Source organism: Gossypium hirsutum, chromosome A06 (genome assembly GCF_007990345.1).
Source record: "Gossypium hirsutum isolate 1008001.06 chromosome A06, Gossypium_hirsutum_v2.1, whole genome shotgun sequence".
Taxonomy (NCBI): domain Eukaryota; kingdom Viridiplantae; phylum Streptophyta; class Magnoliopsida; order Malvales; family Malvaceae; genus Gossypium; species Gossypium hirsutum.
In genome coordinates this window covers 168234-282899 of record NC_053429.1, presented here as the reverse complement: position 1 = coordinate 282899, position 114666 = coordinate 168234, and the positions used below count along the sequence as shown (strand labels likewise).

The window sequence follows — 114666 nt, the reverse complement described above, 5'->3', positions numbered from 1 at the left end:
ATTGTGAAACTTCATGGTCAGTATAATAGGATTAATTGCACCAAGCATCCTCAAATTATAACTTAAAATCTAATCTAACAGAGTCCTCAAAGCATTAATATCATATTGATCAAATCTTTCTAGCAAACTCAAAACTAACATAAAACATATCTAAAATATGAGGATTTAAACATGTGTCATATAGTCTTTCTAAATTCTATTGTCACAGTCAATTTTTAATACATTAGTTCTAAGTTAGTTATGTGGTAAGTTGTTATAATTTGATCCATTTTCTTTTAAAGATAGTGCCATATATGAATTGATAATGTAATATGTTTTCCATAAAAAAAAAAAGAGGAGAAAATGACTGATATGGTCCTTTGATTTGGTCTGGCAAGATTCGCCAAAGAAAACGGAACCAATATTTAGTGGGTCCAAGTGTCCAAAGAGCAAAAAGTTAGGCGTAGAATGCCATTTGCTAATGACTAGTATCACACCGTTATTTGATCACTTAATTTCATTCTAATCCCCTTTTTTAATTTCATTCTTTAACCAACTCCACCCCACTAAAAATTTCTAGAAGTATAAAGCAAAAAAAAGTGAGATACGCAAACGGTTAACTAAATTATCACAAACCGATCAAATCGTTCTAATTAAATCAACTTAATAAATGCCAATTCGATTTAATTTGATAATCGACCAACATAACCGAATAAACCAACCTCTAACTAAACCAATAACCAAATAAATCGATCTAGCAATTAATTGAACCAACTAAACCGAAACCTACTTATGAACCAACTTATGGTCTACCCTAAAAGTTACCGAATTTGAGGGTAGATTCAATTGGTCCCCCAAGGATCCCAAATATTCAGGAGTATGCTATATCCCATGTTAGAAAAAAAAATAAAATAAAGCAACGAATGGAACCAAAACTAGAAGAGAATTTTACACAAACATCAACAATGATTCAATGCCATTATACACCTACTAATTGGAGTGCTAATTCTGTGAAATAAAAGGGGCGGGAGGAAATGAAACCATTATTTTTAACGGGTTGTGGATCGGGTTTTCCTTAACCTACCACGCGTGAGTCGAATGCTTTCTTCCATCAGAGTCTCTTTTGGAGGAAGGTTTGTGCTTTCATTTCCTGCAGAAAGTGGCACCGATTCAATTTGTGTTGCTTCTGCATCGCTTTCTGCAGGCCGGTTGGTATTTTCCGATGCAGTATCTGCTTTTTGGCTATTCGAGGATGCTGATGGGGTAGCTGGTTTAGACACCTGTGAAGGCGCCTTTGAAGGTCCCACCTGTGAAGGCAACTTCAAAGGTCCCACCTCTTCAGCCACTTCCTTTTGGTGTTGAGTCGAAGATGTGCTAGATGTTGGAGAAGGTGGTTCTTCGTCCTCCGGTTGTGCTGGTTGTGCTTTATTAGATGGTTGACGGTTAGGCATGCCAGATGGTTGACGGGCCCTGGGACCTTGAGCCTGAGGATTCTGAAGTTATGGAGAACAGAGAAATAAACTTCAAGTATCACCAAACTGAAACCATTTTTACGACAACCAATTTCAAGTATCACCAATAAGAGCTTGTTCTCAACATGCACAAAAACGAGGTAATGGCAGCACAACTACAATTGATTTTGGTTAAATAACTACCTGAGCAGGGCGAGGTCTGGGGGTTGACTGTGAAGCAACATACTGCAGGATGTCAAAAATTCTTGTCTGACCATAGCTTGCAGCTCTTTGCCAGTAAAGAACAGCCATATCTCCAGCTCTAGTCCTTAGTTCTAACAAATTACGGTCGATTTCATTTTCATGCTTTGCAACATATGGTCTGAAGAAGGAGTCATACACATAAGTAGTTCCCTGGAATAAATTAAAACAGAGGATCAATTAAAACAAACATCAACATGTGTATGGACTATTACAAGTTCTTATTTCTTCAAAAGTAAAATATACCTACCCTCGTTTTAGGATACCACAGATATATAAAGAATGCCAATTTAGCTTCACTGTACATTGGAACCCTTCAAAAACCAAAATTGGAGAACAGTGAGAAAAGAAAAAAGAGAAATGCAAACATCATTATATTTTATGATTCCCTACCATGATATAAATGCATCACCAATTCTCTCACAAACTGTTAAAACAGCCACCAATATCCTGAAACAAGAAAAAGGAGAAGATGAAAGAAAAGTTGCAAAATAAATAATATTTGCACAATCTTAAACCCCAAAAAATATTCATGCAATTCAAGACTTACCAGTACTGGCACCAAAAGCGCAGCTGCTCAACCTCGGGCTTATTTAATTCAACAGTCTTGTAACACTCGTAGGCTGGGTACGCATAGCCAAAAACCATCCTGCCAAATATTTAAATCCCAAAAAGATCAAATTCAAATAAAAGAACAAATTACACTCAAATGAGGAAGGGAATCAGTTGTAAGGTTTAAAACGTACACAAGCCCTCTGGTGAGAAAGGATCCAATCATTTTGTCTACTTCCTGAAGTTAAAATAAGTAAAAAAAATCAGCATTGTAAACTCCACAAAACAAGAACAGTCTACAGACTATAGTCAATTAAGCAAGAAGTATACAAGACTCTCTAAGTAAATAACAATTATGCAAATTAGAGCAGAATATCAGGCTCAGGGACAACAACTAAACTAGAGCAGTAATCGCAATTATTTTAGTGGAGCAATGATTTCTAATAAGAAGTGTAATTTTTCAATTAGTAGTATTTAGTCCAATCTCCAAAACTCTTCAAAAGAGAAATTGTCACCTAAAGTTTCCCCTCTTCTTACTTCTTCCCTTAATGAACTACAAAAGAAGAGGTATTATTTCAGGTCTCTCCATCCAAATATGCTTCAAAAATTAGTCAAACAAGACTAATTAAGTTAGAACTTTTCTTGGTCCCATAAATTCAAAATGGGGAAAAAGATACCAAAAGGATCTAAAATATTAACCTCCATTTTAGGACTTAAAGGATAAAGATCCTCTTAACTGCTTACGAAAACGCTCTTAAACTTAGTTGAGCAAAACATTTTCATAACTAAAAGTCAGAACAACAAAAGAACATCTTGCACTATCCATTTTTCCTCTGTTTTTTGAGCAACCAAACAAGGGAGAATGAGAAACACAATGTTACAAGTTCAAAACCACAATAATTCAGCAAATCGTAATAAGATACAAATCATGCACCATACACAACTGAACATGACATCGAGAAACAGTGAAAAACGAAGAAATTGTCAAAAGAGAAACGCGAACATTATCCGCTTCAGTAAATAATAAAATTGAAGAAATCAGACAGATGAAACCTAGAAAATGAGAATAAAAACGGATAAAGAACTAAATCATTCCAAGAAAATGTCGTTATCAACAATGTAAATGCCAAATGAAATCTTGATTGCAGTGGTTGTTGAATCAATCACTAAAAGAAAAGGAAAATGGTAAAAGATGGACAGATTAATACCTTTTAGAGATGATTTTCAATAAGACGAAGCTAACAAAAAGCAGAGAGAGCTCTACTAAAAATCAGAAATGAGAGTCAAATCCAAATCACGGAAGCGATAGAGTAAATAAAGTTAAATACTGAGAAGATCGCCGGCGAACAGTGGTTACGATGTCGGCGGCGGCAGTCGGCGGCGTCGGTAAGAATGAGCGAGACTTTGGGACGAAAAAAATCAAAAAATGAAAAAGGAAGATAACATCACACAGTCTCTTTTTTTTTGTGACGTTTCCCTTTCAAATTCCCCTACATCCGGATTTGTTTTAGGTTTTTAATCCGGTTTTTAAATTGCGAAATTTAACGTGAGAAAAAGGAATTTTCCTTTTTTTTTTGCCCTTTATTTTTTACTAATCACCGTTTGATTAAAAAAAACAAAGAAAGAGAGAAAATCAACGGCTCATGTCCTTCTAGGATTTACAATGGATAGACAAGTGGATTTCCTATTATATCCTTAGAAGAAATGGTAATATTGTGAATAGGATAAGGTTCAAAAAGGGGAAAAAAAAAAGAAAAAAGAAAGGAGATTTATGGCCGATTAATGGGTCAAGTGATCGTTATGGAATTTTATGGTTAATTACTTCAAACGTTCTGAAACTTTTGTTCAAATTTTAAATTGGTCCTTAAATTCAAAACATTTATACCATATATTAAGAGTTTCATTGAATTTGTGTTACCCATCAATTAGATCCCAACTTAATAGTGAAATTATCAAAGTAAAAAATATTATTTTGAAAGTATTTTTGTCTTTTTTTTATATTTCTCTGTAAAATTTGAACCCAAAACACCATAACATTCACTCCCTTGACTTTATTATTTCAATCAAAGCCATATTTTATTTTTATAATTTTTAATAAATTTATCACATAATTATTTTCAACTGCATCACGATGTGTCATAGTCTAGTTTTAATTAATTTCTTACAGTATCGATATTATTTCAATCTTGCCACCAAATGTCAATTCAACATTTAAAAATAGAGCACATTTAAAACTCGTGGATCAAATAGTAAATACATGTATACTTACCGCTTAGATAGTTTGTATTTGACGTATTAAAAAGGGACAATGTTAATTTTAATATGACTCTTTTACCACATAAGATCGAATTTGTCAATGTGTTTTAAATACGCTTAATGTTACATTAGAGTTGTAATTTAACACCCGAGTTGATGGTCAGATTGACGGATGGATATAATTGTTTAAATTTTGTAGTTTAGGACTAATTTAGAATTGAAACCATGGTTTAAAAGCATCTAATGCAATTAACTCTTTTTTGTTTTGCCTTAGAATACTAGCATGGATAAAGGGTAATGCATGGCATGCTAAGTCAAAATTGAAGCGTCCCATCGGGGGTCCATCCTAATGATCGCCGGTATTAGAAAGTAATAAGGCACACATAATTTAATAATTATGTGTTTTAACACAAATAATAATGACCTACTAAACCATTGCATTAAACCTAGCTACCAACTTTTTAGTATTATTTAAAAGAAAATTAATGGGACTAAATTGAAAATTTATCTAAAGTATAATTTTATCATTATATTAACTTGTAATTTTAAAATTTTTAAAGATTATAAAACAATTTTACTGTTGGAGGGGTCAGGCCCCTAGCTAGCATTGACGTACGTCATCCTTAATTGAGAGTTTAACTAGATTGAGTTTTTTTAAATGAAGATAAAACTTTCTTAAAATTATTTTTCTTTTATGAAACTTAAACCCGAGATTTTATTAAAAGTTATCTAAATCTTATCACTTTACACAATAATTAAGGTAGAAAAATGAGTTATTATTCATGCTATGAAATTTTATGATAAGATGCTTCCACAATAATTCATTTCCTTTACTAACCAAGATTTTAATCGCAATATATATATATAAACTTTATCCTTCGATCAAGTATGGTATTTAGAATTTCGGTTTATAAAAAACTAAAAGAGAAAAAACTTTATCCTTCAATCAAGTATGGTATTTAGAATTTCCATCTATTAAAGAAAAAGTATGGTACATAGATTATCATGACTTGAAATGATTATATACATATTAGATTATAGCATATTCGTAATGTATGTAAAAAAAACTGGGTTCAAATCTTATTATTTGTATGTATTTTTCTAAATTATATGTAAAATAATAAAAATAACATCAATATTATATTAATTGCTTTATAAAAAATATTAGATTTTTAGTAATTTTACACCCGAGTTGAGATCCGATTGAGGGTGATACTAGCACAGTCAAAGTTTTAAGTAATAGTGTAAATTGAATGAGCTAAGTTGGTTTGTATTTGATCAACTTGAATTGAGTCAATTTGAGTTTAAAAATAATTTCGAGTTTAGTACTATTATTTTAGGTTTGAGGTCAAGATTGTTCTAGTCGGATCATTATGGGTTCGAACCATTTAAAATTTAGCTCATTTTGAATTATTTTTTCTAATGTTTTCGGGAGTTATTTTAGGTTAAATTGAATTGAATCGGATAAAAGTTTTGAATTGATCAAATCATATTTTAAAACTCGAGTAAGAGTTAACAAGTCTATTGATGTATCCATTCCATTCCTCTCAACCAATCCCCTGGCCATGGTGGTGTAAATTAGAAGCAAACTAAAAAGGGATGGGGCAAGAACTGAAAAAGGAAGAAAAGTCACTAAACAAATGTTAATCAATGATAGATGAGGGCAAAAGGGAAGCCATGTGGTGGGGAAGGTATTCTTCTTCTTTTCCCCCCTCCTAAAGCCTTGGATTCTACGTTTCTCAATTGATGTAGTAAAATTAGTGGCATGCCTGGAACACAAAAACCAAAACAAGCCAAAATGGGGGATAAAAAGGAAGGCAAGCAATGAACATGGGGATGCTATGGTAACAACAAGGATCGGTCCATGGGGATCATGGGACAAATGGGTCTCTCCATAGACTTAATTCAACAGCGTGACCTCATTATGCTTTGTTTGGTGGGCTGTCACTCTCAATCTCTAACACTCCCACTCCTCTCTTGGATACAATTTTGCACACTGTAGCCATGAGTGGCATCCCATTTTATAAGTGTGATTTAGAGATGATGAGATGTTAAATTTCTTGATTTTAATCATTGCCATTCAAAGCCACAAGCCACTACCAAATAACCAAAAATTTTATATATTGATTAGTATTTTCGTGTCATCATATGGATTTGGGTGTGTTTTACCTCTCAAATGGAATATTGTATTAGAATTAGACCAAAAATTAGAATACATTCTGAGAAATAAAACTTTTATCGAAGAGAAGCAAATGAAAAGCTTTTATAAAAATTCTCATAAAATCGAGAATGAAGTTCTTATTTTGTACATGGCAGATCATGAATTAGTAATTACATCCAATCTCAAAAAAAATCTCAAGTTTTTCAAACTTTCTATCTTTTGAGTGGGAATATTTACGGAATCCCCATGAATAGGACCAAAAATCTCATAGTTGATCCATGATTTATGTTTCAGCTTTAATTTACTTTTCGTTTGTTTTGAGAAATATATCGATCAATTTCGATTCTTTCCCTTTCTATTGATTATTTTCAAATCGAGATGTACAGATCCATGATCTATGTGTCTATATCAATCTTATTCATGGATTAACGAAAATGTGCAAAAACTCTATTTGCTTCCATTCTATGAGTCTCTTCCTTTTTTGCGTATGGCATCCTCTCTCCCTTTGATAACATCCACTAATTTTGAACTTAATTGCATTATACTCCATTTACTCAAAAAGTAAATAAATTAGTCTACGTAGATTAGATTAAGGGGTAAATTAATTTTTTTATTAAAAATTTTATCCATTTTTACTGTTAAAAACTTGTCCTTTTACGTCAACATGGAGTACATGTGACAGTCACACGTTACATGCCACAATTTAGTTATTTTGTTAGCCATATCAGTTTTTAACAATATAAATGAATGAAATTTTTAACAAAAGAAAACCAATTTACTCTTTGATCTAATATAAAAGGGACTAATATGCTCATTTTTTAGTAGAAAAATAAAATGCAATATGACACCTAGTAAAGGTAGGGAACAATACAAAATATAATCATTCCACCAGCATTATCGTGATAAAAGTACCATGGAGGCCCTTATACTAGAAATCAGGTTGCATTTTGTCACATTCACTAAAAAAAAAGGTAAATTAATCACTATTTGTTAGCTTAAAGAGTAAATTAGTCATTTTTATTAAAATTTTCATCCATTTCTTCCTTTAAAAATTGACTTAGTAGATAAAATAACTAGATAATTATATGTATTGTGTTACGTGTACCTTTTACTAACGTAAAAAGATAAATTTGTAACAATAAAAATAAATAAAATTTTGAATAGAATGTCAAATTTACTCTATAATCTATCGTATACGTATAATCTACATATTTTTTTTAATATAAAAAATAAAATACAATATAACTAGAATAATTGAAAGTAGAGTCCATAGGACAAGATTATGGGTTGATTTCAGCGCCACTGGAGCAGGTCAGTATTGGTATTCGGGAACACAAAGACATACCCGTTGCATGCATTTTATTTTATTTTTTAATAACTTTGTGCTCAATCCTTTTGAACAATTATATTGTCATTTGAATGTTCTAAAATACACTTTATAAAGTTTTTTTTTTAATTTAATATAATGAAAAATCATAAATAAAGTTATCAATTACTTTTATATTAATCTTAAAACTTGTAAACGTTAGTGGTCATTAATAAAATATCATTTATAAAGCATCATTAGGAGAATGTGAGGTCGAGTATGCTGAAACTTATTATCTTCTTGTTTATGAGTTAGAAATGGACTATAAATAATTTTAAGTATTTCGATAAAAATATCAATTTATTACACTAACATATGTTTTATTTATACACTGAAAAAAGTGTTTTTAAACATGAAAATTTCAGTCGGGAGAAAGTTTGGGTTGTCAAAACCCAAAACTAATCCAAAGAGGCTTCTATAGCCCAAGTCCATAAAAAAGAACAGGCAATATAAAAAACCGCCACGTGGAGCTTATGAAATCCTGCAACTGTCTAGTGGCTGACATTGAAATCGAGATACCAATCACACAAAATAAAAGACATAATCCTAAAATCCGCCATTGTTTGGCGCTTCATTTTCACGCACAAAAAAAAAAAGGAGAAAGAAAGAAAATGTCGATGACCCCTTCGCTCTCTCGTCTTCACTCTCCGTTCCTTTGCTGTCCACTCAAACACTCAACTCCGTCATTATCCATCAAATGTGGAAGGAATCACCGGTCGCCGCCATCTTATCCTTGCATCAGAGCCGTTGATCTTGATCAGAGCACAGTTCTTCCTCTACCCCCTTTTCAATTGCTACAATATTTATATAACTTTATACTTACTAAAATGGAAAAAGCTGTTTTCAGATAGTAGCAGTGTCGGTTGGGCTTGTCAGCGTTGCGGTTGGGATTGGCATTCCCATCTTCTACGAAACTCAAATCGATAACGCTGTAAGTCGAATTTTTTTCCCTTTAATTTGAACTAGGATTTCAATAATGTAGCAACTTTATAGAATTTAAGATTGAAAACCCAAAATTGGGGTCAATTTATTTTGCAGGCAAGCCGAGAAAATACCCAACCATGCTTCCCTTGCAATGGCTCCGGTGCCCGTAAGCTATCCTTTCCCTAGTATAACAATGATTTGTGGTTTATTCACAATAGATATATATTTGGGGTAAATAACTTTATAAGTCATTGAACGTATCAGTAATTTTCATCATGTTATATTATCAATTTCATCTTATTGTTAACAAATTAGATCAGTTATGCTAACTTCGGTGAATAGTTTTAATGTAAATATTTTCCATAGCATGACTTGTTTTCTAAATAAAATCAAGAGCCGATTTTTCTATGAGAAATATTTGACAAAGTTGGCATTGGCATAGGTAACTTAATTTATTAATAGTGGATGTTCAATGGTGTAATTTAAGGAAATTAAAAGTTTAGGATTTACATAAAAATTAATGTTAAATTATGTTACCAAAAATGTAACTAACCCCAACAGATTGTAAGTAACAAAATTTAAAAGAAATTATAGGTTTTGATGCTTGATGAACATAGGAATGTAGGGATGGACAATCGATTTAGATATCCAAATCCGAACCGTTATTTGCAAAAGTAAAGTGGATCTTGATAATTGATATCTCAGGGTTAGTATCCGGATCCATTCTATCTCAAACATATGTAAATATCTAAATCCACACTATCTATTGAGATCCTTGCATGAATGCAACTTGCTAATGATTTGCTCCTTGGTCTAGTTGAAAGAATCACGTATATAATGAAAGGAGAGCGTTTTTGTTCATTCAGCAATTCAAAGTGTTTGTGAATGATGCAGAGAGGTGTAGATTTTGCATGGGAAGTGGAACAATTACCGTAGAGCTCGGTGGCAACGAAAAAGAAGTCTCGAAATGTGTCAATTGCGAAGGAATTGGTTCCTTAACATGCACTACTTGCCAAGGTAGTGGGATTCAGCCTCGGTATCTTGATCGCAGGTACGTACACTCTCTGTCACTTAACTAGGTAATAGGGAGCATTGCAATATGATAATAACTCGATATTTGACTCTATTCATGTAATCACCGTACAAGAAACGTTCTAGAGCCAAGCTTCATTTACGATTCTATGGTTTGTTTTTTAACAGGGAATTTAAAGATGATGACTGAAAGTCCTACAAGCAATGGGCAAAGATTTTTGGACTGAGTGATTTTGGAAAAAGGAACCTTAAATTGTGAAATCCCTTTTTTCTTTTTCTTTTTTTCCCTTTTTCCTATTCTGTATTTAGTTTTCCCCATCTATTTTTCTGTCAAATTTTCTACTTTCTAATGTACTTGACTACAGGAACAAACTTGTTAGTGTTTGAGGAACGGATGTATTTGTTTTCTCAATGAAGAAATTGTTCATAAAATCATTATAATTTTTTTTCTTTGACTGTTTATTAATATTAATCATTTCAGGTTTATAGTTATTCTTCCCAACAATGTTATCTTTTTAAGATTCGAATCTAAGTTTTCTTCTTAAAAATACAATATATTTTATCATTACATCTAACAACACTTGTTGGTCATAATGATTTTTTAACATCTCGATATTGCCTGTGGTGCTAGATGACTAAGAGAAGCATATAGGCATGATACAACATGCAACAATATAAAAGCAACTAAGTGTACAAGAAGGTTGAAAGAGAGTAATGTGGCATGCAGTTTTAAGCAACTAAGTGCCCTAAAAGAAGATTTATAAATGAAAATTTTCCTATTAGGCTATATGGGTTAAGGTATTTTGTGCGATCCAACGCAAAAAGAGGTCCAAATTTTTAGTTTACTTGGGTTTTCAACTTTTTATGCCATCCTAAAACTCCAACTCTAGCTACCTAAAAGGGTCTCTTTGATGATGCCATAGCCCAGACCATCAATATTATCCTTTCTTTTATGCTCAACCGTGGGTAAATGAGAAATTAGTGCTTCCAACTTATCAAGTTTAAATAAAAAATTAATTTCAATTAAGTAATTATTGAGTTAAGCTTAAGCTATTGGTTGAGTTGAATTAGTATATCATAATGCTTGATTGGAATAGCTTACAAGTTTAATCGAGCTTTTCATTTTAATATCATCTTATGAAATTGTATTTTTCCTCTCATTATGTATAGAAAGAACTCAAGTATGAACGAGTTTGAGCTTGAATACAAACGAACTTAAGCGAGCTCGACTTTAATCTTGAGTATGAAAATTGATAAACAAATTTAATTAAGTCTCGAGCTTCAAAATTTTTGTTTAATTGAACTCAAATTGAGTATCAAACCTTTAATTTCTGGTCGAATTCAACCAAAATTTCATTTGAATTTTATATAAATTTTTAATAAATATATTTTAAAATAACATTTTTACACACATTATGAATGTGTTGCCATAATTTAATTTAATTTATTGTGGTTTGTTATATGTGAACTAAGGAAATAATTATGAAAGCCCAACAACTTAGAGGGGAAAAAAAGACCTAATATCTTCATATTGTTAATTGTTAATGAAACCTAACAGGAAAATGTGGTAAACCTCATGATTGTTCCACTTTTGTTTTAGTTGAAGTACGAGACATAATTATGTTTGTCTTAACAAATCATTATCCTAAGCCTCCACTTGTAATGATTCTCGTCTCATCTCTTCATCATGTTTCACTCTTTCAGCTAAAAAAATGGGGTTTCTTTAGTGATTGGGTCATGTAACGTAGGTGAGCTAAACTGTGAAATTTTAGCTTTGTTTTAGGACCACAAATTTCTTTGCCTCAAATATCTCACTAACAGATTTAGTTGTTTTGCTTTATAGGCACTTGCCTATTCAATCATTGATCCATAGCTTTGTTGCCAGAAAAAACATTCCACAATTAAGGATCAACAAAATTAACTATCAAATGAAACTTGTTTAGGTTTTATCAGGGAGCTCAAAAATTTTTTAGACAAGTTTTTAAAGTGTTATTTATTTAAAGTCAATGAATCTTTCAATAGGTTGGAATTGTCCTCAAGTTGAGTTAAGATATTGTCACTCGACTCTACAAAGAACCTGAGTGCTTGGGGCAATAGGTTCAATAGAGTAGTAGCACCTCGTTGAATCAAGCTATGTGTAGTGCACGGCCACTTACCAAGGCTGGGACAAATCCAGAAAATTTGGAGGGTGAATTATAAATTTTTGAGAGATCAAAATATAATTTTATGATTTATTTACTTATAATTTTGTCATATATTAACTTATTTAACCATTTACGAGAGGTTGAATTACAATTTTTTTCATTTGGAGGGTCAAGGCCCTTACTTGTCACAATACTTTTGCTTCTGACCAAAGGAAGTGAACTTATGCGCTTAGTAGAGTTTGAACCATGCCCATTAAATGGCAATGATGAATATATATGCTACCACTTGACTAATAATCTGTAAATTTTGAATACATAAAATTTTGAATTTTTTTTTAAAAGGATTCAATCTCCTCTCAACAAAATTAATGAAAAATTTGAACTACTTAGACAAATGATAAAAAGACAATAAAAGTGAATAATCACAATAGCAAACACTATTTTTTTGATATGAGCTTGATTCCTTCTATACACCCTACAAAATGTTGATTGTTCTAAGGGTTTTATTTTATGGGGACAATGAGGGTCATTCATCATTCATCACCACTTGTAATCCTTTTGCCTTTTAAACTTTGCCAAGTCCATCATGCATGAATTTGGCTTACACGGCAGACAATCAATCTATATTTTTTATGAAAAAATTGTAGATAAGCAATATTAATTTAACACAATATCCCTTTTGGGAAAAGAAAAAAAGATTACAAGATTTATGATCATTCTTTTTATTATTTCTTAATTCCATTGAATATTCTCAAATTATAATTATAATTTTTAAATTAATTCTCAAACTTTCAAACATGTTAAGTACTCGAAGTATATTAGTCTCAATCAGGTTTTTCTATCATCCTATATGACGTGGAATATATTTAAAGTATGTAAAGTTACATTGAGAATACGTGTGCGCACGCCATATGAACTGCTTGAATCTGATATCTTAATTTTAATGACATTGTGTGTTTTTTTAACATATTAGATATAAGTTATATAACTTTAATCCACATGTTTTAAATATGTTCTATGTTGGGTCCAAATTGATATTTAACATCTAAGCGGAGGCTGGACTAATAGAATGAATGGTTTGATTAATTCAATAATAATATATGCTTTAAGGATTTAATTATAATGTCTTGAAGTTTAAATATCAATTTAGAATGCAAACACTAATTTAAAGACGTTTGATGCAATTAATACTAATATATATATTTCAGTTGTTTTATTTTGCTTGAAATTATTACTCATAAAGGTTAATATTCAACGTAAATGTCATATGAGACCTAAATTTCGTCATTCTAAAAGTATGAACAAACTTGTTAAGGGATCTTCAACTCTTTTGAGAGAATTTTGAGAGAAGTTCATGAGATGAAGCCCTCAACAAATATAGTATTGCCTGTGGTTGGGGGTTTTGTTTCAAAACTCTGCCAAGAGCTTGAGCGCCTAAGGAGGCATCAAATCCACAAAGTAGGAGCACCTCCATGGAGTGCCTGAGAAAACTAGTCATGAGCGTTGAGCATAGTTGACTTAAACCTGTGCCCTATAGCATATAAGACACTTGAACTCTTGGCAAATTGTATAAGACACAAGATCCTTACTCAAAATAATACCAAATTATTAAGAAATCTGTTAACTTCGAATAAATTATACTTCACAAACTTCATTTTAAAGAATCGAAAATCTCTCAATAAAACTTATAAAAAAATAATAATATCCTCTCGAAATTTGTGGAAAATCTTTACAAATCAAAAGTTGATATATTAGAAACTTTTGTGTTATTTTTTCTTGGAATACTACTTGCAGTTGAAGATACTCAATCAAAGACATGGAATAAACAAACTACATTTTGCTATAAAAAGTGAAAGTTCCATTGCAAATGATTTGGCCACATGGTCTTCGCCAACCATTCCCTTTTCCCCCCTTTTCTCAATAAGCACTTTGAGCTTTCAAAAATAGAATAAACTTCCCCCTTTATATACATACACCATTAAAGGACATACATGACATGATAGCAAGTCACACTTCCCATAAGGCACCTGTCAAAGCAAAAAACAAAGGGTTATCACTAATCACCATTATGAGCTTTGTTATACAAGTGAAGGACAGTGAAGACCGAGTTAACTCAGTCTCCTCCCCCAAGTTAAATTTCTCGGCGATGAAGCTGTTTAATCGTTTCCGTAAGGTTCTTATGCGGCTGGTGTTTTCAGGCAAGTCAAATATGGGCGGCGGCGGTGCCTGTAAGGAAAAGAACTGTGAGAGGTTCGAGCCACCGAAGACTTCATGTAGCTCTTATTATTCTTCACATTCGCATTACAATGAAGCCATTGCGGATTGTATTGAGTTCTTTAATAAGTCAGCAGCACAAGAAGGGATTTCGGATGGTCGGCGATCTGATGTTTTGGTTTAATCTTTCGATGTTTTCATGCTGTTCTTCTTTATTACAATTTTTCTTGTCTCTTTTTTTTTAAGTTTTTTTTTTTTTGGTTTATTACATACATACATAGAGACATGGAAACTTGGAATGTCTGTTATCTGTTTGTACATTGAGAATAAATCTCCATAAGCAAATGTTCTTTTTTCTTTTTTTTCGATCAGGTTTATCAAGGCTTCCAATCATCCTAAACTTGAAGGTGATTAGAATCTAAAATGATTCGAATAATTTTGGACTAGTCAATAAAACCTAAACCTCAAACCTAAAACAAAATAACTTAAACTTTTTAAAACCAAATTAACCTAACCCAAAACTAGTTCGACAAACCCAAACAATCCAAAATTTAAACAACTTAAATTCGAAATGACTCTAACAAATAGTCCAAAATTAATTGAAAATGAAGTGACCAAAATCCAAAATGTTTCAAATTATTCTAAGTCAACCCATAAAACTCAAGCCTAAAATTTGAATACGAAATTGACCGAAACCAAAATTAACTTGAATTCACCTGACCCAAAATTAGTGCCTGGCACTCAATTAACAAGTACTAGCTAGTATGATCCTATCATGCTTCATGTCAGGTTAAATATTAATTAGTTTTTGGGTTAAAATATAGAGTAAATATTTAGATATTAAAATATAATTCAAGCCTTTGTTCTCTTTGTATACTTGAGATTTAGTCTCCATACTTTTGATTTTAGAAATTTAATTTTTCTATTGTTCAAAATTAAAAATTTAGATTTAATTGTTAACACCGTTAAATTCTTCTATTAAATTCAATAGGGTAGCATTTTAAATTTTCTTAAAAATAATACTCAATAGCTATGTAACAAAAAAAAACCATTGCAATGGACTTGTATCTAATAAATAATTTTAATAATGTTAACAATTTTTAAAAGTTACATCAATATTTTAATCAAAATACAGTATTTGGGCTAATCAATGACAGTGTAACAAATTGAGGTACCAGATTATATAAAAAATAAAAAAATTGAAGTATAAAGATTGAATTTTAAATTCAAATATAGCACATGATCAAAATTGAAAATTAACCATTACTATATAATTTGAAATTTGAGTATAGCCTAGGGATTCAAACTGAAATTTGACAAATTTACTATATAATGCATAAAAAAGGGGTAGATTGATCCACATGTCAACCAAGAAAGGTCCAATATAGTTATATAGATAAGATAAAAGGTTGAATCCTTGGACCCAAACATTTAATGGGCCAACTAGGCTGCTTAAAGGTCCAATAAACTTAATAACATCATTAGACTAGTAAAGCATCAAACTGGGGTTGCTCATGTTTTTTTCATTACCAAGGGTTGGTGTCTGTCTCCACCTAACTAAAATAACTGGTCCCAAACACAAAATTGAGGTTGGACCATTTAAGCTTTGATAGCTGCAAAAAGCCAGATATGTGATAGCCCTCCCCGTCCCTGGAATTGGGCACATGCCCTAATAATTCAAATCCACGACATGAGCTATGCGATGAACACTTATGATCAATAGACCAAATATCGAAGATTTATAGTTCAATGTTGTATTTACCGCATAGTAAAATTAAAAGACAAATAAAGTACAAAAAAAGTAAAATAATACTATAAACTTTATTACATAACTCTCTTATAAAACATCCACATCCTGATTATAGCTTACCCTGATACAACTTGAAAGTGTACATAAAAAAGGAACATAGAACTTCACAAAAAAGGGAAAGAGGAAAAAGATTTAGTTGATAATTATTGTTGGAACTTTTATCTGAAAGTATTAGAATTCTTGAAATTATGAAGCAATTTCAAGGACTTGATGCAATTTCTGGGTTTCCTTTTTTCCTGGAAAATATCCCTCCAATCAATGGAATCAATGGTTTCTTCTTTCTTCTTAATGAAGGGTGTCTCTCTAATTTCTCCACACCTTGTGGGACCATAACTTGAGCCAAGGACGGCGGATTCGCGAACGTCACGTATCGTTTCTTTTGAAGCTCCGGTCCTCGCTCGTTCGACATCCGTGTTTTCTCGACTTCGAATTTAGTCGTGTCCGGTACAATCTTGACGTCTTCGATCTCAAACTCCATCATTAGTTTCTCGGTTTCTCGATCCTTCATCTTTTGTAGTTCTCGCTTCGTTCTTTCGAGCTCTTCTTTGAGAGAAGTGAGATGATTCGCCATTGCTGTACTCTCTTCTCGAGCCTTTTCGAGGTTATTTTTCGTTTCCTCCAGCTCGGCTGCCACGGTTCCGAGCTTGGAATTAACATTTCCACTTGCTTCACCACGCATCTATCAGCAAACTAGTTAATTTAGTTTAGATGGCAACAGCAACAGATATCTTACAAACAAATATCTTAGCCTACAAGGTACTTGCTTCCTTGATGGATAATTTTCCTCTTTTAAAGTATAAATTATTAACGAAATTCTTAGATATCTTCAACAAGAGTCAGAGATTGATTCCTTAAATAAAGGTTAAATAGATTAATATACCAAACTAATTTTTATGTCTAACACCTTTATTCCATCACATGAAAAAGCCAGAAAACTGTAGGGAGTAGCAGAGCTTAAACAAAACACTTGCACTTAGCCACAAGCAACAACATATGAACAATCACTTGAATTCAAAAACCACTTAATTTAATCATGATAAAAGCTAACAATTTAAAACTATTCGAATTTAAATGAACTCGAATTAAAAATTACACAAACCCAATATGACTTATAATGCAATGTTTTTGAAGTCGGATAGATGATTGAAACAATCAAATCATCAAGTTCTAATTCGACTAACTCAAAAAAGGGAAAAATTAGAAAAAAAAATCAGATTTAAAAAAATTATAATAATGATATAAACATCAACACTAATTTAGGTTAATTTTTTTTTTATTAATTTTAAGTATTTGGGTGGATTGAGTGACTTTTTTTTACTAGTTTGAGCCATTGATTGAAGATAAAAGGATAAAAATAAAAGGATAAAACTCGTAATAACTCAAACCGGAAACAACACAACCTCCTATAGGTGGAGTTAAACACAAAGTATATCTATCTCAGCATGGCTACCTACCAATACCTTAACCAAAGAAAAATGTTTACCTCCTTGAGCTTGGTGGCATAAACTTCACTTGCCAAAACTTTCTCACCGAACAAGGCAACAGCTTCTTTAATCGACCTGAATGGTGCCCTAGTATCTATCTCAGCCCTTTTAATCATCATAACTCCACCTTCACCTTCCATTATATATATATATGAAAGTTGGCAAAAGAGTGATGAAAGGAACCCTTTTTCAAGTTGGACTATATTGAAGAATGGGAAAGGGGAAATGGGGAGGTTGGTTTCAAGTTGATATGAGGGAGCAATGGGGAAATAGGGTGGGAAGGGAGCTTCGTTACTTCGCGTCCACTTCACTGGTATTTTATTTTTATATTTTGGCATTGAAGGTGAAGTTGGTGGGCTTTTTGTGGTCTTCTGAAATTTCGGCTGGTCGTCTATCGAGAGGGACTTTTTAACTATAAACCCAACTTATAAAAGGGCCCAATACCATATTTTTGAGTCCCCTTCTTTGGAATTTTTTTGATAAAACCATAATTCCAACTCAGATTATTTTTTAAGAATATAAGCTCTTTCTTTAGATCCCTTTGATTAGACGTAAAATTCAATTACCCAATTTTGTAAGAGTGGAAGGATTGATGGTTTAAATTGAATTTTTAACTTTTAGGAAGGGCCAAATTGTATTTTTCTTTATTGAAATGACCTAAAATTGAAATTAACCAATACCCAAAACTATTCAAAAAATTTAAAGCTGGAATTAATCCTATCTAATATTGATTCAAGCAGCTGAATTAATTAGTTTATGTAAAATTAATGATTTTGTAATTTCGTGTATAATTAATTAGCGTTAACTTTGTTGTGAATTATAAGTGAAGTTTTGATTTCACGTTTTGTTTTAAAAAGAGATGTTTCCACAATTATAAAACAAGTTTTGGTCATTAATTATAAAATCATTAGTCCTAATCTGAATATGTAATAAAAAAAATCTTCATACCTTTTCTTTAATGACCAAAAGCAAACCCTTTCTTAATTTTTGGTACAATTTAATTTATTACTTCGTGGTCTTAAGTTAAAAGACATAAATCTTATAAAAAATATTATGACTTGTCGAGGAGTCAATCAATTCCGTATATATAACAATTGAAAGAGTTTTCTCGAAAGAGTTTACCTCTTTTTAATAAAAAGATTTGTATAAATACTCACATTTAGTAGCTGTCTATGTATTACATACAACTTATCTCGATAAGATACTCTTATCGGATTCACTTTAAAATCAAGAAATAAAATCTCAATTAAAAATAATATCAACTTATTAAAAAAATTACCAACTTTAAACGAATAACATTTAAAAAACTTCAGAAATATGGTGATTAAACTTACTCAATAGAAGAGAATCCCATTAACATGAAAGAGCCATTTCTATATGAAATTCAATCACTATCTGGCAGTACAAGAGATGAGAGAGAAACACAAGAAAGTGGACAAATAGAAAAACATCCTGAAATTAGGATGGACCGAACACCAACAAAGCATAGATGCTATGTCAACATCGACTTGTCCGCCCCAAACCCCCTTTTTCTTTCTATTTAAAACAAAACCCAACTATCCATCTGGGAGGTAAAGATACCGTTAGGTTGTTTGTTTTACTTCTTGCTCAAATTCTACTTTTAGTCCCTCTATTATACTAAACATAAGATTTCATCCCTCAGCTTTTATTTCACCCAATCTATTATTCAAGACATAACTTTTAGTCCTTAAAGCTCTAATTTAACAACACTGTTAATCATTATCATTAATAAAACCCTCTAATAATAATATCATAGAGTGACCAAATTAAACTCAAAAAGCTTCGTACATCCAAAGACCATACTGTTCAAGCTTTCCCATCAATGAATTTAAGTGGGATCCAACACTTCCTTCTTCATTCTCAACCTCACAATATATATATATATAACAGGAAAAAGGAAAAAACTTTTACTGTACTTCTTCTTTCTCCTGTTATTTCGAGCGGAATCGTTAACCGCAATGTCGGTCACTGCAATAGCAACTGCAACATCGTCAGCCATTGGATCGTTCCGTACCAGGCGATCCACGAACGGGGTATCTCGGTTCAAGATGTCCATCCGATCTAGCTTCGTTTCAATGGCTGCGGCTCCCATGTTAACCAAGCTACAGCAAGACTGCGCCACTCCTTTGCCGGTTCTTCGCAACGTGGCCTCCTCCATGTCTGATGATATCCGTGCAGGCCTTGCCGTTGATGGCGGCAGCGATCTCAAGATGATCCTCAGCTACGTCGATAGTTTGCCTACTGGGTACGTAAAAAGAGTTTGAAACTTTGGTTTTATTTAAGCTTAAAAAATGGAGATTTATGTTGTTGTTTTGAAATAGGGATGAAAAAGGATTGTTTTACGCACTGGATCTGGGAGGAACAAATTTTCGTGTTTTGAGGGTTGAATTAGGTGGGAAAGATAAGCGTGTGATCGCCATTGAATCCGACCAAGTTTCAATCCCACAAGAACTCATGTCTGCTACATCTGAGGTTTGCTGCTATTGTTTTTGTTCTGTTTCTTTAAGAACATGAATTGAATCTCTTGTAATAAATGTTTATGATGTTGTAGGAGCTGTTTGATTTTATTGCTTCAGCTTTGGCAAATTTTGCTAATAAAGGTGGAAACTTTCCTGGAAAAAAAGGTGAAATTGGGTTCACTTTTTCATTCCCAGTGAAGCAAACATCCATTGATTCTGGAATATTGATTAAGTGGACCAAAGGTTTTGCTGTCTCTGGAACGGTTTGTATTATCAATTTTGGGTTTTTTGGGGCTTACATTATGTTGTTTGTTGATGATGTGTTGTTCTTTGTTGAATGGTCCTCGAGGAAGATGACATAAACCTGGATTTTCTTTGACTCTGGTAAGAAAATCGTCAGCGAAGGGTCTTCCTTCATTACAGAACATATGCTCCGGCATTGTCTAGCTCACGTTTGTCTTATAAGAGCCTAAGTACATCCTGAGCCCGTCACACCTTCCTCAAAGATAAGTACATTGCCTTTGACGTTCATTGCTGTGTTTAAAATCTGTATGCAGGCTGGAAAAGATGTTGTTGCTTGTCTGAATGAAGCTATGGATCGGAAAGGGATAGATATGAGAGTGTCTGCCTTGGTATGTATTTAAAATTCTTTGTATTATCAATGTCGGAAGCTGTTTCTAATTTGATTTAGGGTTCGTAGGTGAATGATACGGTAGCTACTTTGGCCGGAGCTCGATATTGGGATGATGATGTTATGGTTGCTGTTATTTTGGGTACTGGAACGAATGCTTGCTATGTGGAACGGATGGATTGCATTCCTAAATTGCAAGGCGAGTTTTCCCCTTCCGGAAGAACAGTGAGTGAACCTCGTCTCTTGTATGTTCTTATTTGAGAATCATAGTTGCTTTCGAGTCTTATGGATATTTTGATTGTTTACAGATTGTGAACCTTGAGTGGGGAGCATTCTCAAAAGGCCTTCCTTTAACAGTGTTCGATAGAGATATGGATGCTGCTAGTATCAATCCCGGAGAGCAGGTAAACTCGAGTTTTAATGTCATGTTATTGTTCTATTTTTAACCTATTCTGATGTATGAACTATTGTTTGTATGTTGTAGATATTTGAGAAGACAATCTCTGGAATGTACCTTGGTGAAATTGCACGAAGAGCTCTGCTGCATATGGCTGAAGAAGGTTCTCTGTTTGGGAAATCCGTGCCAGAAAAACTGTCTATGCCTTTTGTACTCGGGTAATTCAAAACTTTATCTCGGTTTCTTGCTGTGCAATTCACTTAAATTAGGTTTTAAATTCATTGTGTTTGGCTAAACTTTAAAGTCCATATCTTTTCCGAAACTCGACATTACCGAATTGTTGTAGAACCCCGGATTTATCTACAATGCAGCAAGACGGCACAGAAGATCTGCACACCGTTGGATCAGTCCTATACAACGTAGCCGGGGTAAAACTTTTTCATCATTACTCTACCCTCTTGAACTTCAGTTTCTATGTAAACAAATCCTGTATATTTCAATCATATGACGAAACATCTTCTCTGATCTTGCAAAACAGGTCGAGTCCGACCTAAGTTCAAGGAAGATTGTCCTAGAGGTATGCGACACAATCGTGAAGCGAGCTGCACGATTAGCCGGCGCAGGGATAGTGGGGATTCTTCAAAAGATAGAGGAAGATACAGAAGATGCCATCTTCGGAAAACGAACGGTAGTGGCAATGGACGGAGGCTTGTATGAGCGGTACCCTCAGTATAGAAGGTACTTAAAAGAGGCCGTAGCCGAGCTTCTTGGACCGGAAACATCCCAAAACATTGTGATAGAGCACTCCAAGGACGGATCAGGGATTGGGGCTGCTCTCTTGGCCGCTACAAACTCCAAGTATGGTCGAAATCTTTAGGTAAATCAACCTCATAGTTTCCGAAAGGAAAATTATTGCTTTTGTATTTTATCGAAAAAAAAAAAAACTGGGGAGTAATTGCAATTTTGTTAGAATAGAGTGTAAAACTATATGCAAGTCAGATTTTAAATCCAGATTGTAATAATTTGTATTGTGTATTAGTAAAGCCAATAAAGATGGAATCAATGAATTTATTCTATCTCTATCATCTTTCACCATTTTAGTAATTTTACAATTCTACCAAGTAATTTTAGTTTAGTTAGCATCATTACTCTCCTTACTTGCAGAAAAATGTGCGTTGAAATGTATTATCTTTTTTATCTAAGAGTTGAGAAGAGACTACGAGTAGTTGTAGGTATTATATAAAAAAATAAATATGATAATAACCTCTAATGAGATGAAGATGAAAATAATTTTTTTTACACATGCCTTAAAATTATGGCACTTGTAATTTAATAAATGCAATATATTTTTAATAGTCTTTCAAGTGTACATTGAACAATAATATTATATTTTGGTCACACCATTAAAGGTGGGGTAGGGAATCAATAAATGATCATATGAATAATGTTAATAAATATAACATCATTCTTAAAACATAATTTAAATTACACGAAAAGTGATTAAACATGAAATTTACCATATATTATTTGAATTATCTAACAGGTTTATCAAACATGCCATAAGTAATTAGTCATGTTAATTCTTATCTAAACTCAAGAATCTGACTTGATTAACTTGAAAACGATAAATCTAAAATTATCGAAAAATACCTGGAATCTAAAATGACTTAACAAGTTAACCTATCCTAAAATAGTCGGAATCGAAAATTATCCAAATAAAAGAAAATTTAAAATCCAAGTGATGTAGAAGTAAATTCAACAAATCAACGGTTAAGAAACGCCATCACACGAGTCTACCCGTGTGTGTTAGTGCACGCTAGTGTCTTCTTGTCGTCTTGTAAACTTTCAAATCCTTTTGAGTATTCAACCATCTGTGAAAAGAGACTTTGAAAATTATAATTTTTTGGTACCCGAAGGCTCGATTTTTGCTATTTTGCCAATTAAACCCTAGAACTCTTTGGTTCCAACAATGGTACGAACTTAATCTTTACTCATTTTACTTCCTCGAAGGTGACATTTTTCTTTATTGGCAGTAGAAAATCTGGGAATTTTTTTGATCGTTTTTTGTTGTGTTTTATAATGGCAGATCCGATTCGTTTTGTTGCAAAACAGGCAAGGCAAGACTCGTTTAGCCAAATACTATGTTCCCCTCGAAGATTCCGAGAAACACAAGGTCGAATACGAGGTATTGCATTTTCCCTTGACCTTTTAATTTTGGGTAATTTTCTTAGTTAGGGTTCTTGAATATCTTGATTATGCATTTACAGGTTCATCGATTGGTGGTTAATAGAGATCCAAAATTTACCAATTTCGTTGAGGTAGGTGATTTCCTAATTCTCCTTGAAAAATTTGTAATTAATTTTTCTTCTTTTTTCGATTTCCTTGAAAAATTTTAGGAGTAATAAAGGTTTTTTTTTTCTTTATTTCTTTAATTAATCTTGATTTTAGAGAGAAACCCAGAAGAAATTAATAAGAACATTAATACAAACTCTGTGGGCAAAACATCTAGACCATTAAGCATGCTCTTGCTGAATGTTTGATTGATTGTATGCACATATATATATTTGTTGCAGTTTCGTACGCATAAGGTAATTTACAGGCGGTATGCCGGATTGTTCTTCTCCTTGTGTGTTGACATAACCGATAACGAGTTGGCATACTTGGAATGCATCCATTTATTTGTGGAGATATTGGATCATTTCTTCAGCAATGTTTGTGAGCTTGACTTGGTTTTCAATTTTCACAAGGTATGTAACTAATCCGATAGTTATTGTTGACTTTTTGGGTGATCGTTACTTGCTGGATCGAAATTTACTTCGTGATTCATATGAAGCTGCCACTTTCAATTTGCTTTTTCTTTTTGCAGTCTCTTTCTTGTGCATGTGAAAGCTAGCTCTGCTTTGTTGTCTGCTTTTATTTGTTCGTTCATGGGAATAATCATGCGTTATCTTGTTTATTGAGCATGTCCACCAAGTTAACAATTAATGACTGTTGATATGAATTTGAGCTTATTATCAGTGTTAGTGTGTGAATTAATGTGGATTGTTGTATCATCTGCCACGAAATTTACGGTTTCCCTTGAAATTCTTGAAGGTCTATCTGATACTCGATGAATTCATTCTTGCTGGAGAGCTTCAAGAAACAAGCAAAAAGGTACACATTTAACTATTATCATGCTGATGGTTCTACAGTTACCATTCTCCTTTTTCCAGTCATCTACTTCTCTATTATCATCATCATGGAACTTTCATGGTTTTTTTGCACATATTATACCAAAACGACTAGTCGTATACTCTTTGAAAACAATAGCAGTGAGATGGGTGGAAGCCCCTGTACTAGGATTTAGAATGCATTTTGCCCGCTCTGCTAAATAAATAAACAAATTAGTCCATATATGTTAGACTAAAGAGCAAAGTGGTCCTCTCTGTTAAAATTTTCATCCATTTCTACTGTTAAAAATTGGGGTAACTAAGAAAATAACCAAACAGTTACACGTGATATGTCACCTGTACCTCATGTTGACGTACAAAAGCCAACAATAAAAATGGATAGAGTTTTTAAGAGCAGGACCAGTTTGCCCTTTGATCCAATGTACAATGATCAATTACCCCATTTTGTTAGTAGGATGGGGGGCAAAAGGCTATCTAGCTCCTAGCATAAGAGCCTCCATTGTACTTTTACCTAGTTAGATGTATTTTATGCAAATAAGGATGGGATGCTAATGCTTGATGGTTTCTAAACTATAGCACTGAAAGTTCGTGTTGTTGCATTTTTGCAGGCTATAATAGAGAGAATGGGAGAGCTGGAGAAGCTAGAGTAAAGATGATTCTGCATGAAACAGAGATTAGTGCAATTTGTGTTGAATTTTTCCCATTTGTTGCTTTTCTTTTTGTGTGTGTGATATTATTAATTTGTGTGCAACTTGAAAACTGAAATACATGGTGTCCCCTTTACTCCTGTTTTCCTTTGCTACAATACTGACTACCAAAAATAGAGCTGTGGGACAGTTTTTTTAAGGATTGTTGATATATATTTGAAGTTAAAAGTATTATCGATGTTAAAAATTTATTTATTGATAATTATATATATATTTAAAATAATGTTCTTTTAATTCTTCATAGAATGATCTGTGTAACTTTTATGTGCTGAATAATAAGAGAAATCACTCTTTATATTTTAATTAATTTAATTCTAGTGTTTTTTTTAGCAAGTTTATGAATTGATTAAAAAAAATCAAAATATAAATAACTTCTACAGAAAAAAGTATTATGGAGATTCTTATACTAAGAGTTAGATTATATTTTGTCTTTTCTAATATACTTTATGAGATTATATTTTGCTTTTTCTAATATACTTTATGTTGATGTATAGAAATTAATTTCTAATAGTAGAAATACATTAAAATTTTAATATAATAATCAATTTACTTTTTAATTTAACAATTTTTAAAAGAAGGATATTTTTACACAATTTATATTTAGTTGGTGCTTATTTTTGGTTACATATGAATGAGTTTCCATTTTTTATTTTAGAACAGGATAAAATAATATTTAGTTCTCGATTTCAGTAATTTTCTCAATTTAATTTCTATATTTTTTTCACAATTGATTGAGTTTGACATTTTTTTTTCAAATTTGGGTTTATATTATTTTGTGGCATTATAAGAGTGTATCATGTCACCTATTTTTTTTTATTATAAAAAAGTATAATTTGTAGATGATGCTGCACAATTTTAAAATATCATATCATTACATAGGTTAAACTTGAAAAAAATTATCAAATTTATAAACTGATATAAATCGAAAATGTATTCGAGAATGAAATTCAAAATGTAAAGCTCCCAGCTTAAGAATCTTCACTATTATTAAAGCGAAAGAAAGTAAGTACAACTGTACAACCATATATATGGTTTTACATTGCAATCAATATTTAATTTATTTTCAAAAATCTTATAATATAAGTTTACTTTTTAGAGTCGAAATTAAGCCAAGGGGATAATATCTAAGGGCATTTATGTTTGCCGCCATGGGTGGTCATGTCACGGTAGCACGGGCACACATCATAGTTACCGGAGGTGCCCGGCGGCACGCAATTGCATCGGTCACAGCATGTCCCGCAAGCTCTCTTGCAAAGGTTCGGCCTCGACGATAACTTGCACCTCTCCTTACAAGCTTCGTCACAATCTAAACCATAATTAAGCAAACAAATATTACTTAGCAACATTTTATTTAAAAACAAAGTGAAATGAACTCGTTTATAATTACAATTCATGTACCTATTTTGTCGTCGGTGAAAGACTGTTCCACCATGTTGGCGATCACCTGCCAAAAAAAAAATGAACATGAACATGAACATGAACATGAGCCAAAGATCTTACATGTTGTATACGAGAATAAAAGAACAAAACATTGGTTAGAAATGGGGATTTTTACCATTGGATCAGACGATGACTCAACAAAGCCAATTAACAGCAAAAGAGAAATAAGAAGGGTAGCCAAAAGAGTATTGGAGATGGCCATTGTTGCTTGGGTTTTTTAAAACTAAATTGATGAACAGGGCATGACATGGTATGGTATTTATAGCAAGCTAGGAGTGGTAATGATAGATGGGTGTAATGGATTGTAACCAAAGGTAAAGTAGGTTGATGTTTGAAAGTAAAGCTACCAGAGACATCACAAAAATGGTTTGTGTCTTTAGAGATCGCAATGGGGCAGAGCAAGTCGGTGTGTTTTTTGGGTCTGATTTTTATGTGACCTTAGAAATGGCAATGTGTCCTTTAGCGGGTTGCTTGCTCATACAAGTACTAACCATTTATATACGTATTTAAAAAAGAGATTTTTCACCTACTTCAATTTAATTCGTAGTAAAATTTAAGTGAATATTGACTTGCTTAAAATAGAGTATATGACAACTAATAAAATATTACTTAAAACTAAAATAAAAATATAATTTAAAACTTAAAATATCAATTTGAAAAAAAAAACCTTTTGAGTAATTTCTTGAGCCCTTATTTGAGTAATTTCATAAAGGCTAGGCCATTATCTGATAATTTTGAAAGATTTAACTCATATGTGAGTAATTCCTAAAAGATTGTGCCCCGATTTGAACATTTATCTCATATGTATTCATAGGTCGTGCTGGGTCCATGCAATGTATCTAAACTAATTTTTTAAGCTCGGTTTGAAAATATGTTTACCTTTTTACCCAAGCTTGACTCAATTTAAGAAAGATAAACTTGGGTTCGACTCGGCCCCTCCATATTTGACATTTTTAGATTAGTTTTTTTAATTTAAAAATACTTTTAAAAAAAATATATAATGCACTAAAAATGTTAAAATAAAAGTTTTCTCACACATTAAAAATATGTTAAAAAAATTTATAATAAAAAATACTACCATAAATATAATAAATGTTTTAGCGTATTAAATATAATTTGAAAATTTTATATTTTGTATTGAGTTATTTAGTTAGGTAATTTTTTTTTTAAGTTTTAGGTAATGAATTTGATTGTTGTTGGGTTAGTGATTTAATTTTATATTTGATATGCTGCTAGTGGAATTTTTAAAATCCACAAGCTAAGTCAGGAGGTTGATACATAGTTAGTGGAATAAAAAAGGTATATTGCCAAAGTACTAAATACTCAACCTATATATAATGATTTATTTAATATATATATTTAACATAATTATTTTTTATAAAATAATATATTCAAGTTGAGCTAAACCCGAGTCTTTCTCAAGACCCGGTCATATAGAAAATGGATCTTAAATTATACCCAAATTCATTTTCTGAATTTTACATTTTCATCTAAACCCTCTTATTTTTCGAGTCACTCAATAACTTTATTGTGGAGGTTAAAAATGTGTCACTTTCCCTTAATTGGTATTTTAAAATAAATAAATAAAAGAGATAAACATTAATCTCATTTGCAGAATTAAAAAGAAAATCCACTGCCATTATTCTTGTTATTTTCCAATAAATAAATGAATGAAAGAGATTGATCAAGAAGTATTATTCAAGATTTTCCTTTTGGAATGGGCAAAATATCTTTTATATTTGACCACTGTTTATAACGACTAATTTTTTCAAGGTTCGTGATTGTCTCTCTTGATGATGTTATCTTTAAGGTTAAAATTTAAATTCTTTTCCTAAAAACATAATGTGTCTTACCACTACACCTAACGCTTGTTAATTGTATTTGATCATGGTTTATGAGGACTAATTTTTTCGGGACTCATGACTGCTCTTCTGGATAATGTCATCTCCAAGGTCCGAATTTAAATTATCTTCTTAAATATATAATGTATCTTACTATTACACCTAATATTTGTTAATTGAAGTATGATTAGATGATAATCAGAAAAATATATAGAATTATATAACTTTTATTTCTGAATATGATTATGAAGTAACCATGCATGTTTTTCATCTTTTAACATTTCTTTAAAAAGTTCCAATGACGCGTTCCCCTATCGATGTCACACATTCAAAATATTATATGCTTTACGAACCAAATTAATGGCATCTAGGACCACCATTTTGATAAACTTTGTTCAATTCAAGAATCTCAATAGGTTATTCGGTAGGTTGGATTTATATATATATATATGTTGGGTTGGATATAGAATTTTTTTTTTTTTGTTTGAATATATGGATGTCATTAAATTAAAGGAATGCGTACACTGTAAAACATGTAAGAAACATAAAAACGCAAAGGGTTACAAATTAAAGGCTAGGCCACAAGAGCTTGGAGCCTATAAAACGAACTCATGCTTACCTCAAACCATTGAACATTGTCGAGGACAGTGAACTTTTCTTTCACTGCATCCTTGAGGGAAAGCCAATTCAGTTGAAGCTTGTATTGGTGGAAGATTTCTGACTGGCTAGTGTCATGGCCATTCCAAAGTATCTGACCAGCAGAAGGTCGTGAGAATCCCGCTAAAATACGCAAGAACGTGGTCTTGCCAGAGTCATTGCTCCCTTTCAGCACAAGTGCTACACCATCATGAACCGACCCATTCACGTGCCGCAAGATTTGTTGTGCATTTCTCATGCAAGACACATCGTTGAGAAGAGTTCTAGGCAGTGTAAGCTTCCTCATAGACATTAATTGAAGTTGAACAATAGTTATCTAAAATTGAGGTTTTATTCAAGAGAACTTAGTATATTAAGATTGATGACCATAGTAAAATATTTAGACATGTGAGATCGAAAAGGTATCCTATTGAGTAGACTTGTATCAAGCTGAAAGACCGAAAAGTTATCAGTTTGCCTAGGTGAGACCGAAAGGGTATCTTAGATGGTAATACTTAGTGAAGATGAGACCAAAAGAGTATTCCTAACTAAGGGTGTTAAGTACTTAAATTAAGGGTAATTATTGGCTTAGTTAATAATTAGGTAACTCAATTAATTCTAGGCTAAGTAGTTTGAGTTGTCGAAACTAAGAATATGAAAGTCTGATAACTTAACTTAGGGTAAGTGTAACACCCTAGGCAAATCTCACATCGACAAAGCACGAGAGAGATTTGGGCTATATAAAGGGGTTGCAACATTTAAGTAGTAAGAGACATTTAGGGGGTATATGGGCGCTCCCAAGAACAAAGCCGTGAGGGTCATGTGCGCCCAAAGCTGATAATATCTTACAGAGCTGGGTGTTGGGTATAAGCTAAAATAAGGAATATGATGCAAAATAAAATTTTAAAAGTAGGAGAAATTAAAAATAAAAGAAAATGCTTAAATTATAACTAAAATGGAGTAAAATTGTTATTCTATCACTATCACTTAGCTAAAGGGGTGAAAGGCATTGCCTGCCCGTAGCCTACGCCCGTGGAGAAGAAAATAGGAAAAATATGTGGGAGAAAGTAAGCAACGACCACCAACAATGACACAACTTTAAGATTTTTTTCTTTTCTTTTTTAAGAGAGGAGTCTTGGACTTTGGAGTTCAATTAATGTTTGAATATATGGATACAAGGTTTAGGCTTAGGATAGATATTAAATGATTTCGGCTTGAGTTTTTTAAATATTAACGATAAAATTATATATCAAAAATAAAAATGATTAAATTTATTTAAACAATATTTTTCAAAATTCTCTTCTCTAAAAATATATTTAAATCGTATTCTTTAATCAATTAATTAAATTGAGTTAATTTAATCGAATCGGAATAAAAGTAATTATCCGTAAATGCCATTGTTTTCGGGATGCCTTTGTCGCATATCAATGGTTAAATAGACATATAATAAATTAAATCCTATGCTTTTACAAAGGTGGTATACCCTTATTTCGGTGATGATGAGATAATCCGGTAGATATCATTTACGGATGAGAAAAATGTATTTAAGTGTGTTTAAATTTATGTCTTAAATTTTAATCAATAAGACCATGTAAATAAAAATAAAGAAAATTTCGATTATTTATTTATTATATATTCAAACTCAAAATAAGAAATCATACATCATATAATATCGCTAAAAAAAACTAGTGATTAAGTAAAATGATTCGTGCTTTACAAAGGACACTTTTTTTTTTTTTTTTAGAATTATTCTTAACTAAACCATGCATACGTTTATTAATTTCATAACAACATCAAAAGAGAAAGATTCGTTCCGATTGTCGGTTAACACTCAAGGGCACTTGCGTCGGCCACCGTGGGTGGTCAAGCTAGCATAGCAAGGACACATTTCTTGGTTACCGGCTGTCCCCGGTGGAACACAGTTGCAGCGTGCACAACATGTCCCGCATGCCCTCTTGCATAGGTGTGGCCTCGATGATAATCGGCACCTCGCCGCACAAGCCCCGCCGCAGTCTGAAAAACAAAAAGAAAGCCAAACACAAAATCAACATGTTTAGAAAGTGTCTTAATGCCTCTTAGCTTCCTACAACGTTAATTTTCTCGACGATTACCAATTTTCTTAGGGGGAGCAGTTCCCTTGTTCTTGCTGGCACTTGTCACCAGTTGATCAGCAGCAACAAGTTGGAGAAGGAGAAGAGAGATGAGAAGTGAAGCAATGAAAGCCTTAAAGATGGCCATAACTAAGACAAGAAAATAATAGAGAAACCGTGTTTGGTTTTCTTGTGTGTCTTTAGTGTTCTGGTGTGGAACATAAGTGAAGTATTTCAGGCATATATAGCCCCCAAAAAGTTAAGTGGACAGAGCAAAGAAAAGTATAATTAATGGTTGTAGTAAACTGGTGAAATATGATAAGCTGTCAGCTAATGAGAAATGAAAAAAGATATGTGAAAATGGTGAGCTTGTTGGGGAATATCTGGTGGAGGAACAACCCCACTGGAACCATCTGGAATAATAAAGTAACCAATTTCTTTCTCACATTTATATTCCATCCCTTTTAAATAATTACGTATTATTAAAAAAATAAAACCAAATTCATTCAATTTTATTTTCATCCACGTATCATTATTTTAGTTAATAATTATTATAAAATTATATATGATCAATATATTAAATATTAACCCAATTTTATTTTTCCTGTGGGGTTAATAAATTAGAGAACAAAACTTGGGATTTTTGTCATGATATCTATCAGTCTCGGGTTTGAAAAACAGGGACATAGGCATAGCCCACCACTTTGGTTTTTTTTTTTACTATTCTTTAAATTTTTATTTTTTTATGCTTAAAAACAGTAAAATTTTATTTTAATCCTTGAAATATATATGTACAAAATCTTTAAATTATTTCAAAGTTTCTGTTTTATTTGCTTTGGGAATGATATTGTTCTGGAGATGACAAATCCGTACTATATGAACTTGAGATCAATGGTCATGACTTAGACAAGACATGAGAGTGTCTTGTCAACACAAAAACAAAAAATATTCAAATTTGTTAATATGTACAAAATATTTATCTTATTAAGCTAATAATTAAAGTGGTAAAACTACGACAAAATCTTTATACTATACCATAAAATACATTTTAGCTTTTTTGCAGAAAAAGGATAAATAAATTCCAATACATTAAACGAGTGAACGGAACGGAATAAATTATTTATTAAAATTTGATGTTTATATATAAGATATAATAATAAAATTAATTTTAAATCTTTATATATTTATTTAATTTAATTCTTGTTTTTAATTAAAAATAAATTAAAATTTTTTAAAGCTAATAAGACTAAAGGGTCAAAAAGGCTTTAGCAACTAAATTTTTAAAAATTTTGATTAAATTATTTTCAAATTATAAAAATTTTAAATTTATAAAATCTTATATTTTAGAACTTAAACAAAGGAATAATTCAACCACCTCCATCCATGGCCAGCTAATAGTAGGCCGGTGCGTGCAAATTCAATGGCATCCATGTCAGATTATTGGGTAGTTTTTTTTTTCAATAATTAATTAAATTTTCTCATTTTTCTTATGTTTTAAATCATAAACAACATTTTCTATTAGTCAAAGATATTCATTCTATATTTAGAGATCGAATAATAAAAATTATTTATTAATATTATGTATGATATTTATCTCTTTCAGTAATACGTAACTTGTATAAAAAAAATGTGTTCTAAATTATTGTTGTAATGACAGAAATTTGTATTAAATTTTAAATCCATAACTGTCTAGAAATTATAAGTGTACTCATCCATTTTACGATTTGAATCTATTCCTCTTTGAACCAAGAGTGATATATCCACATAAATATTAATAAGCAATAATGAGGTTTAGTAATTCCAAAATATATAAAATCAATTATCCAATTTATATTTTATGATAAATTCTAAACAAGAAAATATACCAAATTTTGTAAAAGGAGAGAAATTTTCATACACACAAGTCTATTTATATAGCACTATGATGGAAATTAGACAAAAAGATAAATTTAATCCCTAACATTTATTTATTTGTCATTTTGGTCTTTATTATTTTTTTAAGGTCATTTTGGCTCTCAACCTTTAAATTTTAGTCAAATTGCTTGCTTTTGGATGAAAAATTTTGCTGAACTGTTAAAATTTTACAACATTGATGTGGCCACTAATGTGGTAGTCCACATATAATTCATATAAATTCAAAATATATATATATTTAAAAATCAACAAATTTTTAAAAGGTTCATAAAAACTTTTAGAAAATTTGTCCATGTTAGCCGTGAATTATACGTAAAATGTCACAATGTCATTAAAATGTTAACAGTTCAATCAGTTTTCCGTGAAAAAGTAAATAATTTGACTAAATTTTAAAGGTTGAGGACCAAAATAACCAAAATAACATAATAAATAAATGTTAGGGACTAAATTTATCTTTATACCTAAAAACTAAGAAACAAACTATTCTAAATAAATTAAATTCATTGATTTTAAGGGTTTGAAAATACCAAAATATTCATTGATATATATCCTTAGTAAATCAAATAATAGCACATTAAAAAGTATTTTAAAAATAAATTAAAATGCTTTTATTTAAAAAGAAGTATCAAAATTTGGACCTTAGTTAGATGAGATAATATTTTTGGTCCCTCCATAAATTAATTGTTTAATTTAAGCCATTTTAACATTACTATGTTTAGCTTTGGCTCCTTAATTTTTTTAAAAAAAATTATCTCAACCCTCCCTCAAAGTAATAGTACTTACGAGTTCTTTTTATAATAGTACTTGATCAAATGAGAATCTCTACTATTAAATTGATCAATTTAATTTTTAATTATTAAAAAAGATCAAATAAGGCCAAATTCAAACAAAATTAACATTTAGTGTTTAAAAAATGACAATAACGGTTAACATTGTTAAAAATTGACATTATTCATTACTTTTTAATAGTATAAGGACGATATTAATGTAATCCGGTCTTTATAATAGAAAAATCTCCCAAATGCATTCATACATATATATATATTCATACTAGGTTTAAAGAATTTGAAGGACTAAAACCCCGTGTGATGGCTTGATGGTTAAAGGTGTTTATTGTCCTAAATATGATCTAGGTTTGAGTTACGCTAGTTACATTTATTATTCGGACTTTGCCCTGTCGTTGTAATTCAAATAAAATAAAATAAAAAGAATTTGAGGGACTAAGGCTGCTAGCTCCCACTACTATTTCCCCCATTGATAATAAAAGCAGATAATTTTTGGTGGTGAATTTTGGGCAAAAGTGAAAACAATGGATCCTCTAACGTCTGTTTCATGATTTGTATATTTATATGATTTCATATTCTCATTCGGCCTCCTATATTTGGATGCCTTCTTTAATATTTTTCGTCACATCGATGCAACCAAATTTGAAATTGGAACTCAAAAGGGGCTACCTTACAATTCTATATCATATGAGTGGCACTGCTACATTTGGAGGCATCTAGAAATTATGGAAACTAATTAATGAAATTGAAAAAAAAAAATATTATATCAAAATTTAAAATTTAGTCCCTCTACTTTTATAATGTTTTTATTATGCCGATGGATGTTGATAATACTATTGGTTGTGATGATGTTATTAAGCTTGTAAGAATTAGTAAAAGGGAAAGGTTTGCGTACGTGCATGAGAATTGGAGTCGAAGTTTAAAGTAGGGCAAATGAATGGATGTTGATATAGTAGAGGGACTAAAGTCAAAATTAGACCAATTAGAGCACTTGATGATGCAAAAATAAATGCAATCAATTGGGACAGCTGTACCAAAGTCTCCTTTTCCACAACAGCTGTAAGTGGCTGATACTTATCCATCGAATTTCAATTTCAGCAGTTTTGGAAGTATGTTTCGGAAATGAATTTTAGTGACCCTTTTTAGGGCATATAGAGTTGTGCTCAACTCAATGCCCAATTATGCCTTTGTTTTAGCTGTATTAAAGTTGGTGTTATATCTTTTAAGCATTTTAGTGCATTGTTTAACTACTATTAGCATTCAGCAGCTAATGATTTCGATTCCCCACTAACCCTAATTTATCAATGAAAATAAAATACTTGTTGACACCAAGTTAAAATTATGGTGATGGATTATACTTCATTCAATGAGCAGACAGCTGAGAGAGAGATTCATATTCTTAAGCCATGAGGTTTCATAAAGAGTATCGTTGGTCATTCTAAAGGTGTCATATATCATTCGTTTATTAATTTTATATTTCTTAGATATGAGCTAATTTAAACGGGGTAAGCAGGGTCTTGCCCTCCTCCCTAAAAAATAAAAATAATGCAATTTAATAAAAATAATGAAAATTTATGTTAAATATGATAAAATTGTCATTTAAAAAAATGATGAGATAAAAAATTTAATAAATAATAAAATTATATTTTGATATCTTAAAAATTTATAATTTAATTTTTGACCTACTAAAAAAATTTCTAAATTCATCTATCTCTAGAGCTCAATTGACTTACTAATATCCTTTCTACACGAATATGAATTATTATGTTAAGACAACGAGTAATTACAATTTATAAATAATTTGCTTTTGACAGATGCATGGGTCCCCACAATATGTGTTCATCTTGTTGTGGGTCAATGAGGTAGAGGGTTCACAAGATACGAAGCTTTTGGGTTTTTAATTGATATAATTTGATTCTCGCGGAGTATCTTACGAGACTAGCGAGCCATGAGGTATAGATAAAATAATATATAAAAATTAATATTTATATCTATTTTAAGTTTTTTTTTATGCATTGCTTTTTATCAATAACGCAAGTTAACGCTTTAGTGCCGTTGAAAATCTATATGCTCTTAAATATTATAATAATAATGATATCAATTGAGTGAAAATCAGTGAGGCAGGCTGGCACCTACAGGAAGTTGAAAAGCTCATTTGTAGTTTATCCAGCCAGATCATATATGAAGTAAATGGATAAAGGGAACTATTACTAACTGTAGGGAAAGGTAGGGCCATTTGGATACACACACGCACGAATGAAAATCATTGTCTCTGTCATGGTTGGACTAACATCGGGAACTGTGAACCTAGAACCAAACCAAAAGTCATGTTTGGTACAAAAGAAAACAAGGGGTCTATAAAAGATAAGAATATGTCACAGCTGGCTGCCTACTCCCCCAATCATTAAACCTTAATGCCTCACAGCTTGCAAAGGATGATCCCTATTCCATTCCACCTTTCTTTTATAACGAAAACAAGAATTGCGAATGAAATATATTGTTTTGTATTAATTTTATTTTATAAAATTATTCGAATATATATTTATATTTGAAACTGCAAGTATCCCTTATGGAGTTTTGTATTAATAAGTCGAAAGATGAATCTGGCGGCTCAATCAATGTTAAGCATTTTGTACCCAACTCCGATTCCGAAGTTGGTGGTTAACTGAAATGGTCCTTTTTCTGGACTCTACATGAATAGCTCTCTTTTGTCCTTTCCAAGCTCAAGGGAGGAGTTTCAATTTAACATGCAATGACACAATAACTCTCGCCAAATATCTTATCCGATGGTTGAACCAATTAACTCTAATATTATAAACTTGGAGAATGATTAAAGCTATAATGACGGATACTATGGTGTTTTGACGGATTTTATTTATCATTCCTCTGCTTAGCAAAGCCCTTTGCTCTTGGTGCTACGACGTCGATGACTCTCTGCTGTTTCACATGATCTAATCTTGGATGGACTTTAGTGTCATCGCACCAGTTCCTCCTGGTATCTGTTGTTGCTTATCTTCTAAGTTTGTTTTCAACCTTGGCTCCTCCTCTATTGGTGTTCTTGCTTGTTTTGTGGCAACCTCGGTGTTTTTTTTTGTGCTTCACAATGTCATGACCTCCGTCGGAGGCGTGCATGCCATTGGGTCAATTGCAGTGACCTCTCGTCATGATGCCAATGCTCTCTCCCTCTTCCTCCTTGCTTGGCGACTCTTGGAAAGCTTGTTGGGATTTTGGGCTTAGTCCTTGGGCTCTTGTTTGTTATATCTCTCTGGGCTTTAGATATTTCTCAGTTTTAAAAGAAAAATGTTTTATGTTATTATTTATTTGTATTTATCTACTTTTTATTTTTATTTTGTAATGATTAAATTGATTGAATAAAAAATCAATAGTTTGATTAGTTTGAAAATCTACCTAGTTCTTACAATACTAGATAGAAATGTTCATGGATTGAGTTGAATTAGTCTCATATATGATATTGAATACAATACATAGTTGTCCATAATCGATTCAATCTAAAATATGAACCTCAAATTTTGTTCAAATCTACTTAAATCCAGTCATATTATTTTTAGAATGTTAAATCATTTAATATTTAGTAGTTATATTTTTACTTTTATTTTCCTATGGTGTTATTAAATTTTTAAATATAAATAGGGTAACATGTTTTTTAATATTCGTATTGCATTAGAGTATATTAATTCTAATTGGTATAAATTACATAAAACATAAATATATATATTATAAACTTTAAAAATAAACTTAACAAAACTCAAGATTTTAATATTAGAGCCCAAACCTGAATTATTTCAAATCTAATAGTTTTATTCAAACTTTCCTAAATATCAAACCAACCTTCAAATTTAGATCAACAACCTCACTCTTAAACCGTTGTACGTAGTTAAAAACTCATTCTTTGTCAATTGAGTATTAGCTCAATTGGTATTGACATTGTTGTCAATACAGTAAGATGTGAGTTCGAATGCATTGAAGTACATTATCCTACTATTTAAGGGTTGAAGATAGATTATGGGTAATTTTAAGCATTGTATAAAAAATAACAGAGATGATATATAAGAACTAATTATAATGAGATTATTGTTAAAAAAAAATCAATCCATTCTTAAAAGTAAAAAGCCTTTTATGAAATGTTATATATCAAAGCTTATTTGAATAATTTGAAAGGCTTCGTGACCATGATGATTTTAACTTTCTCTTGACTTCATTTATGTCGTTTACCAAACCTGATGATACTATATAGTTTATTTTGGTGAAATATTCAAATGAACTACGTATATGAACAAATATAATTCATCCTTAACTTTACTGATTCCTTGTAATCATTGCCTTAGTTGCTGCCAGAAGAGAATGAAAGTACACTAACCATCCTTATTTTGCTACCTTTAAAGTTTACACCACAGCGGAGGGGAGTCGCACGACGAGTTGTCCGCCGAGGATACTGTTAAATTGAAGGAAAATAAACGCTTTTAACGACGGATTTATCAATTGAAGGCATGTTGTAAAATTCATGCACGATACTCACTTTTTGACATAGTAGTAGCAAAAATCTGCCAAAATGGAAGTCTGAACAATCTCGGAAAGCAGGACGAAACAAGGCCATAATCCGTATCCCAGAGCCGTCAATAAGCGCCCTCGAGTGTCGAATACCTAGGCAAAAGAACGTCTGCTCATTTAGATCCAACATTCAAGTCAATCAATCAAGAAACATTGCTCAGCGTATATGCAAGTCCATTCTACCTGGATAATCCAATGTGCACAACTAAAGAACCTCGCAACGCCCAACGCAAACACGTAATGTGCGGTAAACGGTTCGATGATCTGAAACGGAGACACAAAAAGGAAAGGTGATATATGTTCAAACAAGTGTCGGTTTTAAGAGCGACGAGCGCTTATCGCTTGTTGCCTTACCTGAATGTTCTGCATGAGCCGCAACTGAGGCAGAACCGAAATAGCTTCGAGGTAAACACAGAAAGCCCAGCAAATCCTATTGAATAAAAGATGACTTGTTGTTGGATGAATAAACAACGACAAAACCGCACAAGGTATGACCTGTTAGGAAATAAACTCAGCGCGTTTAAGCGACGGAAAATGGTTCGAAATACATGAAAAGGTTAAAACAAAACACAATGTAGCAATAACAAAGGAACAAAGAGGTTAGATACGAAGACAGACCACATAGTGGATTCCTAAATTGTCTTTGTCGTGCATGTACGTTGACCTTAGTTTAAAACGGATCATGTAAATGATCCAAAGGGTTGTCCCTAACGTAGCTGTATCAAGTAGTGTATGCATGTCGTATTCCATTACAAAACTGCAGTATAATCGAACAGCTAAAAATATAGCTGTTAGTTCCTGTGATTTAAGGGAAAGTCCTGCAAAGAGAAGTGAAATTAAGACGCATGCAAAGGTAGTAGTTGATGAAATGAATTATCAACAAAATAAATACACGTGTATATATATATATATCTCCTTTTTAAGGTATTGGTAGGGATGGTAACGGTGCGGGGAAAGTTTTGCTAAAAACAACATGGATACAATTTTTATACCTCTTGCAAATAAGTAGAAAGATGTTTTTAATTTTGATATTGAGTAAATTAATTTTTATAAAGAAGGTAGTAATTTAATTATGCCAATTTTAAAAGTGAACAACCAACTAATTATAGTATCTTACTTTTTATTTGTATAATTATAAATTTAACCTTTAACATTTACGAATTTTGTCATTTTGGTTATGATTTAAATAAAAAAAATCAACAAATTTAGCCCTCGTTGGATATCAACGAATTTAGAATAAAGACTAAATTGGCAAAATGTGTAAATTTTGATTTCTAAATTGTTGAATTTTGTAGAATTTGAACCAAATTGACAATATGTGTAGATATTAATGGCTATTATATCAATCAAAAGTAGGATAAATTGACAGAAAATTTTGAACACCGTGATTAATTGTCCTTAATTACTCACTTTCAACACTGAGAAGAATCAATTTATTCAATTTCCGAATTGAGAAAGAGTATAGAAAATTTTTTTATCTTGCAAAATGATTTTATAAAATTTTAAAACCCAATCCAAAAAAAATTCCTACTGTGGTAAACTCCTTGTGTTGTGGTGCTACGAGTTTGATCTGACCATCAACCTGAACCAGAAGTTTTTAATTGAAAGCTTACCCACTTGTCTTGAATCAATTTTTGAAAAAAAAATTTATAGTAACAATTATAGTAAGAATTTTTTAAATGGGAACAAAAATGATCTTAGCCATTAGATTAAAATAAATGATTCTAAGCTTTAAATTTTGTATTTATCTTACCTTATTAAAATACAAACAACAACAACTAAATTTTCCTCTCTATTTCTAGCAAAACAATTAGAATGAAAAGCAAGATATTAGAGTTATTAAGATTAATCAATCCGAGTTTTAGCTATTTGTTTTTCTTGATTAAAAAATTGGTCAACGAAAAAAAAAATTCAACAATTTTAGAATAAAATGGTTGATCAATTTCTTCAATCAAGAAAAAAAATACCTAAAACTCAAATTGATTAATCTTAATGCCATTAATCTCTTGCTTTCCATTTCAAATTTAAAAAAAAATATGAAAGTAAAGATTATTCAAAAAATTTCATGGTGAAAATATAGAAAAATTAAGTGTAATTAATTTTATTTTAATAAGATAAGATAAATTTAAAATTTAGAAAATTTAATGGATAAAATCATTTACTATATTGCGACCAAAATCTACTCCTATGGATCGAAACCTTACGGACTGGGGTTATTCTACCGTAAATGAAATAAACATACTAAATATCTCCACTAATGGATAATATCTGATCCTCGATTACCAACCAAGAAACATACAAACAAGATTAAGGTCAAAGATTCTATTTTTTTTCTTACAGCAAGAGGCATTTATAGCTACAAAATATCACTGATTATGCATAAACATCCAAAAGAACATCAATCAAAGAAAAAAAAGGATGTACCAGCACAAGCTTTCTCTTTGGTAAGCTTGTAAATAAGGACAAAAGTACCCAAAGCATGAACAGCCTCAGCAGCAACAAAAAGATTGTTGTGATCTTCCACCACCATTCTCAAGAACAAAAGAGCTGCCATCCCTGAGATAGTCGCTAAAAACGCTTTCATCTTCGGTGGTTGTCGTCGGATCCATGTGGTGAAGGCGAAGATTGGGTTCTTGGTTGCCTTACCCTTCATTGTCTCACACACGAACTGGTTTTGTTAGTGGAATTTTTGGGAGTAGTTTCAAGTTAGAAGAGTGCCAAAAAGGTTAAACAAACTGTTTTAGTGGCGGAAACCAGAGAGGCACGCGGGTTTAGACCAACACTTAAAGGAGGGTGGTTGAACTGTTTTTGGTTGTGGCTCGAGACGTTGGCATTGAAGAGGATGAGGTTTTGTTAGCTCACTGTATTTCGGACAAGTCAGCGGACCAATTAAATTCTGTCTGAAAAATGTTTGGCATGTCTTCTAAATTCTATTATTAATTTGTAAAAGAAAATTATAATTCCACCATTTAAGTCAAAACTCTCAAATGTAGCCTTGGATTTGCCCATGGTGTTCTAAATCGGGGGAAGATAGACCAGCTTTCACTTTGAGCCAAATATACGGAAACCGAGGAAGCTATACTTGTAAGCCCAGTCCTTCACATAGAAAATAACCCAAGTAAGCCCAAAACGAAGGGTCCGTTTGATTGCCAGTAAAATGTTTTCCGTAAAATGATTTCTGGAAAATATTTTACTTTTCTGTAAAATGATTTACTGGAAAATATTTTCTAGTGTTTGATTGAATCTGTGTAAAATATTTTCTGCTGTTTGACAGATTTCCTGAAAATATTTTCCGGAAAAGTTATTTTTTATATATATTAATAAATTTTTATATTTTAAATTGCTTTTACATATATTGCAATGATTTATTTATAATAATACTCAATTATTAAGCTACAATATTGATTGTTAAAAATTGAAAAAATATTATCCACAATGAGTACTAGTAATAATATTGAATAATTATAAATTGCTTCGAAACCACAATGAGTACTAGAAATAATTTATCCAAATACATACTTAGTAGTACACCACATAATAACAGCATTGTCCAAGTGTATAATATTACACCACATAAATGTATCAATATCTTCAACCCTGAGAAAATTTTTGAAGCCAAATTTTTCTATGCTTCTTACTTTTAACTAAAAAACTTTGGTTGTATCTTTAATTAAATTATAGAGACCAATTTGATATAGATTCTAGTTTGAGAATATACTAATCAGATTTTTTGTAAAAGATTTTGATATCGATTACTTGTAAATAAAGAAAAACGAATAAATTCACAAAAAAAAAGATAAAGAAAAACGAATAATCCATATTTCATTATGTTGTATCTTTAATTAAATTATTATCCATAATTAAATTATTATCCATAAAGTTGGTAAAAAATAATTTTTTAGTATTGTTCGTGCATTAGTCGGTGTGAAATGTTTTAGTCAGTGTACACTATACGAATCAAAATTAAAATCGGTGTAAGAAAAAATTTTAGTTATTCTAATTTATTATTCAAACGGCATCCACCAAGAAATGCAACCAAAACCAATGTACAACCTACTACATTAAAACAGAAACTGTGCCATTTGCTTAACCCACAATCTTTCCACAACCATATCATGAAGCAGTTTTACACTCAAAGTGTTTGCACAACTATTTAAAACCATCCACATGCTATGAATTTGTTCTTGTTAGCTCTACCCCATTCTCTTTTAGCATCATTGGAATAATATCTCTTAATTGGGATAATATCAACAATGCAGCACCGCCATATACGAAACTGAAACCTTGATAAATGAAATGAAATATTGAACTGAAATTGCATTATGCTCAATTATGACTATTTTCTATATAAGAGCGTGTTAAAAGCTATGCCTCCAAATGAGGCTCTACGGCACAAATGCAAGTTTCATTTACCAGCTTTTCTTTCACTTCTCACAACCAGTCAAAGATCCTCACCTTGGCCTGCTTTGGGAGGGAAGGCTTGAAAGATATGAAATGGCAGCAGAAGGTAAGACAGATACTTAAAAACATGAACCACAAATTCCTATATATGTAGCTTGAAACAAATATTCAACTACTCTGGAGAACAAAGGTAAAGCAGATACTTAAAAACATGAACCACAAACCCTGCTTACATAATGCTAGACTTAAAGCATAACAAGAATCATTTACCAGCTTTTCTTTCACTTTTCACAACCAGTCAAAGATCCTCACCTTGGCCTGCATTGGGAGGGAAGGCTTGAAAGATATGAAATGGCTGCAGAAGGTAAAACATATACTTAAAACAGAATCACTTAAACCAAAAAAAAAAAAGAAAAGAAAATGAAGAAGCTAATTTCTTGTTCTTCAACATCAAATGTTGTAATTCTTTGAACATATTATTATCAGATGCATATACATATATACAAATCTGAGTACGAGTAACATAATATGGATACGATGAAGCATTGCACGAAATAGAACGTGCAAAACAGAATAATAAAACAAAATCGAAGTAGAAATCATTTTCTGAACGAAACTTAAATTTGCATTTCTTTTTTCATATAATTCTAGAATTTTCCTATCAACCAAACAGAGACTTAAAAAGAATCCATTATGATATAATACTCTTTAAGAATTGCATGAACAGTTAGTAAACGAGATAGTGACAAACAAACAGAAAAACACAGAATTTCGATCAAAAACCGAAAATTAAAAGAAAAAAAAACACTTTGATAAAAAACAGCGAAACAAGCTTCGATCTGCTAAAAAATACACTTAAAATCAAACAAAAAAAGCACGCACAGATCAGTGAGAGCAGAGGTGACATTTAACATAAACAGGGGCTAAAATCTTTCTAACTATGGACAAGAAACCGATTCACAAAACTATGGAGAAGAAAATATACCTTTCTAAAGCAAGTCTGTGAAGAAAGTCTGCCCAAGACAAGCCAAACATCACAGCCAAACTAGCAGAAAACCCAAGCAAGATCTCAGACAAAAACAAGCAGAAAATCCCCAAATCAATTTATAAAAAGAAGAAATCAAGGGGGAAAAAGAGCCCGAAACCAAATCAAGGGAGAACGAAAGGGAGAAGGGAGAACAAATGGGAGAATGAAACCAGATCGGTGTAGAGAGGAGAAGGGAGAACAAGAGTGTAGAGAAGGGAGAACGCTGGAAAAATCGGAAAATGTCTTACTGATTCCAAATCGGTAAGACATTTTCCAAAATTAAAGGCTTCTTTTTCCCGTGTTTGTAATTGATTTTACGTGAAGAAAATATTTTCCTCCAATCAAATACTGGAAAATGGGGAAAATCAATTCCGGAAAATATTTTCCCCCTATCAAACAGACCCGAAGTGTTTCTGGTAGTATATACACTATACCAAGACAAGATGAGCCTATTTGAATTTTTGGGGTTCTTGTATTATATTGCTAATTAATATTGCATAAGTATTGTTGTATTCTTTTTTTTTTACCAATTATCATTTAGTTTAGAAGGGCTAATTAATTATTAACGAATTAGCATTTTGTGGTTGTCATATCAGCCCCGCCATCTTTTTTATTCTTTTGCTGATAAACATGGTAGAGGCATCCATTTCTCTAGGGCTGAAAATGTGGAATAAAGTGCTTATTGGTGGGTTGAGTGAAATAAAAATAAAATTCCATTTAATTGATTCAATAATTTTAATTATGAAAATCGCATTTAATCATCATAATTGACTTGATCGAATCTATTTAACCCAACAAAGATGATTTATAGAGATTATTCAGCTTCCAATATCATCCAAGTGATGGGTGCTGGGGGCGTGTATAGCAATAAACAAAAAGCTGTTTCACAGATACACAGACCTCCAAATATTAGGAGACCACATAGAATGAAAATAAGACTGGTAAGAGAGCATGACCAAAAGCACAACCACCACCATAATCATACCCCAAGGCAAGTCCCAAGTCCTACGTACCAAGTCCCTCTTCGTCCTCACGTAAGGAACCACCAACCTTTCACACTTACTCAAAAACTGAGCTGCGAAAATCAACATGACAGGCAAGAACAGAAGGAACATCTTCAAGTTAAACACCGTATGGTGGACCTCTCTCTTCAAGTTGATGTAAGAAGAAACCATGAGGAGGACACATATGATGCCGAATATTGAAAGGAGAGGCAAAGGTGGTGCTGAAATGGAGGTTATTGCTTGTTCCGTCCATCCTTTCTTCCAACCAGGACCTTTGTCCTTGAACAGCCAACCCATCTCTATGTTTTAGGCTATTTTTGCCTCATTTATGTATGTATATGCGTGTATATATAGAGGATTAAAGCATGAAAAAAGTGAGCTTCTTTTGCTTTGGTATAAATTCTAAGGTTTTAGATTCTTTTGCCTTTACCCACCTGTCTTTTCTACTCATTCCCACTATGATATAAAAAGAAAAATCGAGAAATTCATCTAATTATTATTAACCATTGGTTTCTCTCGAAAAAAATTAGACTAATTTAATCTACGTCAATTTCGAAAATGAGTAATTAAAGATAATTCATCACAATTTTAATATTTTTTGTTATTTGTACATATATTTTATTAATATAATAATAAATTTAGCTATCAATGTTTATGCATTTTGTCAATTTGACCCTAATTTAACAATTTTAGCTTGCAACATTACTTATTTTGTCAACATTTATGTACAATAAATAACATCGATGGCAAAATTTGTTAATATATCAATTAAAATCATGTACAATTGATGCAAAATATGAACATTGCGATTAATTGTTCTGAGTTGTTTAGTATTGAAATTGACAAAAATTAAATTGCCCAATTTCTTTTAGAGAGACCAAATTCGCTCAATATCGAAATCCAGAGAGACTAAAAAAATGTTTTTACCTTTCTTTTTTATTTAATTCATAAATAATTTTAATTTTTTATGATGTAAAAATAAATATTTTATATTTAAAACAGTAAAAAAATTACTTAAAACAATATATAACTAATTATTTTTTTAAAATACTTATTGGTTATTTTTTATTGACTTAAAAAATTAATATTTTAGAAGAATTTAAAAAAAATTAAAATGTATTGAAATAATATAAAAAAGTCATAAAAATTGTTATTTTGTCAAAATAAATTATGAAGTCCTAAACTCAAAACCTAAAATTAATATGAAAAATTTAAATTATCATAAAAATTTTTAAAAATCTAAAAAAAGAACCGATCAAATCCAACCAAACTCAATTAAAAAACCACCTACTTACTGTTAATGATTAATAGATGTTGAAATCCACCTTTTATTTCTACTCTAAAAAACAAAATAAATTCATTAGGGTATCGGTTGTTTAAATGTTGTGACAAAACTCAAAAAGTATAATGATTTAGATAAAATTCAATGACTAATTTATTTACAGTTAAAAGACTAAAGACTAATTTGGATGTAAAAAAAATAGAAAATTTTCATTTAAATAAAATGAAAAAGAATTTTTATAATATAGGGTAAATCGTATTGATAGTCACTTGATTATTAATATATTTCTTTTTTAGTCACTCAATTATAAAAAATTATAAAATAACTAACTAATTATTTAATTATTTTTAATCACCCGTCGTTAAATGGCTAATGGAAAGATGATTGGGCAACTTTTAATATGACATAATAACAAGTGTAGCCCTCAACTTTTGCACATTGTGTCAATTTTGTCTTAATTTTAAAAAATTTAGCTCTTGATGTTTACACATTACCTAATTTTATCACTTTTTTACATGAAAAATATAATTTAATAATGTGTAAATTAGAAATTTAAAAAAAGAATTCTTTTAAATATTTATTATTATTAAACTAGACAATTCTCAAATACATTGCTTTCTTTGTACTTAAAATGACTAAGAACTTGATATCTCTCTGTGGTAATTAATTCATTTTTTTGTTAGGTTGAGTTGATCCATTGATGAAGCAAATCAAAATTTGATTTAATTTTTTTAAACTTGTTCGACTTACAATTTTGTTGAATTCATGAAGTGGATATTTTTTATTTTTAAGAAATTGAATTGGTTATTTTTCAAAATTTGGGTCGTTTTGTTTCTTTTTATTGTTCGTTTTTCCATTGAATCAAACACGGAGACAATGTAAAAATGGTTGCAAAGAAAAGCAAAATTACAAAAAGATCAAAATACATAATGTGTAAACGTTAAAGATTCATTTTTTAGAGTTAAACCAAAGTTGACTGAATATTGAGGGTTAAAATTGTTATTATCCCAATTCTAAACCTATGAAACTGTCTCAAAGTCAGCAACCCTGTATTTGTATACACATAAAATTGGTGTCAATAACTCCTTTCCACTTCCATGCTTATAATTTAGGTTTACAGTCCATCAAAATTAGATTCCTTCACACCCAAAAACCAAAGCTAAAAAATTTCTCACCAAAAGAGAAAATCTTGCATTGAATAAATCATACTAAAAAAGCATTTATTGGAGACATTTAATACCAAATCAAATATATTCTCTTCTCATTATCAACTTCCCTCTAATTTACAATTTTCCATTCTGTCTACCTTAATGCCGCCTTAGAGACCAAAAAGGAGTCATGTTAATGGGCACCCAGCTTTGTACAGCGATTTGAAATTCTTTGCTCTGCAAATTTGCTTCCTTTTAAACCTTGCTTCTGCTGCTGCTCTGCTTTTGTTTACTATGTCTAGATCGATGAATGCTTCCTCTGCTGAAACGTTGAGGTCTGGGATACTGTTTGATGATGGCAACAATGAGATCATTTGAACCATCTGATCCATCATCAACGGTTGGTGGTGAACCCTGCTGGGAATTCCTTGTTGTTGATGATGTTGACCAACACTCATTTGGGTTGATTGTATCCCAAGATTCAAGCTTTTATGTGTTTCTGGTGTGAGAAGACTCTGATTTAACTGTTAAAACCCAAAAAGAACATAATTAAAAAAAGTGATGAACTAACCCGACCCCACTTTATCAAAAAAGTAAATCAATTTAAAACCTTTAGTTTCTTGGATTTCAACTCCAAATTCTCAGCTATCTGTCGATCAAGCAATTGCCTCTTAATCTCTATATCCTGTTTGAATTCCCAGTAATCAAAGATTTTCGTAAACTATTGAATCGAAGAACCAAGTAAAAAAGATGAAGATAATGCGGTGATATTCAAGAAAATGAGTTAAAGAAAAAAACTCACCTTTTTAAGTATTTCATTGCGATGGGTAAAATCCTCCACCGTCTCTAAAAATTGTTCTTTTTTCTGTTTTATTAAGAAAACAAAAACCCAGAACGGACACGTATCAGAAAACAGAGCAGACGTGTAAGGACAATGAACTCAAAAAAAGAAAAAAAAGAAAAAAAATTCAAGGTGATGATGACCCAAAGCGAAGATAAAACGACGTACCCTTTTGAGACTATTAACCGAAGAAGCTTTTTTCTTGGGAGGCAGAGGGAGAGACTTCTCATCTGCTTCATTGGAACAAAAAGACAGGGGTGTATCAGGGCTTGAAGATAAGACCTTTTCGATGGGTCCCACGACGGTGGAAGAAGGAAGAGGCTGTTTCGACGGCGGCGGAGAAGATGTGCAAACAGATCTCTTCCTCCGGCAGCCCCAAGTACAAGAAAAGCGAGGAAGCTCCAACATGATATTGGCAACCTCAATATCTTCTATGGCGAAAACACTGTCAAAGCTCTGTTTCATTGTTAACCCCAAAATTCCTCAATTTTCATCTGATACTTAAAAGAACAAGAAAAGGGGGAAAAACCTGAATGAAAGAATTGAAAAACAGAGAGCAAAAGATAGAGAGAGAGCGAGAGAGATGAAGAGATTGAGTTACTTGGAAAGAGGGTCTCGCTGGCTCTCATTATATAAAGGACTCGCCATGGGTTATTGACACGTGTCAGACAAGGAAGGGGATTGAGAATGGCTTTAGGGTTTATACGCGCGAGTTCAATAAGGTTTTTAGTTCCTTTGGTTAATTTAGTTAAAGGAGTATTAGGAGACTTAAGATTAAAAACTAGTCCACGCTCCTTCAATGTGCGTGATTACCAAACGCCCCGTTATTGGTATGTTTGGATACTGGGTGGGCGCATTTTTGTTTCTATGATTTATGACTTATTATTTCCATACCATTTAATCGCTATATTTAAGAGGAAGTAAATTCCAAAGGTATTTATTGATTTCCCACAAAGCTCATTTGGATGTAAAATTACTTATTTGAATAAAATGAAAAAAATTCAAGAGTTTATACAAAGTTGTAGAAAGGATCAAATTACACAATGTATAAGTATTGCGGGTTCAATTTTTTAGAATCACGACTAAATTAGAATAATGTATAAATGTTGAGGGTTAAAATTACTATTATGTCAATTTTAAAAAGCTACCACATCAACTTTTCATTAGTAATTTAAAGGCCGGTAATCAGAAAAAAAATTCCAAAGGTGAAATGATCATTTTATAATTTTTTATAATTGGGTGACTAAAAGAGAAATTTCCTAATAGTTGGGTGATTATCATTAGAATTTACCCTTTAATATATTAATTAAAATTGACTAAAATAAGAAGTCTACCAACTAAACTAATATGTGGAATGACATTTGGCAGCTTCTATGAATGTCGTGTGACGACAGAGCAACAGTTATTCGTTAATAATAACCACAAAAATGACATATTTAAGTTATTTTCATTAAATATCTAAATTAGGTTAAATTCTGTCCCAGTTTAGTTCATGCCTTGTTAGTTTTTAATTTAATATTAATTAAAATTTAATTTTCATATAAATAATCATCAAACGTCCTAAACTACGTCTCTCGCTTTAAATTAATCTTTAAACTTTAAATTATTCTAATTATATTTTTAAATTATTGATGTTATATTATTAAGGTTATTATGTTATTAAAATCATTAATTTAACTGTTAAATTAGATATCATATCTCATGTGACATAATTAGAAAGGAAAATTTATAATGGAAGTTTTAAAATTGTAAAAGTCTTAATTTTTAAAATATTCAAAATTTTTACAAAAAGTATTACTATTTTCCTTTTCTCTAGTTTTATTTTATTTTTGGTTTTAGGAGTTACATTGTAACAAATTTTTTCTTTAAATTATTTTATATAAGACATCACGTATAATTAACATTTAAATTAATAATTTTAATAATAATAATAATGATAGTTTAAAGATATAATTAGGATATATTAGAATCTAAGGCAGTGGAATTGACTCTAGAAGTCAATCTATAGTAAACTCAAAAAAGCCCATTAAGTGGCAAAAGGAAATAGGGCCATAAACCCTAAAACCATCATCAACACCCTCTTCATTTATGACACGTGTCATTAACTCAAGGCTCTCGCCATGGATTCCTTTATGTGCGAGAGCGTGCGAGAGCGAGAGAGACCCTCTTTCCAAGCAACTCAATCTCTTCATCTCTCGCTCTTTATCTTTTGCTCTCTGTTTTCCAATTCTTTCAATTAAGACCGCCTTTCAATTCAAATCCCCACTTTCTTGCTCTTTTTAAGTATCAGAGCAAAATTGTGGAACTTGACACAGAGCTTTGACAGTGTTTTCACCATGGAAGATATTGAGGTCGCCAATATCCTGTTGGAGCTTCCCCGTCTCATATTACGCCCTCCTCCCTCTTCTTGTACTTGGGGCTGCCGGAGGAAGAGATCTGTTTCCACATCTTCGCCGCCGCTCCTTCCTTCTTCGGCAGTCGTGGGACCCGTCGAAAATATCGTATCTTCAAGCCCTGATACACCCCTGTCTTTTTGTCCCAGTGAAGCAGATGAGAAGCCTCTGCCTCTGCCTCCCAAGAAAAAAGCTTCTTCGGTTAATATTCTCAAAAGGGTACGTTGTTTTATCTTCGTTTATGGTCATCATCACTTTCAATCACTTTTCTTTCTTTTTAGAGTTCATTGTCGTTACACGTGTGCTCTGTTTACTGATCCATCTCCGTTCTGGGTTTTTGTTTTCTTAATAAAACAGAAAAAAGAACAACTTTTAGAGATGGTGGAAGATTTTACCCATCGCAATGAATTACTCAAAAGGGTGAGTTTATTTATTTTTACTCGTTTTCTTGAATATCACCGCATTATCTTCATCTTTTTAACCTGTTCTTCGATTCAATATTTTACTAAAATCCTTGATTTCTCGGAATTCAAACAGGATATAGAGATTAAAAGGAAATTGCTTGATCAACAACTAGCTGAGAATTTGGAGTTGAAATCCAAGAAACAAAAGGTTTTTAATTAATTTATTTATTTCTGTTTGCTTTCTTTGATGAAGTGGGGTCGTGTTGTTTTTCAAGTTTATCACATTTTTTTTAAAATTATTTTCTTTTTGGTTTTAACAGTTAAATCAGTGTGTTCTCACACCAGAATCAACCCAAATTAGTGTTGGTCAACATCAACAAGGAATTCCCAGCAGGGTTCATCACCAACCGTTGACGATGGATCGGATGGTTGAAATGATGTCAATGTTGCCATCATCAAAGGGTATCCCAGACCTCAACGTTTCGGCAGAAGAAGCATTCATGGATGTGGACATAGTAAGCAAAAGCGGAGCAGCAGCAGCAGCAAGGTTTAAAAGGAAGCAAATTTGCAGAGCAAAGAATTTGAAAGGTGTTTAGAAAGCTGGGTGCGCTTTAACATGAGTTTTGTGTCGGATTTTTATCCTCTTTTTTTACGGCGGCATTAACGTAGGGTGTATGGAAAATTGTAAATTAGAAGGAAGCTGATATGGAGAAGAGAAATTATTTGATTTGGTATTGATATTCTTAATAAATGCTTTTTGAGTATCTTTGAATGATTGATTCAGGTTTACTTGGTGAGCAAGAATTTAACTTTGGTTTTTGGGTGTCTTTATTTTGCTAAAAAACTTGCACCTGCTCAATTTATGACATAAAATATGGATATTATGTTCTTCCTGAAGTAGCAATTTGACAAGAATGTAATTAGGCTAGTGGGCGAGATGCTTGTACCACCCAGTCTCTACTTCCCCTTAATTGTAGAGAAAAATAAGGGAAAAAAGTGCGCGAGATTCTTGTACCACCCAGTCTCCAAACGTACCAATAACTACAGGTGTGGGCGTTTCAGAATCACGCACATGGAAAGGGCGTGGACTAGTTTCTAAACTTAACTCTCCTAATACTCCTTTAACTAAACTAATTATAGGAACTAAAAACCCATATTAAACTCGCGCGTACAACCCATCAGATAAATCCATAAACCCTAAAACCGTTCGTTCTCAATCCTCTTCATTGTCTGAAACGTGTCAATAACCCATTGCTCTCGCCATGGGTTCCTTTATATGCTGAGGGTGAGCGAGACTCTCTTTCCAACCAACTCAATCTCTCCCTATCTTTTACTCTCTGTTTTTCAAGTCAGCCCCTTTTCTTGTCTTTTAAGTATCAGAGGAAAATTGAGGAATTTTGGGGTTAAAAATGAAACAGAGCTTTGACAGTCAATTCACCATGGAAGGTATTGAGGTTGCCAATATCATGTTGGAGCTTCCCCGTCTCATATTACGCCCTCCTCGCTTTTCTTGTACTTGGGGCTGCCGGAGGAAGAGATCCGTTTCCACATCTTCTCCGCCGCCGTCGCAACAGCCTCTTTCTTCTTCCGCCATCGTGGGACCCATCGAAAAGGTCTTATCTTCAAGCCCTGACACCCCTCTATCCTTTTGTCCCAATGAAGCAGATGAGAAGCCTCAGCCTCAGCCTCAGCCTCCCAAGAAGAAAACTTCGGTTAACACTCTCAAAAGGGTACGTCGTATTATCTTCGTTTTGGGTTATCATCACTCAAATAAATTTTCTTTCTTTTTTCGAGTTCATTGTCTTTACACGTGTACTCTGTTTACTGATCCATGTCCATTCTGGGTTTTTTTTTTGTCTTGTTAATAAAGCAGAAAAAAGAACAAATTTTAGAGATGGTGGAGGATTTTACCCATCGCAATGAATTGCTTAAAAAGGTGAGTTACATTAATAAGTTGTAATTTTCTTGAATATTTCACTAAAATCTTTGATTACTGTGAATTCAAACAGGATATAGAGATTAAGAGGCAATTGCTTGATCAACAAATAGCTGAGAATTTGGAATTGAAATCGAAGAAACAAAAGGTTTTAAATTTATTTATTTATTTATTTCTGTTTGCTTTTTTGATAGAGTGGGGTGGTATTGTTTTTCAAGTTTATCACATTTTTTAAATATTTTCCTTCTGGTTTCAACAGTTAAATCAGAGTCTTCTCACACCAGTAACAAATAAAAGGTTGGATCTTGGTGTACAATCAGCCCAAGTTAGTATTGGTCAATACCATCATTATCAACAGCAAGGAATTCCCAGCAGGGTTCATCACCAAACGTTGATGATGGATCGGATGGTTGAAATGATCTCAATGTTGCCATCATCAAACGGTATCCCAGACCTCAACGTTGCTGCAGAGGAAGCATTCATCGATCTAGACACGGTAACAAGGAGCAGAGCAGCAGCAGAAGCAAGGTTTAAAAGGAGGCAAATTTGCAGAGCAAAGAATTACAATGCCATTTACAAAGCTGGGTGCCCTTTAACGTGACTTTTGTTATTTTTATCCTTTTTTGCTCTCTGTTTTTATTTACAGAATGGAAAATTGTAAATTAGAGGGAGATTGAGAATATATTTGATTTGGTATTAAATGTTTATAATAAATGCTTTTTCAGTATCTTTGAATGATTGATTCAATAGAAGATTTTGCTTTGGTTTTTGGGTGTGAAAGAATCTAATGTGAGATTCAAGGAACCTAAGATTTGCTATAAAAAATCTACAGCACACACCATGGTTAACTGCGAGAATTTCTTGGGTGATTGGAAGTTGAGAAATTTGGTCTAATCCTGGTTTTGATCCTTTAAAATTTTCAAAAACCAAAATTATAAGGATGGAAGTGGGTTCTTGACACCCAACAAGCACAAGGTTGCTGACTTTGAGACAGTTTGATGGCCCTCCACCTATGTTTTAAGTAAGTAAAACAAAATGGATGGTTGGCAACTTGATTTAGTGTTTTATGTAGAATTTAAGGAAACTAGGAACCACATCTATGGAATTCCCTTTTACTATGTACCTGTTGGCTGCAATGCACGATAAGAAAGACTACTCCCCACTTCCAAGTAATTTCCTTATGCATCTCAAATAAATTTCATCTTTATACATCATTTCATTTCGGGGTACATATAGCATGCTATGTGTCATTATCTGATTATTCAGTCAGTCATGTAAGTTTTCAACAATAGAAATTGATAAATTTTTTAATAAAAATGACCAATATTCTTTTTAAGTTAAGGTAATTTTTTAAATAATAGAGTAAAATACAATCTAACTTATAATATAAGACCTTATATGGTATTTTTATCCCAATTTAGATAATAACACATACATTTAATGTAAATAGTAAATAAATTTAACTTTTTTGGTAAATTCATTTAAAATTTACAACAAATTACAAGTTGTAGACATCTTAATTGATTTAAGGATGTTAAAATTTGAATCACCTAATAAATGTTTAATTGATCTACTTCGAATGGAAAGGTTTTTCTTTTTTCTTCTTGAATAGTCGAGGCGGGATGTGGCAATTATTTTTGTTTGAAAGACAAATATTGGAGCAGTTTTTGGCCTTGTCCCGCTCGATATTTTAAAAATTTTATTATACATTAAAAGAAAAGTATGTAACACATATAATGGGTTCATAAAAAATTATATTTGACTTCAATTAAAACTTAAAAAATTTAAATTTATATCAAATTATGTTATATATTAATCATTTGCCATTAAGCAAGTTTTAATGAAAAAAATAAAAAAATATTTCAAAGTTAATATTATGAATAAATATCTAACATGTATTTACATAAAAAAAAATTAAACAATAAAAAATTAAAGAGATAAAAAAACAAATTATAATAATTGCTAACTCAAATGTAGTTATCCATAAGTGTCTTCTATGCTATAGAACATGAATATGTACATGAATATGCATGATCTTCCTTATCAAGCACCCGACAAGACGCTCTTATTCTGTGAACCTATCGAACTCTATTTAGAGTTAGAGACAAAACCCTCTATTGTAGTCCTAGTATATGTTTGGATATATTCTCTTTTTTCTAAATAAAAGGGTAAACGCGTTTAAACACACTCGAATCCATGTGCTATTGCATTGATAATAATATCAATGATAACCGAACTAAAACTTAATTAATTGGCGACATATTTGAATATATTCCGATTATTAATTTGATTATGTTTTAAAATGATAATTATGATTGTAATTACAATTATGACTCCGGATGCAAGTTTCAAAAACAAAAATATATATTAATTGAAGGTTTAACATATAAATATCTTCTTAAAAGGATATAATATAATAATAATTTTATGCTTCCTTTTGTATGGGCATTGGAGTAGGAGTAGCGTAGTAATTGGGTTTTTAAAGAGCGTGAGGATAAAGCTTACCAGTCCAAATAAGAAACCCAATGGGATTCAAGGTTTTTCTGTTTTGGTTAAGTTTCCAGCAAGCGTAGGGAACCCCTTTTCTTGTAATATATAAACTTTGAGAAGCATAGACAAAGAGCACAATGAGATAGTAATATTTTGATTCTATGGAAAGGGGAACATAGAGTGGCCCCATGCAAATGATGAGGATCATTCCAGGTATGAGAAGCTCGCCCATTAACTGCGAGCGATGTTTGCGCCTCATACTTCCATGACTCTGATGCATATACCTTTTTGTTTCTACTTTTATTTTATTCATCCCGTTCCCTGCTGCCTTTTTCCCTTATAAGTTTTAAACACTTGCTCTTTCAGATTATAATTTTGAGTTGCCGCAAAACATTAATTTTAAGAAAAAATTTGTTAGTTAAATATGGTAGTTATCCACATTCAAATTATCATTAGATTATCATTTAATATTTTATTTTAATGCATCTAATTAGATTATTACCAGTTCTATCATTCCCTATACTTAGTATTTTGATTAAATACAACTTCTTAATGTTTAACATTTTATAAAAAAATGATGAAAATATAGAATTAATATATTTTAAACTTAATTAAACAACAATGTCTTTAATCATGGAAGACCTTATTAGCAGAGGTTATTAAGTAAAACCGATAATACTTATGTTGAATATAGTCTGGAAAGAGCAAACAGCATAATCCTGAACCTGGGAAATACAGAGTTTAACAAAAACACACCAATAGCCACACAGTATTACATAAGCATGTAAAAGTCGCAAATATGTAATAATAATTGCCCAAATATTTCAAGGCTCCTAGTTCTCTTCCACACCTTCCTCCCCCTCGTACTCGCCCTCTTCCTCGACAGTGGCGTCCTGGTATTGCTGATATTCAGCCACCAAGTCGTTCATGTTACTTTCCGCTTCGGTGAATTCCATCTCATCCATCCCCTCACCGGTATACCAATGCAAAAAGGCCTTGCGACGGAACATCGCTGTGAATTGCTCACTTACCCTCCTAAACATCTCTTGGATCGATGTCGAGTTCCCAACGAATGTCGACGACATCTTCAAACCCTTTGGTGGGATATCACAGACACTGGACTTCACATTGTTGGGAATCCACTCCACGAAGTATGATGAATTCTTGTTTTGGACATTGATCATTTGTTCATCAACTTCTTTGGTGCTCATTTTGCCTCGGAACATAGCTGAGGCTGTCAAGTAACGGCCGTGACGAGGATCGGCAGCGCACATCATGTTCTTGGCATCCCACATTTGTTGTGTCAGCTCTGGGACGGTGAGGGAAATGTAATGCTGGGAACCACGGGATGTGAGCGGTGCGAATCCAACCATAAAGAAGTGAAGACGTGGGAATGGGATCAGATTTACGGCTAACTTTCGGAGGTCGGAGTTCAGCTGTCCAGGGAACCTCAAGCAGCATGTTACACCACTCATTGTTGCAGAAATCAAATGGTTCAAATCTCCAACTGAAAAATTATTAGTGTTGGTGTTAATTTCAGAATCTAAATTGTTTCACATTATAGTCAAAATGAACAATCTATCACTCACAGCTAGGGGTAGTAAGCTTTAGAGTCCGGAAACAAATATCATAAAGTGCCTCGTTGTCAAGAACCATGCATTCATCAGCATTCTCTACCAGCTGATGCACGGAGAGGGTGGCATTGTATGGCTCCACAACTGTGTCGGAGACTTTAGGTGAAGGGAAAACAGAGAATGTCATCATCATCCTATCTGGATATTCCTCTCGAATTTTCGATATTAGGAGAGTTCCCATGCCTGAGCCTGTACCTCCTCCAAGTGAATGGCATACCTGGAAGCCTGGTCAAGAAATAACATAAACAAGTGAGCTTCATTAGCCAATTCAAAATGACAATGGCATATTTATTTTGGGCCCCCTTAAAAGTTACTTGATTCAATAATCCACCATCACCATTTTAATGACCTGTAGCTTCTTAATTGGCTGCAAGGGTTTTTTTAACAAATGTACAGGCCAACACTGAACAGGCCAACACTGATTACGAAAATAAAGTTTAAAGACCTGATTCGACTAAAAACTAATTTAAATATTTAACTCAAACAAAGGACATAGTTTGAAAGTCCGCCGTACAAATTCACCATTGTCATTGTTTATGACACATTGTTATTACATTATTACAGCAACAACAGAACAAATGATCACAATATTAGTCCATTTCAGCTAGATCAGGATCCAGAGATATGGTCATTTAGTATAATTTAACATGTAATTGTTATTATAATGTACTTCAAAAATATGGATAAACAAGATCTGATATTAATGCCAATTTCTATTATGGACTGCGTCATTGTTATTACTATAAAACCGATTAAATATCCACATGGTGATTTAGATTTTTTTTTTTTACATTTTTCTTCAAAATTCAGGTATTAAAATGTGAAGAACCCATGATAACAATAATGTAAAGACAACAATTATATGGTGATGAGCTGGTATGGGTCCCCAAGGGTCCAAAAAATGCATAGAAAAGTTTATCAATTTCCATGAGATCTAACCTTAATGTTAAATTTCACAAAGAAACAAAACACTAGTTAAAAAATATTTGATCCAATAAAGGAGAAAACGACATCCAGCTGGTCAATCACAATCAAGATAAAGACACATGTACTCCTTTGCCTCCAAATTGGACAAAAAGCAGCTCACTAAAAACAGCTCAGACTCTATACTTATTTTCACAGTGAATTATGATCAATCATAAATTCAAGATATTACTACTCTCTACAATTTCATGGATGGATAAAATAAGATACTTTATCCTCGATATGGCCAACGCCAAAGAAAAAACAAATCAACAGGAAAGCAGATATATATCGTTATCATGAAATAAAAGTTATATCGTAATACAGCTGAGTAGTACGATCAAATAATTGCCTGCTAGTTTGGTTTTAATTAAACAAGAAACAAAAATAATAATCATCTATTAAATTATTAGTCTTCTACTTCAACGACAACATTAATGATCAATAATATGCTAAATTCGAATATTTATTTACTTATTCATCCATTGCTGTATCTGTATTCCGTATATTGATTTTTGCCCGAGGATATCAAATTCTAAACAGAAACGTAGAAAAATAAACATTGACGTGAAGAAAAAATAAATAGAGTAAGTGTGTTGGAATGGATGAGGAAAGTACTATGATCAGAATCACTTGAACCAAAATTAAAGCGGAAATTTAGCTAAATGAAAGTATCTAAGAGAAACATGAAAAAAGGCAGAGGAATAGCATGTAGTACATAGTTAGTAGTATATACCTTGCAAGCAATCACAATTCTCAGCCTCTTTACGAACAACATCAAGAACAGAATCAATCAACTCAGCTCCTTCGGTATAATGACCTTTAGCCCAGTTGTTACCGGCACCGGATTGTCCAAACACGAAATTATCGGGCCTAAAGATCTGTCCATAGGGACCGGATCTGATACTATCCATAGTACCAGGTTCAAGATCCATGAGAACAGCACGAGGAACGTACCTCCCACCAGAAGCCTCATTGTAATACACATTGATACGTTCCAACTGTAGATCAGAGGACGACGATTCATCTCTAGTGTAACTTCCGGTGGGATCGACGCCGTGCTCGTCGCAAATCACTTCCCAAAACTTGGAACCGATTTGGTTCCCGCATTGGCCACCTTGAACGTGAAGGATTTCTCTCATGGTTTGGATTGGGAGAGGAATGGAAGGGGATATGTGGAGGGGAAGGGAATGGGAAGGGAAAATGGTAATAATTATAGAGCGGGATGGATGGATATATATTTTTGAAGGGATTGTGTCTGTTTGTATTTTGGCTGTCGTGTGATACACGAGGGAAAGTGGAGGGCGTGGGTTCGTTTAAAGTTTAAAACGGAAAGGGAGTTTGTTGGGTGAAAAACGGTAAGGGCGCGCCATTTTAAGATCTTTGGGTTTTAATTAGAAGTTAGAACGTCTCTTTCGGAATTTCCATTATGATTCTCTTATTACCTTTCCCTTCTCCCGTGTGTTAGATAATTAAGGTGTGATTCTTCATCTTTTAATTTCTTAATGTATTTATTAGTGTAAGTATGAATTTTCCGCTTTAGTGATTATTTTATAATTTTTTAAAGATAAATTATTAAAATGTAAAATTTTTTATAATTAAGTGATCAAAGAGTAAATAAATTATATTTGGGTCCGTATTTATGTTTGCTTATTTTTTGTGTTGGTAAGAGAAAATGATGGTCTATTTCAATTAAATGAATATGCTCACAAATATTTATTTTTAGAGTTTTACTACTAAATTGAAAAGAATTGAACAAAAACACGTATGTTTTTTTGAAACTGCCATTCAAAAAAAAGTTATTCGGTGCTATAGTTGGATGTCAAAGACATCTATTTTTAAAACAAAACAATCAGTCTTTTAATGTCATTATTTATCTATTCTTATAGATTTTATAAATTATAATTATATATATACTACAATACAAATTGCATAGAAAATAAATAGAGATGGGAAAATCGCATAAAATGCTTCTATTCTAGAAAAAAAACCAATATGATATAACCCCTTTTTTATTTATATTCCATACACTATCTAGAAAAAGAAGAAGAAGAAGAATTTCTATTTAATTTATTGGTACCTTTCTTTTTTATATCTCCATTCAAATCTATAGGATAGAATAAGATCTATATCTATTATGATATATAAATCTAATTGATGAAATCAAAAAAACGCAAAAAAAAATCTTTCTTTTTCTATCACTGCCCAATTTTTTGTTGTCTTACATTTATAATTTAGACATCTCCATTTATACATGAAAACTACAGCATAACATACATGATTAAAGACTTATACATGATGATCGCACGTATTAAGACTTAAACTTAAGTATTCAAACACCTAAGTTTATGAACTTATAATCGAACATTTACATCAACAATTAAAAATATATTTATTTATTTAACTCGGGAACAAATATAAACCACAAAAAATCAAAATATTGATAGAAATTTTATTACAACTCTATTGGTAATTGGTTCTATGAACCGGAGATTGCTTGGTTGGCCCAATACTAGTGGGTCATAGATAGGCCGCTGGACCTGGATGAAATCAAATTCTAAGGATTTTTGCAAGGGTTAATTTATAAAGCATTTTCCCAGTGGTAAATGGAAAAAGGAAAACTCAACGTGTTCCTCGAATGCTTAACAATAACAATGATATATATTATCAAGCGTTTAATTATGCATAAAATGAAAATTAATTAATTCTTTATCGTGTGAATAGCTAAAATTATCAATTGTAATTAATTTTAAACTATGTTAAAAAAATAAAATTTCTACTAAACATAGCATTAGTTTTAAACTGATATTACGGATAACATATTTTATTTGATTAAAACTATCACATAAATTATTCATAAGGTTCATAAAAGCAATCAAGGTATCCTCTATGTCCGTTTTATTGTTTACGAAGATTAATCTTTTCAAAATTTGTTACTATCCTTTGCAAAGATTAAAAAAATTAATATTAGATACAAACTAATATAAAAAATTATAAGCAAATAAATAAAAATAAACTTAATTCTCAATGTAATACTATTGTTAAGGAGGAATCGACTCTCTTATTGGGAGAAGTTTTTGAAGTATTGTCCTTTGAGTAGTCAATCTGAACTTCGAACAGTGGTTGTACAGTACCTAGAATGTCTATGCTTAATTTTAATCCCGAGATTTTATCTTTTGACTTTGAAGAGAGTCTTAAGAGGTTCATGGAGTTTATCGGGAATGCCTAGGATCTACCAAAGAAATGCAGTTTTATTATTTTGGTCTCGATAGGGTTTGAATCGAAAACTTTTAAAGGTCTTAAAGGGTAAAAACACTACCACTTGGCTAGTGGTGGACCCTAGGCGCTTTCAATAAATTTCAGAAACTCTTTTGAGTTCTCATCAGAGTCGATAGATAAAACTTTAAAACGAAAATTGAGCATAAATAACTCAAGTATACTATCTCCACTATTTAAAATTTAATACTTCAAAAACTATTTTCAATAACAAAACCGATTCCACCAACAACAATAAACTATAATCGATATTCAATATTTTTTTTCTTCCTATTTATCACTCAAAGGAGACGCTTATAATTTAGTAGCCCTATAATGTGCTGTTTCATGGGAGCGACATGAAGGGATGGCTGCTAAATCAGGCAGTTGTCCAGTGTTATATAGAAAATTGCATAACACATTGACTTTATCTTACACTAATTTTTATGGAACTTGGAATATTTCCATCCCTACGCATTTAATGGGTCGTCGAGGCCATGGACTGATTACATGCACTACGTACATACAACCACTATTTTCTGATATTTAAATATATATATATGTGATTCCATTCAAACATGGACCAATCCAGTTACGAACATGAGAGATACCGTGCATTATGAGACTCACAATTCAACTTTTTCTCTGCGTCCATTTCGGGTTTTTGTTTAACATACATACATATGTTGAGTGTAATATCCATTAACATAAATATTTAGCTTGAAGAATAATATTTTATAGATAGTGGATTTATGAATATAATGTATCATAAATAAATAATAGCATAATATTTTATTATGCACTATTAGCATAATTGACTTTCTATAATATTGTTAAATGAAACTAGAAAACCAGTTGAACGGGACATGAAGGAGAAAGACTTTTTCAAAAATAGGAAGACTTTTTCTCTAAAGTATATAGGAAGGAGAAAGACACTAAAAAAAACCCAGTAAACACGTTGCCAAATTAGCATTGAATGCTTCCATACCAAAATTTTCAAACCAGTAATAGAGAACTGCCAAATCAAACAATCCTGCGTTGTATTTCTGTATAAAAAGGTGGCTAAGAATTGGTGTTGGAGGCATCAAAGCACTTCTAAAATTCTAGTAAATTTTTTTATTGGCCTTGAAAGTATAGCAATGGCGAATGCCAAATCTTGTTGCACCATCATACATTCAACTATGCTTCTGCTTTTCGGGTTGCTAATGGCTACCTTCAAAATCACAGGTGCCGAAGTGGGTGTTTGTTATGGAATGATGGCAAAAAACTTGCCACCCGAAGCTGAAGTTATCGCCCTTTTCCAACAAAAAGGCATCCAACGAATGCGGCTCTACGCTCCCAATCACGCTGCTCTGCAAGCCCTTGGAGGAACCAACATCAAGCTGCTGTTAGATGTTCCAAATCCGAGCCTTGAGTACGTTGCTGCTAGTCAAGCCAATGCTAATCAATGGGTTCAAGACAACATCAAGAAATACAGCACCGTTAGTTTTCGATACATCGCTGTCGGAAATGAAGTAAAGCCTTCGGATTCTTTTGCTCAGTTCCTTTTCCCTGCAATGCAAAATATTCATAATGCAATTTCCGGAGCTGGCCTAGGGCACCAGATCAAAGTTTCTACAGCTACCTTTTTTGCTGCTCTTCAAGAATCTTACCCTCCATCCAACGGTAATTTACATCCTGAATATCAGCAACTTCTTGGTCAAGTCATAACTTTCTTGAGGGACAGTCAAGCTCCATTACTTGTTAACACATATCCCTACTTCAGCCACATTGGAGACCCCGAACATGTTCCTCTTGACTATGCTCTCTTTACAGCTCCGTCTGTCGTAGTGACCGATGGTTCGTTGCAGTACCAGAACCTTTTCGACGCGATGCTGGACTCGTTTTACTCCGCTTTAGAGAAGGCCGGTGGGGGATCGTTGGACATTGTTGTGTCGGAAACCGGTTGGCCATCGGATGGTGGAGACACCACGAGTGTCGATAATGCAATGACTTATAACAGGAAATTGGTTCAACATGTGAATCAGGGCCAGGGGACTCCGAAGAAACCCGGAAAAGCAATAGAAGCTTACTTGTTTGCCATGTTCGATGAGAATGAAAAAGAACCGGCATATGAGAAACATTGGGGGTTCTTTTATCCAAATAAACAGGAGAAATACTCAATTAGTTTCCATTAAACCGGTACAGCAATTTCTCTCAGCCCCGGGTATTGATTTGCAAACCATTGTCATCGCCTCTAAAGAAGAGAGCCTAGAGGCAAATAAATGTAATCTGTACATTGTAATTTTATAAAATTGGTTGCCGTTTGCGATTTTTTTTCAAGCGAAAGAAAAGCTTTTCCACTATTATATTTACGAACTCATCGAGCGATGTTCTATAAAAGATTTCGTTTTGGTAGGAAAGGAACAAATATTATTGAAGTTCAATACATGACATGTTGGTAGCTACTTCCCATATGGGCTAAAGTATCTGCACATCTGTTCTTTTCGTGAAAAATTTGAAGATAATAGTAAGTTAGAATTTGAAGAGACTTTCATAAAATGAATTACAGACGTAGCATCAACTTCAATCTCACGGTTTTCTATATTAAGGTCTTGAGGTAATACTAGGTCATCTCTCAGTACCCAAAGTTCAGCTTCTACACTAACTGCATTAGGGATGTGACAAAAAGAGCCAATCACCCAATGACCCTAACGATCATGGATAATCATACCTACTTTATTCAGATTGCCTATAAATGAACCATTGGAATTCAATTTGACCCATCCCGATGGAGGAGGTTTCCATGCAACTGGAACAATGTCAAGAAGATTGAAATTCTTTGTACGCAGTGAGATTGCAAAAAAATTCACCAACACCAAGGATTAACGGTTGCAAGAAACCCCTTAGAGGTCTAGTCTTTGAAAAGACTAAAGGATCACGACACAATCAAATTTCTCATAAGGCGAAAGTAAAAACAATGAACTAAGGAATTGAAGGATGTTGGACCCACTTTTTTTGAGGTGACGTTACCTTGAATCCATTCCTCCCCATTACTGGGTTGAAGAGGCCTAAATCAACAGTGAAAATAAATAGAATTCTACAATTGCTGGACAATATACATTCCCGAAACAGATGGATATATAATGGATTCTTATTCATTAGAGCAAATAGGACGAAGATCTATTAAGTTCATATCACGACAGATCTTAAAGGTTTGGGTGGAAAGAGCTTTCCACTCACATTTCCAAAGGAAAAACTGTAATGTTGGAGGAAGGTGAGCTTTCCCTATCAAATTCTAGAGATTTAAATTGCTACAAGAGGGGGTGCCAAGAGAGGGAGCATTGCGTGCTAGGATGAAGGAGTAGGTACTTGAAGGGTAAAGGATCTAGATTTCGAAGGACCCCAACAAACAAAATCTTAGCCAGGCCAGGAGACGATACAAGAATTCTTAAGAACACATCAATCACATACTTTGGAGACCATAATTTTCCATGAAGTAACCGAGACCTGCCAACGCAGGCAATCCTGAGCTGTAATTTCTTTATAAAAGGGTGCTGAGAATTGGTGTTAGAGGCATCACAACAGTTCCTAAAATCCAGAATAGTAAAATCTTTTATTTGCCAATGGCCAATGCCATCATGCATTCAACTATGCTTCTTCTTCTTTCTGGATTGCTAATGGCTATATTCAAAACGACAGGTCTCTCTTTCATTCTGTACACTCTCTTTTGTGTTTCTTTATGAATTACATGTTTCTACATACAGACCCAAAGCCAGAAAGTAATTTTTTTTTGAGGGGGCAAAATTCAATTTTATCATTCAATAATTCGTTTAGGTACAAAGCATCTCCAACATTTTTCATATGTCCATTTTTTACTAATACTTGTTTGCAATTATTATGCGGTTTGTGTTGTTCCAATAGGGTCGGAAGCGTGTAAATTATTGTACTAAAAAATCACACAAAGTTCAATTCCCATGAAAGAGAGGTGGATCACATGGATCTCTTAAATACCAAGTCTTTCCTTAGACAGAATATCCCTTCTATAGTAATTTAATAGCACAATTAAATACTACTATTATACCCTCAAATATTGAAAGAAAAATAGGACAAGAAAGAACACAAGAGTTTTAACGAGGTTCGGTAAATTATACCTACGTCCTCGGGCACTAACACCAGATGATAATTTTACTATCTCCAAAATATTACAAACAAATAGAATTCCTTAAGAATTCTCAAATGGGAGAAGAGAGAAAACTAAGAGAGAAAGATTGGTTGGGATGGTTGAAATGAGAAATGGTTAGGCCTATTTATAGTTGAGGTTCAGGGACTAACTTGCAAATGGCCTAAAAAATTAGGGACCAAAATTGCAATTATCCCATTCAACTTTAAACAACTTGCCTATCACTTTTTTTTTCCTTCGGTGCCACTTGCACCTCCCATTTTTGACTTTTCAACCCCTTTTTAATTTGACTTATCAACAATCTCCACCTTGAAGATTTGATTAGGATAATCACATCTTCACACACTTCCTTCAACTTTCCAAATTCGATAAAGCTATCTTTTGTAGTGCCTCCAAATGCGCTCTCGAGCGCCATACACCTAAAGGTGCTCAAATTTTCAGGATGTTAATCAAGTTCAAACAATGATTAAACTTGATTGTTGTTACGACCTTGGTCATCATATCTGCGGGATTATCTGCTGTTGGAATCTTCTGAAGTAGAATTTTTCCTTTTTCAAAGACTTCCCGCACAAAGTGATATCTTACGTCGATATGCTTGGTTCTTGAATGATAGACTTGATTTTTCGCTAAATGAATAGCACTCTGACTGTCACAATGTAGACTAATGTGACTTTGAACAACTCCCAAGTCTTTCAATAATCCATTAAGCCAAATAGCCTCCTTAACAGCTTCTGTAACTGCCATATATTCTGCCTCTATAGTAGACACAGCTACTGTAGACTGTAAGGTAGACTTCCAACTCACTGGGCTTTCGCAAGAGTAAACAGATACCCCGTAGTTGAACGACGTTTATCTAAATCACCAGCAAAGTCGGAATCAACATATCCAACTACAAACTGACCAAGTGCTTCATCCTGTTCAAAATTAAACAACATCTACGGTTTTTCGAAGATACCGTAGAATCCATTTCACAGCTTGCCAATGTCCTTTTCCAGGATCATGCATATACCTGCTCACAACTCCAACAGCTTGTGAAATGTCAGGCCTCGTACACACCATCGTATACATCAAACTCCCAACTGCATTAGCATATGGGACTTTCGCCATATATTCTCTTTCATCTTCAGTCTTCGGAGATAATTGAGCACTAAGTTTCAAATGAGAAGCAAGTGGGGTACTTACATGTTTTGTGTTTTCATTTACACCAAAACATTGTAATACCTTTTTCAGATATTGCTTCTGATTTAAACAGAGCTTGCCTCTCGGTCTATCTCTACTTATCTCCATGCCGAGAATCTTCTTGGCCTCACCTAGATCTTTCATCTCGAACTCTTGATTCAACTGAGCCTTCAGCTTATCTATCTCATTTTGGCTCTTTGAAGCGATTAACATATCATCAACATACAAGAGTAGATAAATGAAAGATCCGTCATGCAGCTTCTGCAAATATACACAATTGTCATATTTGCTTCTTGTGTACTTCTGCCTTCTCATAAAGCTATCAACTCGCTTGTACCACTGCCTCGGGGATTGCTTCAATCCATATAGCGATTTGTTCAGCTTACAAACCCAATTTCTACCACCAGCATCTGTGTATCCTTCGGGCTGAGTCATATTGATCTCCTCTTCTAACTCACCATGCAAGAAAGCCGTCTTAACATCAAGTTGAGCTAGCTCCAAATTCAACTGTGCTACCAAGGCCAACAAAATTCTAATGGAGGAATGCTTCACAACAGGGGAAAATACATCATTGTAGTCAATTCCCTCCTTCTGAGCGTAGCCTTTAGCTACCAATCTTGCCTTGTAGCGAATATCCTTCTTGCTAGGAGATCCATCTTTCTTTGCGAATACCCACTTGCATCCGATTGCCCTTTTACCTTTCGGTAATTGCGCCAACTCCCAAGTATTATTCTTCCGGAGAGACTGCATTTCTTCATCCATGGCGCTTTTCCATTTATCACTTTCTAAGCTTTGCATTGCTTCTTGATAAGTGATAGGAATATCATCAACAACGGGAAGGGCGTAGGCCACCATATCAGTAAATCGAGCAGGTTTACGAATTTCTCTCCGTGGCCTTGCAACTGCAACTGGTTCTGGTGTACTTAGTGGTTCTTGGGTCAGAACCTCTTCAACCTCTAATTCCTCCATTGTGGCTGGAGAATTAGACTTATTAACTGGGCAAATCCCCATCTGCTCAAACTCCACCTGTTTTGGAGTACACTCCACCTGCTGTGGAGTATTGCTCGTCTGAATATCTTTATCTGCTACCTTTTTCAATGTGGCAGATTCATCAAAGGTAACATCTCTGCTACAGATCATTTTCTTTGTGCTTAAGCACCAAAGACGAAATCCCTTCACTCCAGAAGTGATTCCCATAAAGAGAGCTTTCTTTGCCCTCGGATCTAACTTTAACTCCTTCACATGGTAATATGCAGTGGATCCAAACACATGTAAGGAATCATAATTTGTAGCCGGTTTTCCAGACCATACCTCCGTAGGAGTTTTTCTTTCTAATGCAGATGATGGCAAACGACTAACAAGATGGCCAGCGTATGTCACAGCCTCAGCCCAAAATTGCTTGCCCAACCCAGCATTGGACAACATACATCGAACTTTCCCTAGCAATGTTCGATTCATACGCTCTGCCAATCCATTCTGCTGTGGTGTATCCCTAACTGTGAAGTGTCGAACAATACCATACTCTTGGCACACATCGAAGAACGGATCACTTTTATATTCCCCTCCATTGTCCGTCCTAAGCCGCTTGATTTTCTTGCCAGTCTGGTTTTTGATCATAGTTTTCCATTTAAGAAAAACTCTAAGCACTTCATCCTTAGTTCTCATGGTATACACCCAAACTCTTCTGGAAAAGTCATCAACAAAAGTAACAAAGTAGTGTTTTCCTCCCAATGAAGGTGTCTTGGAAGGCCCCCACACATCTGAGTGAACATATTCCAAAATACCTTTTGTATTATGGATAGCAGTACCGAATTTCACTCTCTTTTGCTTTCCCAGAACACAATGCTCGCAAAATTTTAATTTGCAAGCCTTTGTACCTTTCAACAATCCTTGCTTTGCCAGAATTTGCAAGGATTTTTCGCTGGCATGTCCCAACTTCATATGCCACAACTGCATTGAGTCCAAGTCTTTGTTACCGGAAGCTGCAGCGACTGCTCCAATAACTGTACTACCTTGGTAGTAATACAAGTTATTTTTCCTGATGCCCTTCAATATCACAAGTGCGCCAGATGTCACTTTCAAAACCCCATCTCTCATAGTAACAACTGAATCATTGGATTCCAAGGCTCCCAATGAGATGAGATTTTTCTTCAAACTGGGCACGTACCGAACATCAGTTAGAACTCTGGTTGATCCATCTTTATTCTTTAATTGGATTGAACATATCCCAACAGTTTTACAGGCATTGTCATTGCCCATATAAACAACTCCTCCATTTAGTTCTACTAAATTAGAGAACCACTCCCGGTTAGGGGACATATGATAGGTACAACCCGAATCCAATATCCACTCATCTGAATGGAACGACGATGATGATGCAACCAGTGATAGTTCAGAGTCACTGGTATCATGCTTTACAACACAAGCATCTACAGCAGCTTTTCCCTTATTCTTCAGCTTTGGACAATTTTTCTTCCAGTGGCCTTTCTCAAAACAAAAAGCACATTCATCTTTCCCGAGTCTGGACTTTGACTTTGATCTCCCCTTTTGAGTTTTCTTCCGAGTGTATGAACGACCTCGGACTACTAAAGCTTCTGTATCTCTGATTGAGTTTTTCTGTTTGTCATTCTTTCTCTGTTCATAACTGTATAAGGCCGCACAGACTTCGCTCAGAGATATATCACTCCTGCCATGAAGTAGAGTAGTTTCTAGGAACTCAAACTCCTCAGGAAGTGACCCCAACAGCATCAAAGCCAAATCTTCATCTTTGAATGTCTCATCCATATTCAGCAAATCAGTGACTAACTGATTAAATTTGGTGATGTGATCATTCATTGTGGTACTTGGGACGTATGTGAAGCGAAACAGTCTTTTCTTCAAGTGGAGCTTATTTTGACTGTTTTTCTTCAAAAAATTTTCTTCAAGTGCCACCCACAACTTATTTGCAGAAGTCTCCTTTGAAAAAGCATACCTCTGCTCTCGAGAAAGGCATGATCGAATTGTGCCACATGCCAACCGGTTGATCGCCTTCCAATCTTTCTCCTGTACATCATCTGGTTTCTCTTCATCAATGGCAATGTCTAGACCCTGCTGAAAAAGGGCATCTAGAACCTCACTTTGCCACATACCAAAATGGCCCGTGCTATCAAAGATCTCCACGGCCAATCTTGCATTTGCAATTGTCGGTCTTGTCCACATGGACGATGTTGAAGCTCCTACACCGACCGTTTTCTCCATAATCTTTCAATATACCTAAGGAAATCTTTTTTGATGTGGAAGATCAGTTTAAACTGCAACCACAGAGCATACTACGATTAACCTTCGGCTCTTGATACCACTTGTTGTTCCAATAGGGTCGGAAGCGTGTAAATTATTGTACTAAAAAATCACACAAAGTTCAATTCCCAGGAAAGAGAGGTGGATCACATGGATCTCTTAAATACCAAGTCTTTCCTTAGACAGAATATCCCTTCTATAGTAATTTAATAGCACAATTAAATACTACTATTATACCCTCAAATATTGAAAGAAAAATAGGACAAGAAAGAACACAAGAGTTTTAACGAGGTTTGGTAAATTATACCTACGTCCTCGGGCACTAACACCATATGATAACTTTACTATCTCCAAAATATTACAAACAAATAGAATTCCTTAAGAATTCTCAAATGGGAGAAGAGAGAAAACTAAGAGAGAAAGATTGGTTGGGATAGTTGAAATGAGAAATGATTAGGCCTATTTATAGTTGAGGTTCAGGGACTAACTTGCAAATGGCCTAAAAATTAGGGACCAAAATTGCAATTATCCCATTCAACTTTAAACAACTTGCCTATCACTTTTTTTTTCTTTTGGTGCCACTTGCACCTCCCATTTTTGACTTTTCAACCCCTTTTTAATTTGACTTATCAACAGTTTGTAGGTATAAATCCATGAGAAGAGATTGTATAAAAATGTGATTTTACTTCATTCTTATCCCTTTGAAATAGGAGAATGACAAATCAGATTTTTCCTCCTGATTTTCAGATTTTTCTCCTGAAAAAATTCAAATCCAATTAAAAATGCTAAAAATGAGGAGAAAAAATCTAATTTATCATTCTCCTATTATAAAGAGATAAAGATGAGGTGGAGTCACAGTTTCATACAATCATTTCTCATAAATCTATATTTTTTTCAATGAATCAAGTTACATCATATATATATAAATATAACTTTTTTAAAATTAGCATGGTTCGTCCATCCTTTGCATTCGGTTTGTTATCAAATAATAGAGTAAAAAATTTAAGATTAAAATATGTTTGAAATATTTGTATTCTTTGTAACTTTGAGATTTAGTTTTTGTATTTTTATTTTTGGGAATTTAATTCCTCTATTATTCAAATCTAAAATTTTAGGTCTAACTGGTAGCTCGTTTGAATTTTTTTTTAAAACGATATCAAACTTTTTATTAAACTAAATGACAAATGATTCTGTTAAATAGAAATTTTTTAAATCAAATTATGATTATGGTCTCACTACTATATTTAAATTTCGGATTTAGTATCAATATTTTAATTTGACATAATTTGATTCTTGTGTTCTTATAATATTATTAGTTGGTCCAAACAATTGACACCCTTAATTATTTCAATTAACATGCTGAGGTCGATTTTTTTTTCTTAGAAATACTCATTCCAACTTTCATTCTAAAAAAGATTCTGTGTGTGTTAGAAAAGTGCTTTAAAAAAAAAACTCATGTTAGCATTTTAACTAGAACAATTAAAGATATTCTTAAATTGGACTTGCTAATGTCAAAAGTAGATGACTAAATTATTTTAAATTAAAATGTAAATATTAAATCCAAAATATGAATATAGTTAAAACTATAATTTGACTATTATTTTATATGTGTATATATGATTATTTTTTAAAAAACACATTTTTAACACAAAAAATCTATCTCGAAATAGTTGAGGATGATAACTATTTAGTTAACTAATGTTACTATAAAAGTAGATAATCAAATTATGTCAAATCTCAAATGAGATCATATTGGATGGATTAAAATTTAAAATTTACCATTATCAAATTAAACTCCTAACCCTAAATTATAAGTCGACTGAACCACAAGTTTGAGTTGAAGTGTTCATTTAAAAACAGTCTTGGTTTGGATCCTTAAATAAATAAATAAAAACCCTAAACCTAAATCAGAAGCCATTTAAAGGGTAAGACGATCTTAAAATTAAGGCATTGTGGAATTAATGTGATGCAGGTGCTGAAGTTGGTGTTTGTTATGGAATGAAGGCAAATAACCTGCCACCACCAGCAGAAGTTATCGCCCTTTTCCAACAAAAGGGCATCAAACGAATGCGGCTCTATGATCCGAACCAAGATGCTCTGCAAGCCCTCGGTGGTACCAACATTGAGCTGTTGTTAGATGTTCCCAGTGCAAACCTTGAATCGGTTGCTGCTAGTCAAGCCAATGCTGATCAATGGGTTGAAGACAACATCAAGAAATACAACACTGTTAATTTCCGATACATCGCTGTCGGGAATGAAGTAAAGCCTACAGATTCATTTGCTCAATCCCTTTTTCCGGCAATGCAGAACATTCGTAAAGCAATAGTGAATGCAGGCCTAGGGGATCAGATCAAAGTTTCCACCGCTACGTTTTTCGCTGCTATTGATAAATCATCTTTCCCTCCATCGAAGGGCAGTTTAGATCCTGAATATCAGAAACTTCTTGGCCCAGTCATAACTTTCTTGAGGGACAATCAAGCTCCATTGCTTGTTAACACATATCCCTACTTTGGCCACATCGGAGACTCCAATGTTCCTCTTGACTATGCTCTCTTTACGGCACCGTCTGCTGTTGTGCAGGATGGTTCGTTGCAGTACCAGTACCTTTTCGACGCGATGCTGGACACCTTTTACTCTGCCCTGGAGAAAGCCGGTGGGGGATCACTGGACATTGTTGTTTCGGAAACTGGTTGGCCATCAGACCGTGGACAGGCCACGAGTGTCGATAACGCAAAGACTTACAACACGAAATTGGTTCAACATGTGAACCAGGGTAAGGGGACTCCGAAGAAACCCGAAAAAGCTATAGTAACTTACCTGTTTGCGATGTTTGATGAGAATGAAAAAGAACCGGCATATGAGAAACATTGGGGGTTGTTTTTCCCAAATAAACAGGAGAAATACTCCATTAGTTTCAATTAAAACCGGTAAAGCCATTTTTCTCAGTCTCGGGTATACTAAAGTTTACCATTGTCATCGCCTCTAAAGAAGGCAGCATAGGCCATATATAGAGGCAAATAAACATGGATGTCTACTGTAATTTTATATAATTGGATGCGTTCTGCTCATTTCTAAGTTAAATAAAATGGTTTCGGCTATTATCCCACTACTTTCTGATTTGAGTTTTAATAGTTTAAGGATCACATTACATATTTTTAAAGTATAAATGACACATTATCTCATTCATACATAATTTGTGTGTAGAAAAGACTTGATATATAGTAATTTAAGTAATTTTAGTAAAAATATGCCCTACAGCTATACATGCGGCAAGTATTAATTCTTCATCTTAAAAAAATATCTTCCATTCAAACATGGACCGACCTAATTACAAGACTCTAATAAAATGCCATTATTTGACTTGTGACTCAAGTTTTTCAAGTCATATTATTAATTATAGGTATAATAACAAATTTAATTTTCAATATTTATATTTTTATTAATTTAATTCTTTTATTTAAATTTAATCATTACTTTTTTAGAAAATATCAAATTTTTATGTTTTAAAATTTAACATTTTAATCTATATTTCTATTAAAAAAAATTAATTTGACTCTTTTCAAATTTGACTATTTTTCAAAAGATTAAGAGTTAATTTTAATTAAAAAATAAGGATTAAATTAATAAAATATGTAAATATTAAGAGTTAAATTTACATTATCCTTAATGACACTGGAAAATGGTTAACTAAAATCGAAATTTGAGTAGAGAATGAGTTATATTAAAGTCTTCCATTGATATTAATTTCGTATTCAATATATATAAATAAATAAGAAAAGGAGATGATGAACCAAAGACTTTTCAGTGAAGTATACGAGTGGGCAGGGCACTCAAAAACTGCCAATAAACAAATGGCAAAGTTAGGCTTGGATTAATGGTGGTAAGAGTTTTAATTCATGTACCATAATTTTCATAGGAATACTAGACCTGCCAAAGCAGACCATCCTGGGCTGTAATTTCTGTATAAAAAGGGTGGTGAGAGTTGGTGTTAGAGGCATCACAGCACTTCTAGAATAGTAAAATCTTTTATTAGCTAATGGCCAATTCAATCATGCATTCAACTATGCTTCTTCTGCTTTCTGGGTTGCTATCGGCTATCTTCAAAACCACAGGTCTCCCTTTCATTCTTTACACTCTTTATGTTTCTTAGTGAATCATTTATACAGACCCATAACTAGAAATTATTTGGTGAAATTTATAAAATTAGATTAATTTGGTGAAATTTTTAAAAATCCCTAATCAGAAGACAAATATTTTTATGAATTTTAAAAATTAAAAATCTGTATTTTTTTATATCACACGCACCATTGGTAAGAGTAAATCGTTGTCCCCTAAACTACTAGCAGATACTTTCTATAATCGATATTGTGAGTATGGAGTGAACCACGAGTAAAGCGATAAAAGATTTACGTTAAAATATTCTATTGAACTCAGTTTTGAGTTTTTAGAGTCCAATCCGAAAAGCTATTCAAAGTGTAAAATGTTTGATTTTAAAATTAAGGCATTGTGGAACTAGTGTCATGCAGATGCCCAAGTTGGTGTTTGTTATGGAATGATGGGAAATAACTTGCCACCAGCAGCCGAAGTAATCGATCTTTACAGAAGAAAAGGCATCCAACAATCGCGACTCTACGCCCCCAACGAAGCTGCCCTACGAGCTCTCGGAGGTACCAACATCAAGCTGCTATTAGATGTTTCGAATCCGAGACTCGAATACCTTGCAGCTAGTCAAGCCAATGCTGATCGATGGGTTCAAGATAACGTCAGGCGATACAGCACCGTTAATTTTCGATACATCGCTGTCGGGAACGAAGTAAAGCCATGGGATCCATTTGCTCGATTCCTTTTCCCAGCAATGCAGAATGTTCATAATGCAATAGTTAAAGCAGGCTTAGGGAACCAAATCAAAGTTTCTACGGCTACGTTTTTCGGTGCTATGGAGGTATCTTTCCCTCCGTCGCAAGGCAAACTTCGTGGCGATTACCAACAACTTCTCGGTCCAGTCATAACCTTCTTGAGGAACATCAGAGCTCCATTACTTGTTAATGTATATCCCTACTTTAGCCACATGGAAAATCCAAGAGATGTTCGTCTAGACTATGCTCTCTTTACGGCACCGTCTGTCGTTGTGACAGATGGTCCATATCGGTACCAGAACCTTTTCGACGCGATGATGGATGCATTTTACGCTGCCTTGGAGAGGGCTGGTGGGGGAAGTTTGGACATTGTTGTTTCGGAAAGTGGGTGGCCGTCGGCCGGTGGAACGGCTACGAGTGTTAATAATGCGAGGACTTATAATACGAATTTGGTTCGACATGTGAATCAGCGCAAGGGGACTCCCAGGAAACCTGGAAAAGCAATAGAAGTTTACTTGTTTGCGATGTTTGATGAGAATAATAAAGAACCGGCATATGAGAAACATTGGGGGCTGTTTTTCCCAAGCAAACAGGAGAAATACCCAATTAGTTTCAATTAAAAGGTGTAAGGCCATTTTTGAAGAAAGCCAAGGTAATTAGTGTAATTCCATAGCTCAGCTCTTTGCAAGTGAAATAAAATGGGTTTCTCTATTACATTTATAAAAGATAAAAGCCTTTCTACTTATCCAGATTACAAGTATTTCTATAACAAAGATAGGAACATACTTTGCACTTTAAGGGATGCTTTAATGTAAAAACAAGCATTTTCTTTGGAGTACACATGTAAGCAACAATCAAGCATTTTACTTATTAATATTGGTATGAAAAATTACAAGTTTAATATTTATTTTTTTATCACACCCTAATCCACAATTAAGTTTCCTATTAGCAGTAAACTTGAATGCTATCCATAAGACAGATGTTGAAATCGCCATATCATAATAGCATTAATTAACAAGTCTGCAAAAAGGCTTTATTTTTCTTCCATTTTACACATTAAGAAATACACACCATCCCTAAATGCATCATTTTCGCTATATTATATCAAAATACAGAACTAGTAAAGTTGTATTGAATTGGTTATGCCTACTACACTCAACTGAAATGCTGAAACCAAACTTCAATTGATGTGGCCATATCTTTTACCTATTCAAAATAGTTGTTTATTATGTACGGTTGAATTTGTTACATAATGACTTGTGTTTTTTAAGGTCAATTTATGGTTCTAGTCCTTCTACTATGTTTAAATTTTAAATTTAGCTTTTATACCATAGTTTAGCATGGGATTAATACATTATCTTCTACCTCTGTTTAGTTTTAATGTTCAATTTGGTGCTTAAGTTTTTTTTTTGTCCTGGCTTCAACATTCACTATAGTACCCAAGTTTTATCAATTTCATACTTGAGTTTTTATTGTCCCTAATAAATACTTAAGTTTAGCTTCAATGTTCAGTTTTGATACGAAAGCTTTTTTGTCTAGATTAAGTACTTGTGTTTTTGTATTGGAACACACTTGTCAAACATTCATTAGGCCACATGATGTCATTTGATTGGGTATCAAATTAAATATTCAAACCAACTCAAGTACCTAATTCTATATTAACCTTTTAACACGATTCAATCTCTCTACTTTTATAATGTCAATAATTAATCGAAATAGTGAACAACATTAACTATTCTGATTAAAATGTTGACATAAATTTTTCTTAAAAACACCTATTCCAATTCATTATGTTTGCATGAGTGTTGGAAAGAGTATTTTTAGTGAAACCCACTTCAACATTTTGACAAAAAAATAGTGACTTATTAATGAAATTATAAAAATAGACCAATTAAACTATGTTAACTTAAAATACATTGACTAAATACCTATTTTAAGCATATACTAGAAGGACCAAAATCATAATTTGACCATATTCCTACCAACTCCTTACTTATCCTCTGTTTATTACATTCCTAGTACTTCCAACTGCTCCATTTTCAATTATAATGGTCCTTACGGTTTTCATTCTCTATATAAACCATCGTGTAGCATCAAAATCCATAACAGCTTAACCTCTTTTTCATTTTTTTTCACAATGATGGAAATATTCAAATCCCCAAATCCCTGTCTCCTTTTATGTCTTGTGGTACTCTGTTTCACAATCCCAATCGCATTAACCAAGGCAGAAGCAACTACAACCACCCTCCCTGAAAACGAAGGGAACAATGCTGAACCTGTGGGCAACAATGCTCCATTTGCTAAACCTGTTGGGGACAACGGGAAACAATCCCACTTGGGCTATCAACAGCAAAAAGACCCAAACTATCCACAACAAGGCATTAACCAGCCACTGTCGTCAGGGTTGAACCAGCCGTATTCGGCTACGAACCAGCCTTACTCTGCCGGGTTTAATCAGCCGTTTTCTAGTATCAGTCAGCCATTTGGGGGCACCAACCAAAGGGGCTCAATGGAAAACGTTGCGTTTGATAATGGGGTTAAAAAGAAGACTGGGATTCCAAGTGTTGCCCTGGTTTGTTTATTTACGTTGATGGTTTGCTTTGGGTTTTAGTAACCCATTGCTGAGTCATGAACTACGAATCAAATAGTTAAGCAGACGTTCATGCTATGTAACCTACGTACTCGTTTATTTGTAATCCCTAGTTTTATCTAATGAAAAGCTTATGTTAATGAAAATTTAAACTCGATTATAAATTTGGGTGTTTCCTTCAAGATTGGGATCAGGTGGCGACAAGGGGAGTGCCCAAGTGTCGTAACCAGGCGTTGGGGCGGACACTCTTCCCGCATGCCTTGCGAGTAATGACCACTCATCTGATCCCGTTAACTGCCTGAAGGATCATGATTCTTCCCGTAGACGCGTATCTAATTTATATACAAAACGTCAGCTCCTTGCTTGTCTCGCTAGTCGGTGTGGGATTTAGAGGAAAGTTTTAAGCTAGCTTAGGCTTTTATGTTTTTAAAAGTTTTTACCGCGTAAATTAAGAGATATTTTTTATTTTAATTTTAACCCAAAAAAATGGTACTAATAAAATTAAAAATATGACTCCTTTTAAATTTATGCGCAATAATAATATATTAGTCCAATTTAATAATAAGATATATGTAATTTTATCTACTTTTATTTATATTTTTTATGATCGAAAAAATATTTATATTAATAATTAGTAATAAATATTAGTAATTTAGTTAAATATTTATTAAGTCAAAATGTATAAGAAATTATCTCTAATGAATACAATTTTCAAGTTATTTAAATGATATTAGTAAAACAACATAAAATTATATTCTTAAAAATTAATAAATATGTCCTAAAATTAAAATACAAATATTATTGTATAAAAATAACTTTTTCAACTCGAATTATATAGGGGTGTATTTGGAAATATTTTTAAAGTCGTGATAATCTTGATTTCCAAAATTTAGGAAAAACAAAATAAGGTAAATGCTCAATTTTTACTAAATGTTATGATTATTTAAGTTTATTTTTACTTGAATAATATTAAGATACCATTTAATGTATATACGTAATTGCGATTGTTTTTAGAATAAAGAGTAACTTTCATTAAACCAAAAGAATTGGATATCAAAAGATAAAGAGAAGAAGACCAACTAACCCGAGCTAAGAGGCTCGCCCCATACACTCTGTACAGCTCAATTATTGCCCGGGCCCAATTGGCAGAGCCCAAACAGCCCAATAAGCCCAACCGGCCCCAAACCCAGTCAGACTAGGGCGGAAACCCTAGCCAAGCCTAGCGCCGTGCCCATCCCTCTGCCATCGCTTTGTCCCATCGCCACCCACCTGCTCCACCGCCTTGCAAACGTTGCCTACACGCCACAACCAACTCCTCTGGCACCTGCAATCAAAAGAAAAAGAACAGAGCAGAGCAAGGCAGCAAGCAACAGTAGCCACATTTTCTTAATATTGTAATCGGCTATAAAGCCTAAAGGAGATCAGTTTGTAAGGGGGGAAACCAATTGTATTTGAGAAAAAAAAACTGAGTGTATTTTAAGGGAGTTTTCCCCTCTTTTAAAGACTTTCAGAAATCAAAAAGAAAAAGATTTGAAGGTGATTTTCGATTCTCTTGTTTCAGATTTGTTTATTTTTCTTTTTCTTTTTCTTCTCTCTACATCTACAAACAAAGAAATAAAAAAGGGAAAGCAAAACTAACCTGAGGCTGATTCGCAGCCCCGCCGTCGGTGGTCCTTCACCGTCGTCGGATTCGCGTTCAAAGGAGGGGGACTGAACCATTTTCTTTCGGACCCTCGGGTCAAGAAAACTCAACCCTTGAATACGCCGCGAAGTGAGGGCAAATAAAGGCCATCTTCTCGTCGCCGGCCTTTGGCTTCGGCGGCGGCGAGGCCATTCGTTGGCAATGACCATGGCCGGATAATGGGAGGGGGCTGAGAGGATCCCATTTTTTTTTTCTTTTTGTAACAGGCTGCAAATGAGGGTTTCAATTTTTTTTTGTAAGTAATAAAAACATTTAAACGGTGCCGTTTGATGGAGATCTGCGCATGTTTTGCCCTAATGGGTAATTTGCGCATTTGGTCCTTCCATCTTGCGCTTGAAGCGCAATCTGACCTTTGTTTTTTGATTTGGACCGCGAAATTTGTTTCTGCTTCAGTCTGGTCCTTTGACCATGTGCGGTCATTTGCATTGAAACGCTGCACTCTAGGATTGGGGCATATTGCCTGATCAGTCCTCCAGCGTTTAGGCGTATTCAAGTTCAGTCCCTGAGCTTTTTATTTACAGTTTGGACCCCCGGATTTTGGTTTGATTTTAATTTCATCCTTTAGTTCATTTAATTTATTTTTTAAAAGAAAAGGGGAGTTCCTTTATTATTTATTTTAAGTTATATATGTGTATATTTTATTTACCTAATATTTTTCTTATCGTTTGTATTACTTGATTTAAGTCAATATAAATACATGCATGCATTTTTGTAATACACGTACATATTTTTCCCAATTTATATGTATATATACTCATACATATATTCTTTATATTCTATAATCTATATACCTTTTTTTATTTTCATATATATATATACATACGTACTCATATATTTTTGTCTATATACATCTTTCTACTTTCACGAATATATACACACTTATATATATTTTTTATATTTTATAATTTTTATGTACATATATATATTTCTTTTAAATACATATATACTTTTTAGGTTTTATAATTTTAAAATACATATATACGCACATACTTTTGACATTTTTTATATATAAATTATCATTATTTACTTACTTATATTTTTATTATTTTTAAACTTTGATGTATACTTACATTCTTTATAATTATATCTATTTACATTTTCATCATTATTTTAAAATATTTTAATCTCACTTGCTTATATGCTTGTTTTCTTGTATGTTGTTGATTCATCCTTTTTTATTTATCTTATCTTTGATGCTATTGCTCGTATTATCATTCTACTTACATCATCATCATTGTCATCCCATAATACCCATTTTTACTCAGATTTGTAAAAAAGGAAGATTTCGAAAATAAAAGTAATACTCGGTATTTGGGATCTTCGAGAGGATTGAGCCCTAATGTGTTGGGTTCCCATTTTCTTCGTCGAATCTAAATAATCGAGAATCCTCTTTAAATAAAAAATAAATAAAAGCTCATTATCAGGATTTCAATATGTTGTGTCCTAACGCATTGGATATGACACGTTTTTTCTCAATACGAGGATTTTTCAAAAATAAAGGCAATATTTCATATTTAGATTCGAGAAGATCGTGCCCTAACTTACTGGGTTTCGATTTTCACAATAAATCTAAATATACGAATCTTTTCAAACTCAAGTTTTTAAACAATCTCGGGAATTAAAAAAAGATCGTGTCCTAACTTACTGGGCATGGTCCCTTTTCTAAACCCGAGATAATTAAACATCTTTTAAATAAGTAAATTTTTCCATTCATCCGCATATCAGGAATTCAAGACATTGTGTCCTAACTTACTGGATGTGATGCTTTCTTTCTCGATTAACGTGGAACGTGTCCCTTTTTCCTAAAATTTTTAACATTTCAATACAAGGATCGTATTTTTAGATTCTTCAAAGTTCTCGATTTTCGACATTAAGACATTAAGTAATCAACTAAGGTACCAATTTTGGGCGTATCGAGGGTGCTAATCCTTCCTCGTGCGTAACCGACTCCCGAACCCGTTTTCTAAATTTCGTGGACCAAAACCGTTGTTTTAATAAAATCAAACCGTTTATTAAAAACAACCATTTTTCGAGGTAATCCAATCACACCTCATAAAAAAGGATTGGTGGCGACTCCCATTTTTGTTTTCATTTTCCAAAACCCAAGTTGACCCCGTTTTCATCCAAAAAATGGTGCCAACACACTCAATTTTAAGACCCTTCTTCCCATTGTTCGTTACAATCCCTTAACAAGATATCCGAGTTACATTCAGGACATGTATCCTAGCATGACATGTTTCTAAGATACTATTTAATATTTATATTTGGTTGCAATTATTAAACTTTATTTTTACTAAATTAATATTTTGATATTACCTTGTATTAGTCTACTAAATCAAACTAAAAATATTATAAAATTTATCATTAAAAATTATAAATTCTATAAAAGAAATCAAATTTTAAACACTAATTAGAATATTAGAATAAAAAAAAATTAAAACTCAAAAGGGCTTAAAATATTTTTATAAAATTTAGGAGAACCGAAGTCCTAAGCTGTCAACCCATAAATTCTCTTTTGGCCATCATCGATATATCAAATATTAATTCTTGTTTTAATTACTCATAATTATTAGTATAAATTTTAGTTTATTCATTACTAATTAAATAAAAATATGGGTAATGTTATCATTTTATCTCCATCTCAATAAACTTAAACCCATCTATTATGAAATAAAATATTCAATAATACGATTATTAATTAAGTAAAAATATAGGTGATTTATACAATATACTTTAATTTTCACATAGCTTGATACTTTAATTTTTGTAATTTCATTACTTATTCAAAATAATTTATTTTAATTAAAATAATGTGAATTTTTAAAAATTGTTAGTGCTATTAAATTTTTTTATTAAATTCAGTCCAATTACACTATTATTTTCTTACGTGGATATCGAGTTTTTTTTTTTTTTTGAAAGTCACTCCAACATGAAATAATTCTAATGGTGTTAATAATTGACCTAAATTTTTAATTTTAGAAAATAAAAAGATTAAATTCTTAAAAATAAAAATATAAAAATTAAATTTTAAATATACACACAAACGAAACCTAGGTGAAACCATATTAGTTTATAACAAAAATATGGGTATTGGGCTCATTTCATTAGGCCGGCCTGGGTCGTCTCCGTTTTCAGGCACTTAGCAAATCCACAAAATTCTGGGCTAAAAGACTGAAATTCCTATGGTTGGGTTTATTATAGTCTTCTACAAATTACTGGGCCTGAGTTTCAGTTAAAATCTACACATTTTTGGGCTTTATTCAGCGACAGTCGTTTCCCAATGTTGTAAACTGCAATCAGACAAATAACAGAGATCTGTGTGCTTACTGCTTATAATACTCCATTATTTAATTGCCATTTTAAAATGTTGAATTTAAACACATTAGGCAAATGCATCAATAAAATGGTTAAAGTTTTCCTCTATTCACATTGTTGGAATAATAGCAATACGATGATGACATCTCATTTGGGTGCGTAGTAATATGAATTTCCATCATTTCAACAAATCCCATGCAGTTTAAAAATCTTATTGGTCACATTAATAACCTTGTTTCATGCTTCTACTCTTCAAACTCTTTAGAATATTTTTTAATTTTGTTTCAACATAGTCGGCGAATAAAACCCACTTTTTTTTGGCAATAAAGTTCACATGTATTAATATGGGTAATGATGAATCTATCATAACCTCTTGTTAGTCCACTCGTGAACCAGCTGTTTCGATATCAAATAACGAAAACGATGGGTGCTTTTGTATTACACACACTTATATTTGTGGTCTAAAATCTAAATATTTAGTGAGTGATTTATGTTATATAACTAACATCGAATAACACTTACAAAAAAAGCATTTTGCTGTTCAAATGTGAGTGGTCTTAAAGTTAAAGCGATTAGGGTTTTCAACCAAATAGCAAGAGGTGTATCATTTGGATTCTACCACTGTAACTATCATTTAATTTTAAGTACATGTTTCACTTGTGCTGGAACATTATGAGTTAGGTCACTTCAAGCCTGGTTATTTCAAGTTGCTCAATTATTTTAGGTTCAGATCGTTTCGAAATTAAATTAGATTTAAGTTTATATCAATTTGGGATTAGATTAATTTGAATTGAGTGCTTCAAATTGATTTCTAAACTTAATAATCTACGTTCTATCAATTGAGTGCCTTGAGATAATTTTCAATCAAGTTAATTTAGGTATTAATAAACTTGAGTTTTAATATTTTCAAATTATTTCGATTTATGTTAATATTTGATTTGGGTTGTTCTAGATTTAGATTATTTTTAGTTTAAGTTGTTAAGGGTTTTGATAGTTTCAAATTAAAGTTTGACGTTTTGTAAATCGAGTTATTTTAGGTTCGAATAATTTTAATTCTAAATTTATTTTAAATTTATATTAATTTAGAGAAAAATAAATTTAGATTCAACTTATATGGATTCAAAGAAAAGGATAATTTCGTGCCTCACAAAATGCTAGTTATACAAAATCTTGTCACATGTTAACTGTGGACAAATAGATAGTCGGAGCTCTAAAATGAAACTAAATATCAAATCTAAAACGACTTTAAATTAAAATAAATGACTTTAAACAGCTTGGTGTTGAACGGTCTTAGGCTGAGTGTAATCCTATAGCAATCCCCGTAAGCGAGAACGACCCACTGCCAATAACATTAAAAAACACACACACAATGAGTTCGGGGTCACCATGATATCCCTGTATCGGTCTTCCAAGCTGTCGTGCTAAGGATGCCAACTGCAAAATTTAGCATAAAAATCTGGTCGTTTAAGGCGGTCGGTGGCTGCGCGACACATATTATATTCTACATAAAACTTGTTTACCATCTTTCACCATACCTATATTTTTTTAATTAAGGTAAATGGTGGTAGCTATATGTTAGTTCTATCCTTAAAGAGTAGTTGTTTTCAGGTGAGACCAATTTTGCTTTATAAGAAACTGACCAGGAGTCAATGGTCCGTTCAACTATTAAATAGGTTTATTTATTTCCTTCCTTTTTAGAACTATATACACTATGGTTATTTCTAGGATGGGGGCAATGGATTAGATTAATATAATTTAAGGAACCACTCAATTTTAAAAAAATGAGTAAAAAACAAGGCAGGGATTTTATGTTTATTGAGAAAAGTGGGAAAACAAAAAACGTGCATTCAAGGATAAAGCTAACCAAAGAAGATTTTTTTATCACTTTCTTGCTTACTTGCTACAACTATACTAAAATGTCATTTTAGTGGAGGGACCAATTGAGCCAGCCGTACTTGACTCGCTTTGCTGCATCATCATCATCATCATCAATACATAAAACACGATAACTTGATATTATTATATACTTTTTCTCATTCTTTGTATTCTTGAATTGATTTTATGTTAATTTTTATTGTGTGATTATGAAGAATATCATTTAATGATCTTTATTATGGATCACTTGTATAATCTACTAACACAAGTTGCAGTCTTGCGCTTGCAACATGCATGGGACATGGGACATGCAACATGCATAACCTATGAAAACTTGGGGGGGGGGGAGCGGAGGGGGGGAAGAAAGTGAGGTTGGCATAATAAATGGCAAGTATAAATATCGATATAAATAGAAGGTACCCCAATGATCAGGAATGCCGATTGCCATCTTTATTACAGGTGGTTAAATTCCATTAATAAGATTGCAGATTTCATTGAGTTGATTAGTTAACAAATTTATGACTGACCAGTTGGATGTAGTACCCTTTCACCTTAGTTTTTACTTCTTCAAGCTAATCTCATTCCCACCATAAATAAGAAATTGTTCACACCATCTAATGCATTTATTCATCCAATGCATAAAATAATGAACATCCATTGGATCTCACTTCCAAACATCCCATCCCATTGCATCGCATCGCATCGCATGAATCATCAATTACGATGGATGTCTCCTATTAGGAAAAGCATTAATCCAATAAAATAAAATCTACGGCCGATGGTAATTATTTTAAACGACGCGACGCTAGCTCACCAAAATTTTGACCGTACCCTCATGTTTCTTGCAAATTGCACCATAGTATGCAATTTTTCTTGCCAACAAGAATCGGTCCTAATATCTTTTATTAATTTAATTAATTTAAAATAAAATAATCATATGATATTATTATTTGATTAATCTTTAATACATACCACGGATAAATCTTAACATTTTTTATATATAATTTAGTAAAATTATATAGGTACAACTTTAATTGTAGTGCCAACATATAGTTGGAAGATGTAATAATAGTTTTCACTAAACATTTGGACTAAATTTGAATATTGGAGTCATGATTGTTGAGAGGACTTAATCGAAATACTTCTCCTTCTCAAACAAAATTAGGCTCAAATCTTAAAATAAGAAAGGGCACCATAGTTATATATATACATTACATGGAACTTTGTTTTGATTTAATTGTACATAATAAAATAAATATATCAATTTATTTTTATATTAGATAAATATAATTATTTATTATTTATATATCCTATATATGAAATAAAATAATGCTATATCGACAATAATATTGATTTGTAAAATTTAAATAATATAAATTTTTATATATAAAAATTTCATATATCATACTTTTAAATAAATAATTTTTAATTTTAATTTGAAAGTGGCTTTAATTTTTAATTTTATTTCTATTTATCCTCAAATTTTCACGTTAAAAAAAGGGAAAGAAAGATATTTTTAATTGAACACCGATGCAACTGATCTCAAAATCCGGTATGGTAGACACACTACCAAGTAGACCCACATATTCATTCGTCATGTCTGACTCTGTCTACCGTTAATTTTTTTATTCCAAGCCCAATTTCCCTCTCTATAGACTATAAATACCGTTCTCCATCTACCATTGCAGAATCTCAAACACTCTCCCAACCCTCATTTCTAAAGAAGAAGAAGCAGAAGCAGAAGCAGTTTTCCACATTCCCCAACTTCCTCTTCTTCTTGCAAATTTTTAAGCTTTAATGGCCCAATATACATTTGTTGCTGCTATCTGTGTTCTTATTCTTTCACATTCGTTCATATCAGTAGTGAAAGCCACAACCTTTACAATAGTAAACGAATGCAATTATGTTGTATGGCCAGGGATTCTATCAAACGCAGGTGTTCCAACGCTTCCCACCACTGGTTTCGCTCTCCAAAGCGGCGAAACCAAAGCCATTACTGCACCGGCATCATGGGGTGGTCGGTTCTGGGGTAGAACCCATTGCTCCGAGGATTCCACCGGGAAATTTTCCTGCCTTACCGGTGATTGTGGCTCCGGGAAGGTGGAATGTTCTGGAAACGGGGCTGCTCCGCCCGCGAGTTTAGCTGAGTTCACATTGGACGGTGCTGGCGGCCTTGATTTTTTCGACGTGAGTTTGGTCGACGGTTACAACATCCCTATGTTGGTTGTTCCACAGGGTGGCACGGGACAAAACTGTACCAACACCGGCTGCGTGGTTGACCTTAATGGCTCTTGCCCTTCCGAACTAAAGGTGATGAGCACCGACGGCACAGATGGCGTCGCTTGCAAGAGTGCTTGCGAAGCCTTCGGCGACCCTCAGTACTGTTGCAGCGGCGCGTATGGTACACCCGATACTTGCAAACCGTCTTCGTACTCGGAGGTGTTTAAGACAGCTTGCCCACGCGCATACAGCTATGCCTATGATGATAAAACCAGTACCTTCACATGCGCCAACGCTGATTATACAATTACTTTCTGTCCTTCGCCTAACACTAGGTAAATTTTCTCCACAACCCCCTCCAACTTTATTTTTTAACATTTAAGTCAAAGGGATAAAGCAAAATTTAGTCCCTAAGCTTGACAACTTTTCTCAATTTTGGTCCATGTGATTGCAGTACTCTACTACTACATCATCACATAAAAAATCATATAATTTTAGGTGGTTGCGGGGATCAAGAGTAATGATAATTGTTAAATTCAGATATTAATATAAATAAAAAAGAAGTTTTGGAACAAAATTAGAAAAAAAATTATCAAGTTTAGGAATAACTTATCCCAACGTGAAAGGGTAATTTTGTCATGAAATGAACGTTGGCATCAAAGGGTGGTGTATCACTTACGGCGCAGCTTTTTCACGTTTGGTCTGCAAAAAAAACGAATCTAATTTGCTATCTTATGTCGGCTCTGCCACAGCTACCCGTTGAGTTACAGTAATTGGTTCTTTTTTATGGATCAATGTATTGAGAGAGTGCACGCTCATCGAAGTAATTATTGTACTGTCGATAACGGGCAGTTTAGGGAAATAAAATAAATGCTTAACAAATCTCTAGAAAAGACGTTATGTCTGTAATGGACCATACTTTACTGGCACGTTACGTTATTTTATTGTCGTTTTCGGAGTCCTTTTTTTTTTGTTTTAACGGTTAATTTTGGTACGTAAAATTTGCAGCCAAAAATCATCGCAAGAGCAGCAACAAAACACGGAAACGACAACACCACCTCTTATCAACACCGCGATGGTGTATGAAGGTGCATTGGACCAAAATGTAGCATCACCGTCCTCCTGCACCCACGTGTTCGTAAACGTGGGCATCATTATGGCAATTTGGTGGTCGTGGAAACTCTTCTAATTTCCTTCACTAACCGGGGTCGGGCATTAGACTTACGAAAGTACTTTAGCATACAAGCATAATATATAGAGTAAATCCCCAGGCTAACTTTGTCCCTTTCAAGCATAGGCATTGTTACAGTGTTAGGTGTAAGAGATTCTTTTTTAGGTTTAGTATTTATTGTAGGAGGGGAATGGGATTCATCTAATTGTTGGCTTCAGGAACTTATCAATAATAGATTTATTACCAGCTTTTGGCTTTATCTATTTTATATCTTGGATTTATTTGAAAGGAAAATGAAATTATTTGAGATTAAACTTATCAATAATAATATTTGAGCTTGTTTTATCATTAAAAAATGATGCTCTTTAATTAAGTGATGGATTATTTTATTTTATTTATGTCGGTATAGGATGCTGCTATACATTACTATTTTATATAGAGAGCTGAATTTTGTAAATTGTGATCGAAATTGTCAAGGCTATTGCACGACACAAGTTGCTATAATTGGGTTGCTCTTTCTTGAGGGAAAAAAATGGTGGTGGTTGGTGGTGGCGGATAGAGCCGAGGAGTGTTGGTTCAAACTTCAAATAAAAAGAGTTGAAACATTTAACTTATGTACTAATATGAACGGGACTTTCAGAAATTTATGTTTAAGCCATATGGTACGACAAAATTTTCAATTACATCCAAATACGTGTTAGAGGCTTATAACATTTTTTTATATAAATATTTTATGACTAATTTGAGAATGATCGAAACACTGGAAACTCTCTTTGAAACCTTCTATTTTCTTCTAACCCTTTTAAATTCTTGTATACGGTTTATAACATTGTTCTGTGAACCATCATCAACCTTTAAATCTCACTTAATGTAAAAATAAACTCTAGTTGAGTATTATACATGAAACATCAATTTATTTCTTTCCGTCCAAGCAATAAACCATAAGCATATTGCATTCACATTTAATTCAACAAACTCGTGATTGAGTAGGTTGATGAGTGCCAGTCTTAATTTTCTAAATCCAATTTTAAGTTGGAATGTCCCTTCATTCGCATATATAATAAATATTGAGACAAGCCAACCTTCTTCCACACCATTTTCTCTTCATAAATTAATGACCACCTCATTGATTTTTTTTATTATTTTAAATATTATCTCAGAATTTCAATCATAAAAGCAACAATAATGCGAAACCCTTTTCAATTTTAACAAGCAATCCCGTTTTTATTAGACCAAAATATAATATTTATAAATTATTAATCTCGAGTGAGAAAAGCAAAATTAGCAAGCCGCCAAGCCATTCCAAGAGCAAAGGGTAGTCAACCGAGTATGAATTATGTACCGAGGGAGGCTGCCATTTCTAATATTTATAAATTATTGATCTCGAGTGGGATTTTAGTTCTTTATTATTATATGCACGTTTCAAACAGACAAAAAAAAGTGTCCTAATTTTATAACTATTCAAAAAAAAATTTATGACAAATAAACATGTGTTTACAATTTGATTAAAATATTTTTTTTATATATGCTAATTGATGCTTAATGTTTAAACTAACAGCTAGATTGATAAAGAGATATGGTTAATATAATATTGATATTTAATTTGAGGATTTAATTAGAAAATTCTAAAGTTGAAATTAATGAAAATGGGTGGTGCGACGACATGCAACATGTTGGTAGTCAAAGGGAACCATATGTTTTGCGTTGAAGATGAGAGAAAACAATGCATCGATCCTACGTTTTGTTTTGTCAAACTCAAGATTCTGATGTTTTCTTATGGATAAGGTTACTTTTAGACTTCGAATTAAAAGCTTCAGCCTTTTTTTGACTAAGCAAGGCGGCCATACTGGTAGAAATGGCTAAATTTGTTGTTCCAATAGGGTCGGAAGCGTGTAAATTATTGTACTAAAAAATCACACAAAATTCAATTCCCAGGGAAGAGAGGTGGATCACAAGGATCTCTTAAATACCAAGTCTTTCCTTAGTCAGAATATTCCTTCTAACGTAATTTAATAGCACAATTAAATACTACTATTATACCCTCAAATATTGAAAGAAAAATAGGACAAAAAGAATATAAGAGTTTTAACGAGGTTCGGTAAATTATACCTACGTCCTCGGGCACTAACACCAGATGATAACTTTACTATCTCCAAAATATTACAAACAAATAGAATTCCTTAAGAATTCTCAAATGGGAGAAGAGAGAAAACTAAGAGAGAAAGATTGGTTGGGATGGTGTAAATGAGAAATGGTTAGGCCTATTTATAGTTGAGGTTCAGGGACTAACTTGCAAATGGCCTAAAAATTAGGGACCAAAATTGCAATTATCCCATTCAATTTTAAACAACTTGCCTACCATTTTTTCTTTCGGTGCCACTTGCACCTCCCATTTTTTTTGACTTTTCAACACCCCTTTTAATTTGTCTTTTCAACAATCTCCACCTTGAAGATTTGATTAGGATAATCACATCTTCACATACTTCCTTCAACTCCCCAAATTCGATAAAGCTATCTTTTGTAGTGCCTCCAAATGCGCTCTCGAGCGCCATACACCTAAAGGTGCTCAAATTCTCAGGATGTTAATCAAGTTCAAACAATGATTAAACTTGATTGTTGTTACCACCTTGGTCATCATATCTGCGGGATTATCTGCTGTCGGAATCTTCTGAAGTAGAATTTTTCCTTTTTCAAAGACTTCCCGCACAAAGTGATATCTTACGTCGATATGCTTGGTTCTTGAATGATAGACTTGATTTTTCGCTAAATGAATAGCGCTCTGACTGTCACAATATAAACTTATGTGACTTTGAACAACTCCTAAGTCTTTCAACAATCCATTAAGCCAAATAGCCTCCTTAACAGCTTCTGTAACTGCCATATATTCTGCCTCTGTAGTAGACACAGCTACTGTAGACTGTAAGGTAGACTTCTAACTCACTAGGGCTTTCGCAAGAGTAAACAGATACCCCGTAGTTGAACGACGTTTATCTAAATCACCAGCAAAGTCAGAATCAACATATCCAACTACAAACTGACCAAGTGCTTCATCCTGTTCAAAAATTAAACCAACATCTACGGTTTTTCGAAGATACCGTAGAATCCATTTCACAGCTTGCCAATGTCCTTTTCCAGGATCATGCATATACCTGCTCACAACTCCAACAGCTTGTGAAATGTCAGGCCTCGTACACACCATCGCATACATCAAACTCCCAACTGCATTAGCATATGGGACTTTCGCCATATATTCTCTTTCATCTTCAGTCTTCGGAGATAATTGAGCACTAAGTTTCAAATGAGAAGCAAGTGGGGTACTTACATGTTTTGTGTTTTCATTTACACCAAAACATTGTAATACCTTTTTCAGATATTGCTTCTGATTTAAACAGAGCTTGCCTCTCGGTCTATCTCTACTTATCTACATGCCGAGAATCTTCTTGGCCTCACCTAGATCTTTCATCTCGAACTCTTGATTCAACTGAGCCTTCAGCTTATCTATCTCATTTTGGCTCTTCGAAGCGATTAACATATCATCAACATACAAGAGTAGATAAATGAAAGATCCGTCATGCAGTTTCTGCAAATATACACAATTGTCATATTTGCTTCTTGTGTACTTCTGCCTTCTCATAAAGCTATCAAATCGCTTGTACCACTGCCTCGGGGATTGCTTCAATCCATATAGCGATTTGTTCAGCTTACAAACCCAATTTCTACCACCAGCATCTGTGTATCCTTCGGGCTGAGTCATATAGATCTCCTCTTCTAACTCACCATGCAAGAAAGCCGTCTTAACATCAAGTTGAGCTAGCTCCAAATTCAACTGTGCTACCAAGGCCAACAAAATTCTAATGGAGGAATGCTTCACAACAGGGGAAAATACATCATTATAGTCAATTCCCTCCTTCTGAGCGTAGCCTTTAGCTACCAATCTTGCCTTGTAGCGAATATCCTTCTTGCTAGGAGATCCATCTTTCTTTGCGAATACCCACTTGCATCCGATTGCCCATTTACCTTTCGGTAATTGCGCCAACTCCCAAGTATTGTTCTTCAGGAGAGACTGCATTTCTTCATCCATGGCGCTTTTCCATTTATCACTTTCTAAGCTTTGCATTGCTTCTTGATAAGTGATAGGAATATCATCAACAACGGGAAGGGCGTAGGCCACCATATCAGTAAATCGAGCAGGTTTACGAATTTCTCTCCGTGGCCTTGCAACTACAACTGGTTCTGGTGTACTTAGTGGTTCTTGGGTCAGAACCTCTTCAACCTCTAATTCCTCCATTGTGGCTGGAGAATTAGACTTATTAACTGGGCAAATCCCCATCTGCTCAAACTCCACCTGTTTTGGAGTACACTCCACCTGCTGTGGAGTATTGCTCGTCTGAATATCTTTATCTGCTACCTTTTTCAATGTGGCAGATTCATCAAAGGTAACATCTCTGCTACAGATCATTTTCTTTGTGCTTAAGCACCAAAGACGAAATCCCTTCACTCCAGAAGTGATTCCCATAAAGAGAGCTTTCTTTGCCCTCGGATCTAACTTTGACTCCTTCACATGGTAATATGCAGTGGATCCAAACACATGTAAGGAATCATAATCTGTAGCCAGTTTTCCAGACCATACCTCCATAGGAGTTTTTCTTTCTAATGCAGATGATGGCAAACGATTAACAAGATGGCCAACGTATGTCACAGCCTCAGCCCAAAATTTCTTGCCCAACCCAGCATTGGACAACATACATCGAACTTTCTCCAGCAATGTTCGATTCATACGCTCTGCCAATCCATTCTGCTGTGGTGTATCCCTAACTGTGAAGTGTCGAACAATACCATACTCTTGGCACACATCGAAGAACGGATCACTTTTATATTCCCCTCCATTGTCCGTCCTAAGCCGCTTGATTTTCTTGCCAGTCTGGTTTTCTATCATAATTTTCCATTTAAGAAAAACTCTAAGCACTTCATCCTTAGTTCTCATGGTATACACCCAAACTCTTCTGGAAAAGTCATCAACAAAAGTAACAAAGTAGTGTTTTCCTCCCAATGAAGGTGTCTTGGAAAGCCCCCACACATCTGAGTGAACATATTCCAAAATACCTTTTGTATTATGGATAGTAGTACCGAATTTCACTCTCTTTTGCTTTCCCAGAACACAATGCTCGCAAAATTTTAATTTGTAAGCCTTTGCACCTTTCAACAATCCTTGCTTTGCCAGAATTTGCGAGGATTTTTCGCTGGCATGTCCCAACTTCATATGCCACAACTGTATTGAGTCCAATTCTTTGTTACCGGAAGCTGTAGCGACTGCTCCAATAACTGTACTACCTTGGTAGTAATACAAGTTATTTTTCCTGATGCCCTTCAATATCATAAGTGCGCCAGATGTCACTTTCAAAATCCCATCTCTCATAGTAACAACTGAACCATTGGATTCCAAGGCTCCCAATGAGATGAGATTTTTCTTCAAACTGGGCACGTACCGAACATCAGTCAGAACTCTGGTTGATCCATCTTGATTCTTTAATTGGATTGAACCTATCCCAACAGTTTTACAGGCATTGTCATTGCCCATATAAACAACTCCTCCATTTAGTTCTACTAAATCAGAGAACCACTCCCGGTTAGGGGACATATGATAGGTACAACCCGAATCCAATATCCACTCATCTGAATGGAACGACGATGATGATGCAACCAGTGATAGTTCAGAGTCACTAGTATCATGCTTAGCAACACAAGCATCTACAGCAGCTTTTCCCTTATTCTTCAGCTTTGGACAATTTTTCTTCCAGTGGCCTCTCATGACAAAAAGCACATTCATCTTTCCCGAGTCTGGACTTTGACTTTGATCTCCCCTTTTGAGTTTTCTTCCGAGTGTATGAACGACCTCGGACTACTAAAGCTTCTGTATCTCTGATTGAGTTTTTCTGTTTGTCATTCTTTCTCTGTTCATAACTGTATAAGGCCGCACAGACCTCGCTCAGAGATATATCACTCCTGCCATGAAGTAGAGTAGTTTCTAGGAACTCAAACTCCTCAGGAAGTGACCCCAACAGCATCAAAGCCAAATCTTCATCTTTGAATGTCTCATCCATATTCAGCAAATTAGTGACTAACTGATTAAATTTGGTGATGTGATCATTCATTGTGGTACTTGGGACGTATGTGAAGCGAAACAGTCTTTTCTTCAAGTGGAGCTTATTTTGACTGTTTTTCTTCAAAAAATTTTCTTCAAGTGCCACCCACAACTTATTTGCAGAAGTCTCCTTTGAAAAAGCATACCTCTGCTCTCGAGAAAGGCATGATCGAATTGTGCCACATGCCAACCGATTGATCGCCTTCCAATCTTTCTCCTGTACATCATCTGGTTTCTCTTCATCAATGGCAATGTCTAGACCCTGCTGAAAAAGGGCATCTAGAACCTCACTTTGCCACATACCAAAATGGCCCGTGCCATCAAAGATCTCCACGGCCAATCTTGCATTTGCAATTGTCGGTCTTGTCCACATGGACAATGTTGAAGCTCCTACACCGACCGTTTTCTCCATAATCTTTCAATATACCTAAGGAAATCTTTTCTGATGTGGAAGATCAGTTTAAACTGCAACCACAGAGCATACTACGATTAACCTTCGGCTCTTGATACCACTTGTTGTTCCAATAGGGTCGGAAGCGTGTAAATTATTGTACTAAAAAATCACACAAAGTTCAATTCCCAGGGAAGAGAGGTGGATCACAAGGATCTCTTAAATACCAAGTCTTTCCTTAGTCAGAATATTCCTTCTAACGTAATTTAATAGCACAATTAAATACTACTATTATACCCTCAAATATTGAAAGAAAAATAGGACAAAAAGAACATAAGAGTTTTAACGAGGTTCGGTAAATTATACCTACGTCCTCGGGCACTAACACCAGATGATAACTTTACTATCTCCAAAATATTACAAACAAATAGAATTCCTTAAGAATTCTCAAATGGGAGAAGAGAGAAAACTAAGAGAGAAAGATTGGTTGGGATGGTGTAAATGAGAAATGGTTAGGCCTATTTATAGTTGAGGTTCAGGGACTAACTTGCAAATGGCCTAAAAATTAGAGACCAAAATTGCAATTATCCCATTCAACTTTAAACAACTTGCCTACCATTTTTTTCTTTCGGTGCCACTTGTACCTCCCATTTTTTTTGACTTTTCAACACTCCTTTTAATTTGTCTTTTCAACAAAATTATCGAGCATTGCAATTTGGCAGGTCAATTTCTTTGGTCTAGAAACTGGACTGGGTTATCACATCATTCTATGCCGGCCCAAATTCAACCAATTCTCTACATTTTATTGTATTTTGGAGTCACACATAAAATATATTTTTACTTATAGGGTTTACGTTTAGAATAAATGTGCAGCTTAGAACATGTGCAAAACCAATCCTAATGAATTAACTTATATAGAATACAATAATAACTCATTTCGACTAGTAATGAGCCATTCGTGCCTATTCTTCAGTATGAATTTTATATTTTAATTAAGCTATAATCTCTAGAAGAATTAATACATATTTTTCTTTATCATTAAATTATTATATATGTCAGTTTTATAGTTTATGAAGATAAATTTTTAGGAATTTATGATAGTTTTTTTAATATTTTCATTTAAAGAGTTTGAATATTAATTATTTCATTGAAAATGTAATATTTTTTATTACTGTATTTAACATTTGTTGATAGTTATATTAGATTTTTATCATGTATTCGATAAATGGGAAGTAAAAAATTTCAAAAGCAGGATTTGGTTTTATATATATATATATATCATGTAAGTTGTGCTTGTTAATTTTTATTATTTGATGTCATGTCGAAATAAAGTTTAAGTTAGCACTTTTAGGTACTTAATCTGTCTAGGCATCTAGTCAGCTTCTTCTTTATAGAGTGAATGAAGACCATGCATCTAAGAGTTTTTTGAGCAAAGGCCCCCTAAAATCAAAGACATCGACATCATATTGATGTCCCTTCAAATATCCTCTTCAATTACCCTTAAAAAGAAATCTTTATTAAACTCAAAGGCTATGTAGCCGAAAACTGTTTAGGTTCCTTTAATCTGATATTTTCTCGTCCTATATACAGAACATGACATATCATCAACATGGTGGCATGGACCCATTAACCCCATGAGATCCAAGGTATTTTATTTGAACATAATGTAAAATTGAGAAATAAAGGGGGGAAAAAAATAACTATATGTGTCTCTGCTTTAGAAGGTCTTCAAAAGCTTATACAAGAATTATCCAAATGGGGTACTTTACACCACGGATAACATGTCAAAGGACAAGTCCCCGAGATGTTGAAAACATGAAAAGACTATCATGCTATGAGAGTTGAGACTTCAACAGTAATTTCTTTGACTGCAGAAGTTTAGCTAATTAAGGAAGTAAACTAAATTGAATTATGTTATGGAAGTTTCTGCTGGTTTATATGGCGCACGTGTAAATATGTTTGGGTGCAGAAACTTTTGAACATGCAACGTAGACATCTCACTGTTGCATGTTTCTTTTTTACGTTTATACTTATAAAACATGATAATGATCTTAGTTATAAATATTAAATTTCCATTCTTTTTTATGTTAAACCCTTTTTTTTCATGCTTATCGCGAAGCTGACCCAACAATAGGTTAATTTGCATACATTTACATGACCCAAAGAGCCCAATATATTAACAAAGGACGGATGCCTGTAAATTAGAAGCCGTACAACAGACAAGGCCTGTCCAGTTGTTACTAAACTTACCGTGTTTGTACCAGATCATTAGTAGAAGAACAATGAGAGTAAAAGTCTTGGATCTTATATGAAAAAAAGAAAGTATAATCTGAGGTATGATGCTAGGTTTTCATTCACTCGTATTGTACTCATTTTCATTGTACTCAAGCCTTTTTCATCCTTACATCTTTATCATCGTTATTTAGATTCTTAATTAACTTAAGCATCGGAGAATATTAACTCCGTGAGAGAAATTTAATTAAATGTAACAATAATAGGTTTCTTTTTTTTTTCTCTCTTTAATCAAATGTTGGGATAACGGAGCTACGACTATTAATTCATGATTAATGCTGAGAATGAAAAGACAGTGAGCAAAAGTGAAATGGTATTGAGTATGTTAGCAGGCGAGCCACAAAGGCTACAAGGCATGCAGCGGCAATGCTTGAGACGCGGAATTGGATCGAAATAATTACGAGCCAAATGATGATCACATATGAGGTCCCACGGTCAAACGGCTGCCACCGGTAACACCTACACCTTGACGCGGATCATCCTCTCTTTTGCTAATCAATAAACAAAATGGGTTCCAACTTTTTCTTTTCTCTGCCTTGTAATATATAGCATGCTTCATTTATAGATTGTAGTAAACCAAATCATGGTCCTAATTCCATATAATATCATCTTTCATTTCCATTTACAATTCTAAGAGTGATGGCGTTTTAAATGTAATTTAAAAAATGACTACCAAAGTAGTTTGGCATCCATGACACCGTTTTTTCCATTGGGTTTTGCAAGATTTGATCCACTTTGTTTAACAAATTAATTATTATTCCTAGTGTGAATTTATATAAATAGATGAATCCATCAGTTTCTGTACAGGAATCTGATTCCTTTGAAAATGAATGCTATCAATTAGAGCTTTACCCAAAACTGATAGCAACATATCCACCATATTCATAATTAAGGCTTCAAAGCTTATCCACATTTTAATTTACCTTTTATATATATCTCCCACTAATTATAAATGGGTATAAAATACAGTAAATAACAGAACAGAAAATAATTGAATAGAACAGGAAAGAATAGGGACAGAACATGTTGGTTAGGTGAATAAGTTGAAGCAGATGATGTTTTGGGCAGTTTCATCAAACAGATAGCTTAATGAAATATATAAAATATATGGTTGGCACTAAATCTTAATCAAGGACTACTATGTCAAGGAAATTATGGAAGCTGATATGAGCTTAAATAATATAAAATTAAAAGAAATATTAATTAAATGGAATTTGAGGCGTCTTCTTAAAAATATATATAAGCTTCCTCTAAAAGATAGTTTATTTTATTTTCATCATTTTATTATTTTCAATTTAGTTATCTTAATTAAATTGATTATTCAAACTAGTCACTCCCATTAAAATAATCTATTTTTTATTAATAAATTGCTGACATAGTAATTTTGTTAACTTTTAATTAAACTTAAAAAATTACTCTATAATTAACCCAAAACACCTTCTTCTTTTTTTTCTCGTTTAAACATATATATAACTCTCCCTCACCCACCGGATGCCCAAAGCTCAAGTCAGAGCTTATCCTCTGACAGGCACACCTTTCTCAACGGCGGTACAATGATGGGTGAAGGTCCAGGCGAGCGTAACGTATTATGGAACTATTAAACATAAAAAATTTGGAGCAGTTGCCAACATTTTCATTCCAAAATCCTGCTATAACAAAACCACTTGTAGTAGTAATTGATATAAATTAGGTGTTGAAGGCCCATAATGGAACATCACAGGACACATGTCTAGCTTTTGGAACTACAAGGAAATGACGCATAAATTAATGCATTAAACATAAATTCCAGATTAAAGCAAAGAATGGTTTGTTTTTTTCATTTTGGTAGTTCCTTATGCTGTCGCTTGGACAAGGTATATGCATGATTAGCATGTCGATACATATGTGTGAACTTATTACATTTATATCCACAAGCCAATAAATGGCCTAAAAAGATGACGGAAAATACCTTGGCCCAATCACTGCTTCTGGAATTTGGAAAGATTAACCTAAAATTCAGAATTAACCTGTTTTTATTTTTATTTAATTTATAATTAATTTTTATGGTTTTTATATTTAAAATAACATTTATTTTTCAAAATATACAATATAAAAGTTATTGATTGTATTTTATTACTTAGAATATTTTTTTTATTAATAAAAAATTTAAAATAGATGTGGAAAAATCAAAATAATAAAAAGATGGAACTCCACCCTATCCCCAAGACCCAAAATGCTTAAATCACAATAAATAATAGAAAGTATTTCATTTTATTAACAGAAAAAACGACATTTGGGTTGGTGTAGTAAAATTACGTTGTCTTTTTTCTTGCTTGTAAATTACCAACTACCAAGTAGATTTTGCTCCAACCTTTGGGATAAACAAACAAATTAAATCATTTCTTTTGACTCCTCCTGTTTATCATCACTCTTCCACCCCTTAAACTAACTTTTTTCTTCTTCTACATGTTCATCATCACTCCACCAATGCACCCTTCTTTTTCTTCCTAAAATTTCAAATATATTTACTTCATTTACCTGCGAAATTTCATTGCACATATGGATCTGTTCTTCTCCACTTGTTTATTTAGTCTTCTCTCCATGTTACAAGGTAATATTTTACTTTTCAGACTTGATTTATATTTTGTACATTAACATAACATTGCCTGCCAACATTGCCTGCCATTTTTGCAGGGATTTCGGGGACTACATTTACAGTAGTGAATAAATGTGATCATACAGTTTGGCCTGGCATTCTCGGCAACTCGCAGTTAGATACCACCGGGTTCGAGCTACTAACAGGCGGGTCACGATCCATCCAGGCACCGCCTAGTTGGTCTGGTAGATTTTGGGGCAGAACCGGATGTATATCGGACCAGAATACGGGTCAACTCACCTGCCAAACTGCTGACTGTGGCTCCACCCAAATGGAATGCAATGGTAAAGGCGCGACCCCACCGGTCACCTTAGCTGAGTTCACGATCGGGTCGGGTACCCAGGATTTCTACGACGTTAGCTTAGTGGATGGATATAATTTGCCGATGTTGGTGGAGCCGAGCAGTGGGTCAGGCACGTGCTTGTCGACGGGTTGTGTTAATGATTTGAATCGGCAGTGCCCGGATAAGTTAAGGGTTCAGTCGGGTCAGGCTTGTAAAAGTGCCTGTGAGGCTTTTGGGAAGCCCGAGTATTGCTGCAGCGGCGCGTATGCTTCACCCGACACCTGCAAGCCGTCTTTTTATTCGGAGATGTTTAAAGCGGCTTGTCCGAAATCGTATAGTTATGCATACGATGATGCTACGAGTACGTTTACGTGTACAGCTGCTGATTATACGATTACATTCTGTCCTTCATCCACAAGGTAAGCATTAAGGATAGAATTATTAATAATATTCCAATATTTAATTCACAATACATTTATAAACTATAAGCTAAATTCTAAATTAGTCCATAATTTTTAAAAATTTCAATTGAATCTACGGTTTCAAACAATTAGGTCTATTTGTTATCTTAACTGTCAATTTTGATGGTAAATGTTAATGTTAGCTTAGATTTAACATGATATATGTTTAAATATATCAAGCTGAAACTGGCATTTCTAATCATATGGCTAAACTATCAGAAAGATCCAAATTTGAATGATATTTTAGTTGAAGGATTCAATTGGAACATTTTGAAGTTTAAGGTTAATTTAAAATTTAGCCCATAATTTGAGGACATCTAATAGAATGAATCAAAGATTGATATATTAGTGTCTAGAAAAAAAAAAGGGTTAATTCAACTATTTAGGACTTGCATTTGGTAATAACTCACACATTGGGGTTTAAATAAGACAACTTTTCGCATATTAGGGCTTGAACCTTGTTTTTGTCCAAGTTAACTCCTAAACCTGATAATTATTCCTACATCGAGACTTAAACTTTAATGTTTTTAAAAAAATATCATGAAGTAACTTGGATAAAAGAAATTTAGAATTTAGAAAAACAAAATTTAGACTCCAATGTGGCAACAATCATGAAATTCAAGGCATAACTACTTATATGAAAAAGAAAAGCTAAAATGACACAGTTTGGTTCCACTTTGTATCAAAATAGAATCTCCTTTTAAACCATTGCTGTAGTTTCTAAAAGGTTACATAATTATCTCGCTTCAATATTAACATTTTTGGTGTTGTAATTTCTATTTGTACAGTAAAAAATCAGCAAGCAATACAGCCCCAGCAGCAGCAGCAACAACAGGGACGACAAGCCCCATATATGGATCAATTACAGGGTCAGGAGAGTTCCCAGCAGACGTCAATATTAGCTCATGGTTTCCTTATTTTCTTACAGGACAGTCTTCCAGGACTGTTTCTTCCTCAGTTTCCCACAACACACTGTTGGCGTCAGCCATTTCCTTTCTTTTCCTCTCATCTCTTGACTTTAGTCATAATTATAACTTTCTCCAAACGTAAAAGCGTAATGTAGAAATTAATTTGCTTAATGAACATTATACTACTACTGTTGAACTCCAATTTCTTTTCCAGAGATCATGTGTTTAGGAAGCAAAAGGGTAATTCCATCAAACCTCTCTGACCTATCGCATTTAAATTGATTACAAGATTTTAAAATGTTTTAATTAAGCCATAAGCCATTAGTATCATATCATCATGTCTTAGACACTAAATGATAATTCAAATCTAAAGTACAATATTTTTAAAGCATACAAATTAAATTGTAAACATGTGTGCATATATGATTAAATTTGACCTATTAAAACATGTAAATTTTAAAAGGATTATTAATTTTTGATAAGTCATATCCAATCTATTTATGAGGTAGGTACACATATTCTTACAATTTAATTCATATGTTTTAAATATACTTCATGTTAGATTCGAACTGATATCTAACACCCAAATTAATTACTTGACTAATAAATAAATCTAATTATTACAATATTAATACTCCAAGGATCGAATTAGAATATTCTAAAATTTAAAATGCATGAGAATGCGGGGTTGAATTAACACGAAACAGAACAACTATTGCTATTATTTAGTGTTCTGGGTTGTTTATGATTTAGTGTTGGAAGAGAGTTGTACTCCAAAAGCAACAAATGAGAAGAAGTGTAGTCATTACTTTTAATTGATTAAGAAAGCATTTGAAGCAAAAGAAAGTGTCTACTTTACTGGGAATCTGAGCAAACACTGAAAAGGAAAAAATACCACTTTGCTGGAATTGCAAGCTTGGTGGTTTGATGATTTAATTTAAGCTTGCAATGGAGTTGTATATGGTGTTAAACATTAAAAAAAGCTGCCTTTAAGATTCCTTCTTCAGTGGGGTTGAGACGGTGGGTGATGATAAGTCGGCAAATTCAGATTCTCATCTACAAAGGGACTGTTACTGTCTACACTTTCATTCCAATTTTCTAGTGTGGTCCAAAGCCAAAACCTTCCCCATTTTAGCACAAGCGACAGAGAATATGGTTAAGCCGCAAAGGAGATACCGCTTTCAAAGGCCAATAATGTAGCAGCATTTTGTGGCTTTTTAACAAAGATTCTTCAGTTTGGGCGGGTTTCAATCACTGCGATCTACGAAAAAAAATCAGTCTCAAAGAATGGCATTGTAGTAAGGCCGCTAAGTTATAAGAGCCGAAAATTCGGGGCATTTTTCAAGTAAAACGGTTTCCCTTCATCCACTGAAATTGCATAACAATACAAGATATAATCTTAAGCAATGGAAGTTGAACATGTTGACAGATAATAAGATCGAAACAACCATATATTAATACGCGAAAATCTTAAAACCACTGCGATGCATTAAAAGAGCAAAAATTGCAGACAGATTAATTTCACAGTCGACTACGGTTTACATATATTCTACTAAGTAATGTTTGTAATGTTTCCCTTTATCCAAGTTTCAGACTTGAAAATGCATGTTACAGTTCCTTCGGCTTGTCATCAGAGGGTAAAACTAACTCAAAAGGCATGTCCCCGAGGTTTCAGGCAATCTACAACTCATCTTTGACTGCACTGTCTTTTGTGTCCGATTCTGTCTCGGTTTCTTCTACATCATCATCATCATCCTCAATTGTTGCATCGGGACTAATATTTAGGCTAGATTTCACCGAGCTGTAGATGCGTGAAGCAAAATCCTTGGGATCGGGTAGATTGAAACCACTCTCCATTAGAGCCGTCTGGTAAATAAGCTGAGCCGTTTGCTTCACACCCTCATCCTGTAAGATCCACCAAATGATTTCATCAAATGAAGCAAAACTGAATACCGACTCATCAAACATGCATGTTACTGTTTACATATATAGATAGGTACCTCAGAGTCCTTGGCAACTCTCTCACGAAGCTCCTTGACGATTGGGTGTCTTGGGTTAATCTCTAGGATCCTCTTGCCGCGCATGTAAGCTTGCTTGCTAGAATCAGATAGGGTTTGAGACTGCATGATTTTCTCCATATTAGCACTCCATCCGTATTTTGATGTAACAACCACACAAGGAGTGTTGTCCAAACGGTTGCTTATCTTCACTTCATCAACATTATCACTAGCAAGTGCATTCTTCCACCATTTAGTTAGTTCCTTAAATGACTCCTTGAGTTCTTTGTTCTTTTCTTTCCCGATTTTCAGGCCCTCCTTGGATACATTTTGGAACTGCTTTCCCTCATAATCCATAAGGTATTGCATCAGGTACTCATCAACAGGATCAGTGAAGAAAATTACCTGGAAACAACAAAGGTCATTAGAACCCAAGCACAGATCGTAAAAGAGATATAAATTAAGTAAAAGGGCAGATGAGAAAAGTTGGTTCGGAATGCTTCAGCAGTTACCTCATAATTTTTCTTCTTAAGCCTCTCCAAGAATGGAGATTTTTCTAATTGTTCCTTGCTGGTTCCTGTAATGTAGAATATATCTTTCTGTCCGGATTTCATCCTTGAGATGTACTGATCAAGTGATGTCAATTTACCATCCGACTTGGTGCTGCAATGCAATTCATACACCATTACTCATTAGTTACTAGCAGAAAAGTGATTATCATGTGCAAAGAATGCTTCTGTTTGGACTCGACTAAAAGGAAAAACAAATCAAGGCCAAATACTTGTTTTTAAGTTTCAGGATCCAAACTAATCCAAATAATGCAGTTTGGTTTTACACACAACTGAAATTTGACGCTTTTAAACCAATCAAATTAATCAGTTCAGTTCGGTTTCTTGATTTTACCAATACAATGCTCATGCCTAAATACCATATACAAAGTTAAATACCTCTCAAATCGAAGGAGTTTTGCCAAGCGATTTCTATTGGTTGCATCCTCAATGATGCCGAGTTTAATGGATTTTCCAAATTCATTCCAGAACTTGGTGTATTGTCCCTTTTTCTCATCATCATCACCAGATGTTTCCACTTCTGCATCCCCATCATATTCAGTATCAATATTCACCCAGAAATAAGTTGGAATAGAATAGTTTCATTGTCAAAGGCTAGTGGTAGGCCAAGTCTAGGCGGTGAAGTACTAGCAAATTAAATTTAATTCTACACGAAATCAATATACAATACCTTTCTCATCTTTGCCACTCGACTCATCAGGATCCTCCTCGGCAATTTTACGAATCATATCAAGGGCTTTCCTGATGAGTTTTTTCTTGATTGTTTTCAAACTGCTGTGGGCTTGCAGCATCTCTCGTGACACATTGAGAGGCAGAGTATCAGAATCAACAAGACCCTGCTCAACAGGTAAACAATAAAAAAACAACTCAGAAAACTCATTAGTGAAGATTCAAGTCAACTAAAATAACTTGGAATGTCTTCTATTACCTTCAAGAAGCTAAGATACTTTGGCAAAAGCTCATCAAATTCTTCAGAGATAAAAACTCGTCGAACATACAACTTCAAGTTGGCTTTATTGGTGTTATAGTAACTCTCATATAGATCCTGAGGAGCCTTAGGAGGCACAAACAAAACGGCCTTGAACTCGACATCACCTTCAGCAGTGAAGTGGCTCCAGGCCAAGGGCTTCAAATCACTAAAGTCCTGCAGAGAAGCAGAAATATGCATCTATAAGTGATAGAAACTTCTCTATAATACTTTCGGTAGTATGGAGCTAGAAAATATATGGAAAATTACCTTAGCTAGAGAGTGATAGAATTTCGTGTATTCTTCATCTGTCACCTCCTTTGGACTGCGCAACCATATGGCTTTAACATCATTCAGAAGTTCCCATTCATAAGTAGTTTCCTTCACCTTCTTTGTCTTTGATTTCTTTTCAGCATCATCATCCTCACTTTTCTCAGCATCTTCATCTTCTCCTTCCTCGGAAGAGCCGCTATCGGCTGTTTGTGAAAATAAAAGAGAAGGAAACCAAAAACTATAATGAGTTAATCAAAACATGCCTACTCTTACAGCATTAAGGAAAAAGACAAGTTTTAAATAAACATTAACAGGCTAGCTAATACATACAGGTTTCCTCCTCATCACTTGACTCATCTTCATCTGCAGGCACCTCAACATCAACCTCTTTGCTTGCCCAGATATAGATGGGGAAGTTGATGAACTCAGAATATTTCTTCACCAACTCCTGCAGATGAGAAACACAGCATGCTTTGTTAGCATATCTTCAAAAGGCCAAGTTTAAGTCAATACATCAAATTACAAGTTCACGGAAATAACATTTCAAAGGATGGTACCATAATAGAAAATATTTCACAAATGAAAATCAGCATACCCAAAGAATAGGCTATGTAAACATGCAAAATTCAAGTTGCTAACCTTCAATTTGCTTTCCTCCAAATACTCCTGAGCTTCATCCCTAAGATGCAATCTAATCTCAGTCCCACGTCCAAGTGGTTCATTCCAAGTATCCTCGGAAATTGCAAATGCCCCATCCGCCTTCGATTCCCATACATACCTAAAGAGTAAAACATATTAACCAAATAATAGTTCAACAATCAGTCAAACATTACCATAAGAACTACATTGAAGCTAGAAGACTCACTGTTTGTCATCATTGTGTTTACTAATGACTTCGACATAGTCAGCTACAAGATATACAGAGTAGAACCCAACTCCAAACTGCCCAATCAGATTAAGGTCTCCACTGGATTGCATTTTCTCAACGAATGCTGCACAAAAAAGATAATAATAATAACTTCAGTTTATGTAATCTATACTTAATGAAACATAACTCTACTTCTGCAATATCAAATATAAAGATTTAGTTACCAGAAGTTCCAGATTTCGCAATTGTTCCCAAGTTCTTGATTAAATCTTCTTTTGTCATTCCTATACCTCTGTCACGAAGGGAAAGAATCTTCTTCTCTTTGTCCAACTTAATCTGCAATTTCATTGCATTTTTAAGGCTCAGCAACGACATTATAGAGCAGGCTCATTCTAATTAAGTGGTAACCAGAGTTCTCTGTAATTAAATTTCAATAAGATAAAGTTTTAGTTTGAAGAACTGACCTGGATATCCAGCTTGGAAGTGTCGCCTTCACCCAAAACTTCTTTGTCTGTGAGTGAAAGGAACCTAATCTTGTCCAGTGCCTTAAATTAGAATAAAAACAATGATTCAACATCGAGTTCCAAAAAATTACTAAAAACAATTCAAAAAAGGAAAGACATAAAACTTACATCAGAAGCATTGGAGATCAACTCCCTGAGGAAAATATCCTTGTTGCTATAAAGAGAATTGATAATGATATCCATAAGCCGAGACACTTCAGCTTGGAACTCAAACTTCTCCGCATTATTGCGAAGCGATCTCGAAGAGATGGATTCCGATTCCCTAGTAAGAACATTCGGATTCAAAATTCAAGTAAACAAAAAAGAACAAAGTAATGAAAAGTATATTCCAAAACAAAAATTATGCTAACCTTTTAACTACATCAGAATCAGTTTGTAAGCCATTAGGCACAGCGCCGATCTTTTCCTCGACTTTAGGAGGATCTACAGCTCCTTCCTCGGCATTTGCTTGTACTTTTCTCCCTGAAACAAGTGTAGATCTGGATTCAGCATTTCACAATCAAGAAATAAAAAAAACAATAAAAAGGAAAAGTGGCGTAAGCTTACCATGATCTGATAGGAGACTGAGAAGGCAAAGAAGAACCAAAGCGGAAGGGATCGCCCACTTCCTCATAGTTTGCTTAGGCTACCTTTGTTTTTTTTTTTTTTTTTTTTTTGAAATATAGTAGCTTTGCCTTCAGTGCAGGCTTGGGAGTTCTTAAATAGGTGGGGGGGGGGAGTTTAGCAATGTTTTTTGCGATGGAAAAGATTATGTTAATTGGTTTTTGGCGCCAGCGTGGAGGATCTAACGGCTAATGATTTGGTTTGTTGAGACGTGGCATGATTTTATTGGTTTGGATTTGTTTCTTTGACGTGGCCGTGTGTTATGGGCAGGCAGGCCCCATATCGGACGACTTCAACTCTTTAGTCAACTTGACCTGATGATCATCAAACGATCGAACGACTCGGTTTTGCTGTAAACGTCGCGTAATATGCTTGGAGGTGTATGAATCACGATTTCTAGATTGTTCTTTATTACTATCCTTGCCTTACAGTTCTGTGTGTTTTCCTTCTCCTTTCCATGTGGATCTATCTCTTCTGTAAATCAATTTCTATACATTAAATAAATGTATCTTTAAAATAGTTTTTATATAATAAGTTAAAAAGTAAATTGATTTCTTATATTTAGGGTGAAGTGAAAATTTTTTTAGAAATTAAAATTAAATTAAAATTTTTATTATAGTAAAAATATAATTTTATAATTTTAATAGTATATCTTTTTTATTTTTAAAGAATTAAATCGAATTTTTATTTATAAGAGGGTCACAGTGCAATCTTATCTTTATTAATTTAAAATTTTAAAAGATTTAAATGAATTTTTTTATTTTAAGGTATCGGGGCCCCTACCAACCCTTTAGCTACCCCTATTTTTATTAAAAATTCATTTAATTATAATATTAAAATCTAAGATGGATGGGAGAATATCCATACAACATCATGTGACATATCACATATAATAAAGACTAATTTTTAATAGTAAAAATAGATAATTTTTAAATCTAATGTATAGAAACTTTTTTAAATAAAAAAAAGTAAAATATAATTTGACTTTAGCATAGGATGTCCCTGAACTATTATCGGAAATATTTGTTTCTATGATATTTTACTTAAATAAAAAATTATTACATCCTCAAAACTATCAATAGGTATGTATCTATGTATTTATAATTTAAATCTGTCTGAATTGAATTTATTGATCCTGTAATAAATACAATCGCACTTACAAGGTAAAAAACTTAATTAAAAATAAGATTCGCTTTAGCTTGTATAATTACAATTTTTTAATTTGTGAATTTTGACCAACCGAACCAAATTAAATAAAACTGAACCAAAGACTACGGTCTGAATCAGTTTTCAATGTATTTTTGGGTTTTGTTGCGAGCAAGAAAAAATACGATAGCATGAAGCTCGTTACAGAATAAGGCATCAAGGAGTTCGAATGGTTGGGCTCAGTGAAAATCCATTAATCAGAAGTGAGAAATTACTTGATTCCGTATTTTCAACGCAGATTTTAAATGTACACAGAAAAACAAAAGAAAACATGCAATTATCCAAATATTGACCGCCATGACCATTCATGCATTTGGATGAGTGATGCAAGAGAGGTAATAAAAGCTCTCAAAAGATAACAAAACACAATACAATCAAGTTTTTTCTTCCTCTTTATCACTGGAATGAGGACAAGCATTTGCTATTTGAGTTTTAGTGCATGATACATGGGTACCCAATAGGCATGATATAGACAGAACTTGCGCTACCATGATCGGAGTGTTCAAGGAGGTCGTGAAAAGTTGGTTGAGAAAGGACAATATGTTAGACAACTACAGACTATCGAAGTATAGTATCACTAAAACCCCCATTAGCCAGGTAAAGTGTTACAAGTTCTTGGGACGGAAAAGACTGCCTTGTATGATGTACTCGAAATCAAAGTGGATCTCCAAACGTATATCAAAGATCATTAATGAAACTCCTAATGCACTAGGCATCCCTAGAACAGTGCTCTTAAATGTAGAACCGAATGTTCTTTTACTTCTAAAACAGATCATCGTCATCAAAATTAAAAAGAAGCCACCATAATATACCTTCCAAACAAGCTAATCATGCAAACCAGTATATACTGTCAACAAAAACACATTCCACAGACAAAATCGATGAGACTTCTCAACACCCGAAATGAAAGAACTACGTAAATTTTCTTTTTATCCTAGTTTCAGACTTGAAAATGCATGTTTCAGTTCAATCGTGAATGTCTACAGAGGGTAAAACAAACTCAAAGAGTATATATCCCCGAGGTTTCAGGCAATATATCCCCGAGGTTTCAGGCAATCTACAACTCATCTTTGCCTGCACTTTCTTTTGTCTCCGACTCTATCTCGGTTTCTTCTACATCATCATCGTCTTCAATTGTTGCATCAGGACTGATATTAAGGCTAGATTTCACTGAGCTGTAGATGCGTGAAGCAAAGTCCTTGGGATCGGGTAGATTGAAACCACTCTCCATTACAGCTGTCTGGTAAATAAGCAGAGCCGTTTGCTTCACACCCTCATCCTGTAAGATCCACCAAATGATTTCATCAAATGAAATAAAACTGAATACCGACTCAACAAACATGCATGCTGCTGTTTACATATATAGATAGGTACCTCAGAGTCCTTGGCAACTCTCTCACGAAGCTCCTTGATGATTGGGTGTCTTGGGTTAATCTCTAGGATCCTCTTGCCACGCATGTAAGCTTGCTTGCTAGAATCAGATAGGGTTTGAGATTGCATGATTCTCTCCATATTAGCACTCCATCCGTATTTTGATGTAACGACCACACAAGGAGTGTTGTCCAAACGGTTGCTTATTTTCACTTCATCAACATTATCACTAGCAAGTGCGTTCTTCCACCATTTAGTTAGTTCCTTAAATGACTCCTTGAGTTCTTTGTTCTTTTCTTTCCCGATTTTCAGGCCCTCCTTGGATACATTTTGGAACTGCTTTCCCTCATAATCCATAAGGTATTGCATCAGGTACTCATCAACAGGATCAGTGAAGAAAATTACCTGGAAACAACAAAGGTCGTTAGAACCCAAGCACAGATTGAAAAAGAGATATAAATTAAGTAAAAAGGCAGATGAGAAAAGTTGGTTCGGAATGCTTTAGCAGTTACCTCATAATTTTTCTTCTTAAGCCTCTCCAAGAAAGGAGATTTTTCTAATTGTTCCTTGCTGGTTCCTGTAATGTAGAATATATCTTTCTGTCCGGATTTCATCCTTGAGATGTACTGATCAAGTGATGTCAATTTACCATCCGACTTGGTGCTGCAATGCAATTCATACACCATTACTCATTAGTTACTAGCAGAAAAGTGATTATCATGTGCAAAGAATGCTTCTGTTTGGACTCGACTAAAAAGAAAAACAAATCAAGGCCAAATACTTGTTTTTAAGTTTCAGGATCCAAACTAATCCAAATAATGCTGCTTGGTTTTACACACAACTGAAATTTGACGCTTTTAAACCAATCAAACTAATCAGTTCAGTTCGGTTTCTTGATTTTACCAATACAATGCTCATGCCTAAATACCATATACAAAGTTAAATACCTCTCAAATCGAAGGAGTTTTGCCAAGCGATTTCTATTGGTTGCATCCTCAATGATGCCGAGTTTAATGGATTTTCCAAATTCATTCCAGAACTTGGTGTATTGTCCCTTTTTCTCATCATCATCACCAGATGTTTCCACTTCTGCATCCCCATCATATTCAGTATCAATATTCACCCAGAAATAAGTTGGAATAGAATAGTTTCATTGTCAAAGGCTAGTGGTAGGCCAAGTCTAGCGGTGAAGTACTAGCAAATTAAATTTAATTCTATACGAAATCAATATACAATACCTTTCTCATCTTTGCCACTCGACTCATCAGGATCCTCCTCGGCAATTTTACGAATCATATCAAGGGCTTTCCTGATGAGTTTTTTCTTGATTGTTTTCAAACTGCTGTGGGCTTGCAGCATCTCTCGTGACACATTGAGAGGCAGAGTATCAGAATCAACAAGACCCTGCTCAACAGGTAAACAATAAAAAAACAACTCAGAAAACTCATTAGTGAAGATTCAAGTCAACTAAAATAACATGGAATGTCTTCTATTACCTTCAAGAAGCTAAGATACTTTGGCAAAAGCTCATCAAATTCATCAGAGATAAAAACTCGTCGAACATACAACTTCAAGTTGGCTTTATTGGTGTTATAGTAACTCTCATATAGATCCTGAGAAGCCTTAGGAGGCACAAACAAAACGGCCTTGAACTCGACATCACCTTCAGCAGTGAAGTGGCTCCAGGCCAAGGGCTTCTCATCACTAAAGTCCTGCAGAGAAGCAGAAATATGCATCTATAAGTGATAGAAACTTCTCTATAATGCTTTCGGTAGTATGGAGCTAGAAAATATATGGAAAATTACCTTAGCTAGAGAGTGATAGAGTTTCGCGTATTCTTCATCTGTCACCTCCTTTGGACTGCGCAACCATATGGCTTTAACATCATTCAGAAGTTCCCATTCATAAGTAGTTTCCTTCACCTTCTTTGTCTTTGATTTCTTTTCAGCATCATCATCCTCACTTTTCTCAGCATCTTCATCTTCTCCTTCCTCGGAAGAGCCGCTATCGGCTGTTTGTGGAAATAAAAGAGAAGGAAACCAAAAACTATAATCAGTTAATCAAAACATGCCTACTCTTACAGCATTAAGGAAAAAGAAAAGTTTTAAATAAACATTAACAGGCTAGCTAATACATACAGGTTTCCTCCTCATCACTTGACTCATCTTCATCTGCAGGCACCTCAACATCAACCTCTTTGCTTGCCCAGATATAGATGGGGAAGTTGATGAACTCAGAATATTTCTTCACCAACTCCTGCAGATGAGAAACACAGCATGCTTTGTTAGAATATCTTCAAAAGGCCAAGTTTAAGTCAATACATCAAATTACAAGTTCACGTAAATAACATTTCAAAGGATGGTACCATAATAGAAAATATTTCACAAATGAAAATCAGCATACCCAAAGAATAGGCTATGTAAACATGCAAAACTCAAGTTGCTAACCTTCAATTTGCTTTCCTCCAAATACTCCTGAGCTTCATCCCTAAGATGCAATCTAATCTCAGTCCCACGTCCAAGTGGTTCATTCCAAGTATCCTCGGAAATTGCAAATGCCCCATCCGCCTTCGATTCCCATACATACCTAAAGAGTAAAACATATTAACCAAATAATAGTTCAACAATCAGTCAAACATTACCATAAGAACTACATTGAAGCTAGAAGACTCACTGTTTGTCATCATTGTGTTTACTAATGACTTCGACATAGTCAGCTACAAGATATACAGAGTAGAACCCAACTCCAAACTGCCCAATCAGATTAAGGTCTCCACTGGATTGCATTTTCTCAACGAATGCTGCACAAAAAAGATAATAATAATAACTTCAGTTTATGTAATCTATACTTAATGAAACATAACTCTACTTCTGCAATATCAAATATAAAGATTTAGTTACCAGAAGTTCCAGATTTAGCAATTGTTCCCAAGTTCTTGATTAAATCTTCTTTTGTCATTCCTATACCTCTGTCACGAAGGGAAAGAATCTTCTTCTCTTTGTCCAACTTAATCTGCAATTTCATTGCATTTTTAAGGCTCAGCAACGACATTATACAGCATGCTCATTCTAATTAAGTGGTGACCAGAGTCTCTGGAATTAAATCTCTATAAGATAAAGTTCTAGTTTGAAGAATTGACCTGGATATCCAGCTTGGAAGTGTCGCCTTCACCCAAAACTTCTTTGTCTGTGAGTGAAAGGAACCTAATCTTGTCCAGTGCCTTAAATTAAAACAAAAACAATGATTCAACATCGAGCTCGAAACAATTACTGATAACAATTCAAAAGAAAAGAAAGACATAAAACTTACATCAGAAGCATTGGAGATCAACTCCCTGAGGAAAATATCCTTGTTGCTATAAAGAGAATTGATAATGATATCCATAAGCCGAGACACTTCAGCTTGGAACTCAAACTTCTCCGCATTATTGCGAAGCGATCTCGAAGAGATGGATTCCGATTCCCTAGTAAGAACATTCGGAATGCAAAATTCAAGTAAACAAAAAAGAACAAAGTAATGAAAAGTATATTCCAGAACAAATATTATGCTAACCTTTTAACTACATCAGAATCCGTTTGTAAGCCATGTGGCACAGCGCCGATCTTTTCCTCGACTTTAGGAGGATCTACAGCTCCTTCCTCGTCATTTGCTTGTACTTTTCTCCCTGAAACAAGTGTAGATCCGGATTCAGCATTTCACAAGCCAGAAAAATAAAAAGGAAGAGGATAAGCATCGTAAGCTAACCATGATCTGAGAGGAGACTGAGAAGGCAAAGAAGAACCAAAGCGGAAGGGATCGCCCACTTCCTCATAGTTTGCTCAGGCTACCTTTGTTTGTTTTTTATTTCTTTGAAATCTAGTAGCTTTGCCTTCAGTGCCGGCTAGAGATTTCTTAAATAGGCGGGGGTTTTAGCGATGTTTTTTAGATGGGAAAGATTGTGTTAATTGGTTATTGGCGCCAGCGTGGAGAATCTAACGGCTCATGATTTTTTTCTTAGGACGTGGCGGGAGTTTATTGGTTCGGATTTGTTTCTTCGACGTGGAGAGAAGGCCGTGTGTTTTGGGCACGCAGGCCCCATATCAAACGACTTCAACTCTTGAGTCAACTTCATTTGATGATCATCAAACAATCGAACGACTTGGGTTTCTTGTAAACGTGGCGTATTATGATTGGAAGTGTATGAATTACGATTTCTAGATGGTTCTTATCGACTAGTCTTGCCTTAAAAGTTCTGCGTGGTTTCCTTGTTTTCCCCATTTTGATGTTTGGGATCAATAAAGAAGTATTTGTTTCTCTAATATTTCGCTTCAATTAAAAATATTAATTGAACCACATCCTCAAACTATAAATACGTATTTATGTATTTGTAACTTGAATCTATTAGAATTTGATTTATACATTAGGTCCAAATTAATTTTATAATGACTAGAATTGTGCTTATAATTTTATTAATACAATTTTTTTAAATGAATGATAAAATTCATTTATTTAAGAATCCGATTAAATTGCTACAAAAGAAAAAAAAACACTGTACAATAACTATTAATATAATATTAACACAAAGTAAATTAGAACATTTTTTTACTAATACGATATTAATATAAAGTAAATTAGAAAATGATAATTTGGGGACATTAAGTATAATTAAGCCTCTGAAAAACTACTATCATTCATGTATAAACTGTTGTTGCCAAAAGGAGAGAAAATGGTAGCTTAGTTTTCTGGAACTTTGTGTTGCATCATGGAAAATATGTTGCAACTACAATGAACCTAGCCTTGTGTGGTTGCAATGGCCTTCGATGAACAGAAAAAAGAAAACAAGAAGTTAAGCTAAAACTAGAACAATTAAAACCTATTTTCCTTCCCTTCAGCAATCAATCTTACGAATTACATTACATCCGTGATTTCCCTATTTAACTCAGTTCAAACTCCCCTCCTATGAAGCCAATGGGTTATTTGATTTTCCACGTATCCTTGCAATGCAAGCATCAATTAGCTTGGACTTAACTCATCCCAAGAGAAGGGGCAGCATAAATATGAACTTGCTAGTTCCATGGAAATTGCTGCTCTCTGTAGTTGATTTGCTTTTGGCTGGCTCCCAACGACTATCTGGTTCCTTCCCTTTTTGCAACAACTCCGGAACTAGAGGAGGGTTGAGTATTCACACTCAAATGCTCAACAGGCATGAAAGGCTGCCTTAAACTCATGAAATCTCTATTTCCTCCCTCAATTGCTAAACCAGAATTTAAATCGAAATTTGGTCGTGATGGGACCAAACCATTTAAACCAACATTTGTGTTGCTCATGCCCATAAAGAACTGTGGTTGAGTGTATGCTGGAGGAACGGCATATGTAGAGCCCATTGTTTGAGGCACAACAGTTGCTCTCGAATCTCTTGAATCAATCATATACGGGATTGAACCACTAGCCCCATAAATGGCAGAAGAGAAGGAAATAGTTGGTGCCATAGCCACTCCATTATAACTGAATGCAGGAGAATGTGAATATGGCATATTGGGACTTAACCCCAGAAAACCTCCTGTCCTTGTGATGGTTGCATCTCTTGCAGGCTCAAAGGCCTTGCCATGCAGCAAGGATACAACCTGAGGTATGGAATCCTTCCTATTGACTTCCACTCTTGTTCCCATCAGAGAAATAACAGGATCATTTGGTTTAGGCCCTCCACCATATGCATTAACATTTTGGGAAGATATACCATGATAAGGCCTTTGTTCTGAGGCATCATTGTGACTGTATG

At 33.6% G+C, this 114666-nt stretch overlaps 21 protein-coding genes, 1 long non-coding RNA gene and 1 other non-coding gene across 26 annotated transcripts in view; 10 read left to right on the top strand and 13 right to left on the bottom strand.

The window, feature by feature from the left end:
* Positions 1-903: 903 nt before the first annotated feature.
* LOC107938154 (putative HVA22-like protein g) lies at positions 904-3916 on the bottom strand. Of its 2 annotated transcripts, XM_016871228.2 has the most exons (7): positions 3452-3867; positions 2438-2481; positions 2242-2340; positions 2085-2141; positions 1942-2005; positions 1635-1844; positions 904-1472 (listed from the first exon to the last, which is right to left on the bottom strand). In XM_016871228.2, the coding sequence occupies exons 2-7, from the start codon at positions 2467-2469 to the stop codon at positions 1029-1031; spliced, it is 906 nt and encodes a 301-aa protein (XP_016726717.1). In that variant the 5' UTR covers positions 2470-2481; positions 3452-3867; the 3' UTR covers positions 904-1028. The 2 variants fall into 2 exon arrangements, with proteins under 2 accessions (XP_016726717.1, XP_040970651.1); XM_041114717.1 differs by having other exon boundaries at positions 2438-3916.
* A 4596-nt stretch (positions 3917-8512) lies between these two features.
* On the top strand, positions 8513-10417 carry LOC107938109 (protein SPA, chloroplastic). Its single transcript, XM_016871176.2, has 5 exons — positions 8513-8793; positions 8874-8957; positions 9065-9116; positions 9845-10001; positions 10151-10417. The coding sequence occupies exons 1-5, from the start codon at positions 8638-8640 to the stop codon at positions 10170-10172; spliced, it is 471 nt and encodes a 156-aa protein (XP_016726665.2). The 5' UTR covers positions 8513-8637; the 3' UTR covers positions 10173-10417.
* A 5689-nt stretch (positions 10418-16106) lies between these two features.
* LOC107938129 (WEB family protein At1g75720) lies at positions 16107-17926 on the bottom strand. Its single transcript, XM_016871195.2, has 2 exons — positions 17634-17926; positions 16107-16829 (listed from the first exon to the last, which is right to left on the bottom strand). The coding sequence occupies exons 1-2, from the start codon at positions 17772-17774 to the stop codon at positions 16350-16352; spliced, it is 621 nt and encodes a 206-aa protein (XP_016726684.1). The 5' UTR covers positions 17775-17926; the 3' UTR covers positions 16107-16349.
* Positions 17927-19419: 1493 nt separating this feature from the next.
* On the top strand, positions 19420-22218 carry LOC107938100 (hexokinase-2, chloroplastic). Its single transcript, XM_016871167.2, has 9 exons — positions 19420-19900; positions 19977-20127; positions 20207-20377; positions 20672-20746; positions 20815-20970; positions 21054-21149; positions 21230-21360; positions 21489-21570; positions 21681-22218. The coding sequence occupies exons 1-9, from the start codon at positions 19614-19616 to the stop codon at positions 22017-22019; spliced, it is 1488 nt and encodes a 495-aa protein (XP_016726656.1). The 5' UTR covers positions 19420-19613; the 3' UTR covers positions 22020-22218.
* Positions 22219-22691: 473 nt separating this feature from the next.
* LOC107938106 (AP-2 complex subunit sigma) lies at positions 22692-25190 on the top strand. Its single transcript, XM_016871173.2, has 6 exons — positions 22692-23114; positions 23229-23327; positions 23410-23460; positions 23716-23889; positions 24236-24295; positions 24921-25190. Exons 1-6 carry the CDS (start codon positions 23112-23114, stop codon positions 24960-24962), a joined length of 429 nt encoding a protein of 142 aa, XP_016726662.2. The 5' UTR covers positions 22692-23111; the 3' UTR covers positions 24963-25190.
* Positions 25191-25987: 797 nt separating this feature from the next.
* Positions 25988-26941, bottom strand: LOC107938126 (gibberellin-regulated protein 11). Its single transcript, XM_016871192.2, has 3 exons — positions 26575-26941; positions 26418-26463; positions 25988-26325 (listed from the first exon to the last, which is right to left on the bottom strand). The coding sequence occupies exons 1-3, from the start codon at positions 26659-26661 to the stop codon at positions 26144-26146; spliced, it is 315 nt and encodes a 104-aa protein (XP_016726681.1). The 5' UTR covers positions 26662-26941; the 3' UTR covers positions 25988-26143.
* Positions 26942-28874: 1933 nt separating this feature from the next.
* Positions 28875-29243, bottom strand: LOC107938120 (ABC transporter I family member 1-like). The gene has a single exon (XM_016871187.1). The coding sequence runs from the start codon at positions 29241-29243 to the stop codon at positions 28875-28877; it is 369 nt and encodes a 122-aa protein (XP_016726676.1).
* Positions 29244-30688: 1445 nt separating this feature from the next.
* On the bottom strand, positions 30689-31468 carry LOC107938108 (gibberellin-regulated protein 1). The gene is made up of 2 exons (XM_016871175.2): positions 31048-31468; positions 30689-30949 (listed from the first exon to the last, which is right to left on the bottom strand). The coding sequence occupies exons 1-2, from the start codon at positions 31172-31174 to the stop codon at positions 30768-30770; spliced, it is 309 nt and encodes a 102-aa protein (XP_016726664.1). The 5' UTR covers positions 31175-31468; the 3' UTR covers positions 30689-30767.
* A 6451-nt stretch (positions 31469-37919) lies between these two features.
* Positions 37920-41184, bottom strand: LOC107938118 (ER lumen protein-retaining receptor erd-2.2). Its single transcript, XM_016871185.2, has 6 exons — positions 40719-41184; positions 38913-39112; positions 38649-38789; positions 38478-38558; positions 38263-38387; positions 37920-38178 (listed from the first exon to the last, which is right to left on the bottom strand). Exons 1-6 carry the CDS (start codon positions 40945-40947, stop codon positions 38130-38132), a joined length of 825 nt encoding a protein of 274 aa, XP_016726674.1. The 5' UTR covers positions 40948-41184; the 3' UTR covers positions 37920-38129.
* A 1402-nt stretch (positions 41185-42586) lies between these two features.
* On the bottom strand, positions 42587-45045 carry LOC107938105 (uncharacterized). The gene is made up of 3 exons (XR_005928199.1): positions 43681-45045; positions 42966-43050; positions 42587-42773 (listed from the first exon to the last, which is right to left on the bottom strand). It is a non-coding gene; the product is annotated as an uncharacterized lncRNA (long non-coding RNA).
* Positions 45046-47168: 2123 nt separating this feature from the next.
* LOC107938141 (uncharacterized) lies at positions 47169-48606 on the bottom strand. Its single transcript, XM_016871216.2, has 4 exons — positions 48166-48606; positions 47959-48021; positions 47767-47841; positions 47169-47680 (listed from the first exon to the last, which is right to left on the bottom strand). Exons 1-4 carry the CDS (start codon positions 48460-48462, stop codon positions 47345-47347), a joined length of 771 nt encoding a protein of 256 aa, XP_016726705.2. The 5' UTR covers positions 48463-48606; the 3' UTR covers positions 47169-47344.
* Positions 48607-50078: 1472 nt separating this feature from the next.
* LOC107938142 (uncharacterized) lies at positions 50079-51558 on the top strand. Its single transcript, XM_016871217.2, has 4 exons — positions 50079-50609; positions 50748-50810; positions 50928-51002; positions 51115-51558. Exons 1-4 carry the CDS (start codon positions 50334-50336, stop codon positions 51388-51390), a joined length of 690 nt encoding a protein of 229 aa, XP_016726706.1. The 5' UTR covers positions 50079-50333; the 3' UTR covers positions 51391-51558.
* Positions 51559-51963: 405 nt separating this feature from the next.
* LOC107938140 (uncharacterized) lies at positions 51964-53457 on the top strand. Of its 2 annotated transcripts, none has more exons than XM_016871215.2 (4): positions 51964-52524; positions 52668-52730; positions 52804-52878; positions 52990-53457. In XM_016871215.2, exons 1-4 carry the CDS (start codon positions 52204-52206, stop codon positions 53329-53331), a joined length of 801 nt encoding a protein of 266 aa, XP_016726704.1. In that variant the 5' UTR covers positions 51964-52203; the 3' UTR covers positions 53332-53457. The 2 variants fall into 2 exon arrangements, with proteins under 2 accessions (XP_016726704.1, XP_016726703.1); XM_016871214.2 differs by having other exon boundaries at positions 51978-52524; positions 52665-52730.
* Positions 53458-55879: 2422 nt separating this feature from the next.
* On the bottom strand, positions 55880-59009 carry LOC107938139 (tubulin beta chain-like). Its single transcript, NM_001327415.1, has 3 exons — positions 58554-59009; positions 56810-57079; positions 55880-56727 (listed from the first exon to the last, which is right to left on the bottom strand). Exons 1-3 carry the CDS (start codon positions 58957-58959, stop codon positions 56054-56056), a joined length of 1350 nt encoding a protein of 449 aa, NP_001314344.1. The 5' UTR covers positions 58960-59009; the 3' UTR covers positions 55880-56053.
* Positions 59010-62244: 3235 nt separating this feature from the next.
* Positions 62245-63249, top strand: LOC107938122 (glucan endo-1,3-beta-glucosidase, basic isoform). Its single transcript, XM_016871188.2, has one exon. It carries the CDS (start codon positions 62254-62256, stop codon positions 63247-63249), a length of 996 nt encoding a protein of 331 aa, XP_016726677.2. The 5' UTR covers positions 62245-62253.
* Positions 63250-71567: 8318 nt separating this feature from the next.
* Positions 71568-72796, top strand: LOC107938123 (glucan endo-1,3-beta-glucosidase, basic isoform). The gene has a single exon (XM_016871189.2). The coding sequence runs from the start codon at positions 71688-71690 to the stop codon at positions 72609-72611; it is 924 nt and encodes a 307-aa protein (XP_016726678.2). The 5' UTR covers positions 71568-71687; the 3' UTR covers positions 72612-72796.
* An 840-nt stretch (positions 72797-73636) lies between these two features.
* Positions 73637-75452, top strand: LOC107938117 (glucan endo-1,3-beta-glucosidase, basic isoform). Its single transcript, XM_016871184.2, has 2 exons — positions 73637-73801; positions 74216-75452. Exons 1-2 carry the CDS (start codon positions 73726-73728, stop codon positions 75163-75165), a joined length of 1026 nt encoding a protein of 341 aa, XP_016726673.1. The 5' UTR covers positions 73637-73725; the 3' UTR covers positions 75166-75452.
* A 1869-nt stretch (positions 75453-77321) lies between these two features.
* Positions 77322-77424, bottom strand: LOC121231297 (small nucleolar RNA Z279/snoR105/snoR108). The gene has a single exon (XR_005929359.1). It is a non-coding gene; the product is annotated as a small nucleolar RNA Z279/snoR105/snoR108 (small nucleolar RNA).
* Positions 77425-85528: 8104 nt separating this feature from the next.
* On the top strand, positions 85529-87664 carry LOC107938155 (thaumatin-like protein 1b). Its single transcript, XM_041114716.1, has 2 exons — positions 85529-86582; positions 87256-87664. The coding sequence occupies exons 1-2, from the start codon at positions 85825-85827 to the stop codon at positions 87434-87436; spliced, it is 939 nt and encodes a 312-aa protein (XP_040970650.1). The 5' UTR covers positions 85529-85824; the 3' UTR covers positions 87437-87664.
* A 10838-nt stretch (positions 87665-98502) lies between these two features.
* LOC107938116 (thaumatin-like protein 1) lies at positions 98503-100784 on the top strand. 2 transcript variants are annotated; one of them, XM_016871182.2, is made up of 3 exons: positions 98503-98833; positions 98917-99580; positions 100411-100784. In XM_016871182.2, the coding sequence occupies exons 1-3, from the start codon at positions 98782-98784 to the stop codon at positions 100670-100672; spliced, it is 978 nt and encodes a 325-aa protein (XP_016726671.1). In that variant the 5' UTR covers positions 98503-98781; the 3' UTR covers positions 100673-100784. The 2 variants fall into 2 exon arrangements, with proteins under 2 accessions (XP_016726671.1, XP_016726672.1); XM_016871183.2 differs by lacking the exon at positions 100411-100784 and having other exon boundaries at positions 98528-98833; positions 98917-99584.
* Positions 100785-101998: 1214 nt separating this feature from the next.
* Positions 101999-106438, bottom strand: LOC107938130 (endoplasmin homolog). The gene is made up of 15 exons (XM_016871196.2): positions 106275-106438; positions 106079-106190; positions 105837-105990; positions 105669-105749; positions 105429-105540; positions 105202-105328; positions 104976-105114; positions 104667-104784; positions 104334-104539; positions 104025-104240; positions 103767-103932; positions 103475-103616; positions 103040-103190; positions 102531-102932; positions 101999-102435 (listed from the first exon to the last, which is right to left on the bottom strand). The coding sequence occupies exons 1-15, from the start codon at positions 106339-106341 to the stop codon at positions 102211-102213; spliced, it is 2418 nt and encodes an 805-aa protein (XP_016726685.2). The 5' UTR covers positions 106342-106438; the 3' UTR covers positions 101999-102210.
* Positions 106439-108441: 2003 nt separating this feature from the next.
* On the bottom strand, positions 108442-112813 carry LOC107938131 (endoplasmin homolog). The gene is made up of 15 exons (XM_016871197.2): positions 112653-112813; positions 112461-112572; positions 112218-112371; positions 112048-112128; positions 111809-111920; positions 111582-111708; positions 111356-111494; positions 111047-111164; positions 110714-110919; positions 110405-110620; positions 110147-110312; positions 109856-109997; positions 109421-109571; positions 108912-109313; positions 108442-108816 (listed from the first exon to the last, which is right to left on the bottom strand). The coding sequence occupies exons 1-15, from the start codon at positions 112717-112719 to the stop codon at positions 108595-108597; spliced, it is 2415 nt and encodes an 804-aa protein (XP_016726686.2). The 5' UTR covers positions 112720-112813; the 3' UTR covers positions 108442-108594.
* A 739-nt stretch (positions 112814-113552) lies between these two features.
* LOC107938149 (uncharacterized) overlaps positions 113553-114666 on the bottom strand; it is a 5704-nt gene continuing 4590 nt past the window's right edge. The window contains exon 2 of the mRNA XM_016871225.2: positions 113553-114666. This exon is cut by the window's right edge and continues 2441 nt beyond it. Coding sequence (XP_016726714.2) covers positions 114014-114666 — 653 coding nt within the window. The 3' untranslated portion in view covers positions 113553-114013.

What these genes read in the sequence shown, in the direction of transcription:
- LOC107938154 (XM_041114717.1), bottom strand. Translation starts at nt 2,469, where the DNA reads ATGATTGGATCCTTTCTCACCAGAGGGCTTGT. An exon ending in GGTGATGCATTTATATCATG is followed by an intron (nt 2,006 to 2,084) that starts GTAGGGAATCAT and finishes TGGTTTTTGAAG; the next exon opens with GGTTCCAATGTACAGTGAAG. An exon ending in CCAGACCTCGCCCTGCTCAG is followed by an intron (nt 1,473 to 1,634) that starts GTAGTTATTTAA and finishes CCATAACTTCAG; the next exon opens with AATCCTCAGGCTCAAGGTCC.
- LOC107938109 (XM_016871176.2), top strand. Translation starts at nt 8,638, where the DNA reads ATGTCGATGACCCCTTCGCTCTCTCGTCTTCACTCTCCGTTCCTTTGC. An exon ending in TTGATCTTGATCAGAGCACA is followed by an intron (nt 8,794 to 8,873) that starts GTTCTTCCTCTA and finishes AGCTGTTTTCAG; the next exon opens with ATAGTAGCAGTGTCGGTTGG. An exon ending in CCTCGGTATCTTGATCGCAG is followed by an intron (nt 10,002 to 10,150) that starts GTACGTACACTC and finishes GTTTTTTAACAG; the next exon opens with GGAATTTAAAGATGATGACT.
- LOC107938129 (XM_016871195.2), bottom strand. Translation starts at nt 17,774, where the DNA reads ATGGAAGGTGAAGGTGGAGTTATGATGATTAAAAGGGCTGAGATAGAT. An exon ending in ATGCCACCAAGCTCAAGGAG is followed by an intron (nt 16,830 to 17,633) that starts GTAAACATTTTT and finishes GTTTGCTGATAG; the next exon opens with ATGCGTGGTGAAGCAAGTGG.
- LOC107938100 (XM_016871167.2), top strand. Translation starts at nt 19,614, where the DNA reads ATGTCGGTCACTGCAATAGCAACTGCAACATCGTCAGCCATTGGATCG. An exon ending in GTCGATAGTTTGCCTACTGG is followed by an intron (nt 19,901 to 19,976) that starts GTACGTAAAAAG and finishes GTTTTGAAATAG; the next exon opens with GGATGAAAAAGGATTGTTTT. An exon ending in GTATCAATCCCGGAGAGCAG is followed by an intron (nt 21,150 to 21,229) that starts GTAAACTCGAGT and finishes TGTATGTTGTAG; the next exon opens with ATATTTGAGAAGACAATCTC.
- LOC107938106 (XM_016871173.2), top strand. An exon ending in AACACAAGGTCGAATACGAG is followed by an intron (nt 23,328 to 23,409) that starts GTATTGCATTTT and finishes ATGCATTTACAG; the next exon opens with GTTCATCGATTGGTGGTTAA. An exon ending in AATTTACCAATTTCGTTGAG is followed by an intron (nt 23,461 to 23,715) that starts GTAGGTGATTTC and finishes TATTTGTTGCAG; the next exon opens with TTTCGTACGCATAAGGTAAT.
- LOC107938126 (XM_016871192.2), bottom strand. Translation starts at nt 26,661, where the DNA reads ATGGCCATCTCCAATACTCTTTTGGCTACCCTTCTTATTTCTCTTTTG. An exon ending in AGTCATCGTCTGATCCAATG is followed by an intron (nt 26,464 to 26,574) that starts GTAAAAATCCCC and finishes TTTTTTTGGCAG; the next exon opens with GTGATCGCCAACATGGTGGA. An exon ending in TTTCACCGACGACAAAATAG is followed by an intron (nt 26,326 to 26,417) that starts GTACATGAATTG and finishes ATTATGGTTTAG; the next exon opens with ATTGTGACGAAGCTTGTAAG.
- LOC107938120 (XM_016871187.1), bottom strand. Translation starts at nt 29,243, where the DNA reads ATGAGGAAGCTTACACTGCCTAGAACTCTTCTCAACGATGTGTCTTGC.
- LOC107938108 (XM_016871175.2), bottom strand. Translation starts at nt 31,174, where the DNA reads ATGGCCATCTTTAAGGCTTTCATTGCTTCACTTCTCATCTCTCTTCTC. An exon ending in TGCTCCCCCTAAGAAAATTG is followed by an intron (nt 30,950 to 31,047) that starts GTAATCGTCGAG and finishes TTTGTTTTTCAG; the next exon opens with ACTGCGGCGGGGCTTGTGCG.
- LOC107938118 (XM_016871185.2), bottom strand. Translation starts at nt 40,947, where the DNA reads ATGAAGGGTAAGGCAACCAAGAACCCAATCTTCGCCTTCACCACATGG. An exon ending in GGCTCATGCAGAACATTCAG is followed by an intron (nt 38,559 to 38,648) that starts GTAAGGCAACAA and finishes TCTCCGTTTCAG; the next exon opens with ATCATCGAACCGTTTACCGC. An exon ending in GTGCACATTGGATTATCCAG is followed by an intron (nt 38,388 to 38,477) that starts GTAGAATGGACT and finishes TCTTTTGCCTAG; the next exon opens with GTATTCGACACTCGAGGGCG.
- LOC107938141 (XM_016871216.2), bottom strand. Translation starts at nt 48,462, where the DNA reads ATGAAACAGAGCTTTGACAGTGTTTTCGCCATAGAAGATATTGAGGTT. An exon ending in CGGTTAATAGTCTCAAAAGG is followed by an intron (nt 48,022 to 48,165) that starts GTACGTCGTTTT and finishes TTAATAAAACAG; the next exon opens with AAAAAAGAACAATTTTTAGA. An exon ending in GCAATGAAATACTTAAAAAG is followed by an intron (nt 47,842 to 47,958) that starts GTGAGTTTTTTT and finishes GAATTCAAACAG; the next exon opens with GATATAGAGATTAAGAGGCA.
- LOC107938142 (XM_016871217.2), top strand. Translation starts at nt 50,334, where the DNA reads ATGGAAGATATTGAGGTCGCCAATATCCTGTTGGAGCTTCCCCGTCTC. An exon ending in CGGTTAATATTCTCAAAAGG is followed by an intron (nt 50,610 to 50,747) that starts GTACGTTGTTTT and finishes TTAATAAAACAG; the next exon opens with AAAAAAGAACAACTTTTAGA. An exon ending in GCAATGAATTACTCAAAAGG is followed by an intron (nt 50,811 to 50,927) that starts GTGAGTTTATTT and finishes GAATTCAAACAG; the next exon opens with GATATAGAGATTAAAAGGAA.
- LOC107938140 (XM_016871214.2), top strand. Translation starts at nt 52,204, where the DNA reads ATGAAACAGAGCTTTGACAGTCAATTCACCATGGAAGGTATTGAGGTT. An exon ending in GCAATGAATTGCTTAAAAAG is followed by an intron (nt 52,731 to 52,803) that starts GTGAGTTACATT and finishes GAATTCAAACAG; the next exon opens with GATATAGAGATTAAGAGGCA. An exon ending in TGAAATCGAAGAAACAAAAG is followed by an intron (nt 52,879 to 52,989) that starts GTTTTAAATTTA and finishes TGGTTTCAACAG; the next exon opens with TTAAATCAGAGTCTTCTCAC.
- LOC107938139 (NM_001327415.1), bottom strand. Translation starts at nt 58,959, where the DNA reads ATGAGAGAAATCCTTCACGTTCAAGGTGGCCAATGCGGGAACCAAATC. An exon ending in GAATTGTGATTGCTTGCAAG is followed by an intron (nt 57,080 to 58,553) that starts GTATATACTACT and finishes TTTCTTGACCAG; the next exon opens with GCTTCCAGGTATGCCATTCA. An exon ending in AAAGCTTACTACCCCTAGCT is followed by an intron (nt 56,728 to 56,809) that starts GTGAGTGATAGA and finishes ATAATTTTTCAG; the next exon opens with TTGGAGATTTGAACCATTTG.
- LOC107938122 (XM_016871188.2), top strand. Translation starts at nt 62,254, where the DNA reads ATGCTTCTGCTTTTCGGGTTGCTAATGGCTACCTTCAAAATCACAGGT.
- LOC107938123 (XM_016871189.2), top strand. Translation starts at nt 71,688, where the DNA reads ATGAAGGCAAATAACCTGCCACCACCAGCAGAAGTTATCGCCCTTTTC.
- LOC107938117 (XM_016871184.2), top strand. Translation starts at nt 73,726, where the DNA reads ATGGCCAATTCAATCATGCATTCAACTATGCTTCTTCTGCTTTCTGGG. An exon ending in GGCTATCTTCAAAACCACAG is followed by an intron (nt 73,802 to 74,215) that starts GTCTCCCTTTCA and finishes AGTGTCATGCAG; the next exon opens with ATGCCCAAGTTGGTGTTTGT.
- LOC107938155 (XM_041114716.1), top strand. Translation starts at nt 85,825, where the DNA reads ATGGCCCAATATACATTTGTTGCTGCTATCTGTGTTCTTATTCTTTCA. An exon ending in TGTCCTTCGCCTAACACTAG is followed by an intron (nt 86,583 to 87,255) that starts GTAAATTTTCTC and finishes TAAAATTTGCAG; the next exon opens with CCAAAAATCATCGCAAGAGC.
- LOC107938116 (XM_016871182.2), top strand. Translation starts at nt 98,782, where the DNA reads ATGGATCTGTTCTTCTCCACTTGTTTATTTAGTCTTCTCTCCATGTTA. An exon ending in TCTTCTCTCCATGTTACAAG is followed by an intron (nt 98,834 to 98,916) that starts GTAATATTTTAC and finishes CCATTTTTGCAG; the next exon opens with GGATTTCGGGGACTACATTT. An exon ending in TTCTGTCCTTCATCCACAAG is followed by an intron (nt 99,581 to 100,410) that starts GTAAGCATTAAG and finishes CTATTTGTACAG; the next exon opens with TAAAAAATCAGCAAGCAATA.
- LOC107938130 (XM_016871196.2), bottom strand. Translation starts at nt 106,341, where the DNA reads ATGAGGAAGTGGGCGATCCCTTCCGCTTTGGTTCTTCTTTGCCTTCTC. An exon ending in CAGTCTCCTATCAGATCATG is followed by an intron (nt 106,191 to 106,274) that starts GTAAGCTTACGC and finishes CACTTGTTTCAG; the next exon opens with GGAGAAAAGTACAAGCAAAT. An exon ending in GAGTGGCAAAGATGAGAAAG is followed by an intron (nt 103,617 to 103,766) that starts GTATTGTATATT and finishes ATGGGGATGCAG; the next exon opens with AAGTGGAAACATCTGGTGAT.
- LOC107938131 (XM_016871197.2), bottom strand. Translation starts at nt 112,719, where the DNA reads ATGAGGAAGTGGGCGATCCCTTCCGCTTTGGTTCTTCTTTGCCTTCTC. An exon ending in AAACACAATGATGACAAACA is followed by an intron (nt 111,495 to 111,581) that starts GTGAGTCTTCTA and finishes TTTACTCTTTAG; the next exon opens with GTATGTATGGGAATCGAAGG. An exon ending in TGGAGGAAAGCAAATTGAAG is followed by an intron (nt 111,165 to 111,355) that starts GTTAGCAACTTG and finishes TCTCATCTGCAG; the next exon opens with GAGTTGGTGAAGAAATATTC.